A 144,179-nucleotide genomic window follows, 5' to 3' on the forward strand; every position below is an offset into this window, starting at 1 on the left:
TGGATGATCTCGGCCATCTGTAATAGGACTCACCCGAACCCATTTTTCGACCTTCTTGAGGAGTCTTCAACTCCGGCTTCTTGTCCCTCAGAAACACCACGCGCTTCCTTCTCGCCCGCTAGCATACTCTTCTACAGCACCTCGTTCCTCGGACGCACCGAGCCCGTCGATTCTCTCCCATGTCGTCCTTCTCGCTAACTACGTCTTTTGCTCAACTTCCTGTGCTCCTAAGTTCCTGCACACTTAGACACCATGTATTGAAAGACAGCATGACCTAACTTGATTTGGTTAATCACAACAAAACTACCACAGGATACTTACAATCTCCCCTTTTTTATAAAAGCAACCGAGGTTAAGTTAGGGTAAATCAAAATAAATAACATTAAAATAACAGGTACATAATTTACAATTTAAAATGTACCCTCCCCCTATACTTAATCTTTGATTCTCATCCTTTGATCACATTAAAAAAATAGGTAAATATTAGAAAACAACTCTAAAATAATCTCTAAAACCCTTAGTAATATTCAAAAATTTTTAAATAGTTTAACTTTTGTGATTTATAAAATATTTTAGGAGAAATAATTTTAAAACTAATTTTAAGTATTGAAAAATTCTAAAAATTTGTATAATAGTTAAACAGATATCTAAAGTAGTAATAAAATTTTCTTGAAATTTGAAAATGATTTGAGCAGTAAAAAATTATTTTCTATAGAAAGATATATTTTTGTAAAAAAAATTGCTTAAAAATAATTTTAAGCTCGAAAAATCTTGAAAAATTTTCTAAGAATGTATTAGAGCAAGTATTTTTACAGAAAAAATAAATTTTTAAAAATTAACTTTTTGAGAATTTTTAATATTAAAAGTTAGTATTTGGATAAATAATTTATATAAAATTTAATAATGGTCAAAAATTTTAAAAAATATTTTCATGAATAGAGAACATAATAAATTTTCAAAAAAAATAAAGTTTGTAAAAATAACTATGTAAAATATTTTTAAATCAAAAAATATAATTTTTGTTAAGAAATTAAAAAAAATATTTCAACGGTCAAAATATTTTTAAATTTCTACATAGAACTAATGAACTCTTCATTCTTCAAAAAAATTAAAATCAAATTAATTTCAACTAGAAATTATACAACACAATTTATTTAGAAAATTCTAAATAAAAATAATATTAAATCAAATTAAAAGTAAGACATGTATAAAAAATTAAATTTAAGCATAATTTTGAAACTCAATATTAGTTCCTACCTACTGGATTAATTAGAAATTTTTTCGTAACATATTTTTGTGATAATTTTTTAATTTGACCCTTATTATATCTAAAATACCAATTAAGTTCTTGATAATTTCTAAAAGTAGTAAAATTCGAACATGGAGAATTTTTGATATTTTCTATACGTCCTTTCAATTTTTCATTTTCTGTTTTCAATTTGTCAAATTCTTCTAATCGACAATATGTTGCTAAAATTATTTTTAATTCTTTATTTTCCTTTTTAAATTGTTCATTTTCAATCTCTAAATGACAAGAGTTTTTTGAAAGTATTTTTATAAACTTATATATTTATTAGGTGGAAGAGATCATACTTAACTTACCTTATCGATCTCTTTGTCTGATGCTCCTCCTGTATCGCTACTTCCTTTTGAAGTGGCTCCCCCTTCGTCGATGCTCTCGATGCACATTTCAGATGAGTTTGCTCCATCATCTTCTTAGTGACTTGCCATCAGTGCAAGTCTGAAATAGGCTACAACTTCCGAAGCTGATGATGACGTTTTGTCCCACGTCACCTTTAGGTTTTTGTGCTTCTTCTAAGTTGGTCTTTTATCCTTCTCTTTTCAATTTTGGGCAGTTGTCTTTGACGTACAGTTCTTTATTGCAATGATAGTGCCTCACTTTCCTTTTTCTTCTTTTAGCCTACACTTGACTGAATTTATTAGTTCTAACAAAGTTTTTAAACTTTCTTACCATAAACGTTGTTTCATCATCATCGAGAGAAGTTTCAAATTCTAGTTCGTCCATTTTTACCTTCAAAACAATGTTGTGCTTCAACTCCTTTTGTAGATCTGCACATCTAGACTCATGAATTTCAAAAGTAGAAAATAGCTCTTCTAAATTACTTACCTCTAAATCTCTAGAGATGTAATATGCATCTACTAGAGTTGACCATTTAGGAGTTCTAAGGAAAAGCGTTAAGCGCATACCTTAGTGAATCTCGGTTAGTTATCTTTTCTCCAAGATTCATAAGTTCGATGACTAGCTCTTATAGCTTGACGTATAATTAAGGAACTATTTCACCTTCGTTTAGTCACAAATTTGTTAGCTGGTTCCGAAGTAGATCTCTTCTTGAAAGCTTGGCTTCGAGGATCCTTTGTAAAGCTCCAGGAATTCTTCCCAGAGGTCTTTTGCAAACTTATAGACTCTGATTTTGTTTACCTCTTGAGGTGACAACGTACTTAGCAGATGAAATTCTGCTTTTTTGTTGGCCACGAACTCGGCTTGTTCTTTCTTTGCCCAGTGTTCTCCTTTATTCAACTCTCCGTTGTTGTCGGTAGATACTGGAAAACTATTTTTTTAAGATAAGAAGTATATCAAAATCAATTTTGAAATAAACCTCCATTTTCTTCTTTCAATGGACGAAGTCTCCTTTGAACTTCTGCGAGTGAATGCTTATTCCGGCCATTGTCTTTTGTGTTTCGTTCAGTGGTTAGTCCTTCTAAAGAAGTTGGGCTCTGATAACGCTTGTAGGTCTCTTACGGCTGACAAAAGGGGGGTGAATTGTCTTGCATAATAAAAAATAAATACCTTTCTCAACTCGATGAGGCTTTAAAATAATTATACACTTAAAGAAATATTACAGAATAAAAGAAAAGTACGAAACAATCAATTTACTTGGTTGGTAATCAGAGGATTACTACTCCAAGGTAAATGAGTTCACTATGAAGATCTCCTTCTCGAACAAAACGTCTGAGGTGGAGAAACCTCGTACACGGAAATTAAGATTGTAAATGAAAAACTGAAAGAGAATTGAAGTACAGAGTGTATTGTTCGAAAAAGAGAAGACCAAGACTCTATTTATAGCTCACTAGCCGAATATGACCGTTTGCTGACGTGGCACAGTTCGGGTGCTCAGACACCCCAACATGGCAAATCTTATTGTCACGCAAGCGGCTACGCAATGAGAGCGGGATATAATTTTACCCAGTCCGGGTGCCCGGCCCGGGTCCAGGTGCCCAGATGCCCTTCCTCGATGAAACGAGCGTCGAGGCGCCCTTGGGATAACCCAAGGGGTCTTAGTGCTCGGACCCAGTCCAAGTGCCCAAACAGTCAACATCTCATTGACTGTTCGATTCTGCTCTGATCTGGCTCTACTCGCTTGGGTGATCTCGACCATCCTGAATAGGGTTCACCCAAACCTATTTTATGGCCTTCTCGAGCAGTCTTCCACTCCGGCTTCTCGTCCCTCTAAAATGTCGTGTGTGGCCTTCTCGTTCGCTAGTGTACTCTTTCGCAGCACCTCCTCCCTCGGGCGTACCAAGCTTGTCGATTATCTCATGTGTTGTCCTTCTTGCTAGCTGCGCTTTTTACTTGACTTCATATGCTCTTAAGTTCCTACACACTTAGACACAAGGCATCAAACGACAACAGGACCTAACTTGACTTGGTTAATTACATCAAAACTATCACAGGGTACTTACAAACTAGATTTCAACTGATTCCTCCTCCTTTGACTGGCTTCATGCAAGCACCTGTGTAGCTGATCAGCCTTCCGCCTGTACCCCCATCCCTAGTTGCGTATCACTGAGCACTGTTTTGCACGCCCTTCGATGATATGTGCCGAGCAGAAAGGCCCCAAGCTTCATCTTCTAGAGATGCACCCACTCAGGATATTCGGAAGGGGAAAGCTCCTATGGCTAGTAGCTCCCCTAGGCGGGTAAGTATGTCATTCTCCCAGGAAATATTAGAAGACAAGCTGCTAAACCATTTCCGACCCTTAGCGATCGGAGACTATAGAGGAGCGACTGATCCGAAGGATCATCTACTCAAATTTGAAAATGCAGATATCTATTGGGTTTTTCGAGCCGCGAAAACCGCTTTTTCGCATCGCGGAAACCCCGAATCACCCTAGCCAACGGATCTCGTGCGAAGAAAAATTCGAAAACATACGAGTACGAGTTACAAAACTTCTAGATCTACATGATGAAGATCTTTACCCTTGTTGCGTGCCCTTTTGTGTATCTCGCTCGTTCTCGGTACGCCGGATCTCGAAGTTGTCAATGTAGACAACTCTCTACACGTATCCACACGAACACACTAGGTGGAGGTGACCAAAAACCAAGGTGTGCTAGCACCTATGTGGTTCGGCCAAGGAAGGAGGAGAGGGAGAGCTTGAGAGGAAGAAGATGTAATCATACCACTTGAATGAAAAATGAATCCATTTCATTCAAAAATGTGGCCGGCCACTTCTCCATATGTAACCCCAAATTAATTGCATTAATTGCAATTAATGTGAAGCCATTAAAGAGAATGGCTTTGTAACTTCCATGAGGTGGCACCCATGATGATGTGGAGTAACATCATTGGTCCACATCAATGCCAACTCACCAATGAGGTGGCATAAAGTCAAGTCAAACTTGACTTTTAATCTTCCTCTCAAGTCAAGTCAAACTTGACCAAATCTCTTCCATGGTTGATCGAATCCAACCATTTGATTCAAGCCAACTTAATATAATGAATCTAATTCATTTAATTAAATTGATTCAATGAGTCAAAATCTAAATTAGACTCATTGAATACATGAATCAACTTGAGTCGAACTCAAGTTAGCCCAATTAGGATTACTCTTAATCCAATTTGATTCATCAAATGAATCTAATCCTCTTGGTTCATCATATGAACCTAATCTCCATCTAATTATCCTTAGTGTGTGACCCTATAGGTTCTTGTAACGTTGGCAATGCCCTAAACCCATTTAGGAGCATAAGTAATGAGCGATATCTAGTAACACATCATTACTACCCAAGTTATAAGAATGTCGAGATCCGACATCACCTTGTGACTACTAATTGTGACTCCTCACAATATATGACAAGTGTCCTTCTATCCTAAACATCTAGATTGATCAATATGAGGCATAGACCGTGTCATCCTCTAATCAATCTAAATCTTGAACACCAAGTAGACTCATTAAATCAAATGAGCTCAATATCTTATATTGACTCATTTGGGCATGGCCATGCACTTCGTGGTCTCACTCTATCAAGAATACCGATGTCTCTCCCGTCATATAGGAGGGATAGATCCCATCTACATCACTCACATCCCTCTGCATAATTTGTTATATACCCAGTAATCGCCTTTATAGTCCACCCAGTTACGGGTGACGTTTGATGAAACCAAAGTACATAACTCCTTATATAGGGATCTATGGTGACTTCAGGTCTAAGGACTAGTAGTCATACTAATAGCCACATGAGAAAGTATATGACACTCATATAACGATTCATGATACTTTCTCATGGTGGGTCATTCAGTATACATTCTCTAATGTATACCCATGTGTCAACTTGATATCTCTATATCCATGACTTGTGAGATCAAGTCATCGAGTTGACCTACATGCTAGTCTTATTGCATTAACATTGTCCCTGAATGTTAACACTCAACTAGGAATGATTAAGAGTAGTGTTCTCTATATCATCTCACTATCGGTTTAACTAACCGATTGATATAGGTGAGAATCATCTACTCAAGGACATTATTATACTTAGTTTATTTGGCACCAATACAAGTAAGTATAATAACCAAAATCCAAATGCCTTTATTTATATAGAATATGATACAATAAGTCTAAAATACAATCATCAAATGATTGACTCTAGGGCTCTATCTAACAATATCATCCACCAATACACGGATGAAGTCAAATGTTGAGTGTTCCTTACTACCCTATCCAACTCGGCAAAAGGAAAATCATGGCAATGTCGCTCGAAGAGACATTGACATGATAGTGAATGGGACAACCGATGGAGACTCCAACCTGAGAGTACACTTGTAGTGTGTTTTATATATTTTATTGAATGTTCACGGTTAATGAAAATGCAGACAAACTTAGCTCGTGTTTTTATGTTCTTCAGCTTCTTAGCAAGGGCTCGAGCTTCCGTGTTCTTCAGGTCCAGGTCAGCTATGACTCAGAGTTTCCGAGTGTTCTCTGATTGGAGGAATGACTCAGAAGTTTGTAGTTGTTTTTGTAACCTCTCAATCTAGACAACCTAGTCATGTCCTTTATCTTTTTCTTCTATAAGAGTCTACTCGGCTCTTAGCAATAACTCGGATTGGCTCTCAAGCTCACACTTCAATTGAGCCACTTCAACTTGGAAAGGCTTGATAGAGCTCTGAGAAGTTCTTCCTCCTCCCGTCGAGCCTTGCAAAGTATGGTAGTCGTGACTTAGCTCTGCCATCTTTTGGCAAACTAATAAATCAACCAACCAAAACTACTGAAACAATGAATGATTAGTGTGACACACAATAAAGAAATGAATATGCGACAGTAGAAAGAGTTTACTGTGACATATTGGGAAAACGGTCGACCAACTCCTTGGCGGAGTACTCGGCCATATGCCCCCAAGAGTCCGCCCAAGTCTGAGCCAGAGGGTCTTGGGGCGAGTGACTTGACGGGGTTGGTGCTTCGTGAGAAGGCAACCTGAGTGTGATGCTAACCTTCTTAGGTGTGTGTTGTCCGCTCAACTCCTATGAGCTGGACTTTGATTTGAGGGTGGAGTATAATTTGGAGCTAGGCTACAATGGTTCAGTCGGAGGAGTGGTAAAAAGGAGATAGGAAGCTCGATAGTCTCCCCGGTCGATGGAGCAAAAATTGATGGTGTTCGCTATTGACTCCAAGTGCAGAAGGAATGGATGAGGAACTCTCTCCCCACTTGGACGAGGGACACAGAGTTGGGGCTTCAGTGGAAGTTGGTTGTGCGGATGTAGCATATCGGCATCTCTTACGCCATTGGCGTTGAAGCAAAGGTTCTTCAGAGTTTGTAGACTCAGAGGGGACCTCCACGGGCAGCAGAGAGGACTGGGAGGGTGGCATTTCCTTGGTGTTTGCGACTGCATCACTTCCTACTACTTAGTTGGCACCCTCTTCGCCAGTAGGCTCCTTAGTCGAGCCGATCGGCATAAGCCCATGGCTTGCCAGCTTGGCTTGACCCAAGCCATCTAGTTCCTCTTCATCCAATTTTGTGGAATCGAAGGCACACTTTTCACATGTTTTGGCTGCAAAACAGAAAAAGAAATCAATTCGATATAACAATAAAGGGAGATCAAATTTCTCACCGAAGCTATCGGGTAGTCAGACTCAAATGGGGATATACATAACACCCACTACAAACATCTTGTGAATGTTGAACTTCAGACCGGATAGCTAATTGGAGGCGATGAGGACCGACTCATATCGGAATACACCTATCTCAAGAACTGAGGGCAATTCCATTTGCGAGCTAGTCGGGAAGGCTACTGGAGGAGCCGGTTGGAAATAAAAATAATGAGACTTCCAACCTTTGTTAGAAGTATACATCTTATCAAAGAAAATGAAATCCACTTAGGCTTGGAAGATAAAGACACCCGCTCGAATTTATTTGGATAATAGAAATAATGGAAGTGTTGGTGCAATATCCCTCAGGTCAAGGTTGACCTGGGTAACCAAGCTGAGTCTTGGTTTGGGTTTAGATGTTTGACAATAAGATATTGATTGAAGAAGAGTCAAGTAGGTCAAGGTTGACTGGATACTTGACTGGGAAGTCCTAACTGGGATGTTAGGCAAAATGAAAGTCCTGGTGAGTGAAGCCAGGCAGAAGAAAGTCCTAGTGAGTGAAGCTAGGCAGATGGAAAACCCTAGTGAGTGAAGCTAGGTGAAAGCCCTGGTGAGTGAAGCCAGGTGAAAGTCCTAGTGAGTGAAGCTAGGCAGATGGAAACCCTGGTGAGTGAAGCCAGGTGAAAGTCCTAGTGAGTGAAGCTAGGCAGATGGAAAACCCTAGTGAGTGAAGCTAGGTGAAAGCCCTGGTGAGTGAAGCCAGGCAAGGGAAAATCCAGATGGATCAAGGATGATCGGACATCTGGTGCTGGGAAGTCCAAGTAGGTCAAAGGATTGACTGGATACTTGGCAAGGAAGGAAGTCCAGATGGGTCAAGGTTGACCAGACATCTGGTGGAAGTCCAAGTAGGTCAATGGAGTGACCGGATACTTGGCACGACGAGTAAAAGTCCAAGTGGGTCAAAGGGATTGACCGGACACTTGGTGGGGAGTCCTGGCAGGTCAAGGGAGTGACCAGATGCGAGGCATGATGTACCAACAGGTCAAGGTTGACCGGATGTTGGTTAGGGAGGTTTGGGACTTGGTTTTGGGCAAAAACCAAGTGCTGGATCGATCCGTGGATCGATCCAGGCTGTGGATCGATCAGTGGATCGATCTAGATTCTTCCCAGCGAACAGAAAGCTTCTGGATCGATCCGTGGATCGATCCAGAGGTCCCGATCGATCAGCCGATCGATCGGGACGATGCTGCTTCGCGCGATAAGCGCTGGATCGATCCGTGGATCGATCCAGGCGCGTTTCCTGAGCACAGAGGCGCTCTGGATCGATCCGTGGATCGATCCAAAGCCTCCCCGATCGATTCGGAACATTCGAATCGATCGGGATCCGACCGTTGCGTCGGGTTTAAAGCCGCAGGCGAGCGTGGTCTTCGGTATCTCTTTACGAGCTCTTCTCAGATTCATTCCAGCTCCTCCACAGCTCTCTACAAGCACGTGATCGCCAGTTCTTGAAGGTTCTTGGAGGCTTTCCAAGTCAAGAGGCGGATCTATTACAAGAGGAAGAAGTTAGGGTTAGGGTTTTTACGACACATCTTGTAAGCTTTTGCTTAACTTGTATTTCCCTTTCTTCTTCTTGTATTGAGAGTGTTGTAGGGCTTCTCCGCCTTTGGTAGTTACCATAAAGGAGTGTTATTCATAGTGGAGGGTGTGTGCGTTGGTGTGAATCCTTGGATTAGTCACCTCTTGTGAGGTGGATACCAAGTAAACCAACCGTGTTAGCGTTGTTGCATTTGTTTCTGTATTTTCCGCTGCATATTCTTGAAGAAACAAGCAACGCCAAGCAACGCCAAGCAACGCCGAGCACCGAACGAACGCGACGAGCTATTCACCCCCCCCCCCCTCTAGCTATTTTTGGTCCTAACAAGTGGTATCAGAGCAAGGCCGCTCTTCACCGGAATCATCGCCGGAAGGGTCAAGCATAACAAGAAAAGCTAGAGGGTGAAGAAGTTGGAGCAAATTCTTCAAGTTCAAGATTTTATCAAGCTCAATTTCAAGATGCAATTCCAAGATGGACTTGGATTTGACACAAGGGTGGCTCCACCATACACATCGGCAAGCTTCGATTCTTGGAGATCAAGAATTGAAAATTTCTTGATGATGGAGATAGAGCAATGGTTTGCTCTAATGGAAGGTTTCAAGGCTCCAAGAAATTCAAAGGGCAAAGTTCTAAAGAAAAGCAAATGGAGCCCGGAGCAAGTCCAAAGGAGCGAGGCAAATGACAATGTGACCAAGCTTTTGGTCAATTTATTGCCAAGCACCATTCTTTGCAAAATTGGAGAATTTGAAGATGCAAAGGAACTTTGGAGCAAATTGGCTAAGCTTCATGAAGAGATCCCCTCCACTGTACAAGATAATGAAGAATCCAGAGAGGGTGACTCTTTGGAGCAAGACCAAGAGGAGGACTCCGAGGTTGAGAGATACTCAACCTCCGAAGAAGAGGAAATCCAAGAAGATTCATCCTCAAGGGAATGCACCGAAGGGAACAAGGAGGGAGCATACTCCTTGTTTCACATTCAAGATGATGAAGCCTCCACCTCTAGGATTGAGGGGGAGCAATCCTTGGTGACACCGGAGCAAGAAGAAGAAGAAGCTTCTACATCCGGGTCAAGAGAAGAAGAGGAGGAAGAAGCTTCTACCTCCAAAAGTCAAGAAAAATCAAATGGAGGAGAATCAAGGTCCGATCAAGAGGAAGCTTCTACCTACGGATCCAAAGAAAAAGATGCCACCCCTGCAAGCAGAGGTATAAACATTTCAATTAATAATAAAAATCATATAATATGTTTTGAGTGTAGGGAACATGGGCACTATAAGAGCAAGTGTCCTAAATTGGCCAAGAAGAAGGGCCAAGTGGCACAAAAGGGCAAGGCGAAGCCCAAGGAGATCATTCCCAACACAAAGAAGAGCAAGGAGCATATTATATGCTTCTCTTGCAATCAAAAGGGGCATTACCGAAGTCAATGCCCCAAGGGGAAGAAGGTGGTCAAGGCTCAAGGAGGCACTAGGCAAGGGGGAGCCTCCAAGGTAAAGAAGAAGGTAACATTTATTGAGCCTACCCCTTTACATTATGGTAAAAAGCATGATGGTTCTAACTTTTATCATTTTAATGCGATTTACCATAAGAATAGGAAGCATGAGGGCTTTAAGGAAAAGCATGTGGCCCTACATGCCAAAACTACTATCCCTAAGGCTAGGAATGTAGGTAAAAACCTAGGCGATAACTCTAAGGATGTAAGATACAAGCCTAGAAACAAAAATGCTCATGAACTTAATGGAAAACCAAAAACTAAGGACTTAGTGATGGAAAATCAAGTCTTGAGGTCAAGACTTGATAAAATGGAAAAGACCCTAAAAAGGATGGAAAATATCCTATTAGGGCAAAATGAGCATAACCTAGGTTTAGGGGTACAAAAGTCATCCAATGGCCATAGAGGTTTGGGATACAAACCAAAGGCTAAGAAGGATGTGCCCTCTTACCATAGAGTTCCATATAGTTATGGAACAAACCCTAGGTCTAGTGGTCAAGCCAAGAATACTAGGGAAGTCATCCCTAAGAGTATTTTTGCAATAAATGTGACTAAGACTTTTAAGAAGTCTAAGAAAGTCACAAACAAGGTCACAAGGGAGGTTATCCCTAGAGTTGACCTAGAAAATGTGACCAAGGCTTCTAAGAGGCCCAACAAGGTCACTAGGAAGGTATCTAGGGAAGTTATCCCTAGTGAGTACCTAGAGCATCCAAGGAGCACCAATAGGTGTTGGGTTCCTAGGAGCATCTTCTCTACCCCATAGATGGGTTAGAGAGTGTCAACTCCGATTAGAAGGGTAGTTAACCCAACTTTGAGGAAATTGACACTCAAGGAACATTTTCAAGGTTTTAGTTAACCTTTGAAAATGAAATGGAATTAATGATTACTCCTTGAAAGAGTAAATGTGCCAAATTGGAGAAGTATTGATTTTATCTTAAATGGCACATATTGGAAAATTAATAAGAACTATCAAGTTGGGTTTGTGGTATGTTCGTAGGCAATTTAAGGCAATCCGGGCCGTAAATTTAAAAGTGCTACTCTTGAGGAAAAATGGAATATGCCAACATTTGAGGACATGTTTATTTTAATTGGCATAAATTAATCAAGGGAATAAGAAATGCAAACTTAGGCTTTGGCATTTTCTTGAAGCACTTTAGGGCAATCTAGGGTTTAAGTTTTAGGATTAGCTAAGATTAATGATACTTAGATAGGTAATCTAGGTATATTTTATTTATGCTAAACCATGCCATGATTGTTTGCTCATAATATGCCATGACATCATATTTTATCTTATTTGGATTTTGCATTCATGACTTATCATGAAAAATACAAAAATACCATGTCATGCCATACATACATCATGTAGTTATAGAAATCTTTCTTTTGAAAGCTATTTTATTTTGATGTATGCCATAACATAATCATGCATTAAGTTTAATTTCTTGTAATTAAGGACGAATGACATTTAACAACACTTATTAACAAGTGACATCCTAGGTGGATGTCTAATATCTCTAAAATGCCTAGATAGATATGCATGATCCCTAGATTAGGGCAAAACCAAAATCTACATCTCACAAAGACTATAAGGTGACTTATATGTGTTTTAGTGCACATTAGATACAAGTGAGATGTTAGGATGATGAACAAAACTTAAGATGTTGATTTAGTGCATTCTTTTGAGTTTTAGGTTCATCAAAACACATAGTTATGTGTTTTCCCATCATTGGGAAAGCTAATGTACAAGTCATGTGCATTATGCCCAAGGAACATGATGGGATATTGGTTTTGAAAATGTTTTTAAAATGTTTTTGGAAAACCTTGGTGAAGGCTATCTTCTGATAGTAATCACCATTGAATAGTTAGACACAAACTTGAAGAAAAACACTAAAGTTTTTGCAAGTTTTCAAGTTTGTGTCAATCTTTGAAAATATGATGTATTTTCATAGAAAGCTATTTTTCCATGATTAAGTATGCCCTAAATAATGTCTACACGAAATTTCATAATTTTTGAATTTTTGTAGAATTTTCTAGGGGTTTCTGAAGTTGACTGAAATAGAATTTCAGCAACTATCAGAGCTCCGATCGATCCATGGATCGATTGGAGTTCCTGAATCGATCCATGGATCGATTCAAACGGCAATTCCCGCGAGCAGAAGCTCGCTGGATCGATCAGCCGATCGATCCAGGGAGTCTGAATCGATCCGTGGATCGATTTAAAAAGGTTCAATCGATTGGAACCCAACTCCAATCGATCCAAGTTGCTGATTTTGGCTGGGAAGGCCTGATTTCAGCATCTTTGAACCTCTTTGAGTCTAGGTAACCATTCCAAACCCTTTAAATACATTTGTATACATACAAAGGATGTTTTCATGTTGAAAACAAGGATGGATTGGTTAACGAAGACTAAGTAGAAGTTTAGGTTGAGGTTGTTTCAAATTTTGAATATTTGAACCTCAAAACTTCCACATTTGGGTTTCCTAATGGTTTAGGGATTCCAAGTCATTGTTGGTGCAATGACAGAAGTTACCACCATGTCTTTAGAGGGAGGGACTCTTTAAAGACATGAAAATTATTTTTCATGAACCTTGGAAGGTGGTTAACCTTCTGTTGTGAACTTGCTCAAGGTTGAGCATTTAAACTTGAAATGGGGAAATAGGGAGTGGATATCCTCATTATTTCAAGTGGACACTCATGTGGTAGATAATGCTCAAGGTTGGGTAGTTGTCTACATTGAGGGAGAAGTTAAGGATAAATGAAGGGTATGGGACCTTCATTATCGTGTTGATCACAACGAGTGATGTTGTGAACAACGATGAGCAACTCTTCAGGGGGAGAGTCTTCAACAAATGGATTTGTTGAAGTGTGCCCAGAATTGGAGCATCGGTTGATGTGTGTCCAACGATGGGTTGATGTGTGCCAATAGGGGGAGAATGTATGGTCAAACTTAGTCCTTCATTACCTATGGGAAGGTCATAGGGGAAGAATGAAAGGACTCATGAAAGGGAGTAAGTTAGGCTTTCATTACCTAGAGGGAGTTTGCCCTCTTAGGGGGAGAATGAAGAGCTTAATTTATGCTTTCATTACCTAGTGGCATGAAGAAGGAGGCTATGGGATTAGCCTAACTTACATATGGGATTGTAAGTGTTATTGTGGTATTGTCAAACATCAAAAAGGGGGAGATTGTTGGTGCAATATCCCTCAGGTCAAGGTTGACCTGGGTAACCAAGCTGAGTCTTGGTTTGGGTTTAGATGTTTGACAATAAGATATTGATTGAAGAAGAGTCAAGTAGGTCAAGGTTGACTGGATACTTGACTGGGAAGTCCTAACTGGGATGTTAGGCAGAAGAAAAGTCCTGGTGAGTGAAGCCAGGCAGAAGAAAGTCCTAGTGAGTGAAGCTAGGCAGATGGAAAACCCTAGTGAGTGAAGCTAGGTGAAAGCCCTGGTGAGTGAAGCCAGGTGAAAGTCCTAGTGAGTGAAGCTAGGCAGATGGAAACCCTGGTGAGTGAAGCCAGGTGAAAGTCCTAGTGAGTGAAGCTAGGCAGATGGAAAACCCTAGTGAGTGAAGCTAGGTGAAAGCCCTGGTGAGTGAAGCCAGGCAAGGGAAAATCCAGATGGATCAAGGATGATCGGACATCTGGTGCTGGGAAGTCCAAGTAGGTCAAAGGATTGACTGGATACTTGGCAAGGAAGGAAGTCCAGATGGGTCAAGGTTGACCAGACATCTGGTGGAAGTCCAAGTAGGTCAATGGAGTGACCGGATACTTGGCACGACGAGTAAAAGTCCAAGTGGGTCAAAGGGATTGACCGGACACTTGGTGGGGAGTCCTGGCAGGTCAAGGGAGTGACCAGATGCGAGGCATGATGTACCAACAGGTCAAGGTTGACCGGATGTTGGTTAGGGAGGTTTGGAACTTGGTTTTGGGCAAAAACCAAGTGCTGGATCGATCCGTGGATCGATCCAGGCTGTGGATCGATCAGTGGATCGATCTAGATTCTTCCCAGCGAACAGAAAGCTTCTGGATCGATCCGTGGATCGATCCAGAGGTCCCGATCGATCAGCCGATCGATCGGGACGATGCTGCTTCGCGCGATAAGCGCTGGATCGATCCGTGGATCGATCCAGGCGCGTTTCCTGAGCACAGAGGCGCTCTGGATCGATCCGTGGATCGATCCAAAGCCTCCCCGATCGATTCGGAACATTCGAATCGATCGGGATCTGACCGTTGCGTCGGGTTTAAAGCCGCAGGCGAGCGTGGTCTTCGGTATCTCTTTACGAGCTCTTCTCAGATTCATTCCAGCTCCTCCACAGCTCTCTACAAGCACGTGATCGCCAGTTCTTGAAGGTTCTTGGAGGCTTTCCAAGTCAAGAGGCGGATCTATTACAAGAGGAAGAAGTTAGGGTTAGGGTTTTTACGGCACATCTTGTAAGCTTTTGCTTAACTTGTATTTCCCTTTCTTCTTCTTGTATTGAGAGTGTTGTAGGGCTTCTCCGCCTTTGGTAGTTACCATAAAGGAGTGTTATTCATAGTGGAGGGTGTGTGCGTTGGTGTGAATCCTTGGATTAGTCACCTCTTGTGAGGTGGATACCAAGTAAACCAACCGTGTTAGCGTTGTTGCATTTGTTTCTGTATTTTCCGCTGCATATTCTTGAAGAAACAAGCAACGCCAAGCAACGCCAAGCAACGCCGAGCACCGAACGAACGCGACGAGCTATTCACCCCCCCCTCTAGCTATTTTTGGTCCTAACAGGAAGATGCGGGGGTATAAGTGTTGGTGCAGGGGGCACCAGAATCAAACTTGAGTTTTGATATTATCAAAAGTTCAAGTTAAGTCTTGTTGTGATCTAACAAGTTAACTGAATGTGCAAGTTGTTTACTCAACCGGGAAAGTCCTAGTCACGACTAGGCATGAAAGACTTAGCAAATCATGGAGGCCAGGTGAAAAGATCAAGTGGGTCAAGAGGATTCAACACTTGGCGAGGAAGCTCGATAGGTTTGGAGGATCGAAGATCGAGAGAAAGTCTTGGGTGGCCAATCCAATGCTAAGCGACAAAGTCCAAACAGATCTGGAGAACCAAGGTTTGGTAGGTAGGTTGAGGTAAGCAACTGGAGGAACGACAGTAAGGTCATATTTCGGGAAGGAACAAATCCTAGGTTGCTGATCCAGCTGAAGAAATCGGGAAGGTTTCCAAGTTGAGATCAAGATAGTGTTACTGTATATTACTATCATGCATCTTACTATTATATTATTGTACAAACTCTATTTTGCTGGAGCTTTCGTTCTAACTCTGTGTTCCAGGAACCGAAGTTTATCGGTTGACCGAACCCATGGATCAGTCAACTGAACCTTGATGATGTGGCACAGTACAGATCGACCAGAAGCAAAGATGGAAGCTAGCCTGATCGGTTGACCGAACGATCATCGCATTAAAAGAACATTAATGAAGAATCTCGACGAATGGGGAAAGTGCACCGTTCGGTCGACCGAACAAGGTGATTGATTGACTAAACCATTAAATGTCATCAATGCCCAAAGATCATATCGCAACAAAGAAGGAAGAGAGCGAGTTCGGTCGACCGAACCCAAGGATCGATCGACCGATTGTTGACATTCTTAAAAAAAGGAGCTCGAGGTCCGAGGTTGAAGCAACGAATCAAGACGATCTATTCTTCTGTTCATCTTGTGAAAGCTTATGTTCGTCTACGCTTCAATTTGACAAGCAAGATGCTCTATCCAGAAGAACCGACCAAGCTTCATCTTCTACATATTGTCGGTATACCTTTTTAAAGCTTGTATTGTTTTAATTTCTAAAAGATAGTAGTTTGTTACTATCTTACATCCTTCATATTGTACGCACTACTTCTTTCCGGAGGTTTTTTGGAAAGAAGAGTTTTAGTGAATTGTCCAACGGTACGATCAAGGATCGCGGGTCTTGGAGTAGGAGTCAACCTAGGTTCCGAACCAAGTAACTAACTTGTGTCATCTGTGGTGCTTTTGTTTTGCTTTCTGCTACTTATTTTGATTTATTTTACAAGCAAAAGAAAAGTTTTTAACGTGCGATACCCCCCCTAATCGCATTCTTCGATCCTTCAATTGATATCAGAGCCAAGTTGCTCTGAAAATACTTAATCATTTTTCAAAGTAATTTTAAAAACTTTTTCTTTTCTTCTTAAAAAGATTTCTTTTTTGTTCTTAATTTTTTTATCTCACACTACTAATCCCAAGATGAAAGTCTTGGAAATTTCTTTTCTTAATTTTCTTGTGCAAGAATGTCATCAACATATCAAGAAGGGTGAAGCATCTATGAACCTTCACCGTATGATTAAGTCTATTTCAATTCCTAGAGGCGAATGATTAAATGTTTCATGGGCAGCAACAATTTCGATAGCTAGATTGCAATGAAACAACCATCTCGAACCTTAAAAGCGAACACAAAGGTAATGGATGTATTAATAAATATTTTACCTAATGAAATTTTATGTCAATTAAAAAATAACAAGAATGCATTTGAGTTGTGGACCAAAGTGATTGAGCTTCACGAGACTCCGTTGAAACTAGAAGATCATGGCAAAAGTGAGTTCGAACCAGAGTTCAAATTTGGAGAGCTATCCTCAAAGTCAAATACATAAGAGAAAGACCAAATCAACTTCATTGCGCTAATGGCTGAGGAGGAAGCTGATGGATCCAAACTCTTGTCAGAACAAGTGTTTAAGCCTGAATCTAAGATGGCAACAATCAAGGGGGAGAATCCTATCGAGGATTCAAAAGGTAACATTGTTAATTCAAAATTTAAAGATCACATAACTTGTTTTAAGTGCAGTAAAGAAGGACACTACAAAAGTATATGTCATATGAACCGATCCACACAACCAGAGGCAAAGGAGGAACCAAAAACTGGAGTAGGGAAAAGGAAGGACCAGATCGAATGCTTCAAATGCAAAAGAATGACTCATTACAAATTTTAATGCCCGGAAAGAAGATCCAAGGATCCCAGGGGAGCAATAAAGGTAAATAAGTTTATTTTACATGAAAATTTGCGTGCACTAGACTTAGTGGATCTGACTGAAACTACCCCAGTCAAACATGGGCTAGTTAGACCAAACCTAGTATTAAGTTTTTTGGGCAGGACTATTTTGGAAAGTATTCAGCAAGTGGTCCATCATTAATACACAAGAAGGTCATATGCCTCGCCACTAAACTGAAAACTTATCCTTAGGAAACTTGCTTGATTAACTTAAAGCTAAGTTTGAATCTAACATGTGTTGAACAACCTTTTTTAAAAATTATTAATAATTTAAACCTAAATAAAAACTTAATTTAAACCTAGTTGATTTAATTAAACAATTTTAAAATCAAAATCAAGAATTAAACTCAACTAAAATCTAAACATAATTCAAAATTAAAATCACTTTTAAATACAAATTAAATCTAAAATTAATTATAAACTCAAGACCAAACCTAAATCAAAATGATTGACCAATCAAACCTGAAATTACTAATTAACAAAATCACTAAACAAAATTAAATTAATACTAATGTAACAAAAAGTAAAAATTAAAAATAACTTAAAAATTGAAATCAAAACTTAAAATTAATTATAACTTAAACTTAAAATTGTAAAATCAAAACAGTTATAATTAAACTTAAAATCACTAATTAATTAATATATATAATTAATCTCTAATTAATTACTTTAACCTTAAACAAAATAAAATTAACATTAATAATCATTAATCAACTTAATCATTATTTAGCTAATCATCTCTAACAAATAATCATGAAATTTCTAAGACATAATTTAATAAACAATATCAATTCAACAATAATAATGTTACCAACAACTTAATTAGTTTAAGCAATTCAATTTAATCCAAAAATAATCCAAATTCAAACACAATTACAATAAACTCAAAATCAATAGAGTCATCTCACACATCTATATGATTACCATATTTGAAAATTTAGAATTGGTGAGATGCTAAGAAAAGTAAATTGAAAATATTTTTTAAAAAGACTTTAGAAAACTTATAAATCTATTTTCAAAATTTTGATTGATAATTGATTGAGTGTATTATATAAATTATCCCCTAAGTTTTTAAGTCAATCTTGGCCCTTAGATCATTATCTAAGTCTTTAGAATGAGTGTCTGGTTAAGGGAGAGAGAATTTGTTGAAAGACATACTTTCAATATTATTTATTTTTATTTTCAAAATCATACTTTTGAAAATATTTTAAAAAATCATAGTTTGAAAAATACTTTGAAAATTACAAATCTTTTTGAAAGAAACTCTTATTTCTTGACAAATATTTTTAAAAATTGTTTTAAAAAATTTGCAAGCATTAATTCTTCTATATTTTTTTTGTAAAAATAGTTTAAGTCTTGAAATGTTTTTTTTTGAAAAATATTCTTAAAAAATTCTACTAAATGAATTCTTTGAAAATTCCTTGAAAAATATTTTTGAAATTAACTTGGAAATATTTTTGAAAATTATTTGCTAAAGTATCTTGAAAACTTTTGAAAATGATTCTTTTAAAAAAAATTCTTGAAGTTATGAACACATGTTTTTCAAAATATATTTGAATCATGATCATTTTGAAAACCCTAAATACATCTTATTATACTCTTTCACAAGTTTAAGGGAATACCCTAGGAATACAATGAGAATATTTTTTAAGAAAGATATTTCATCATTGTTGGTGCAATACTTAGAGAATACAAGGGGAGTTTTTCAAGCTATTTTGTTACTTGTTGTTCATGTTACCCATATTTTTGATGTGTGTCAAAGGGGGAGAGATGATGAATTCAATGGGAGTTGTTAAACTCTGGGAGAGTAAAGTGAAAAATAAATGCTTGTTTACTCATATGTTTGCATATATTGACTTAACTATGAACCTTGGTTGTTAAACGTCAAAAAGGAGGATATTCTTGGTGTAGGGTGCACCAAAATCAAACTTGAGTTTTGATGTTGTCAAAGGTTCAAGTTAAGTTTTGTTGTAATCTAATAAGTTAACTGAGTGTGCAGGCTGTTTACTCAACCGGGAAAGTCTTAGTCACGACTAAGCATGAAAGACTTAGAAGATCATGTGGAAAGATCAAGTGGGTCGATAGGATTTGACACTTAGTGGGGAAGCTCGATAGATTTGAAGGATCGAAGATCAAGGGAAAGTCCTGGGTGGCCGATCCAATGCTAAGCGGTAAAGTCCAAACAGGTCTAGAGGGCCAAGGTTTGGCAAGTAGGTTGAGATAAGCAACTGGAAGAGCGACAGTGAAGTCGTGTTCCGAGAAGGAACAAAGCCTAGGTCGCTGATCCAACTGAAGAAACCGGGAAGATTTTCAAGTTGATATCAAGACAGTGTTACTGTCTATTACTACTCATGCATCTTACTATTATATTACTGTGCTAACTCTATTTTGCCAGAGCTTTCATTCTAACTCTGTGTTGCAGGAACCGAAGTTTATCGGTAGACCAAACCCAAAGATCGGTCGACCAAACCTTGATGATGTTGCATAGTACAGATCGACCATAAGCAAAGATGAAAGCTAGCCTGATCAGTCAACCGAACAAAAGGATTAGTCGACCGAATGATCATCACATTAAAGGACCATTAATGAAAAATCTCGACGAATGGGGAAAGTGCACCGTTCGATTGATCGAACCATTAAATGTCATCAATGCCCGAAGATCGGATCTCAACGAAGAAGGAACAGAGCAGGTTCGGTTGACCGAACCCAAGGATCGATTGACCAATCGTTGACATTCTTATAAAAAGGAGCTCAAGGCCCGAGTCTGAAGCAACGAATCAAGACAATCTATTTTTCTGTTCATCCTGTGAAAAGCTTCAATTTGTCTACGCTTCAATTTGACAAGCAAGTTGATCCATCCAGAAGAACCGATCGAGCTTCATCTTCTACATATTGTCGGTATACCTTTTTAAATCTTGTATTATTTTAATTTCTAAAAGATAGTAATTTATTACTATCTTACATTCTCCATATTGTACGCAGTACTTCTTTCTGGAGGTTTTCCAAAGAGAAGAATTTTAGTGAATTGCCCAACAACACGATCAAAAATCACAGATCTTGGAGTAGGAGTTGACCTAGGCTCTAAACCAAGTAACCAACATGTGTCATCTGTGTTGCTTTCGTTTTGATTTCCACTGCTTATTCTAATTTATTTTACAAGCGAAAGAAAAGTTTTTAACATGCGATATTCACCCCCCCTTTCTATCGCATTCTTCAATCCTTCAGTAAGGGAACTCAATATAAACCAAACAAGATGATGACTCTACACAATAGTTTAATGGAATTAGGAGCTAACTGTTAGAGGAGAGTGTGGAAGTAGTTGTAAATTTCAACGAAGAAAGGATGTAAGAGAAAATGAAGGCTGACCAAAAATTGATCATTGAAGAAAGTTAAGTAGCCTATAGGAAGAAGGTTGGGACGATCGTAGCCAAGTGGGATAATGATCTGATGGTCATGGGGGAAATTATAAGTAAGGCGCATCTAGTCCACTTCCCCACCATTGAAGTCAGAGGTGGTGAAAGTGTGTTAAAGACCATGGATGATGGTGGGAGAAGCATTGGCCAAGGGAAAGAGTGTTGGTGCAGGTTGCACTAATAATCTAGTTTTGATATATGCCAAATAGATTAAAGTTTGATGTATTGTTTGTTTAACCTTTTCTACCAAATGTGCAGGACTTGACTTGACTGGTCTGAGGGACCTGACAACAGGCTGAAATCCGGCTAGGTCTGCGGGCATGATAGCTGGTGGGAAGTCTAGATAGGTCCGCGGGGCCTGATATCTGACGTAAGTTCGGTTGGGTCCGAGGGACCTGACAACCGGCTAAAGTCTGATTGGGTCAGCGGAGCTAACAACTAGTAGAAAGACTTGGTGGGTCAGAGGCAAGTCTAGTGACTACAAGTGGTAAGTGAAAGTAAGCAACTGGAGGGGAGTTCTAGTGAGGATGTGTTTCCCATTGAGGGAACTGAAGGCGTCGATCCAACCTAAGTCCATTTGAGAAACCTAAGTTAAGATCTTGACTAGGTCCTGGTCTCGTGAAGACAGGATCTAATTAATACTCATATTTTATCATGTTGTGCTAACTTTGTTTTGTAGGATAAAATCTATTTTTTGATTGCCTAGACTAACCTTTTCTTGCAGGTGGAAGTTGCTGAAGAAAAGGGTCCGGGCGCTCGGACTTTGGGCGCTCAGAGCAGGCACGCCTAGTGGGTGCCAAAGGTGCCCAGGCGATCCAAGCACCTGGACTCGGTCCAGGCGCCCGGAACTGAAAAATCATCCACAAGCTGATGTGGAGCGTGTCGATTGGTCGGTCCACGTGGTCCAGGGGCCCGGAGGGGTTCTAGGCGCTCGGAATGGATCTATTTAAAGGCCTTCGACCCGGAGCTTCAGAACAACAACTGCAACAACTTTCTCTTTTGTTCGGTGCTTCGAAAAAGCTCCCGCGACACTGTGAAGCTCCTTCGACAACCTACGATCAAGATTCTTTTCTTTTTGTTGTCGGTAACACTGTTTTATAGTTCTTGTACTTGCAATTTGTAACCATCTCGAACTATTAGTGGATTGCCCAATGAAAGCATTCAACGAGTGCGGACCTTGGAGTAGGAGTCGTCGAAGGCTCCGAACCAAGTAAAAACTTGGTTGTGTTAGCATTACTTCTTATTCTTCCGCTGTGTATCTATTTTTAATCGAATTTTTGAAGATCGCTATTCACCCCCCCCCCCTCTCGCATTCTTTCTGATCCTTCAAGTGGTATCGGATCAAGTACCGCTCTGAATTGGTGCAACCACCAATCAGGCAAGGGGTGATTTTTTTTCTTTCAGATTTTGAGCTTTTTTGGTATAGTACAAACTAGTACAATTACCTTTTTAGATAATTGTTTTTCCATTGCAAACGACTCTGAATTGGTGCAATACCAATCGAGTCTTAATATTTTCTTTCTTCTCCCACACTACTAATCTAAGGTTCATGGCCTAAAACGAGGGATACTCCACCGTACGTCCTCCCCTCTTCAATAGTGATGACTTTCCATATTGGAAGAAATGGATGGAGGTGTACCTTAAGACCGACTTTGACTAATGGTTCAGTGTCACCAAAGGATACAAGACACCCGTCGACAATGCTAGAAATCCAATGGACCCAAAAAATTTAAATCTAGAAATGAAGAAGAAGGCTCAGATCGACTTCAAAACTCTCAACACAATCCAGTGCAGGCTAACGAAGGAAGAACTGAACCGTGTCGGCCCACATGAAAACACGAAGGAGCTCTGGGACAAACTGATTGAACTACATGAAGGCACCAGCTAGGCAAAGATAACTAAAAAGGAATCAATTTTGAATAAATTTCATAACATAAAAATGCAGGAAGAAGAGAAGGTGACATGGGATGAAGAGTCCTCCGAAGAATTGGACGTCAAAGATCGAGAACATCACAACTATCTCGCATTGATAACATCCGGACTGGAATCAGAAAGCGAGACGGAACAAGATGATGAGTCCAAAGACGAATCAAGCCAAAAGTATGCACTCGTTTCTGAAGGTTCGAACGAGGTATCTTCTATCTTAACCTCAAAATTCTTTAGAATAATTGTGTTTTTGAATAACAAATTAATTAAGGGGGTGTATTCAATGTTGGACTTTTAATTACTTTGAATGACTTTTGTGAATTTTAAAAGTCTAGGTGTATTCAATTTAGACTTTTATAAATTTTATAGAAATTTAGTGGTATCCAAATTAGATTTTTATAGAGTTTTAAAAAATCATGTGGTATTCAAACTTGACTTTTTAAAAATTTATGAAAATCTTTTGGTATCCAAAGTTTTAATAGATTTTCATGGGTTATTTTAGAAATTCCTGGATATAAATTTTAACCAATAAGAGCTCTCCAAAACACTTGGTACAATTTTTTTAATAAAATAAAAAGTCTTCTCCTCATCCTTTAGATTTCTATAGACTTCAAATCGCTTAAATTTTTTACAAAAAAGTTCTTTCTCTTCCCTCTCCTCGATTTTAATTATTTCTTTGATCTTAAAGGCCCTGTCCTTGTTCAACCTCTCGACAACCTGCATCAACCTCTCAGCATGCATTTCATGCGAAGTTGAGAGTCCCTGAAATGTTGTTCTCCAAATATATAACGGCAAAAGAATGGATAGGAACGGCTAGAACGAAACATCAGCTGCTTGCAGGCTTTTCTCGGGCGGCGACTCATGGTGGCGGGCTGCAGGCGGAGATTTTTCTCCAGTTGCTCATGATGGGAAACAATGAGTGTCATCCAGTGAAGCCTGCGGTGAGCCGAAAATGAGGAAAACAAATAGAAAAATTGTTTGAGGTTGCCAGTGATGTTTCCGTCGACTACTTGCGAGCAGGTCGAAGTCAAAGTCGATTTGGACGGTAATGCTATGTGTAGAGGGAAGAGAAACTTGAGACACTAGGTTTTAATATAAAATATATATTAACAAATCAAATTAATTCTCAACTTAATTAATAGATAATTTAATAAAGTCTAATGAAATTCGACCTAAAAATATTCTATAAAATTTATTAAATTTTAAAAATTCCTAAATAAATTTTATATATTTATATTTATTTATTTTAATAATATTATTACTAATCAAATTAATAATATTATTATTAATTTTATTACTAATCAAATTTATCAATTTAACATTTTATTAAAAGTTTGACCAAATTAAAGAGTTGACCAACATTTCAAGTTAATTTGGATCAAAATTATAAATAAAAATATTTAAAATTATTATAATATTATTGGATTTAAAATTATATTATTAAAGTTTTTTTTTAAGTGAGACGTTATCTTCTCACTTAAAAACAAGATAAAAGTACTTAAAACTGAACAAGTATGCGAGATAACTAAAACTAAAATTCATTATCTAAAACCAAATCCAACTAAACCTTTAATTTAAAACTTAACCAAAATAAACCTTCAAAGCTAAAATCCAAACTGAAGAATGGATTAAAATCAAACAAATGAAACCTAAACTCAACATGTAAAATAAAGCCAAACAATTCAAATCCAAATACAAAAAATAAATCAAATAACTACAAAACTAATTTAAATTATCATCAAGTTTATTATAACTATAAAAATTGACATAAAACTAAAACCTAAACCTAAAAGGTCAATAATTCAGGGGAGGCTCCAAACTAGTTGGCACCTCCAAAACAATAGTTTACAAGGTAGGGAAATTAGGATTAGATTAAAAAAGGATAAAAATTTAACTTGAAAAATAGCACTAGAGAAGTTTTGAATGATGCTAGGTTAGGGAAGTTCTTTCTATGCATGTCTAGGAAGATATGGCTTCGACCTGATGCATTTGGCTTAGTGGAACTAACTGAAACTACCCCTTACCAATCTTAGCTAGTTAGACCAAAGTTTTGTTATTAAATTCAGTAGTTAGGACTATTTAGAAAATCTCAAAGGCATGGTTACTCTAATGATGTCTAGGTGACTCACCATAACCTAGAAGTTTATCCGAAAAATGTCTATTTGTTGGACCCAAAGCTAAACTTGAATCTAACACAAGTTTAAATCATACACTGAAATTTAACTTAAATTCATCTCACAAAATCATAATATTCCTTTGTTTGAAAACTTAGACTAGGTGAGATGAATAAGGATAAAATTTAAACTAAATTAAATTAAGTTAAAATTAAAATAAAATCAGTCAAGTTAAAATAAGTTCACACTTAAGTTGAACTTTTTGTTTCTCTTAATTTTTTTAGGAATCTAAATGGATATTGGACAGTGGTTGCTCCTGACACATGACCGGGGATCAAACAATGTTCATAAAGCTAACCTTCAAAAGACTAGAAATAGTAGCTTTTGGAAACAACGGCAAACTGAAGATAATTGGAATAGGTAATATTGAGTTAGAATCCAATTTCGTTATTAAGAAAGTACTCCTTATTGAGAATTTTAAATTTAACTTACTCAGTGTCAGTCAATTGTGTGACTCAGAATATAAGGTTAGGTTTATATTTACTGAATGCTTAATTAAACATATGAAAAACCCTACAATAAAATTAAAAGGACTTAGGAATAATAATATTTATACAATTGACCTAGCTAGCCCCTCACATAAGTGTCACCTGACATAAAAAGAGGAAATGTGGCTATGACATAAGAGAATGCCCCGCACTAACTTTAAAAGCCTCACTAAACTAAATGGGTTAGTCAGAGGACTACCAAAATTATCTAACTTAGAATCAACAATTTGTAATACTTGTCAACAAGGAAAACATACCAAATCAACTCATAAACCAATTAATCAAATTCAAACCAACTCACCACTTGAGCTACTACATCTAGATTTGTTTGGCTCACATGGGGTTAAATCTATTAATGGGAACCTATATTGTCTAGTAATAATTAATGATTACTTAAGATTTACTTAGGTAAAATTTTTAAAAAATAAAGATGGAACATTTGAAATATTTAGTAATTTTTGTAAACAAGTTGAAATGAAAGAGACTCAAAAATAAAAGAATTAGGAGTGACAATGATGGGGAATTTAAGAATCATGGGTTTACAAAATTCTGCCTAGAAAATGGGTACCATCAAGAATTCTCATGTCCCTAGAACAATGCTTAATGGTAGAAACGAAAAATGAACTTTTCAAGAAGTCACTAGAACAATGCTTAATGAATATCAATTACCAAAATACTTTTGGGCAGAAGCTGTTAGTACAACCTATTATATCCAAAATAGACTAACAATAAATAAAAACTATAATAAAACTCCATTCAAAATCTACTATAATAAATTGTGTAGCATTAAATACTTTAAGGTATTTAGATGCCCTGTATACATACTAAACACAAGAGAACATTTATAAAAATTCATATCAAAAGTAGAAAATAAAATCTTAGTAGGGTACTCCCTAAATAGTAGGGGATACAGAGTTTATAATAAAACTACCCTAAGAATTGAGAAAACAACTAATGTAAAATTCGACGAAATTACTAAAGAAACTAACTCAACTCAATTGCAATACCAACCAATTGATTTTACTAGAGCTGGCACTAATTTAAGGGGGAGCAAGTGAAAATCCAATTGATGAATATGAAATTGGATAAAATATACCACAAGAAAATGAACAAACATAAATTGAGGCTAGAACAATAAGAACTAGCTCAGATCACTTAGTTGAACAAATTATAGGTGACTCAAACCTAAGAGTTCAGATTAAATCATCTTTTAGAAATATAAGTCAAATATCATTAATTTCTAAAATCGAACCTAAAATAATAGAAAAATCCGTACTCGACAGAGACTGGATCATAGCCATGTAAGAAGAATTGACCCAATTTGAGAGAAATGAAGTCTGGAACTTAGTACCAGTACCCGATAATAAAAAAGTAATGGAAATAAAATGAGTATTCAGAAATAAACTAAGTGAAAATGGAGAAATTGTTAGAAACAAGGTTAGACTAGTAGCCAAAGGGTTTAGTCAAGTAGAGAGACTTGACTATGATGAAACATATGCTCCAGTGGCTAAACTTGAGTCTATTAGAATGCTACTGAACTATGCAGCCCATAAAGGTTTTAAGCTTTATCAAATGGATGTTACTCTGCCTTCCTAAATGGGCTAATAAAAGAAGAAGTTTATGTAAGCTAATCACCTGAGTTTGAAAATATAGACCATCTTGGTCATGTCTTTAAACTCAAGAAAGCATTATATGGTCTTAAACAAGCACCTAAGGCCTAGTATGAAAGGTTGACCTCCTACCTAATCTCTAAAGGGTTCAACCAAGATCAAATTGATCCAACTTTATTTGTAAAATTAGTTAAACAAGATATCTTTATAGCCCAAGTATATGTAGACGACATAATTTTTGGCTTAACCAACTCAGAATTTTTACAGGAATTTATAACTTTAATGGAACAAGAATTTGAAATGGACCTTATAGGTAAACTAACTTATGTTTTAGGATTATAGATTAAATAAACTAATGAAGGAAATTATATTTACCAACAAAAATACATTAAAGAATTACTTAAAAAGTTTGAATAAAAAATACCAAAGATTTAAAAACACCAATGACAACTAACACAACCTTAGATAGTGACCCAAATAGAAAACACGTAGACCTAAAATACTATAGGAGTGTCATAGGTAGCCTTTTATACCTAACTGCAAGCCGACCTGATATTTTATTTGCAGTTAGTATGTGTGCTAGATATCAAACCTGTGCTAAAGAATCACACTTAACTAATGTAAAAAGAATATTTAGATATTTAAAAGGTACAATAAATGTAGGAATATGGTACCCCAGAACACCCAATTTTGAACTAATCGGTTACTCTGACTCCAATTATGCCGACTGTAAACTAGATCGTAAAAGTACAAGTGGTAGATGTCAATTACTTGGATCATCACTTGTCAGCTAGTTTAGTAGAAAACAACAATGTGTTACTTTATCTACTACTAAAGCCAAATACATAGCAATGGGTGAGTGTGGAGCACAATTATTATGGATGATGCACACATTAAAAAACTTTAACTTGGAATATAAAAATTTAAAAATCCATATTGATAACATCAGCTCAATTAACTTAACCAAAAATCCAGTGTGTCATTCAAGAACCAAACATATTGAAATAAAACATCACTTTATTAGAGATCACATCGTCAAAGGAGATATTGAACTAAACTATGTTGACTCCAAGTCAAATTTGGCTGATAATTTCACCAAACCACTACCTAAATCTGAATTTAGTAGTTTACAAAGATAACTGGGAATGTGCACGATTGACTAGGATTTTCTTTGAAAATTTTCTAATATTTTGTAAATTCTAGGAAAATTATTTACTTATGTTTTCAGAAATGTTCCACTTCTCTAGTGTTGAAAATTTATTTTGGCCTTAGTCTAGATCAAATTCATAGAAAGCATGAACCTATAGATCTAAGAAACAAGCATCTTACAAACACACTAGGTCTACTTTGATTGTGTATTCATAAATATAGAATGACGTGAGACATATAAACCACTTGCCTAGACTTCAAATGCATATATTAGTATATCAGCACAAGTCTGGGCATAAAATAGTAAAATACAGTGATAAAGCTAAGCAATCCTTCTTAGTAAACAATGAGTTGGATCAAATTTTTCTTAACTTGATTAACCAGGTGAACACTGCTATCCTTTGTATAGTTAGTCGGTAACTAACAGTTAGACATATTGAAAATTGAATGATACTTTCTTAAATGTTATCAAATTTAGGGGGAGAAATTGTTTAGACAATTTAAACATAATTAAAAAATAATAATTTGAAGAGTTTCTTTATTTTATTTTACCTTAAAAATTTTTATTAGAAAGTTTTCTTTGCAATTACTTTTAGAAAAAATTTTAAAATCACTTTTAAATTGTTACTTAGAAAATTTTGCTTAACATTATTTTGTCAAAGTTATTTTAATTTTTTTAAAACTTAAAGAAATTTTTACAAAACTTTACTTCAAAAAATACTTTTAAAAATAACTCCTTAGAAGTTAGCTTTAAACTTCCCTTAAAAATAATCGTGAAAAATTTTTCTTTAAACCTTGTTTTGAAAATCTTACTTAGAGAACTCTTCCTTAAATTGCTTCTTAAGTAATTTTTCTTTAAAAAGTCCTACTTAGAAAATTTTAAATCTTTAGAAATTAATTTGAAAAAAAAACTTTAAAATATTTTTTAAAAAATTATTACTTTTGAAAACTTACTTGCAAAACATATTTTTTTTAAAAAAAAATCTTTGCTCCTCCCTCAAATAGAGCTAAGCTTTTATTTAAAACCATCACCTTCTTTTAAGTAGTTGGTTTTTCAAAACCTTATTTTTTGTCAAAATTTCTTGACATATGTGTTTGAGGCTTGCTTGAAAAACTAATATTGCAAAATTCATTTGCTCAAATTGTTACTTAGTTATTTATGCTTTGTGCATGTATTTTTTGATATATGACAAAGGGGGCGGATAGTGGGTAAGGTTAGAAAAATCTATAGTGGGTTAGATTAAAAAAATCTACTCACTTTAAACATCATTTTATGTTAAAATCTACTCACTTTAAACATCATTTTATGCTTTATTACTTTATTGCAATTTTTTTTTACTTTATTGCAATATTTTTCTAACTTTAACCTGGGTTATCATTATATCAAAAAAGGGAAGATTGTTAGTGCAGGTTGCATTAATAATCTAGTTTTGATGTATGACAAATAGATTAAAGTTAGATGTATTATTTATCTAACCTTTTCTACCAAGTGTGCAAGAGTTGACTTGACTGATCTGAGGGACCTGACACCAGGCTGAAATTCAGCTAGGTCTGTGACCTGATAGTTGGTGGGAAGTCGAGATAGGTCCGCGGGGCTTGATATCTGGCAGGAAGTTCTGTTGGGTCCGCAGGACTTGACAACCGACCGAAGTCCAGTTGGGTCAGTGGACCTGACAACTGGTGGAAAGACCTGGTGGATCATAGGCAAGTCTAGTGACTACAAGTGGTAAGTGAAGGTAAGCAACTAAAGGAGAGTTCTAGTCAGGACGTGTTCCCCATTGAGGGAACTGTAGGCATCGATCCAACTTAAGTCCATTTGGGAAACCTAAGTTGAGATCTTGATTAGGTCCTGGTCTCGTGAAGACAAGATCTAATTAATACTCATATTTTATCATGTTGTGCTAACTTTATTTTGCAGGGTAAAATCTATTTTTTTGATTGCCTAGACTAACCTTTTCTTGCAGGTGGAAGTTGCTGAAGAAAAGGGTCCGAGCACTCGGACGGCTCCCGGAGCTGGTCCAAGCACCCAAAGCAGCCACGCCTAGTGGGTGCCAAGGGCGCCCAGGCGATCTGGGCGCCCGGACTAAGTCCAGGCGCCCGGAACCGAAAAATCATCTATAAGTTGAAGTGAAGCGCGTCGATTGGCCGGGGCCACATGGTCCAAGCACCTGGAGGGGCTCCCAGAATGGACCTATTTAAAGGTCTTCGACCCGAAGCTTCAGAACAACAACTGAACGACTTTTTCTTCTACTCGGTACTTCAAAAAATCTCCCGCGATGCTGTGAAGCTCCTCCGACAATCGACAATCAAGATTCCTTTTTTTTTGTTGTCGATAACACTGTTTTATAGTTCTTGTACTTGCAATTTGTAATCATTTTGAACTATTAGTGGATTGTCCAATGAAGCACTCGACGAGTGCGGGCCTTGGAGTAGGAGTCGTCGAAGGCTCCGAACCAAGTAAAAACTTGGTCGTGTTAGCATTGCTTCTATTCTTCCGCTGCGTATCTATTTTTAATCGAATTTTTGACGATCTCTATTCACCACCCCCCCCCTCCCTCCTCCTCCTTTAGCATTCTTTCCGATTCTTCAAAGAGGAAGAGTGAGCGAAGAAGGTAAGGAAAATAAACTTACAATAGGAAGATGGAACATGAACAATCACCGACAACAGCAAAGGAAGGTGAGGAAGAAGGCGAAGAAGAAGCAAGGCTAGAATGCAAAAATGATAAGGGCTATCAAAGGTTGTAAACCTTAAAAACCCTAGTGGTGGCTTCCCACAGTCATCCGATCATGATATCAAAGGAGAGAGGATTAATCTGGATTGTTAAATTTGAACCAACGAAGGTCGTATCAAATCTCCACAGTAGCATGTCATTTCAGATATTCTTTTTACAAACGTACGTCTTGTGACAGCGAGATACGGGCCACATTTATTAGGGATGGGAGGAGGTTAGTATGCTTATGATAAAAAAGGTGTGCTCATCATACAAACCATTAATGATAAGTAACGTGCCCAGTTTTCAAGGCACCATGGTGGCGTCAGCTCAAGTCGAGCAACAAGACAAGGACCAAGTGTCCAATCGGAGAATGAGAGATACAGGGAACACAAATGTTTAGTTAGTCAGGTGTACAATATCCTTCGACTAGACTTGTAGAAGAGGCTTGTGATACATCGAATAAGATAGGGCCTCTGAAGTCATCGGGGTCAAAGTCAAGAAAGTCAACTGATGTGACTGTCAAAGTCAAGGAGAGATCAACACTCGGGACTAACACGGTCACATGTCTCGGCCAAGTGGTCTAGCCGATTGGATTGCTAGTCTAACCAGATCCCAAGCCCCTCAGGATCGAGGAAACCTCGGGTCATATTAATTTCATTCAGAGTTGAATCATGTGTCTCGACTGTGTTACTTAGCCGACATGAGCATCGGTCTGATCAAGCGTAGGCATACGACCCGATCGCACCAGACTCTTTGGTTGAGAGGGGAGGCCAAGTGCAAGCCGAGTCCTCGAGAGGATCATCATTCTTTAGCTGACCTAACCCCCGTCCTCAAGCGAAGTCCAATCAGACAACAAAGGGGACTTGGTCTGCCTACCAGCAAAACAAATTAAGGGTCCCTCAACCCAACAATCTAACATTCTTTTTTGGTATTTTATATAACGACTGTCAAAGGATCAAAGAATTATTCCCTAGGCAGTTTTATGGTAGAAACTTCTACCTTGCAAAGTATAGAGGCGGTGAGTTTATTTTTGAAAAGGTATCAGAATGATTAGTTCTTTTTTGAAAATATATTGATATTCGTGCATAAAGAAAATTTGAAATTATATAAAGAGTCTCCTCCTAAAGGCGTAGGTATGCAAACATTATACACTCAAAATCCACTATTTCTTTCTACTGCTTATTTCATTCTTGTTCCTCTCGGCCACTTGTTTGATTTGAACATCGAAGTGCCTGTAGCAAAGACTCCTCCCTGATCCGATCACTAATGTTTTCTTCTCCTAGTTCTTGTCTTTGCCATGCAGGTCATCCCTGTCACCAAGTTTCGCCTGTCAGAAATCTTTTCACAGTCAACATCGAAGCTACCTGTCCAACGCACCATCTTCTCCGATTTCAGACGGGATCAACGTATATAGAAAATTGATAATTTTTTTTTTAAAAAAAAAACTTAAATAGCTTATCATGACTTGATAAATAACTTGGTACTGATGACCAAAAAAATTGCGAGACTCGGCTTTGAGTAATCCAATCAACTCTACCAACTAGACTAGTCTACTTACTTGCCCAACTAATATGGCCTGCATGGCCAATTTGGCCCATCCAATCCATCTAGCTCCCCTGACTTTAATAGAACACCTATCTGCCTAGCTCATTCACCTCTTCAGACACAACCAAACTATTTTAGTCTTAAAATCAATTTAAAGCAAATTTTTCTCATCTTAAAGTAAAGAATAAATTGGATGGAATGAGTGACTTGTTAGAATACACCATGCCTTCTAATGGAATACAACCTTAGAAAGTACAGAATTATAATAAAGAGAATATCGTAGAATGGTAAAATGGTGAATGCTAACCAATGTTTTAAAAATCGGATCGATCATTGAACCGGTGAGATGATCAGATCGAGGTTTTTAAAGTTTGACCGGTCAAACTGATGGTTTAACCGTTATATATATATATATATATATATATATATATATATATATATATATATATCATGTTTCAATCCTGATTGAACTTACGATTTTGACCGATTTTGATCGATTTTAAACGATTTTGACCGGTTTTTTTATATATTTCGGCTTTAATGATTATTCAAATTGGATCAAGAGCCGGTTCACGATTCAACCGGTCGGACCGACCGATCCAGTCTGATTTTCACGTACACGGCAACAAATCCAATACCACAACTATCGCCAAACAATACGCATACGAATAGAAGTGTTCATCAGTGTAAGGTACAGTCCTTGGAATCTTGAATCTCCAAGAAGACAAAAGAAAAAGGTTGGCAGGAAAAAAAAAAGAAAAAAAGGTGACGGGCGTTAACAAAAGGAGCAGATTTTGCAAGACCTGTCCAGGCTTTTAACTTATACGAATGCAAGTGCAGTGCAGGACATTTTACAGCCATTCTAATAAGAAATAATGATGGGCACATAATATCTTTAATCTAATAGTGAGAAGTCAATTCTCACATGAGATCTAAAATAGCGGATCTACAGTTTTTTGTTTTTTTGTTTTTAATAAGAAATATCAGCAATTAGGACCAGCTTTTTCTTGCCATTTCACTAGACACACCTAACGACTGCCCTCGCGAGCAGTGGTAAAGATTTTTATGATAATTAGAGATGTAAATAAATCGAACCAAATCGAGTTAAACAATATTAAGCTTGAACTAGGCTCGTTTAAATTATATTCGGGCTCGAGTTCGAATCGAACTTTTGTAAAGAATCGAACTTTTATTACCAGACTCGAACTCGGTTCGTTTTGGAATTATCAAGCTCATGAACAGTTCGAGCTTGGCTCGTTATTAACTCGATTATCATAGTTAACGAGCCTAATTCGTTAAGCGAGCTCGGACTCGTTTTCGAATTCATTTTAGAGCTCGTTTTTTTGGCTCATTTTAAAATTCGTTTTAAGGTTCGTTTTAGAACTCGTTTTTTTGTTCGTTTTAGAATTCATTTTTTGATTCGATTTAAAACTCATTTTAAGACTCGTTTTTTTAGCTTGTGAACCTACAAATGAACATGTTCGCGAACTCACGAGCCGAATATCATTAAATTCGAGCTCGGTTCGATAAAATCATCGAGCTCGAGCTCGGCTTGATAAGATAAACGAATAAATTCGAACGAATTTTTTTATCAAATCAAGCTCTGAATAACTCACGAATCATTTAATTCATTTACATCCCTAAAGATAACAGATACAGATATACAATCAAAATGAGCCAGCCCTCTCCAAATTATTAAAGAATTAAACACTGGTACCTCATTAAAAAAACAGCTGGATTGCTGGTAATTCCAAGGCCATGAACAAAGCAAGTACAGTCCCAAAGAAACTAAGCAGGTGAGATGTTAATTCTTACAGGACTGCATCAAATTTTGTATGAAGTAGCCAAAAGTCTATTCCAATGCTTGAACACGCATACAAACTAAAGCTTCATTCTCGACCATAGTAGTATTACAAGCAATCAAGAACTGCAAGATAAGTGGCCTTATAGCAGCAAATACATGTAATCAAAATCAAATATATATGATTGGAATGACTGATTCATCAGAAGCAACATGTGTTGAAGCTACCTATTAATTTGAGACTGGATTTGGGCCACTGGGGACTTCATGTTTGCTCGAAACAAAGTTGGATTCAGAGGAGTTGTGATTATTTGCATGTAGCCTCATGGATTGATTGGACGAGGAGGCTGATAGAAATCGCCTACTAGATAAAGAAGCAATCTTACTGTTGATCTTCACCTTGAGCAGGAGCTGAGGCTGAAGCAACACAGATAGGAAGAGGAAGAGGAAGAGGAAGAGGAGAAGCAAAAAAACTAATCCATAAAATCTCACAAGCCCTTGGCTTCTAGCCATGCAGCTTTCAGTCACAGCTCTTATAATACACCCACCAAGTTTGTGCTTCAAGGATACCAATATCCATGAACCACTAAAGAACCAAAGTTTGAGGTGGAAAGCTGGAAAGGAAGGATGAATAAAAATGAAGAGTTCAGTGTGAAAGAAAGAAAGAAAGTACTTGATAAATGGGTGTTTTTAACTTGAAGTTGAATACCCCTTTCCAATATCAACTATTGTGTATGTGCTTCAATGAGTAAGAGACAGACTACCCACAGTCTAAAGGGCCCAAGCTCTCAGGGTACATCTCTATCATGTCTCCAAAATGATTAAGGCTACAATTACAGTGAACACATACAAGAAAACAACTTGTGTAGCTTGGAGAATGATGAGGAATGCAGACTGCCTACATGGTTTGTCTAGTCTCAAGTGTTTAGTTAGCTAAATAAAGGGCAGAGGTGATTGTACTATGAAAAAACAACTATGCTATGTTAGCTATTAGATTATATATCACAAAACTAATAGTCTATGACAATTAGATGTATTTTCAATAGATCATAAAATGAAAACAGATTGAGAGTGAGTCCAAGGAAATATTTGTCAATGTAATTAAAAATGATTAAATTAACTTAAAGGCTATTATTGATATTCTTTATATAGACTTCAATAAAGCAATAAGATTGAGATAGTTGGGACAAATTTGGTTTAAAAAATAGAAACAATAATTAGCATATGAGAACCTTTCATTGAGTGGCATCCAATTAAGCCAATATCTCATTGAGTGACACGAGTTCCTCTACTTGATATTTTAAGTTTTGACTCTAAGACTATCGTTGAGTGATGGCCTTTCTTGGTGGTAAAAAATGGATTCAGAGGAATTGTGTTCGAGAAACCAGTGAGAAAAGGTTGAATCGCTTTTTGAAAGAAGGGAAAAAAGCTAGCATCGAATTCTAAAGATTGGATCTGTCCTGCATGGAGTATCCAATGAGTCCAGAGACTGTCGTTACCTTAGGGCGCATGTGGACCCGAATTTCCACATGCTAGGCTTCCATGAAAAGAGAGAAAGCTAAATATGACAGTAAACAGTTGAGTTAGCTGCCATTCCGCAATTAAAATCATTCAAGAGAGTGAAACAAGTGAAACACGAAGACAAATTATCGTAGCTCTCTGTGCAGTTCATGTTTGGTTTGATGGAAATGTTAGCTGTGAACTATTCTTTCACGAGTCACGAGGTCAATAGAACAATATTATTGTACTCAATGACAAGTGGAGTTTCAGGAGCTAGAAAACTAAATAAGCAAAACAACAACTAAACTGATTAATAAATATACTTTTCACCTTCTTTCATCATGACAAAAAGTGAATACGTTTGTCTCCAGCATCCTCGTCAATCCGTCTCAGAATCAATACGGAGGAGATAAATTACGGACGACTAATAGTCTTTGGAATAGTGACTAACACATAAGGGAGGTATCTATCTCGATTTTGCCAAGATTCAAATCCCAAACTTCATGATGACAACACCTCATGTGCTAGCCACTAGACTCATCCGAGAAGACTTACTTTTCACCTTCCTCCAAGTCAAACAAGCCAATGTTAAGGGTTAATCATCATCATCATTAAGCTATATTGGTACTAAAAATTTGATTCAAATACAAAAATCTTATCCCTTCATTGAACACTATAAAAGGCAACAGTACAATAATATTTAAATTATTTAAATTATTTTTTATTACATTGGCTAATCTATTTTTTAGTCCATAATTGTCAAAAGCGACAGGCATAAAAAAGCACTCAAGGGCACAAAACGTAGCACACGTTTACGAAAAAAATATAATAAACCAAAGAATTATTATATCTATTAACAGTCTTTAAAATATCTTTGAATATATTTTGAATTAAGATTTAATATATATATATATATATTATATTTTATTAGAATAATTTAATTAGGATTTATAAAAACATATTCGAAATATCTAATTTAAGTTGAAAGTTAATTGAATTAATCAAATTCGCATACCTAAATTTTCGATCATCCACAGTCCTACAGTAACCAAGGTCATTGTGATGCCTCGTGCTGAAAAAATGCAAATGAGTGAAAAAAAAATTAACAGAAAAGAAGATTCTTACCAATGATTGAGAGGTAGACACTTCGGGCGGTGCGAGGCAGACTTAATGATAGGATTTAGGACTTTAAACTAAAAAAGAGAGAGGATTATGCTTCGCGTAAAAGCAAACACTAGTGCTTTGCATGAAGCACATGAAGCATGCACTTCAAAGAACTCGTTCGCTTCCGAGATCTCTAAAGCACAAAGCTTGCGCTTCGCACTTAAGTGAGCGAAGCACTCAATTTTAACAACTATGCTTTGGTCTATCTACCATGTACACCTTCTACTCTAACGAATACAATTTTTCTAACGACAAAATAATTATTTTCTCTAATTTTATCATCTACTAGAGATACATACCTAATTCCTATTAAATACTAGTTTTTCTTTTTATTTTATCCTTTCTAATAACACCACAATTTATCTTAGCTTTTCATCTTAATATTTTTATCTTTCCCCGACAAACTTTTTTTTTTTGTGTTGCTCCTGACAGTCCAACACTCTAGTTTAATACTCCCAATCTATAAAGTATTGTGTTGGATTTCAATCTTACAAAAAAAATCATTTAGTCTACATGAGGCATGATGATCTCACAATCCTCCAAAAGCTCTTTAGTTCAAACACTCATTCTTTATTCTATTATTGCTATCTTCATCAATAGCCCCTTTTATCAATTTTATAAATCCTAATAGTTTATAATATCCAAAATGCATGCTATGATTAATAAGTTAAATATTTAGTTGTCCCACCAGTTAGGAGACAACTTAGGAACTTAATTATTTTTACGTGCTTATGGACATGGTATAATTTATGTATAACTAAGCATTGACTGAAGCTAATAGCTATCTGCACAATTTCAAATCTGATCTAAGAATTCAGAAATACTTGAGTCCATTTACAAATCTATGATAATAAATACCATATTCAAATCAAATATACATAATTTCCGTTTCGATAAACACATTTTCCGTTCTATAAATATGCATACTTTCTCAAAAAAAAAAAAAACAAAAAGAAGAATCATGACTTTAAAAAAATTTATTTAAATATGTCAAACGAAGAGGAGAGGTACCGTTCTGTTATCATTCATATATATCAATGTTGAATCAGAGCCAAAATTTAGTAATAGTTAATATAAAATAATAAAAGGTAGAAATATCATCATACTAACTTGGTGATACTCATAGCAGATCATTCCTATCCAAAGACTTGCTATGTCAAATTTACCCTACCATCACCACTGCTATGATGCTGCAATTTTTGCAGTATATCTATTGAACAAGGAAAGCAAATAAGAAAATAAGATAAATGTGTGTGTCCATTTTGCTGTTCTCTAGAAAAGTATTGGAGTTTATCCATGTTTGCAAAATCGCTGCACAATCCTATGATCCGAAACAGTGAATCGATCATGTATCATACATGATCATTTCTGCAGTGGAATTTTGGAGTAGGATCGGTAGTTCGTAGCAGAATTGGTAGGATTGGAACAGGATCGGAGTGATCACCGAATCGATCATGTATCGTACAGGATTATTTTTGCAGTGGAATTTTGGAGTAGGGTCGGTGGTATCGTAGAAGAATTGGTAGGATTGGAACAGGATCGGAGTAAGATCGGTAGAAGTTTTGAGATTTCCTAATTTTTGACTCGGACGATTGAACTACGAGACTTATAATATATCAAATCGAAACATATTCAGAAATCTATAGTTAATTTTTAGGTGAAACACCTAACTGTCCTCGTTTCAGACTTAAAAAAAATATCGTTTAAAGATTTTTCGAAGGTCTGAAAGATTTTTAGTCATTTTTTTATTATCTTTTGGAATATTTTATAATTTAAGTTATTTTCTTCTTCTATAGAGTTAGGGTTAAGATTCTGAGACTAGTTAAACATCTATTAGTTGTTTTAAGTTAGTTTTTAATTAATAATATTCTATCATTTTTTTTCCTTAAAATGATGAATTTTTAGATATTTATTATCTGATTTTCTATGGAATCAACCGTCTTTAGAAATTATTTCTAACGTTGATGTTCGAATCAAAGATTTCAATAGCTTATGCTACATCAACTACTTTGTTAGCCCTTAGACTGAGTGTGAACCATCTAAATTAATAGTTAATTTAAATTAGTACATATTATAATATGATTTATGATGTCAAGTGTTGGCGAGCATGCATATACAAACTTACTAATCTATTTATATGTAAATGACCTTTTAAAAATTTTTTCTAATTATTAATTATGTATTATAAAATTTTAAGGATTTTTTTGTAAGATCAATCTGACTAATTCTGATCTCAAATCGATTGAGCATATAATCATGATTATATAATCTATGGAGCTGATAGTTCCTAATTCAAATGGGACACCACTAGCCATATCTTGGAACTCTCTCGGGGCGGTGTGATGATTAAAGCATGGAGTAATGTTGTCACATGAGATCTTAGGGTCAAAATTTGATGCATCCGAGCATGTCTTTCCCTATGTCTTGACCACCTACACTAATAGCTAATAGCTATCTAGGATTTATTTTCTTCGTATTAATCTAGAGAAGGATTGACAGGAATACTGCGAGCGAACGAGTCATCTGTTTTTGCCACTTGGATCCTTTAATTAGTTGTAGTGCCCATGCAAAGTAATCAAACCTATTACCCAAAAACTTTTCAAGAATCGAAGCTGTGGATTGGCCAATAATTTTTTATTGAACTGATAAAGTGGTTCATTGATTAGCACGTCAGATTGATTGGACTTACCAACATAATTGCAAGTACTTGCAACTTACCCCCTCCCTGCATCAAATTAACCTGAAGTAAATAAATGCTGGACGGGCATGGATATTATCAGATGTGTTTGGATTTGCAGATTCTTTTCTGTTTAAGCATTGTAATCATCACACCAACTGGGCATCTGAATGCCTTCACCAGGGTTATAAAGTGAGTTTAAAAGATCTAGACCATGCTCAAAATGTCAGCATCCACATGGAACTAACAAGCCAACTTAGTAAGATCCTTCAGTCTACCGTCAGCAACGACCTTCTCCAATTCAGGAGGAGGCATACAGGGCTTAGGCTTAAGGTGGGGGTGGTCCAGGTGGAGTGATCAACCAGGACAATAGTGTCCCAAAACGTCTAGAACCATTGCCATGGCAGAAGATGAAATCAAGAGCAGAAGCAAACTTGAAAGAAAAAGGTTCCTGCTCCAGATGATGACTGCTATTAGAAATATATGGATCTTCTGAAAAATAGGCAGACTTAATGCAAACTAGTCAATATTTTGATTATTTTAAAACATAGGATATTGCCAGAAAATTATACTAATTTTAATAACATTATCATCATTGAACATTTCTGAAAAAACTTATTTGTTCTACTCACTATCAGATATCTTTTTCATATTGGTTGCAAGAGCTTAAAATGTGTTATCAGGAAACAATGCCACTAATATAATCCTGTACTATGTTAAAGGGTGATGCAGCACTAGAATGCCCAATACAAATGATGTAATGCAAGAACACTATAATACCAAATTCTATTACAGATTCAAATCTTATTTCCCGATCTGCATCAGCATGAAATGTGAATATCAATAAATCATTGAATGTTGGACTGTGTAGGATTTGTAAATGACTACTTATGGGGGCAATTTTACTATTTTTATTGAGTTTGATATTTAGGGTATTTGATAATTTCTGTTTGTTATATTTATAAATTTTTAGTCCATTTAGGATATTTTAGATTTTTAGTATGTTTAGAATTTTTCATTTCTGTTATAATTTCTTTTCTTCATTTATGTCTTAGGGTCTAGTTTATATAAATAATTATTTGAGTTGATGTAAGAAAAAAAAAATTTATCAATAAGAATTTACTACCGTGCAATTTTTTCCCAAACCTCGAGTTTTGTTGCTTATCTTTGACATTCTACCAAATCATAGGGTTTAGAAGATCACTTCTGGTATTCGTGCATGAATTAACTGAATCGATAGTTATCTACATCAGTTGGTATGAGAGTGAGATTGATTTTGTGGAGTTAGTCGTCGCCTCCTTCTTCAAGAACAAGTTTTACTTTTCTATTTCCTGGTATTTGTGTTCTAATCAATAGGATTTAGAAGATTATTTTTGGTATTCATGCACGAATCAACGGATTCAATAGTTTTCCACTACATCACACCAAGAAGACCGCAACACATTGACAACGCTTCTGATGATGATATAACTAACAATTAGAGAGCGAATTTTCTCCACCATGGGAAGAATGATGCGGGAACAAAAGAACAATTTTAATATTTTTATTATTTTTGTCGAGTTTGGAATTTAGGGTATTTGATAATTTATGTATTTTATATTTTTAGATTTGTGGTCCATTTAGGATATTTTGAATTTCTAGTATGTTTAAAAAAAATTTCTTTCTGTCGTGATTTCTTTCCTTCCTTTGTATTTTAGGGTTTAGAGTTTATATAAACAATGGTTTGATTTGACATAAGAAAAAAACTTTTGATCAATAATAATTATGGCCATGTAATTTTTTCCCAAACATAGTTTGATTGCTTATCTCTCACATTCTGAGAATCACAAGATTTAGAAAAACACTTCTAATATTCATGTACAAATCAACAGAATCAATAATTATTTACTACGTCAACTACTATATATTTAGCATACTATATTTATGTTTGTGACAAATAATAACATGAGACAGTAAGAAATAAAGTGATATAATTTGCAATAATAATAAATTAAAAATAGATAGATGGCAGCACACGATTTGTGAAATGATCTGGATCTGAAAGTGTACTCAATGACCTCAATTTATTAGTTCTAAGTAAACAGAATAAATCGTGATAATTGAACAAATATTTACATTGCACTCAATTTTTTTAGTTTTTCACTAACACACTAAGGACACCGAAGCAGATTATTACTTCATTAGCAATATTGTTACAGTTTAGCAAAATTAACATGTATGTGCATCTCTTTAGAAGAGAGCATGCTCATATTTTTCAACCAGGATCCTCTAGTCCGTAAATTACGGATTTCATTACTTATAATTAATGGATTATGATAGACCCTATGTATTTAAGTAATAAGATCCATTAAAATGGACCAATCTATAAAATGGATCATCTATCCTCTAGTCCACAATTTGTGGACAGAGGATCCGTGCTCCATATTTTCACCATACCACTAAGTGGGAGTCAATTTAGTGTTTTGTTTGACAAGCAAAGTATGATAAATATCTAATTCTTCAGCTTGGGAAAAATTGTTAGAATGAATAAATTAAGCATTAGTATTGCAAATTAACTTGAGAATTAAAGCATTTGGGGCCTTGGGGTCTTGTATAATTGTTTAATTGGTGTTATTATAGGGTAAATTATCAGTATTCATACTCTTCTATCTATTCATGTACCATAATAGTATTTATGTTTGACTTGATTTTAGTGAAATCATACTTCAACCTCTTGTGATCAATCCATATTTGAAGTGTTACAAATGATATGTCAATAGAAATGCGATCTTCAAATCTTAGCAGAAAATTTTAGTTCATATTTTTGGAGAGTTTTAGTTCAGAATCTTGTGAAACCAAACAACCTATATGATGTGGTGGAATGGTAAGGCCTCCACGTGTTTCCTCAAAGGTTAAAATATATCCCTATCTGGAAGACAAGGGTCAAGTCAAAGATAGACTGGCAGGGGCATGACCGGCTCAAATTCTGCCGATCGGACAGGGTTCGATCATAACTCATTCAGGTGACCACTCTCAACCAGTAAGGCTTAGTCTTCTCTCGAGTGGTTATTCCCTGAGTCATTCAGGTGGCCACTCTCGACTGGCAAAGCCCGGTCAGTCAAAACTCACGGGTGACCAACCACTCACGACCGGCAATGCTCGGTCTTCCTGAGAGGTTTTTCCCTGAGTCACTCATTCAGGTGGTCATTGACGACCGACAAGGCTTGGTCAGTCAGAATTCACGAGTGACCACTCCCGATCGATAATGCCTAGGTTCTACCCTCGCTCTACCTTCATTCCTCCCGAATTAAGAGCAATCCCATTGAGTAAATAGTTCATTAGGGATGTAAATGAACCAAACGGTTCGCAAGTTATTCGGAGCTCGATTCGATAAAAAGTTCGTTCGAGTTCATTCGTTTATCTTATCGAGCCGAGCTCGAGCTTAAAGATATTCGGCTCGTGAGCTCACGAACATGTTCGTTTATAGACTCGCGAGCCAAAAAAACGAGCCTTAAACCGAGTCAAAAAACGAGCTCTAAAACGAGCCTTGAAATGAGCTTTAAAATGAGCCAAAAAACGAGCTCTAAAACGAGCCAAAAACGAGCCCGAAAACGAGCCCAAGCTCGCTTAACGAGTTAGGCTCGTTAACTTTGATAATCGAGCTAATAACGAGCCGAGCTCGAACTGTTCGTGAGTTTGATACTTCTAAAACGAGCCGAGCTCGAGCCTTGTGATAAAAGCTCGATTCGAGCTCGTGCCGAGCTCGAGCCCGAATATAACTTAACGAGCCGAGCTCGAGTCTAATACTGTTCAACTCGGTTCGACTCGTTTACATCCTTATAGCCCATCGATATACAGAAGAGAAAGTGTACTAGCGCTAGCTGGCAATATGTTGAAGACAAAGAGTCGAGGGCATTAATGATGATTCTTAATACCAATTAATGATGATGCTTAACACCAATTAATGATAAATATTAATATACCAAGAAGAAACACCCATTAATGATAAATATTAATATACCAAGAAGATGTAAAACCAAGAAGAGAAATAAATGGCCATTAATACAGAGAAAACAAGAAACCATTAAAGGTAGCATAAAAAGGGAGCAAGCAGAGGTAAAAGAGGATCTCTTATAATTCGAAAAAACAACTCTCCACTATTCATTAGTTCACTTTGCTCTCCATCTTGGACCGGTTTTGTGATAATGTTGGGACATCCCGGCGCAATTCTAACTCCTCTCTTCATTTTCTGTTATTCTCCAGGTGCTCCGAAGAACGGTGGTTCCTCCCTTCAGCCTCCTTCCCCTGGTGGTTCTGAGTAGTAGCAACAGCCAATACCTTTGCAACATCACCGATGAGTCTTGGCGCAGGATCACTATATATATATGTTCTCCATTGATGTTCTCAGAAATCACACAAAACAACTTAACATTCCAATAAGTCAGGTCAATTTCCAAATTCCCTCTTATCTAGTGAGAATGGTTATCACAAATTCTTTACGAATTGTGCCTAATGCAATTCTTATTAAGCCTTGAGTTGGGATTCTATCAGCTCGGCAACTATAAATGAGATGCAAATGCCAGTGATTGCCTTCACTCAGGAATGCAAATTCATGACCTGCGCCTGATGCAAGCTGTGTTGAAACTATATACGGTGATTCCTGTGATACAAATAGATGGCCAACAGATAGATTTAACACATTCCTCTCGGAATCCTCATGGTCGAATGGTGAGCAATAAACTAATTTTCAAAATAGTTTTCCAAATTTCCTTTTATGATAAACACGAAATCAAAGAGTTCAGGATCATAGATCAAAGAGCGGTCAATCCGGAAGCTAGGTGTCCCAACGGGATTTGTATCCATCTAACACAATGTAGGGTTCTGAAGCAAAATTACGATCTCCGGAGGACTCATCAACTCCAAAAAAAAAAAAAAAAAAAAAAAAAAAAAAAACTGATGTTTTTTTAACTTTCATATACATGCAATCTTTATTTACAAACCATTAAAACCCATTTAACAATAGGTAGAACAAATATTTCGATCGAGAAGAAGAAAAAAAGGTAGAACGAATCCCAATCTAAACCAATCCAATTTATTTGCTAACACAATAGCTCCAGAGTCAATTTAAAACTCTCTACATCCCCTTCTCTTCATTCTTCCCCAACTAGCCCAATTTGTTTCAGCAACCAATTTAAAAGTTAGCCGATTACCTGGGTTTAGGCCTTGCAGGGAATGACAGTGTGTGCCGCATCTTTGAATTTGATTGCCGTGTTGCGGGACTAAATGTTTGTGACCTCTGCAGCATGTCGACCATGGAAGGGGTTTGATAGGTTTGGGTAAAGCTTCCACTATTGGTTGAGTCCCCCCGTGTAGTTGCCCGCTGGCACAAGTGGGAGCTCAACCCGGACAAAACATATGCCCGACCCATTGCTTCATAGTGTTGGCGATCGACCATTCTTGCTTGCATCTCCTTGAGCTCTGCATCCAGGCTTGCACACAATTGGTCACCTGATTTTGCAGCCTCAGACTCGAAAATTCTTTTACGGCAGTCCTCCAATAAACGAACAGCTTCAGAAAGCTCACCGTGTTCGGCAGATGCCCGTGCTTCGGCCATAGCCTCAGCAGCTTGGAGTCGGTTCCTTTGCCGATCAACCTCAATTGACATTGTTTGAGACCCTACTAACTCTGGCCTAGAAATCTTCAATTCTACAGCTGCTGGATTAATTACCTCCTTGGTGACAGGATCACTATACACACAGCTAACTCTCAGAAGATGAGTCTCATGGTGATCAGGAGGAACATTAACAGAGACAAGATAATCCCTCTCTTCATCGGCATACAAGTCCCCAGCATCTATTGTCCCACTACGTCGACCATCTGTAACCCAACTAGCATATCGGCCAGATTTTATGCACCCTAGTTGTACATTGTGATGGAGGCATTCCAGCCGCACTTGCATTTCTTGCACCACCACACTAAGAAGCCCTCCAATGCACTGAGCAAATGCATCCTGGATTGCACCCTCACCTTCAATGAACGAAAATGTCCCCCCAGAGGTCTCAGAGATGGAATGCATTGATATGGAATCATGATCAGACCCAAATCCAAAAACATGGACAGGTACATTATGGACAGTTCTATCTCGGATGGATGATGGCACAAGCGATCTATAGTCTGGTTGAGTGTGTTGGCCATTGTGCAGCGTGGGAGAAAGGAGATAGGTATCCTGCCCGTCGGACAGTAGAATGATGCTACAGACAGGATTCTTCTCCTTGCGTTCTTCGATCACTTTCGCACCTTTCCTGAGTCCCTCTGTGATGTTTGTTCCACCACTTGTTGTCAGTGAATTGACAGCCTGAAATGCCTCCTGGCGACCAAATTCAGACATCCGACTGAGAGGAAAGAGCCTTCTGGCAGTGGATGAGAAGGCAATAACAGACAATCTATCCAGGGGACCAAGGTTTTGGATCACAAATCCCATTGCTTGCTTCAGAAGTGCAAGTTTCATGCCTGACATGCTACCACTTACATCAAGCACCGTCACAATGTCGACTGGGGCTCGATGTGTTCTGGAATCTTCAGCATCTACATAGACATTTTTTGAGGAAATTTCATTTCTGGGACCAAGAGGAGCCTTGAGATGAATCAAAATTGTAAAGTTATCCGTCGAAATTGACTCTGGAATGGCTGAATATTCTGGATACGTTTTTATCTCTACTGTGTTGATGGATCCATTATAGCAAACTCCAGAAGTTTTGAAGGTGGTGTCTAATGTTTCATCATCATTGAAAATGCAAGGCTCTAAGTTATGCAAGAGGGGATGCTGAAAACTCATATGAGCATGACGCCTATTCATATTCACTGGATTAACTCTTGACCTTGCGCGAGGAGAATCAGAGGATACATGGAATGGTATTTCCTTCCATTTGGCTCTACAAACTGGGCAAACATGATTGCCAAACTTAACACATGAGGTGATACAATGGAAGTGGAAGCTATGAGAGCATTCTGCAGTAAAAATTGCATGACCTTGCCCTGGGGTCATAGTTGTCAGACATATGGCACACGTCCTCTAGATATGGATAAAAAGGGAGGTTAGATTTCATGAAGCATGTCCTGACATTATGTTGCCATATAAAACGAAAAGGATACTGGTTAATAGAAATAAATTGAAAAAACAATGCACACAGACCAGGAACTTATATGTGATGAACCAAACAATGAGAGCAGATTAATTGAGAAGAGAATTTTAAATCCTTAAAGAAAATTTACTGAAAGGAATAAAAAACCTGTCTGTTAAGCCAAGGTCAGAATGTAATGAAAATTGACCTATGTAAACCCTAATGGGCTTTTACCCAAAGAAAATATTCGAAATTCAAGGGGGAAAAAAACAAGTGTTGTCAAATAAGGTAACCAAGTAAAATTTTGTTGAATCCATCACAATATAAAAATAAAAGTATGCAAACTAGAATTACAACAATAGAACACAAACTATTCTACCTTAAATTTAACATGTATTACCTCAATAAACAGTGTTGACGGTGGCTCATATTTGGATGAGCTCAATGCGATGGAAGTTATGAAAGAAAAATCTGTTAAGATTTTTCGTAATAAAATTTTATTACGATTTTATATAACAGAATTTTGTTACTGTTTTTCATAACAGAATTCTGTTGCGATTTTTCATAACAAAATTCTGTTATGATTTTACCGAATATGGGGTTTGTGCATTATTTATAGAGGTCATTGTAAACTTATTGTACAACAACAAACACAAGAATCATTAGATGTGATTCTCTTGTGTAGAGAGAATTCTAATAAAGCATTGGTCATTTTGTGGAGTAGGCAGGTCGTCGAACCACGGTAACTCATTTTCTTTCTCTTCTTCTCCTTCCTCGTGTTTGCTCTCCTTTTGTGCATCTTTGTCCTGTTGCTCCACGCGATCTCTTTTCTCTCTACCTCTTCTTCCGCACGTTAGAGGTTGAGAGGTGTTGCCCCTTTCTTTGCGTAACAATTGGTATAAGAGCTATAGACTTTTGGCGGATTTCTTCAACATGTCGGGGACAACTTCTGCGAAGTTTGATATTGTGAAGTTTATCGGAATCGAAAACTTTGGATTATGGAAAAGAATGGTCAAGGGCTTGTTGGTGCAACAAGGCATGGTGAAGGCGCTAGGAGAAAGAAAATCGGAAAACATGAAGAGATCAGATTGGGAAGAACTTCAGGCGAAAGCAGTATCAACAATCAAAATTTGTCTTACGAATGACGTGATGTACCATGTCATGGACGAGGAGTCATCAGTGGTAGTTTGGCAAAAGCTAGAAAGTCGATACATGTCAAAGTCATTGACAAACAAGCTGTATCTTAAGCAGAAATTATTCGGGCTGAAGATGATAGAAGGAACCGATCTGAGCCAGCACATCTATTCAACCAGATTGTAAATGATCTGAAGCGGGTTAGTGTGAAGATCGAAGACGAAGACAAGGCGTTGATATTGTTGAATTCTCTACCTTCGTCTCCTACGTACAAGAATTTGGTTACTCCTTTGATATGGGGTAAGGAAACTCTCAAATTGGAGGAGATCACAGGTGCGTTGCTAGGTTTTAACCAAAGGAAGAAAACAAGCGATGAAATTTCTCAAGGAGAAGGACTTGTGGTAAATAGCAACCAAGAGCGTGGTAGAAGCAAATCTCGACATGGATATGGCAACAACAACAAGACTCGTTCTAAGTCGAGAAGGAAGAAGATGATCACGTGCTACAAATGTGGAGACAAAGGTCATATAAAGAGAGATTGTCCAAAGATAAAGAAACATGTTGCAGAGAACAAAGATAGTTTGACAAAGTCTCCAAACATAGTTGAAGAGGAAAATTCACAGAGCGGTGATGGAGATATGCTATCAGTTATATCAAGTTCAGAGCAGCTGGCGGATGCATGAATTTTAGACTCTGCATGTTCATATCACATGACTCCAAACAAGGATTGGTTTGACACCTATAGGGCAATGGATTCTGGTTCAGTGTTGATGGGAAACGATGTGTCATGTAAAGTTATCGGCATAGGGAACGTCAAAATCAAGATGTTTGATGATGTTATTAGAACCCTATGTGATGTTAGATATATACCAGAGCTAAGGAAGAACTTGATCTCACTAAATACACTGGATGGTATTGGTTGCAATTATAAATCAGTGAATGGGTTGATGAAGGTCAACAAGAGAGCTCTGACGGTAATGAAAGGACAAAATGTAGCAGGAAGCATCTACAAGTTGATAGGGACTACAGTTGTAGGTGGAGCTGCCTTGGTGGAGTTTGAATCAGAAAGTACTGTCTTGTGGCATATGCGGCTAGGATATATGGGTGAACGTAGGATGCTAGAACTTCACAAGAGAGATTAGTTGAAGGGTCTTAAGACATGCAAACTCAAATTCTGCAAATTATGTGTTCTTGGGAAATAGAACAAAGTGCAATTCAAGATGACAGCAAACAAGACGGAGGGGATTCTGGAATACGTACATACGAATCTCTAGGATCAGCCAGTGTAGCATCACGTGGAGGGCACTTGTATTTTGTGAGTTTTACTGATGATTTCTCACGAAAGGTTTGGGTATACTTTATGCGTCACAAGTTGGAAACTTTTGCAAAGTTTAAATTGTGGAAAACTGAAGTAGAGAACTAGACCGGAAGAAAGATCAAATGCCTTAGGTCAGACAATGGAACTGAATACACAGATTCAAAGTTTCAGAAATTTTGTGAGCGGCATGGGATAATGAGGCATTTCTCGGTTCGCAAGACACCTCAGCAGAACGGGATAGCAGAAAGGTTGAACAGGACAATCATTGAGAAGGCAAGATATCTCAAGCTGAATGCAGGGCTTGCAAAAAATTTCTGGACGGAAGCAGTTAACATAGCATGTTATCTCATTAATAGATCACCAAGAGCAACACTAGAAGGCAAAATATCAGACGAAGTATGGACAGGGAATCAAGTAGATTACTCTCATCTTCAAGTTTTTGGATGTTCAACCTATATGCACATATCTAGTGAGGAAAGATCAAAGCTAGATACAAAGTCAAAGCAGTGCATATTTCTGGGGTATCAGAAAAGAGTTAAAGGCTTCAAGCTTTGGGATCCTAAGGCAAACAAGGTGGTGATCAGCAGAGATGTGGTGTTTGACAAGAAAGATATGTTACAACGCACTCTGGAAGAAGGAAAGGAAACATCATAAAGCAACATGGAGAAAGATGTTATGCGGGTGGAGCTAGAGACTCATAACTCCGATGATTCTAACTCAAAGCACACAAATCATCGCACTATAGCTGGTGGCAAAACAAGACGAGTTGTAAAACCACCCACCAGATACGGATTCAAAGACTTGGTATCTTATGCGCTTATCACTAGCAGTGAGACCCTACATCTTTTCAGGAGGCGATGCACAACTCTGAGAAGGGCAGGTGAACAGGTGCTATGGCAGAGGAGATGGAGTCGTTACATAAGAACTAAACGTGGGATCTAGTAGAACTTCCTGAAGGAAAGAAAGTTATAGTGTGCAAGTGGATATTCAAGAAGATTCTTGGGATGGAGATTCACAGGGATAGAGCTGCAGGGAGATTATGGTTGTCTCAACGTAGCTATGTGGAGAAGGTGTTGGATAGGTTCAACATGAAGAATGCAAAGTCGATGAGCACACTCCTGGCGCATCACTTCAAGTTATCCGGTACACAGTGTCCAAAAACGGATGATGAGATCCAAGAGATGTCAAAGGTTCCTTATGCCAGTGCAGTTGGTTGTCTGATGTATGTCATGATTTGCACGAGACCAGATTTGGCACAAGCAGTTAGTATGGTAAGCAAGTTTCTCTGTAATCCTGGTCGACTACATTGGCATGCAGTTAAATGAATTTTCAGATACTTGAGAAATACAACTGATTATGGCATCATGTTCAGTAGACAATCGGAAAATTCTTCAGTTGCTGGGTACGTAAATGCAGACTATGCAGGAGATTTAGATAACAGAAGGTCTGCTATAAGATACGTGTTCACTGTGGCAAGAGGATCTATTTGTTGAAAATCTATGATACAATCTATTGTTACATTGTCTACTACGGAGTCCGAGTACATGGCAGCAGCTGAAGCAGTGAAGAAAGCTTTATGGCTTACAGAGTTGGTCAGAGAAACTGGGTGTTCAGCAAGGTGGAGTCAAATTGTTATGCGATAGTCAGAGTACTATCTATTTGGTGAAGAATCAAGTGTATTGATCCAGTGATAAGGGTCCACCCCTCAGAGGGTCGTTGCCACGGTGGAAGTCAAAGTATAGGCGGTCAACGCCCCTATATCGCTGGTCGGTCGGACAACCCACTTGCCCGACCGGGGTGAAGGATAGCCAAGCCGATATCAACCCGATGTTACCAAAGCTTGGTCGTATACGGAGCTTCCGACGCTCAGAAAACCGTGTGTGGCGAGACATACGCCGATCGGCCAGCTCGCTTGGACTTACATCGAACCTTGGAACCAGCGAAACAGGATCACAGCCGAGCAGTCACACTCAGATATAGCTCGGCACAACAATGGAGCTCGGATAGTAGAATGTTGGCCGAGCGACAACTCCACTCGGCCCAAGGGCCAGGCCACCCGGACGACTGAGGGCTAGCCGAGCGATCATCCCGCTCGGCCCACTAACAGACGAAATGAGGATCAGCTGATATCCTTGTGGGAACTCATGCCACCGATAGACGACATGGTTGGAGGCATGACTAGGCAAAGTATCGTACGACGGAAGCTTCCACTGTCATGTCAGAGATATGCTCGGATCGTTGAGGTATGGTGTTAGAGACGCTTTCCTGACATGTCTTTTCAGGTAAACCTTTGAGAAGCGTGCACGCCTCGAGGAGCGTGTGTGTGCGCCCTCAGAGCCCTATATAAAGGATCCCAAGCTTCGACGGAGGTATGTTAATCTTTACTGTAGTCATACTGTTACTCTGCTTCTCCGCTTCATTGCTTCCACACCGGTGACTAACTTGGGCGTCGGAGGGTCATCGCCGGGGAACCTCTCCCTGGCTCAGCACTGACGCTGCTGTGATTGCAAGATCCTCTAACTCAGAGTCCACCAACGGTCAATAGGAACGTCACGTCCCCCAGCATCCATCGCCTCGACTCTCGGACAGGATCATACGAGAACTAAGCACATTGATGTGAGGTTTCACAAGATCAGAAAGTTGATTGCTCAACTTGAGAAGGTTCACACTGCAAACAATGTTGCAGATATGCTGACAAAGTTAGTGACCACAAAGAAGTTTAAGCAGCCCCTTGGTCGGTTGCCTCCTTTCTTTCTCCCCACCGACGCCTCTAGGGAGTACCGCCGCCGTCCTAGGAAGTCTTCAACGGCATCCGCAACGGTCTTCGCTTGAGCTCGCTAGCACGCCGCAGCCCCTTGGCCAGCTGCCTCCCCGCGTTGCAGCCACCTCCCCGCACTGCAGCCGTTTCCACACGCCGTAGCAAGCAGGCTCCGCCGCCAACGTGCGCAGCCGCCCCCGATGGGCGTCGCCTCAGCCTCTTGCAGCCATCGTCGCTACCTCCTGCGGCCACCATCACCGCCTCCAGCAACAGGCGCCGCCTCCAGCGGCCAGCGCCGCTCGTACTATGTGTCTATGACGGCCTTCAAGTCGAGATGGGGTTTCAGCCATCGAGCCGTGTTGTGTTTCGCTATTCGTACTGTTATCATGCTTGTGTGTTACTTGTATCATCCGGCCTGCGAGCCGCTATCATATCCGGCATGCGTGCCGTGTGTCGGCCTGTGAGCTGTTATCATATCCGGCCTACGTGCCGTCTTTTTGGATCCCTGCTACACTGGATTCCATGTCGTCGCCCTCAGATCCGGCACCTTGGCTGCCTCACACCCATCTACTCGTCAGGGTCGTGACGACTCGATCAACACCGCTATTAGCTCATCAACCCATCTGAGGGCGCCCCCCGGGGCTAGGGTACGTCACCGTACTCATCTTGTATTTATTTCCTTGTGTTGTTATTATTCGGCTGCTTATATATTCTCGGAACCCGCCTCGAGCTCGAGGTACCAGAGACCGGGGCAACCCGGTCGCTGCCTGCCGGTAACGTTGATCGGAGGTCTTCCGATGACTTGATCAACACAGAAGACAACTCACCATTCGGGTCATAGAGATGCGGTCAACATTCCAGACACGTCACACCGGCAGCTCCGTCTTCTCAGATTCTCAACAGGAACATAATTGGCGTCATCTGTGGGACTCGCGCCTCCTTCGACTAGACTTGAGGGGAAGGCTTGTGATACAGATATGGCTTAATAAGAATTAGAGAGAAAGAGTGGGGTATTTGTGTCTTTTTACTGTTAGGGCATTAAGAGGTGGAGGAGGGGTTTATGTTGAGGGGATTTTTTGGTTCATTTTTCTCGGTCGCCGCCACGAACCAAGGGCATGGGTGCTTCTGTTTTCCACCGCCGCCAAGCACAAGGGAAGAAAAGAGGAGGGCTTGAGTTTTGCTTCGGCCGCCAAGAGGAGAGCTGGTTTCCTCTCACGTTCCTTGTCGGCGCCGAGGCCAACCGCCATTCCTCTCCCCCTCCTCTTCTTTTCTTTCCCTCTCTATTTGCCGGCCAGCCACCCCTCCTCCCTCTTCCTCTTCACGCTCTCTCGTCGCTGGCATCGACTCCTTTCTTTCTCCCCACTGACGCCTCTGGGGAGTGCCGTCGCAGTCCTAGGAAGTCTTCAATGACACCCGCAGGCGGTCTTCGTTTGAGCTCGCTAGCATGCCGCAGCCTCTTGGTCGGCTGCCTCCCCGCGTTGCAGCCACCTCCCCGCGCTGCAGCCGCTTCCACGCGCCGTAGCCAGCGGTCTCCGCCGCCCCCAATGGGCGCCGCCTCAGCCTCTTGCAGCCACCGCCGTCGCCTCCTGCGGCCACCATCACCGCCTCCAGTAGCGGGCACTGCCTCCAGCGGCCGGCGCCACTCGTATTATGTGTCTATGCCAGCCTTCGAGTCGAGATGGGGTTCCGGCCATCAAGTCGTGCTATGTTTCGTTATCATGCTTGTGCGTTACTTGTATCATCCGGCCTACGAGTCGCTATCAAATCTGGACTGCGTGTCGTGTGCCGGCCTGCGAGTCATTATCATATCCGGCCTACGTGTCGTCTTTTTGGATCCCTGCTGTACTGAATTCCATGTCGTCGCCCTCAGATCCAGCTCCTCAGTTGGCTCACACCCATCTACTCGTCAGGGCCGCGACGGCTCGATCAACACCGCGATCAGCTCATCAACCCATCCAAGGGCGCCCTCCGGGGCCAGGGTACGTCACCGTACTCATCTTGTATTTATTTCCCGGTGCTGTTATTATTCAGCTGCTTATATATTCTCGGAACCTGCCTCGAGCATCGAGGTACCAGATACCGGGGCAACCCGGTCGCTGGCTGTAGGTAGCGTTGACCGGAGGTCTTCCGTTGACTTGATCAACACAGAAGACAACTCACAATTCGGGTCATGGAGATGTGATCAACATTCCAGACACGTCCCACCGGCAGCTCCGTCTTCTCAGATTCCCGGCAGGAACAACATTTATATATATATATATAGTGTAATGTTATGCTACGGACCGTTCCGCAACAAATTTTTCAGGACGCCTGGATTTAATCCAAGCGCCTCGAATCGATTTTTTATTTTTAATTGTTGGTTGAGGCACCTGGATTAAATCCAGGCTCCTAAATTCTTTTATTTTTTAAAATTTTTAAAAATAAAAAATTTCTCTAAAACCTCCTTAAATATCTATATTATATCCCGTGAGGACCTAAAATTATTTATCTTGAACACTATAACTCAAAAAGGAAACTGAATCCTAGAGGAAAATCTTATTAGCTTAAATCCATTATAACTCAACCCCTAAATTATAAATCTTAAACCCTAAGGGCATGTTTGGTTGGGGGTTATCAATGATAACCTTGGTAGGTTATCATTGACAACCTTGTTTGGTTTAAGTAATCAGTGATTCCTGGTAATATAACATTCCCGCCACGTCAGCAATCAGGGAATATAACCCGGAATCAGAAAACCTTGGAAAGCTTAGGTTTTTCACGATTCCGGGGTTATCAATCTTTTTCTTCCAAAATTGCCCTCAGATCAAAACCTATCCGATCTTCGACCCTTCCACCTCCGCCCTCGTCCTCCGTCACTTCGTCGATTACCAAAGACTCATCCCACGATCCTCGCCCGTGGGATGAGTCTCTTCTCACGCCAAATCTGAGATCTAGTGCAATCTCTCGCTAATCGCCGACCGGAGAAGAGAACCCTAGAGGAGCAAATCATGGAGCTCTCAGGATCTTCGCCGACCGGAGCAAATCATGGAGCTCTCAGGAACTTCGCCGACCGGAGCAAATCATGGAGCTCTCAGGATCTCCGCAACCGCCCGACAAGTTCTTCGACCTCATCAACCCCCAGGAGGAGCATCCTATCAGCACCACCGCCGGGGGAGACGTCAAAAAAGAGCAACAGCATCAGGAGCCTGAGATCCTTCCGAGCTATGATTTTCATCCCATCGGATCCTTCTCGCCCCCAACTAGTAGCGGCGGTGGAATCGGTGGTGCTTGGCCCACCTGGGGTTCCGTCGGCTTTAAGCTGGCTTATTTAAATCTCAAAGTATGCAAGTTTCTTTGGATTTTTGTGATGTTTTGTTGATCGGGCTATAATATATTATCATGATTTTTAATTGAATTTTGGTAGATCAGATGTGTTCCCCACTGTGAAACGATCATAGTTCCTAGTTCCTGTTCTCTCGTTGGACCTTGATGTGGATCAAAAAGTTAAAGGGTAAATTAGTAAATATAAAACTAAGTAATTGCATAATCTTAGTTGAACCAAACACCTAATAAGTTATGTTGTATTCCCCATAACCTTGGTTAAGTGATTATCTGGTAATCACATAACCAAGGTTATAGAGGATGATTTGAACCAAACGCACCCTAAATACATATAATATACCCCGTGAGCATCTAAATTTTTAATCTGGAACATTATAACCCAAGAGGGAAGCCTAAACCCTAAAGGGAAAATCTTATTAAGTCAAACTCGTTATAACCCAACTCCTAAATCTTAAATTTTGAACCCTAAATACATATAATATATCTCAAAATAAAAATACAAATGACTTAAAGAGTCTAGGCGCTTGGACTATTTTACCCACAGGCGCCTGGATTAATTCCAGGCACCTCGAGTCCAATTGCTACAACTTTCTGGTCTAACCACGTTGTAGCAGCTACGAAATCGTAATTGCTACAACGATTTGGTCTAACCATGTGGTAGCAACTATGAAATTATAGTTGCTACAACATTCTGGTCTAGACACGTCGTAGTAGCTACAATTTCATAACTGCTATAATGTTCTGGTTTGTAGTCTAACCACGTTGTAGCAACTACGAAATTGTAGTTGCTATAACATTCTGCTTTGTGGTTTAACCTTGTTGTAGTAGCTACAAAATCGTAATTGCTACAACGTGACACTCCTATAATAGAAAAATAGTTTAGGATTTTTTTTAATTCTGACAGGGCACTGTGAAATCGTGCATGGTCATGCAGCAAGAGTCAGGAACATATTAGCGCTCTCTCTCTCTCTCTCCATACACGTATATAGTTGACCCCACCTAGTAGAATAAGGCTTGGTTGTTGTTGTATATACACACACTTTGTATATGAGCACCATGTGGGATATAAATATGTGATTGAGACAACTCTTGTTTTACTAGAGAGAATATTGGGTCCACAGCTATGAAATAGTCAACATCAGCTAGTTGGCATGACAATGGCAACTGTCATGAAATTCCAACGCCAGCTACAGTGACAATCCATGGAACAAAAGAACATAGTAGTAAGCTAATAAAAATAATTTATCAACATATTTGGAGTTGGAATAACCTGTAAATAAGGCTGATGATTATCTACAACAAAATTCACAATTACTGAACTTTTGAGTATATTTTAAGGTCTATCCAGTTGTAAATTCTGATGCACAGACACATAGGAATTGCGTGAGTTAAAAATTCTTTAACTTCAGCTCAACTCTTTTATGAACTTTTTCTGAGCAAATAATACACGTATTAGTGTAATCCAACTCCCTCAAACTCAGCAGGAGTGCAAAGGGAAAATTGTACCTAGTGTGGTGCAGGGGGCAATAGCTTGAAAGCCTAGACTAAAATACATTAGTTCATATGGCTTTTATGTTAAATTCTTGTGTCAGCCGAGAGAGCCCTTGGGAGCTGAGAACTTTAAGTAATCTTCACAGTTTCAATGCTGAAACTTCCCCTCTTACATTAGTCATGGATGTCCAACAATAGACTGGATTATCTACTGTAGGTTCTCAAAGGGACATGGTCTTCCGAATTGTCAATTAATTCTTTATTTACCTTATGTGATTTTACTTGGATGGGTAACTAGTAAGGTAAATGAGGGGACAAGAAGAAAACAAGTACAAAACTGGTTCATCATTCATCTCTAATTTTGTGACGTTTTCCCTCTTCCACACCCTCCTCCCATCTTTCCACCCAAGAAAATCAAGCCTTAAGACAGTGATCTTCCCTTGTAGAAAGAGACTGGCATATCTAAGAGAAAGCATGAGAACTTTAAAGAATAAGCAACCTTATGCTCCATATACCATGCATTTTTTTTCGTGGATTTTAGTGTTGCATTCGTCAATGTCAGGATCATGACAGTGAAAACTCCAGATCTGCTGCTGCTAGCTTGCAACACACCAGCTAACTAAATAAGTTGCGCTTTTCAAATTAGGGCAGGAGTATGCATCCAAATGGATTACTGACAAACCATTTTGTTTTTATCGGAGCAACATGCAACGGAGGATGACCGGTCATCAGTGACAATGAAAGTAAAGGAACTAGCATGTAGAGAATTAGGGGAAAAAAACAAATTTCTTCCACGTTCAACGGTTAATTGGAATACTAGCAGAGCGCTAAACAGATCCAGAAGAAGGCAGACCAAGCGCGGACAGTGGCGCAACTCAAGAACAAAAGGATCCAGAAACCTTTGCTTACCCACTCGATAAATCAAAAACCGAAACCCCATGGGAACAATAGCGCAGAGAGGATTCCGATGACTACCACGAAGAATAGAAAACGAAAACATCATTCTACCTTGGAAAGGCCGCTGCCGGATGCGGAAACCCGAGGGCGGAGGCCAGAGGACGATTGAGTGGGAGTAGGCAGCTGTAAAGCAGGCGGATCTGGCGGCGACAAAGCAGCGGGGGGATCGTAGGACGCACCAGGGGGACCGACGTCGCCGCCGCCTTCGGCGGCAAGGGGAGAGTAGACGCAAAGGTTGAAACCCCTTATTGCTTTCCTCCACCCGCTCCCGCCCATCCGATCTGCGGATCTCGAGTCCTTCTCCAACTCGAAGGGAGGCGAAGAAGAAGAAGAAGAAGTAGAGAGAGGGAGAGAGAGAGAGGAGGGCAAGTGGTCACCTTACGAGGCAGCTGGTGGCGGTGGTTGCGGGAAATTATATGCAGCCGGCGGTGGACGGGAAATTGAGGTGTAATTTAAAGACAATAGAACTTTCAGTTCACTCCTCAACAGTTAATTAATTTTCAAATGCCTCCAATCTAGTACCTTTTTAGAATATCCTAAAATTTTATTCATACCAAAATATCTCAGTATATTTTTAATGTTATCCCCAAAATATTCTCAATTTGAATAATAATTTACGAGGTATAATAGGATATTTTAATATTGGAGAAATTTAAATGGTAATTTTAATAATATACGCTAGATATTTTTATATCAAATGGGTGGCATTTTAAATGTAAAATAAAATTACTATTACTCTTTTAGTATTAAAAATAATTTTCTAAAAAAATATTAAACTTATAAATTTTATTTTAAAATTATATTAGAGTTTACCTATTCCATCAAAATACCCTTAAAAAACTTTTAATGGTTAAAATCATTTAAACACTTTAAATTAATCTTAACAATTTTAGTGCATTAATTATAAAGTTTAATCAATCTTAAATAATAAAAAAATAAAGTAATATACAATCTATTGTGTATGGGGATGATGCGGAACATAAATCCATCCCGTACTAAATAGTGATAATATTAAAGTTTTCTCATAATGTAATCTTCTCCTCGTGTTATGGTCAACTCTGTAGTCTCTATGAAGAATAACATGCGTCAAAGGACTCGTCAGAAGTTACAGGTTGCTCCGATGACTAAGTTATAAGAGAGCTCAAAAAATAAGAAAGAAGAAAATATCAAAGAAATAAGTTAAAAAATAACTATCAGATTATATTAATGAGAATTAAGATCCTTCTTTAGAGATTAACCTCACCTTCCTTATATTAGGGAGAGAAACCTAGGAAAGGCACCTTTTAAAAAACACATATCTCTTTATAGCCAATATCATGATATTCTTCATGTATTTTCGTGTTATAGTAACTGTTATGTCTCTTCGTATACTAAGAGCATCTGCAATGGGAGATTTATGGCATACAATATATGTTATAAATCTCTTAATATAAACCCCTCCCTCATTATATAGGTGGAGTTTATAGTTTTTTTTATAAACCTGTATCAAAATCTTGGGACCGGATTTATAAAAAAAATAGTGGAGAAAAGATAGAGAGAGAATTTTAAAAGAAGTGAAGTTTTTAAGAGAGAGGTTTTATGATAATAGAGAGTGGTTTTTAAAAGAAGTAAGGTTTTTCATTTTTGATGTGATAATAATGTGGCAGAACATAAACCTATTTAAGAGGTTTACGACTACGGATGCTCTAAAAGATTGGACAAATGATAATTCAACAAGGCAAGAAGTCGGCTTAACTCAAACTGACACAATTTAGGATGGGACCACGTAGATACATTTTGTTGACTTGGAGCCGATACCAGCGATATCGATGGTATAATCTTACATAACTTAAGATTAATTAAATTTTCTAAGAAATAATAATTAAAAAAAGTTAATAGATTATATCTCATCACCTGTTGAATTGTATGATATTTCTTAAGTTTTGCATTTGTCAATTAGGTTTTAGATTGTATTATATTATTTTGATGATGAAATAGTAGTACAGAAATGAATGTGCTTACCAAAACTATTTAAAGTAATGGAGGCGGTAGAGTCGTTCATTCTGGATGAACAAAGCATGAGGTTGTTGACAACGACTCATCGCAAAGTAAGTGAGGGAGAATAAGTCAATATTGAGTGGGCAACTTTGGGTAGGGAGGGTGATGCATGTTGGTGGCCCCCACAATTTGGATCGGATGCGATCGCGAAGATAATATTAAAAGTAAAATAAATTTATAGGAACATTTTTTGTAGTGATGTTTTTTATATAAAAAGAAAAATGTGTATATAATAAATTTAATTTTAGTGAAATATATTTTTATTGATATGGAAAAATTAAATGCCAGTGGATCGTAAGATGCCCAAAAACTACATTATAAAAAAACGTAATACGATCACGGTGGGACTCGAACCCACAATCTCCCGCTCCGGAGGCGAGCGCCTTATCCATTAGGCCACGCGACCATGTTACAATGAATAGAAAAAGTATTAAATATCAACATTATCGAGAGTTTGAGATTGACAATGACAGTTCATTTTGATTTAGTGCCTTTTTACAGTGGTCTAAATTGACATCACATTATTGAGACTCGGTGCTTTACGAACCAAACCGGTAATGAAAATGGTGGCCCCACAGAACCTTATTTATCTGTTATTGGACCACACCAACATCTCTCAGACACTTTCTGTTCATGGATCAGGTTTGACTTTCAACACGGAGACCAGATTGTTGATACCGACCGATCTCAGTTTCGATATGGAGATCATATCGTTATAACCGGCCGGTGGGAATCTAGCAGACCGAAGAGAGATCAAATATTTCAGAATTTGGCAACCCATAGATCAATTACCAGTGAGACTCGAGTAAGTTTTGCCTTCCACAAAGAAAAATATGGCAACAAGGAGCTACAAAAGAGGAATATGAATTTAACTGCTTTAGTCTACAAACACAATACCAACAGAAACAAGCCATTAAGAGACTCGAATCTCAGAAGAAGAAGAGAAAAAAGGACTTATGCTGAATACTTATTTTTCACTTAGTTAGCTTCATGGACACCAGAATCCAAGGGCATTATGCTGAATCCTTGGTGCCTTCGTCTACCAGCCACAGTTTTTTCTGTATCACTAACACCACTTCCTCGTCTTCGGAATTGGCTTGGGGATCTGTGGAAGCTACTGATTCCCAGAGCAGGGCTGTCAGGTACTTCTTAACAAAATCTATGACCGGCTTCTTGTCACGGACGATCACAAAACCAGTTGGTCTGAGAATGCGGTCCATCTCGAGAAGCAGGTCTTCGACGCTGCACCCTTTCTTTTCAATGTCAGAGAAGACGGTCCAAGCATGGAGGAGGTCATAAGTACGAGGGTACGTTGAGAAGGCCTCGCACCTGCAGGAAATTGAGATTGGATGATATGATTATTACACTTTGAATGACAATGAAAACACCAGGGCATTCTACAATTATACAAGAATTGGCTCATCGCTTACTGCTCAATGGTATTCTCTCATTTAAAAAATTCAATAAAAAGAGCTAGCATTCTTTTATATCTTATGAAATATATTGTCAATTGGATACAATACCAAAAATGCTTTGATGAATGATGTGAAATAGAACCAGCAAGACTCTAACTTAGCTCATGTAATTATCAGCAAGGATGGAAAATTTTATTTATTTGAAATAGACAGGTAAGTAATCTAACAGATATGAGAATTTACTATGCAACAAATTGCACGTGGGAGGAATATAAACTACTATGCAGAAGATTCCCTCGTATGGAAATATAGTCTTACACTCTTACCAGTCATGTGTAGTGCCGATTAGGCCTCTGTCATAAACTATCTTGAGGGTGTTAGGTCCATCTTCTGGGACCACATTCATAACCCAAACAGGCACATCTTTTAGAGAAGCAGCAAACGAACCCAAGTTTGCCTTCATATCCATCACATTTCTCAGTGTATTTGGTCTGATCTTTGAACCCAATAGACTCCAGTAACTATCAACCCTCTGTTGCCAGAGTTCCTGTGAAATATGTGCATTGTCAGAAAAAGGAATCTGTTCCAACAAGAATTACATCTTTACATGCATGTCCGTACTCTAACTATTGTTGTTAACGAAGCATGATATACAATGTTATTTACCATGTCCTTTTCAAACATGTCTGTTGAAATACCAAAATCAGCAAGGCGTGGAGGAGGGGTAGTCAATCGAGCTGGCCAAGGAGCCAATCCACTTCCACTGTCTCTTTGAATCTCTGCAAAAAAGAAAACTCGCAAAAATTAGCATAAAAGGATTACAGTGAGCTATTGGTACACAACCTACCTTAACTACACCATCCAATCATGGTTATGGCAGAGCAATGTAACAAGGATGGTATCAGTGATAATAGACAAACATTTGATGAAGATGAAAATGGAAACTTTCATAGTATAATTAGGATGAGGTACTCAAAGATTTAAAACTGTCCCTAAGTTTAAAAGTTTATGCTCCTTTCCTATCTAAATATTTCAAACATCAATGTGTAATTCTATGTGCATTACTCAATGTACCTCTATCATTTACAGTTCATCTTCTTCAGTTATACATAAAGCAATGCCCATATTCTTAAAATATAAAAGTTTACTACCCAACATAAACCGCCAGAAAACTTGTTCCAAGAGTATACAACATTTTTATGTGTGGAGACAATAATGAGCCATAGATTTGATTGAGACAGCAGAAAACCTCCTGTGGATTCAAAATTAGTGATCTGACAACCAAAAAGATTGGCTAATAACTGTCAAACCTTCAAAAAAAAAAAGGTAGATCCGCTACCTTAGCGGCCCCCTAGTGCCGGCTCCATGGATATGGAGGGAGGTTCATGCAGGTACACAGGCCATAGGCGCATGGCGGGGTAAACCCCAGGTCGTCAGTTCCTGAGAATCGACCCCTGGCCATTACGCCAGATATCATGCGCCCACCGTCTACGCTACGCCCTTGGGGCAACTGTCAAACCTTCAAAAAAAAGGTAGATCCGCTACCTTAGCGGCCCCCCTAGTGCAACTGTCAAGCCTTCAAGAACCTATGAACGGTAGTTTTTCCATGATAAAAGCTTGCATGTATCAATACCAAGAGTCGGTTTGGAAAAGGTAACCCAATTAAATACAATCACTTGTCAATTACATCACAATATCCATAATACATCAGTAATATGCTAAATGTGAAACTCATGAGTCCTAAGTGGGATTGTACGAAATTAACACTGGAAAAAAAAAACACTACAATTATGTTTTCCTGGCTACACATTACTTTGTGGCACCACTATGTAGGCATGGTTTAACAAGCAAGAAAACAAATTCAGGCAAACAACCTCATACTTGAACATTGAGCATAAAATAAATCACAGCATTTCTTTATTGGTAGATAAATATAGTGGTTGCTTCAATCAGTAAAAAATTTACAAGAAAAAAAAATCATTAATTAATGTTAAAAAATACCTACCTTAAGTGGAATGGAGTAGGTACCAAAGCTTATGCTAGAGAAGATAATTAAAGGCTTCTGATTGAGAAATACAATAAAAACTCCTAGTTCGGCACAGCATAGTTTAATTCCTTGTCATCATTTAAATCCTCTAATTCAGGGGGTCAATGTCACATTTTTCACTTCATCTAAAATCAGTATTTTTCAATTTTGTGGGATAAATAATGACCTATCAGCACCTTTGAATAATAAAACTAATCAAAGAAAAATATACAAAGCATCTACACAATGAAAATGCAGGATACCTCAATATATAGAGATCTATAGATAGAGATGCTATATATAGAATCAATACTTCCCTATAAAAAATTTAAAAACTCACGCTCAGAGTAAGGAGTAATGCAAGCCTCCATTGGGACACCCCAAACTGCATCTGGATCATTATTAGGTTTACACAGAGGCGGCTGAGTTCCTGGTGCTCTCTTCATGTAACAATCATTTGTCAATGGTTTTACCCATATTACAGTTTGGTTCTTTTTGGCAGCAATCTTCCAACACATTCGTTCAACCAGTGCACTCATCTGTTTCCAAATCCTCAGGTCTTCTTCATCTTGTGCATATGCTTCAGGAGATGAGTAAGCAAAATAGCCTCCAGGCCTAAGCAGCCTATCTAATTCAAGCAGAAGGATTCCATCTCTTTGCAGCCAATCAATTCGACATCGAGAACAATGTGCAAATTCAAAAGATCTGCTTGGATAAGGAAGCCTCTTTGTCCCCAGTACACCAAGGTAGGCAGGAATTCCCCTCTCGAGAGCAAATTGAATCTGATTTTGATGAACATCATTAGGTGCCAAAGACATAGCTATAATATCTGATGACAAGAGATATCCTCCAAAGCTAGCAACTCCACAACCAACATCAAGAACTGATCGGACCCTTCCTTCATTATTTAGGATATTGTTTGAGAAGTTAAGCATCTGACAATCCAAATAAAGAATTATTATTTTTTGTTTCAAGACAAATTAACGAGCAAACAAGATAAGAGACCGCAAGGGAAAATAAGGCCCACAGGGAAGCACAAAAATGACTAGTAAATTGAAAAAAGGAAGACTTGATTTCATAAACATTCCAAATTCGTGAATGATAGGAGCAATTATATTGAAAAGAAAAAGAAAAAGAAACTTCTCACAGCATTAATTCATACAAAAAGTGGACTTACATTTGCAAGGTGTGAAATATATTTACCAGCTCCATAGTGAAAATGAGTGCCGCCTCCTGGAAAAACAATCTTATCTCCCTTTACAACCATCCAGTTCTGATCAGATTTCTCATGTGCTAGATGTGTGTGAGGAATGTTCACTTGCCAAACTTCATCTCGGCTTTTTGGCCACTTTATTGGTACCTACAGCATCATATACCAAAAACAGGTAACAGGTAAGTACTTACAAGACTCAGAGACCATGAAACAGAACAGTGACACAGAGAATGAAGTAAAATGTCCAGAACATCTCTGATCTTGCATGTCTAACCTTGTACCCAGCTGGTGGGGGAATCAAACAGTTATAGTGCCTTTCAGGCTGTGGGCAATGTCTTTCATAATGTTCCATCACAGACAAATCCAGCTTAAGTCTTGTCTGGTATATAAGATTTCTGTCCAGGCAAGGAATGAGCTCTGAATGTCGGTCATCGCAGACCTGAAGGAAGTAAAGAAAATTAATTAGAGTTTCCAAATCCATAGATGATCCAAGAGACAAATGGCTAGTTCCATGTGCACTTACAGGAAAGCTTTTTGGTACAGGACCATCATCTCCCTGCTGACTAAAAATAGACTCATCTGATTTGCCTAACTCTGAATTATCCACATTAGACCAACCAATCGTTCTCGAAAATTTAGTACCATGCTCTATTGCAGAGTTAGCATAGTTCCCTTGAGTACCAAAGAAGGAGCCATAGTATAGAACCAAAAAGACTAGAAAAAGGAACCCAACACACAATGATGGGATCAAGTGTTTCTTTTGGCTGCCATCTCTCCCCCTTATCATTTTGAAAATAGAGCTCTAGTGGAGAGCCCGGTTTCAGGGAACTCAATATATCATCTAATACCACTTCCTAATCCACGTAGTCAAACATACGGTAACCTGCAGTCGCAAGGATTAAAAACAAGGCAGACTGTTAAGAATTCAGTGATCTAGCGTACAACAAACCTCCAATACAAAATTACGAAGAAGAATCACAGAGTACTTTGAAATTTCAAGAATAAAAACCCACGATAATCAGATGTTTCAAATAATGTATTGGTGTTGAAAAAATTGTAGCCCGTTAAAGAAAAGGCTGAACTGAAATCAATAAGCATATGAATCACATGATCTCAATTTCTAGATTGTCAATAAAACAAATAAGAAAAAGGATAATTGAAATAACGAAGAAACCAAAAGAATCAAATATAAAACAAAGTGAAAAAGCATAGAATTTTGCAACTATACTTGTGCTTGCAGCACAGATGGTGGAGAAATCCCTGAATAGCATGCAAGCAATAAGTTCACCACTAAAAGAAAGGAGCGACCCAGGAATCCCGGCCACACAGGTCGTATATTACCAATAGACCCGATAGTTTCAATTCTGGAAATAAATCTAGAAAATTTGCGAGTCGAACCCAGAATAAGAACTCTATCGCCCAAAAAGAAACAGATCTAATTAATATCTACAGAAAAGATCAAAACAACCACGAATCGCCAAAGACTGACAAATAAAAATCGCAGCCCAGATCGCAACAGGAATCGGAATGGAGTCGAGAGTGGTTACCGAGAGTCAAAAAAGGGAATAACTGATGGCGGCGATTCCTGCGAAACCCTAAGCGAGATCTCGACGGAGCCCAGCTGAATGGGTTGTTCCTGGCAGAGGCGGAGCGGAGGAAGTGGAGGAAGAGAGAGTGTGGGAGAGATGGAGTGAGCGAGAAGGAGGAGAGATCCGATCTGGGAGAGAGCGAGAGATTTAAAAAAGTGACTCGGAATTGAAGAATGTTTGCGTCGGCAACGAGTCGATGTGATTGATCGATAAGGATAAGCGTTTAAGCTTGACTCGAATTTATCAAGGAGACATTAAAATTATGTTTAAAAAATCGTCAAAGCGCGTTGACACCAATATTTTTTTGATCAGCTTTAAAAGCATATTTTAATTTAATAATAATACTCATGCTATTTTCACTTTTACTCAAAAATATCTAATGAGATTTAATTCATATGATAAAACTATTACATAAAATAAATCAAAAAATGATTTGGTATATTACAAATGAAATAGGATGAAATGAGTATTATTAAATACATAATTGTTTTGAATATATCAATCATTTTCTTATTTTCATTATAAAAAAAATGAATAATAAGAAGTAGAGTCAGGTAAATCTTTCTCTAAATTCATAAAACTCTACTTTACAAGTTGTAGTTTTCAAAAAATACATTGAAAATATATTTTTACTAGAAAATAAATTTAGGAAGTTATTACAAAATAATTTTATTAAAAAAATAGACATTAAAGTGATAGAGTTTAAGAGAAAACTAAAAAGGTGAAATATATATAAAAATATGATAATTTTGGTGTTGATTTATTATGTACTAGTCTTCATCAAAACTAATACATTGTCATTTTCTAATTTATATAACGTCAGAAAGCTGAGAACTAAACCCGGCTGTGAGTATATTTTCTAATGAACCAAATGGCACATGGTCAGGATTGGTTAATTGAGGGGCCGCAAACATGCAAGATGGCCATTCATTTGGTTGTTGCATGTTGGCAGTTTATTGACTTGGGTAGTCGCTTCCTTCTCCTTGAATACTGGAGCTCCAGAAGCATCCTGTTTACATTAAAAGATGGTAATGAGCATGTTTAAAATTCCTGGTTGTAGCTTGAAGTTGTTAGTGGGTGTATTTATATGTCAAGACATTTTTTATATATGTTGTGGATAATTATTTAATAAAGGTAAAAAATTTATTATTATTTATTTATTTTTCTGTACGTATATGACTAATGATAAAGTCCTATATATTAATGGATATATTAATTTGAAAACAGTTCTTGATCGGATAGATATCTAGAGGGGACATGAATATCTAGATCAACGCTGAGTATGACCAGGTCGAGATAGACTGGAGGGATGGATATCCAAGTTGTACTTGGGGTGCCTTGAGTTTAGAGGTACACTGGACACGATCCGCTCAAGAGGAGACCACATATTAAGCATCATTGATTATTCTTCTTATGAACGAGTGTAACTATCTTTTGACTTGAGACCTTCATTTATTCTATGCGTAGAGTTATGTGCTTTGACGCCGTTAAAAGTAGTTTTTAATCAGATTGTGATTAATACGGTAGTTGGGTGTATGACAAAACGTAGAGAGAATAGTGTTGAGTCAATAGAGGATTCATCGCTCTCTTGGATTAGAAGTTAACATCCTGGCCGCTTGATAAAGATATTAGTAACTCAAAATTCATGGTCATGGGAGGAATGATTTATCATTCAAGAGGAGTCTATTATATCTTGGAAATCAAGTAAAACAATTAATTTGGTAATGATGCATAATGTATCGAATTAATTGGGATGTAGACTTTAGATGAAGAGATTGAATTACACAGTAATCGGTTCAATAGTGGTTTACAGTTTATGACTGATATTAATTTTATCGCGTTGGGTGGCTAAAAACTGTTGCTAGACGATTACTTTAGTCTGTGTATGGATTTACACTGTCTTCGTGTATAAAACCTAGAGGGTCGCACGCATAGCACGTAGACATGAACAATGGTATCGGAAGCTAGTCGAGATTAAGATCAAATATGGATTTATTTGATACAAAGAAGAGAGAATTCGAATAGCCATAATCATGATAATTAATGGAGAATTCGAAGAGTCATCATAATAATAATTAATGAAGAATTTGAAGAGTTATTATAATGAAGGTTATAAATGTAGAATTTATGGAGTCTATAAGTCTTCATCTTCCTAATTAATGAAGATCATAAATGATGAATTTATTGAGAACTTAACTCTTCGTATTCATTGGAGGCTATAAGTAGTCATCCTCGGAAAGATGCAAAGGAGAATTATTCTCTCCGAGTTTCCCTCGTCAACTTCTTCTTCGTTCGGAAGAGATCGTAGTGCTTCCAAGGCTTTGTCGATCCAAGAGGCTAGCACCTAACGGATCGTGTCAAGTTCGTGATCTAGTGCACGTGGATACCGCTAGAGGAGTCACACGTGAGGCTCTTATCTGTCTTATTTGTCTGTAATATTATACCTATCGAGGATTCGAAATATGTTTTTATATAATTTTGTATAAAACTATATGTATCACGAAAGATCTATGATTCATTATATGTCTTCCGTTGTGCTATGAACCCAACAGAAGTAACCAAATTAACACTGAACATTGTTGCACATACCCAAGCAAAAGAAATGTGAATTCCTTGCTGTCCCCCTCTAGATCGATCTCAATTAGTTTTCGCAAGTCAGCAAGGCTTGAGTTCTTCAACACCTTAAGCTTCCTGATCAGACCCCCAGAAAGTTCCTTTGAGGCCTCCAATCTCACATCTATGTCTACAAATGCATCAGAGTCAATGTGATTAGGGCTGTTGTTCTCCTTCATATTCTAACAGGAGATGCACATCTTTTGAGTTCCTTATCGGTTGACTTTTGCGTTTTTTCACGTTCAAGTGAGGCAAGTGGTAAAATAAATGTGGAAACTGGACTTTCCTTTAATTTTGTGTCAGCAACCAGCTTGTATTTAGGTGTGATCAGTGGCTGCTCTTCTTGCAGGCCCAAATTCGATCCAAGCTCCTTGCCAAGTGCTAATGGAGAAGGTTGCTTATTCTGATCCTGAGATCCGCACTTCGGTGGACTGGAAGTTTTCACTTGTTTGGCTAGCTCTCTGTGTTTGCCACACAGTCTGAAAATATTTTGGATACGCGTTTTCCTGGCAGATGCAGGATTTTTAGAGTTTCCAGTGAATCTGTTTTGCAATCCTAACCAGCAAGACAAGGAACCGATGAAGACAAGGAACTGATTCCCCTGACCAAAGAAGTCGAGCCATGAGTTTTCTCTGACAACTTCCTTGTCGATCTCATCTTCAATGCTCTCTCTTCCTTCTTCATCTTCCTCAAATACCGTGCTAAGGCAAACCTTATCAGGGAATCTGAGAATATTGGCATCAGACTCCTCTTCAATCGGCACGAGACACGGATCCAATTGGAATGGTTCTTGTAACTTTCAGGTTGGCAGGAGTCCTCTCTTATCTCTTTTACTATATTAGTATCATGTATCTCTCGCATGTCTAACTCCATCGTTTTCATCATTCCTTGGTTGCTCCATAAGTTTCTAGCCACACCAGTCTTCCACCATCTGTATCCTGCAATACCTTCTCACCGAGTCTCTGCCTTAGCATATCAAGCTCCTCTTTCTGCAGTAGCGTTCTTTCTTCCATCTTTGTCAATTCAAATTTTAAAGTCTTAGGATATTCCTCTTTCTGCAGTAGCATTCTTTCTTCCGTCTTTGTCAATTCAAATTTTAAAGTCTTAGGATATTCCTCTTTCTGCAGTAGCATTCTTTCTTCCATCTTTGTCGATTCAAATTTTAAAGTCTCAGTTTTCTGGTCAACCTTCAAGTTGATCTGTGATTTCCTTCCTTCAATGTGTTGGAATTTTGTTCTGAGCTCTGCTAGTTCTGCATCTTTCTGCAACAGTTCCTTGCGGGCTTCATCACGTTCTTTCTCTTTAAGTTTGTTCTCCATTTGTAACGTAAAAATAAACTCATTCATGGCAACAATTCTTGATCTCAATGTTGGATATAATTATCCTTATTTGGTGGGTTTATCTGTAAGTTACACACATGAATACGATCCGAACCCTTTAAAGTGATCTAACTTATGTCTAGTGGATTTCGGATAATTGGATGTGGATCTGTAGAACCTATAGTCCCGCATCTATTATCATCTATTTGCTGATAATAGATGTTTAGTATATATGGATTTATAGTCTCACATCTATTATCATCGATGGGCTGATAATAGATGTGCACCATATAATGGGTTGGTCCCCAGAGGATTAGGATAATCTTGAGACGTCTCTTCGTTCCCCATTGATGAAGAGAATCCGGCACCGTCAATCCTAACTCCTCCGGAAGGCCAACCTTCTTCTCCTCCTTCTTCTTCCGCAGGATTGTTGGATCGACGAGCTCTGCACGAAGAACCATGACGATTCCGCAACATTCAGGTTCTTTGTAATTACAGTATTTATTTCCTTATGCCGTGTTCTCGATGAAACGAAAATTCATGCTCATATATTCTTGTTTTTCCTATTCGAATTCTTACTTTGATTGTCTAGAATTCATGCGGCTTATGTTTTACGAGAACCATCAATTGATATCAAAGCGAAGGTTCTGTTTTGTTGTTTTCATTGGCAATAAAATTTAGGTTTTTGTCGATTTATTATTTATATGCTAGATTAAGTCTTTCCTAGTTAATATAAATTTTTAATCGTCGAAAATCATATAAGAGAAAATTAGAATAGATTTATTTTTCCAGTTTTTCGTATTTCTACGAAGAATACGAAGAACGATGAAACTCGTCACTATTTAATCTAATTTTAGATAAAATTGTGATGATTCAATTGATTGCTTTGGTCGAGCAATCAATTGTCAAGTCCAAAAATTTTGAACATAAATAATTGAAAATTTTAATCAATAAACAGTCTTAAACTGATGACTACATTAATCGATTAGAATTATTTTAATCGATTGAGATTATTATTATTATATTCTTCTGTCCATTAAGTTTTTTTTTTTCATTAAGGCTACTGTTTCAACGAAACAGTCTCGAGAATAAATAAATAAATAAATAATAAATAAAAAAATCTACTGTTTCATTGAAACAGTAAAAGGAAGAATAAAAAAAATAATAATAATTACTGTTTCAACGAAACCGTAAAGGAAAGGAATTTTTCCAATTTTTTTCATGTTTTGTTAAAAACAGTATAAAGAAAAAAAGTTACATTTTTTTGTTATAAAAAAATGCAGTAACTTTTTTTTAATGCATGAAAAAGAAATTAAATAGTATTAAATAATTTAATACTATTTAATTATAATTATAGAACTCGAATCTTTAGCTTCTTAAGAAGGGTTCTATGTATAATCATGTAGTCACATATAGTAGGTTTTCAGATCGACTGAGATAATTGATTGGATCTATCAATCGACTACCATAAGGTATCAATCGATTAATAAATCTAATTTCATATTGTTAAGGCTGATTAAATAATTTCTGTTCGAATTAGGTTCCTAGTATTTTCTTGAGTCTATCTACACAATGTGCTACTAAGTTGAACTAATGTGTCGGCCCAAAGGAAGACACCTTAGGTAGCTTTAGTGCATTTTGTGTTGGTAGACGTATATCTATGCTAAAAGTAATCGGCCCAAAGGAAGGTTACTTTTATGCCAGATATATGCATAAGATAGCTTACAACTATAGAACAAAATATTATATTGTTCAGATCATGCACACAATATGTCGGCCCAAAGGAAGGCATATTATGTGGCCGATTAAGGTCGTTGTAAGCTATAGACCAAAATATAACTCATATAAAATATCATATTATGCGCATAATGGGTCGGCCCAAAAGAAGACACATTGTGTGGCCAATTAAAGTTTGAGTTATATTAAAGAGTATCGCTAACAAATAATGTGTCGGTCCAAAGGAAGGCACATTATGTTGTACTTGGTATCTCATAAAGAACCCATTTATATGCATTTAAAATTTTGTTTTATTTGCATAATTTTATATTACTTAATATGTTCTTGGCTTGAGCAAAATCGTGAGCTTAAATAAATTTCTCTCTTTAATTTCAGTGCAATCTGTAACTGCCAGCATTAATAACATCCCAACACTAACTGGTTCGAATTTTACTGAATGGAAAGAATACGTAACCGTAGTCTTAGGCTGCATGGACTTAGATTATGCATTAAGGAATGATCGCCCCACACCTTTGACCAATGCTAGCACTATAGAGCAAAGGGCTGAATTTCAGCTGTGGGAGAAATCAAATCGTATGTGTCTAAGTATCATGAAGCTTTCCATACCGGCACAAATAAAAGGCTCAATAACAGAAGGAGAAGATACTAAGAGTTTCCTGGATCAATTAGCAGCCGATTCACCTCAAATGAAAAGGTCGAGACTACCACAATTCTTACGAAGTTGGTAACCATGCGGTATAATGGTAAAAGAAACATAAGGGAGTACATTATGCAGATGCACAATATAACGACAAGTCTGAAAGCACTAAAACTCGATATGTCTGAGGGTATGTTAGTTGCATTTCGTCTTGATATCTCTGCCTGCACGGTTCACTCCTTTTAAGATATCATATAATACTCAAAAGGAAAAGTGGGCATTGAATGAGCTTATTGTCCAATGCGTGCAAGAGGAGGAGAGACTAAAGATTGAGACATCTGAGAGTACTCACTTAGCATTTGGTTCTCAAAGTACGAGCAAGAAACGAAAGAGGATCAATAAGAAAGGAAAAGGAAAACAAACTATAGATTCGGGAGGCAATGACCATAAGGAGCACAAGAAGCAGGATAAGGAATCAACTTGTTTCTTTTGCAAGAAGAAAGGTCATATGAAGAAAGACTGCCTCAAGTACGCTAACTGGCGTGTAAAGAAAGGTAAACTTCTCAACTTTGTTAGTTCGGAAGTCAATCTAGCTATTGTACCCACTGACACTTGGTGGATAGATACCGGTGCTACTACTCACATAAGTATCACTATGCAGGATTGTCTCAGGAACCGACTTCCGCTTGATGGTGAAAAATATATCTATACAGGAAATGGAAAGAAGGCTAAAGTCGAGTCGATTGGTGTTTTTAGGCTTTGTTTAGGAACCAATGTCTTTCTAGATTTAGAAAATACATTTATTGTACCGTCTTTTCGACGAAATTTAATTTCAATTTCTTGTTTGGACAAATCAGGTGATTCTTGTTCATTCAGAAATGGAATTTTCAGTATTTTCTTTAATTCAGTGTTGGTTGGCAATGGTTTCTTGGTTGATAAGCTTTATAAATTGAATACCTTTACTCCTACGGTTGACAACGTGATAATGCATAGTATAGGTACAAAACGTAAATTGACTAATGAGAATTCTTCCATGTTGTGGCATAGGCGTTTAGGATATATATCCAAACAACGCCTAGAATGTTAATGTCACATGGAATTCTCGATTCTCTTGATATGTCAGACTTTGATGTCTGCATAGAGTGTATCAAGGGGAAGACCACTAACAAAAGGAATAAAGGGGCTAGCCGTTGTAGTGATGTTTTGGAGCTAATACATACGGATATTTGTGAGTCATTCCCTAAGGCATCTTGGAATGGGCACACATATTTTATTAGTTTCATAGATGACTATTCCAGATTTGGCTATCTGTACCTTATTCATGAAAAATCACAATCTTTGGACATGTTCAAAATTTTCAAAGCCGAAGTTGAACTTCAACTAGGTAAGAAAATTAAAGTTGTCCGATCTGACCGTGGAGGTGAATATTACGGTCGATATGATAGATTAGGTGAACAACATCCAGGATCTTTTGCGAATTACCCTGCTGAATGTGGAATTGTGCCTCATTATACCATACTTGGTACACCCAGTCAGAATGGTGTAGCTGAGCGTCACAATCGAACCCTAAAAGACATGGTAAGAAGTATGATGACTTTCACTTCTCTACCAGAGTCCTTGTGGGGTGAAGCACTCAAGACTGCAGTTTACCTACTCAATAGAGTACCTAGTAAAGCAGTAACTAAAACCCCATTCGAGATGTGGACGGGTAAGAAGCCTAGCATTCAACACTTACACGTTTGGGGTTGTCCAACTGAAGCTAGGCCTTACAAGCCTAATGAAAGGAAACTGGACTCAAGAACGGTTAGCTGTAATTTTGTAGGATACTCTGAAAAGTCAAGAGGATATAAATTTTATGATCCCTCTAATAGATCCTTCTTCGAAACGAGAAATGCCAAGTTCATTGAGGACAGTGGGAGTGATAAAATCAAGGAAATATCTTTTGAGGAATGCAATGGCAATCCTCCTGTGGTTACTACTAGTGCGATCAGTAGCGGTATGGTTACCATACCACACATTATGGGTATTACACATCTAGTAAGCGTAGTGAACCAAGATATTCCCATGACATCTCCAATGCAATTGGAGGAACCTGCCACTGAAATTGAAGTATTGCCTCATATTGAAGAGCAAGTACCTCAACCACCTCAAATACAAGTGTCTTTAAGGCGATCCACAAGGGAACGGAGAAGCACGAATTCTCGTGATTATGTTTATCTCCAAGAGCATGACTTTGACATAGGGTTAGAAGGTGATCCTACATCTTTCCAAGAAGTCAAACAATGCTCTGATCCTGAAAGGTGGATTAACGTCATGCAAGAAGAGTTGAAGTCTATGGCGAACAATGACGTTTGGGAACTTGTCGAATTGCCTGAAGGAAAGAAGTCTGTTGGTTATAAATGGATATTTAAAACCAAGCGAGATTCAAGGGGTAATGTCGAAAAGTATAAGGCTCGTCTTGTTGCCAAGGGATTCACTCAGAAAGAAGACATTGATTACAAGGAGACTTTCTCACCTGTGTCGACGAAAGACTCCCTTAGGGTAATCATGGCACTTGTAGCTCATTATGATTTGGAGCTACATCAAATGGATGTAAATACTGCATTCCTCAATGGAGACATAGAGGAGTCTATATATATGGTGCAACCAGAGAACTTTGAGTCTAACGACTCAAAGCACCTAGTATGTAGATTAAAGAAATCCATTTATGGTTTAAAATAGGTATCCCGTTAGTGGTACCGGAAATTTGATCTAAGTGGTTACCTCATTTGGATTTAAAGAGAACCCTGTTGATCAGTACATATATGTCAAGTTCAGTGGGAGCAAGTTTGTTATACTTGTTTTGTATGTGGACGATATATTGCTTGCGAGCAATAATAAGGGTATGCTGCATCAAATCAAGTCATTTCTATTTGGTAATTTTGAAATGAAAGATCTTGGTGAAGTATCCTTTGTTTTAGGCATACAGATATATCGTGATCATTCAAGAGGTATTCTTGGACTTTCACAATAGGACTATATTGAAAAGGTACTTATAAGGTATGGTATGCAGAATTGTACACCCGGTGACACACCTGTGTCAAGAGGTGACAAGTTCAGCTTGCAGCAGTGTCCACGGCTTGAACTTGAAATAAAAAAGATGGAGCAATTCCCATATGCGTCAGCAGTGGGAAGTCTCATGTATACACAAGTTTATACTCGACCAGATATAGCATTTATAGTGGGAATGGTAAGCAGATTTGTTAGTAACCCAGGATCGTCACACTAGAAAGCGGTAAAGAGAGTGATGCGGTATTTGCAAAGAACCAAAGGACATATGCTCACGTATCGGAGATCAGATCATCTGGAGGTGATTGGATATTCAGACTTCGATTTTGCTGGATGCTTGGATAGCAAAAAATCTACTTCGCGCTATATCTTCATGCTTGCTGGAGGGGCTATATCTTGGAGGAGCGTCAAACAGACGTTAGTAGTCACTTCTACTATGGAGATAGAGTTAGTGGCATGCTACGAAGCATCCAATCACGGGATTTGGCTGCGGAGTTTCATCACAGCATTACAGATTGTTGATGGTATTGACAGGCCACAGAGGATCTACTGTGATAACAAGGCCACAGAACTTTATGCCAAGAACAACCGCAGTTCGTCGAAGTCTAAACATATCGACATCAAGTTTCTAGCGGTTAAAGAAAGAGTTCAAAGTTGTCAGATTATGGTAGAGCACATCAGCACAGATTCCATGTTGGCCAATCCACTCACCAAAGGCTTGGTGCCTAAGGTGTTTCATGCACATGTTGTGGATATGAGAGTCCTTCTTATGGAAGAAGAACTCATATAGTGGGAGTCTGTATTTATCTTATTGCTCTATATTTGATAATAAAGACAAACATTTTGTTTTGATTATTGTACGTACTTAAAGTTCAAAACACTAATGGGAATTTATATGTTTGTTTGACACTCTGACTGTGATATCATCATTTACTACTGCTGTTTAGCATTTGGTGTTTGTAAATATGATAAAGATTCCTTTTGGAATCATAAAATTGATCATGATTTGCTATTGCAGTTTAGCATAAAGTATTTTATAAATATGATCTGACCTCTTTTGAGGTCATCTTAGAACCAGTTGGAAATTGACATGTATTGATCACATTTCATGTAATTTCCACTCTACACATCCACATCTTGATCTATGTCATTAATGATATTGGTATTGTGATTACTGTTGGGACTTGTTACGATCATATACAGTAGCTATGACCTCTTTAGTCCTATACCAATAAAATTAATTGACCAGATTGTTTACAGGGGTATTTTATACCAATAAAGTTTGATATCAACTAAAGTTTTACTTGTATTTCACATACAACTCACATATAGCCCAAGTGGGAGATTGTTGGATATAATTATCCCTATTTGGTGGGCTTATTTGTAAGTTGCACACATGAATACGATCCGAACCCTTTAAAGTGATCTAACCTATGTCTAGTGAGTTTCGGGTAATTGGATGTGGATCTCATATGTGTAGAACCTATAGTCCCGCATCTATTATCATCTATTTGATGATAATAGATGTTTAGTATATATGGATTTATAGTCTCACATCTATTATCATCGATGGGCTGATAATAGATGTGCACTATATAATGGGTTGGTCCTCAGAGGATTAGGGTAATCTTGAGACGTCTCTTCGTTCCCCATTGACGAAGAGAATCCGGCGCCGTCAACCCTAACTCCTCCGGAAGGCCAACTTTCTTCTCCTCCTTCTTCCGCAGGATTGTTGGATCGACGAGCTCTGCACGAAGAATCATGACGATTCCGCTGCATTCAGGTTCTTTGTAATTACAGTATTTATTTCCTTATGCCGTGTTCTCGATGAAACGAAGATCCATGCTCATATATTCTTATTTTTCCTATTCGAATTCTTACTTTGATTGTCTAGAATTCATGCGGCTTAGGTTTTATGAGAACCATCACTCAAGAGTATTGATGATTCATCAGAATCCACTTTATCCTTGAAAGTTAACAAATGACTCTGACTGACACGAACAATGCATTTTGCTTTAGCTCCATATTCAAGTGTCGAAATAGTCTTGTGGGTTTCCTTTGGATTAGGGCTTGCACAAAGAATCATCAAAATCTTTGATTTATCATCCTCGAATGAGTCCTAAAATAATGGAACAAGGGAAGCATCCCTCCGTCATTGTTTATTATTAAATCTGAAGTATTTAGAAGACCAGTTCCATGTGTATTGGTCCTGCAAAAGCATTGTAAGCTTGATGTCTCTGAATGGAACATGTTGCAATGGATTCAACCACTCTTTTTAGAGCAACGTTGCATTGGTTTATTCTAGCTGTTTGCAAATAGTTGATAATTAGTACAACAACAATTAGGCTTTATCTCACTAGGTATATGAATCCTTTTATGTCATTAAGCTCTAGTCCCTATTATATCATCATTTATATTTAAATAAATTTTATCTTGTTTAATTATTGCTAACCAAATCTTTTTTTGTCTTCTTCTTTCTCATTTGATGTGCGTATTTGTCATAGTTTCATATCGCCTAACTGGGACATTTATTGGAGTTAATAATTAGTGCAAGAGCAACAAATCCAGTTGAAGTATTCACCTTTCATTGAATGTGTGGGAATAAATACATAATTGCAATGTTATTGCTAAGTTATGTTTTGACAAAGTGCATGACTAGATGTGAAAAGAAAAAGAAGATAACAAAAAAATTTGAGTGAAATGTTCATTTGATCATTAACAAAACAGATGCACATAAAAAGGATTGAACTAAAATTTATTTCTGGTTCATGTTGAAGTTGAAGTTAGGTATTGTCATGTTGAACTTGGGTGTTGATGTTATGTCAATATTTTAACTTATTTATATTTGCTGATGGTTTTTGCAAAACCAGTCATTGTTTTGGTGTTTTAGAGGATTTGAGATGAATCTAGGCACTTTGGAAGGGTATTTTCCCCATATTTGCTTCAAACTAGTGAGCCTCACCTATTAGGATTAGGATTTGTTTCTCACAACTGAGTCTCACCTATTAGGAAGTAACAAGAACTATATGTCTCATTGGTCAAGCTTTATCTCATCTTTTTCAAGTCTTACAACGAGCTCTCAGTAGCTCTTGCTACCCAACTTAGCCAACACATGTTTTACAAGCTTAGAACAACAAGACAGTTTTATCCTCTTCCTTAGATAGTTACCTTTCTATATACTGTATATTTAGATAAGGTCTGAGGATTCTTGAAGACAAGGAAGAGGAAAATTGAGCCTTTCCTTAGGCCTAGAAATTTTATTAAGCCATAAGAATTTTACAAGAAATGACAAACATACAAGCTAGGAATTTACAAGCATCTAAGCTAGGAAATTACAAGCATGAACGCTAAGAAATTATAAGCATACAAATTGACTTACAAGTACAAGTTTGAGAAGAAAAGACTACGGTGGATGTTTCAAGTGTGGGCAATCATCGATGCTTGAAGAAAAGGAAGTACGGAGGCTTCAAGAGGAAAAAAACAATCCAATTAAGCTGTCATCAGATAAGAAGGTATCTTTTCAGTGGAGAAATGAGTCAGGGCATCTTCTTTAGTGTCAGAAGATAAGAAGCATTTTTTGTGCTAGCAAGAGAATAAAGTATAGTGAGAGTTAGTGATCTCAAAAGTTAGTTTTAAATTTCTATCATATTAATTAGGTTGGCTTCTTCTGTTGACCCATAGAGAGGGTAAAGTTGATGGTCCTATAGAAGGTGCCAGGCTAGCTTTTTTTTGCGCATCCATCCTTTGTTTTTCTTGTGATAATAGTATTGACGGAGGGTAGAGTGCTAAGTAGAATATTTGAATGGGAAGAAAATAGCTCCTATGTCTTTTGGCCAATATATTTTTCAATGTAGGTTTCTCCGGCTAATGTGAATTCGAATGGATCTTGATATTTCTCCCATAACCATAAACTGCCTTGAACTGAGGCTCTCCAATGTTTAAGATAATCTTCAATAGGCTTTATTGTTGTCCAGTCTTGGTCCATATGAGAAGAATATTCTTCGAATTTGAGAGTAGGAAAATTAATACCTGGTATGCCCATTTTAATTACATGTCTAGCTGATTCAATTTTTAAATTGAGTCATTCAGGAGGAGAACTGTCAAATGAATATCTTCTATAAGACCATCAACTTTACCCCTCCATGAGGTCAAAAGAAGAAGTCAACCTAATTAATATGATGAAAATTTAAAATTTACTTTTGGGAGCACTAACTCTCATTACTACTTTATTCTCTAACACAACTAGCACAAAAGATGCTCCTTATCTTCTAACACTAAAGAAGATGCCCTGACTCATTTCTCCACTGAAAAGATTAATTATTATCTGATGACTTAGCTTAGTTGGATTGTTTTTTCCTCTCGAAGCCTCCCTGAAGTCAGCGTGCTTCAAGCATCGATGATTGCCCACACTTGAAGCATCCACCATAGCCTTTTCTTGTCAAACTTGTAAGTCAGTTTGTATGCTTATAATTTCCTAACTTGCATGCTTGTAATTTATTAGCTTAAAAAAAAAAGGACAGCCCGGTGCACGAAGCTCCCGCCATGCGAGGTCTCAGGGAAGGATCTATTGTACATAGTCTTTCCCTGCTTTTTGCAAGAGGTTGTTTCCAGGATTCGAACCCATGACCTTTTGGTCAAATGACAACAACTTTACCGTTACGCCAAGGCTCCCCTTCTTAGCTTAGATGCTTGTAAATTCTAAGCTTGTATGTTTGTTATTTCCTGTAAAATTCCTATGGCAGCTTAATAAAACTTCTAGGCCTAAGGAAAGACTCTATTTTCCTCTCCCTTATCTTCAAGAATCCTCGGACCTTGTCCAAGTATACAATTTGTATAGAAAGGTAACTATTTAAGGAAGAGGATGAAATTGTTTCATTGTTCTAAGCTTGTAAAACCTGTGTAAGCTAAGTTGGGCAACAAGAGATACTGAGAGCTCATTGTAAGACTTGAAAAAATCGGGATAAAGCTTGACCAATAAGACATATGGCTATTGTTGCTTCCTAATAGGTGAGGCTTACTGATGAGAAGCAAATCTGAGAAAAATACCCTTCCAAAGTGCCTAAATTCATCCCAAATCCTCTAAAACACCAAAACAATTGGTTTTGCAAAAACCATTAGCAAATAGAAATAAATTAAAATATTGGCATAACATCAACACCCAACTTTAACATGAAAAAGAAATAAATTTGGTATCAGAGCCTTAAAGATTCTTCGGACCATGAATGACTTCTAGTTCAAAAGACTTTCAAGATTTTCAGAGAATACACTTTTTAGACCTAGCCTCACAATTTCCAACTAGGAAAAACTATAACAAAGCAATTGCCCAATACTTATAAGTTTCTACTTATAAACCAAACCAAGCAAATGAATCTCACCATAACTTAGACTGAATTATGTCAGGTCCCTCACAAACAGTGAGAGGATGACAAACAGAATCAAACTACCTCTTGATTAAACAATATAATAGCAAGAAGAAATAATTTTTCTATTCATCATAGATTAGAAGAACTAATAGGTATTGAGCAAAACTTAAATATCTTCTCAAACGAACAACTAAATACACTTAATCCTAGACAACTTTATAATCAAGGAATACTCAACTTTACTACTTTAGTAATTAGACATCATAGAACAGAACCACTTCATCTCCCTAATCGAGGAGAAGAAAGACTTAACTTAATGACCCAAACATCAGCTAGAGCTTTATTAAATAGTAGACACAATTATATACATTTAGGATTAATTGTGTTCGAACTCATAAGACTACCCAAAACCAGAATAGGAGGAAAGGTCTTATTAATTCTATATGACTCTCGTCTCCCTGATAGAGAGAAAGCAATTATAGGGATGATAGAAGTCGATATGAATAATAACTTAGGAATTACTTATGCCCTAATTTCTACATGACCCTAAAAGATTTTGTAAAACACATTAAAATACATGATATTCAAGGAAATGGTCAGTTTCAAGGAAATAAGATTCAATTAGATATCATATTCCTATAAAAACAATGAATCATATCCACAATCACTTTAAAATCACAATAACCAACATGATTGAAGCACTAACATCAAAAGGAATATATTTCCTTAAACCACGAGAGTTTAACTTAGAAACTTTAGCACGATTAGAGTGGACTATTAGTCTACATAATCTTGAAACAACACTAAGATCAACAACTTCTATAATGTATAAAGATAGAAGCGATAAACTATCAAGCTATCAACCTTCTACTTCTCAAAATGAAGAAATAGAAGATAATAATTTAAACCTTATGTTTAAACAAGAAAATGATCTTATCAGTATACTTAGAAAACGGGGAACAAAACATCTACGACTAATACAAGAACAGAAATAAAAAATGCTAGCACTAAAGCAAATCATTTCAACTTAATGTACAAATTAGAGGAAGTCAAAACTTTCTTTGGGGACTTAAATGAATACGTATATCTACCTTCAGAATTTGCTAAGCATCGGACTCATAATGATTTAGGAACTGAAGAATTTGATAAGAAACATAACAAATTAGAGAACAATTGAATATTATATTTTGATGAAGACAACAATATAATAGCCAAAAAATAGGAAGATGACACAATAAGTCTCCTAGCATTATTAGAAAAGAATCTGATGAATACGGGAGAATCTTCAGTTACTTCAAATCCAAGTCCACCCTATCAAGTAAAATTGTCAGAAGGTACTATGGGAACCATGGATTATGGTCAAGGGCATTCTCCTAGGTGAGGAGTCAATCCATATACTAATAATAATCCTTTAGTCAGGACTATAGGAAAAAGAAGGCAACCAGAGGTAACTTTCTTTGGAAAAGACTCAGTACTTCTTAATATAACAGAATGCGACCCTCAGTTATATGACACATACTTAGAACAATGGATAGTTTATGTCCAAAGAGACTATCAGGCAAAACATGAAATGGATATTGAAACTGGAGATGCTATGATCCGGGTAGGAGAAAACTACTTGGGAGATGTAGCTAGAAGCCTTTAAACTAAAATTCCCGGAGGAAGTTAATAAAATTGCCTCCCAAGACAATAGCATCTCAAACTTTTGTTATGCTATCCATAGAATATTAACAGCTAGGGATGTAAATACATGTCTAGCATAAGGCAAAAAGAAGAAAATATCAGGAAAATGTTGGTGCAGTGAACACTAATAATTAAACTCAAGTTTTAATGTATGACAAAAGGTTAAAGTTATATATTGTGTGTTCTAATCTATTTACCAGGTGTGCAAGACTGAAAGACTTGATAGGACCTGACACCACTAAAGTCCAGTCAAGTCTGGAGGACTCGATAATTGACAGAAAGCCCAGGTTTTAATGTATAATAAAAGGTTAAAGTTAGATATTGTGTGCTCTAATCTATTTACCAAGTATATAAGACTGAAAGACTAGATAGGACCCGACACCAGGCTGAAATCTAGACAGTTCTAGAGGACCCGATAATTGATAGAAAACCTAGATAGATTGATATCGGGTAGGAAGTCCAGTTGGGTCTCTGGAACCTGACAACTAGCTGAAGCCTAGATGAGATATCTAGCAGGAAGACCTGGTGAGTCAAGGGATCAGAATCAAGTAAGACTGCAAATGATAAGTGAAACTAAGCACTGGAGAAGAGAAATCCAGTGAGGAAGCGTTCCCCGAGAGAATAGTAGGCGTCGGTCCGACCTAGGATTTTAGTGAAATCCAAAGTCATGACCGGACAATCCCGAAATTGTCAGATTTATCTTTACTCTCTTTTGTCTTTTATGCTAACTCTGTGATGCAGGAAATCAAAATTAGAGTTAGGGCATTCTGAGCACTCGAAAAGGATCCAAGTGTCTGGAGGTCCAAGCGCCCCGAGTGGGTCCAAACACCCGGAATGGCCCGAATTCAGCTTTACGAGCAGATGAATCGGCAAAAGTTGGTTGGCTGACCTATGTCATCATTCAGGCGCCTGGGAGTGGTCTAGGCCTTCGGGAAGGGATAAAGGCGACTTGGATAGAGCTTCGTTGAGGTGCAACCATGTCAGCACTCCAGGCGTCCGGTGTTGGATAACTCAGTGTCGAAGCAGGATCGGATAAGCTTCAGAGGAGATGCCCAGGGTGGTCCAGGTGTCTGGACTGACCTATAAAAGCAGCTTCGATTAGTAGTTTCAACATATCAATTGCTATGACTTTCATACTCATGCACTATTATGAGAAGCTCTCTACGACACTGAAATGGTGCTCCGAGAAACAATGCTCAAGCTACTACTCTACTTGTTGTCGGTATAATTTGTTTATTGTTTTGTACTTAAATATTTGTAACTATTCGAGCTTATAGTGAATTGTCCAATGAAGGCACTCAGCGAATGTGAACCTTGGAGTAGAAGTCGTCAAAGGCTTCAAACTAAGTAAAACCGACCTATGTCAGCCTCCCTTGTTTTATCTCTTTCTTATTTCTGCCGCTTTAACTCATGATTTGCAAAAGAATGAAAAACGACATGCATAATTCACCTCCTCCACTAGCGCTTTTCGATCCTACCCTTCCAAAATGCCTAGATTCATCCAAAATTTTCTAAAACACCAAAACAACAACTGGTTTTGTAAAACCCATCAGCAAATAGAAATAAGTTAAAATATTGGCATACCATCAACACCCAACTTGAACAAGACAACATCCAACTTCAACTTCAACATGAAGCGGAAATAGATTTGGTTAAAAAGGGTACTATCAGAGAATGGGTTGCAATCTATGAAAGAGGGACAGTAGTGACAGCACCTTGAGTCAACTAACAAGATGTAAGTGGGATATAATACCTGCATCGTTGCTTCAAGACCAGTTTGACCAGCTGCTTCTATGTTTTCAGAACCAGCCATATCAACAAGCATCAACCTTCCACCCACAGATGGAACATCTAAGATTATCTGAAAATTGATTGAATATTTCAGTAGTGATTGTACTGCTTTTGATTGCATAAAATGGCAGAAGAAAAGGTAAACATACGATGGAGTGACTCCTTGAACTTCTTTCATTACAAAGGGTGCTTTTAACAATCCGGCGCTTTTCAACTTTAGTAACTTCCCGAGTTATTTTTGCTGCTTGTTTCCTGATATATGGCTAGCATTTTTTGCCTTCTTGCCCATAAATTCCAACCGAACCTGTTCAACAGAGGAAAAGGATTAATTGGAAAATTCCTAGCCATTTTCTCTAGCTTTTTTATAGCAAAAGTTGTCCTACAAACAAACCAACTTTCTTCTATCTGAAGTGAAATGGGTGATACTATACCATTTCCTTAGATATATGTATTTTATTTGGAAGACATTGTAAACATATGAACATGCTCCTGCAAATGCGAAGGATGATAAAATCTCAAAGAGAACCAATGTACAGCTGAAGAGGATGGCTTGTGCAGAAACAACAACTAAGAATAGTTCGTTTAAATGGAAGACACATAAAACTTTTAGCTAGTTTTAACACAACTTAAGTATATGTGCATCCTTACAATTATTTGGTTCATGTTGGACCCAAAGTCTATTTTCAGTGTCTGTTATCTTCAGGGTTTCCAACATTGTGCTGACATGATCAAACTGCATCAACTCATCTAAATAGGCCATCGAAATGAAATATTATTACATTGATCACATTAAAGAAGAGAATGCTGTAAGTTTCTCAGAAAGAGAAGATTGTTGCAATCAATACAACGATATTTTTATTTACAATTAATATTGCTACGATGGAAAAAAGGAGAAATTAGATTGGACACTAGAAGATATTCTTCTTGGACAAGAACCATTGCATTTGTTAAATTCATATTTCTTCTGTTTAACTATGAATCACCTCTTATGTATTGTTATTATCTTGATAAGTCGAGCAGTTCAATAATGAATAATAGAATCGCATAGCTGATGCATCTGTAGCTCTGAAAAAAAATAGGTCAATTGAATTCGCTTCAAGATATCAATCCAATGAGGAGAGATGAAAGAGAGGAAGAAATAAAGATCAGAAACGGAAGGGGGGAAAACGACCTTGGGCGTATTGTTGCCTTTAGGAAGACGGAGACCAAAGCTGGCTCCTCCTTGGAAGCTCCTGAAATAAGATCGTGTTGTAAAATAAAGTAATATAAGCAGTATTATATTCGCACAAAAAATAACATGTAATAGACAGATAAATAAAGGAGTAGGGTTTAGAATATAGTTATCCGGTTGAAGCGTCGGCACACCGACTGTCCTTAGAGAATTTATTGCCGCCTCACGGTGCAAAGACTCTCCGGCAAAATTCCCCCAAGATCCGACAACCGCTCGTCTCGTCCGTAGGTGCACTCCAAAACGGACGCTACACTCGGACCCAACCTCAGATCGCCGGAAGACCAAGCCTCAGGACAAGAAAGCAGCGAAAAACTCGACGAGAAGAAAGCAGAAAACCGTACAGAATGAATCGCACAGAGAAGGGAGAAGGAGGAGAAAGCTCGAGGCTTGAGTGAATAATAGAGGTGCTGCAAGTCCCCTTTTATTCACTCTGAGAAGATACGAATCACTGCTTCGCTAGCGAGGAAACGCGTCTCAGTGTCGCGTCCGCGTCCCTTCCTCACGCGCGGAACAAACCGAAAAACCAAACTCTGGTTTGGTTTTGGTTCAGACCGAACCGGAAACCAAACTGGTTTGGTTCAGACTGAACCAAACCAGCAAAAACAGACCGGGCCGCCCGTGAGCGCAAGGCCCACGGGCTGGGGATTTGCACCCCCCCTGCGCGCGTTAATCGCGTACGTGACACCCGGTTTATGGATTTCCGGCTCAAACCCTCCAAATCCACTTGATTTGGGCTTGGCCCGCGCATGCGTGTAGGTCCCCTTATCATTGCTAAGCCCTTCCAAGCTTCTCCACTTAGCAATGTGGAGCAATGTGGGACTAAAAATACTACCAAAAAAAATACTTTGAATTTAAAACAAAATTCAACAATCCCCCACAAATTCAAATCATTTCGGTTAAAAACAAAACAACAAATATATATATATATGTCCTGAGGCTAGGTTGCAATGAGCTTTTAGTGGAAATACCTTCCGGTTTGAATTTTCACCTAAGTACACCAATCTTATTCACATAGGTTTGAAGTGAACTAGGTCTTGAACTTAAACCTTTTTATATGTGAAGCAAATGGTAACAACTCATCACAGGCGATGGTTGAATCCTTCTGGGTTGGTGCATTACAGCCATGCCAGCGAATATTGTTTCATAAGTGCTAAGGGGAGTTCCCTAGACCCCCCACACTGCGGCCACACAGTTACACTTACATAGGTGAGTTCTCCAAGGATGTACTACGAGCATCCTATCAATAAGACCTTGAACTCATTAAGAGCCTTTAAGCTCATCCTTACTAGCAGTCAAGCATCTATCCAGGGAAGAGACTATGAGATTACATCTCAATCAATTTGATGCTTACGGTTCACCCTTATAACTTGTTTATACCACATTGAACCTACTTCTTGGGATCTCCAATTAGATAGGTTAGGTTGTCGTTATAGATGAAATCAGGATAGGCCTCAGTCCCATTCCCTTACTTGATCTCTTGATTTTCTCAGAATCAAGTCCTTTTGTGAGTGGATCAGCAATATTGTCTTTTGAACTTACGAAGTCCAATGACACCACTCCAAGAGACACTAGCTCACGAATAGACTTCAATCTTATTCGTACATATCTCTTCTATTTCTGGTTATACTTGGAGCTTCTAATCTGAGCTATTGTTGTTTGATTATCACAGTGTACTGAAATAGAAGGTATTGGCTTTACCATCAAGGGAATTTCTGAAAGAAGACCCTTAAGCCAATCATCTTCAGTTACTGTGGTATCTAAAGCACACAATTCTGCCTCAGATGTAGAACGGGATATAATCGTCTGTTTAACAGACCTCCAAGCAACTGCACCGCCTCCAAGTGTAAAGACATAACCAGTAACGCCTTTACACTCAGTAGTGTCTGCTATCCAACTAGCATCACTATATCCCTCCAGGACTGTAGGGAATCTCCCATACCACAAGCCCAAGGATATAGTACCTTTTAGGTATCTGAGTACTCTGTCTAATGCATCCCAATGCGTTCTGTCCGGATAACTGGTAAACCTGCTCAATTTTGTTATAGCAAAAGAAATATCAGGTCTAGAACAATTAGCTAAATACATTAGACTACCTATTATTTGTGAGTATCTTAATTGAGACACTGCCACACCACTATTATTCTTGTGGAGAGTTTTTGAAGGGTCATATGGTGTGACAACATATTTAACTTGTCTATAACCATATTTCTCTAATACTCTCTCAACATAGAGTGACTGAGAAATTGTTATTCCATCAGTTGAACGAGTCAACTTCAGCCCTAAAATCATATCAGCACAACTCATATCCTTCATATCAAACTTACCACTTAAGAGGGCCTTAGTCTCATTAATAATAGAAAGGTTAGTTCCAAATAGTAGAATATCATCTACATATAAACATAGGATAATACAATTATCATCTTTCATTTTAGCATACACACATTTATCAGAGTCATTTACTTCAAAGTCAAACGATAGCATAGCTCTATCAAATTTTTCGTACCACTGCTTTGGGGCTTGCTTCAAACCATAAAGAGATTTAACTAACCTATAGACTTTATTCTCATTTCCAGAGACTACATATCCCTCAGGCTGATCCATATATATCTCTTCTTCTAGATCTCCATTCAAGAATGTTGTTTTAACATCCATTTGATGGACCTCAAGATGATATATGGATGCTAATGCGATTAACACTCGGATTGTAGTAATTCTAGTAACAGGAGAATAAGTGTCAAAATAGTCAATTCCTTCTTTTTGTTTGAATCCCTTAGTAACTAGGCGGGCTTTGAATTTATCTACTGACCCATCAGGTTTTAGTTTTCTCTTAAACACTCATTTACATCCTATAGTGGTACACCCAGGAGGTAAATCTACCAACTCCCAAGTGGCATTAGAGACAATAGAGTCCATTTCACTTTTAATAGCCTCTTTCCAGTGTTTAGCTTCTGGAGAAGCCATAACATCTCTATATGTCACAGGATCACCTTCTATATTATAGGTGATAAAGTCCTGGCCTAAATCCGTAGACACACGTTGCTTCTTGCTCCTTCTTGGTTCTGTATACTCACTAGATTCATCTAGTCTAGAGTGACTTAAGGAAGGTGTACCCACTACGGATAGTGGGACCTCTACGGAAGAAGGCTCATTTCTAGTAGGAATACTAGATTGAGGTGTTCTAGTCTTCATAGGAAATATATCCTCAAAAAATGTAGCATCGCGAAGTTCTACAATAGTATTTGCATCTATTCCAAGAATTTCTGATTTAATAATCAGGAACCTATATGCAATACTATTTTGAGCATAACCGAAGAAGATACCATCTACGGTCTTTGGACCAAGTTTTTTCCTTCTGTGTTCAAGTACTAGTACCTTTGCAAGGCACCCCCACACTTTAAGATATTTCAAACTTGTCCTTCGGCCTTTCCAAAGCTCATATGGTGTTTTATCCCTTGACTTCATTGAGACTCTGTTTAGCACATGACATGCAGTGTATAGAGCCTCCCCCCACATAAAGTTGGGTAACCCAGAACTGCCTAACATGGAATTAATCATATCTTCAAGGGTTCAATTTTTTCGTTCTGCTATACCGTTAGATTGAGGACTATATGGAGCAGTTACCTCATGGATTATACCTGTATCTTGACAAAATTTTTGAAACAGGTTCGAGGTAAATTCTCCACCCCTATCAGACCTTAACCTCTTAATAGTTTTATCGGTTTGATTCTCAGCTTCAGATTTAAAAACCATAAATTTATCTAAAGTTTCATCCTTCATTTTTAGCAAATAAACATAACAATAATGAGAGTGATCATCAATGAAGGTGATGAAATACCTTTTATGATCTCTCGTTATTACACCGTTAAACTCACAACAATCAGTATGGATTAATTCTAAAATATCAGAATTTCTATCAACTGATTTGAAGGGTTTTCGGGTTTGTTTATATTGCACACAAACTTCACATTTTTTCCTATCATTTATAGCATATTTAGGAATCATGTCAAGGTTCATCATCCTTTTCACGGTATTAAAATTGACATGTCCTAATATGTCATGTCATATATCATAAGACTCAATGTTATATGAACAACCAATATTAGTAGATTTATTTAAGGTATCATTTTCTACATTGAGTTTGAATAAACCTTCATTAAGGTAACCTTTTCCAATAAAGGTTCCTAAATGTAATATTACAACTTTATTACATTTAAAGTTCAACTCATAACCAGCACGGACTAACTTTGATCCGCTAATCAAATTCCGACGGACCGCTGGAACATGGTGCACCTCATGCAGTGACAGGACTTTTCCAGAGGTGAACCTCAGGTCAACTTGTCCTATCCCAAACACCTTGGCTGCAGAATGGTTCCCCATGATCACGGAAGTGCCTTCAATTACCTGATAAGTAAGGAAGGCAGAGTGATCATCACAACAGTGTACATTAGCACCTGTATCAACTAACCATTCATTGGGTTGATAGATCAAGTTTAGTTCGGGTTTGAAGGTAACAAACCTATCGCTGGTGTCGTTACTAGCAGTCACGACATTTACTTGTGCCTTGGTGTTGGACGTATTGCTTTGGTTTTTCTCCTTGTCCTTTCGCTTAGGGCAGAATTTGACATAATGTCCAACCTGTTCACATGCCCAGCAAGGCTTAGGTTTGGTTCCAGTTTTCTTTTGAACCTTTGGGTTGGGTTTCATCTTGTTCTTCATTTTCTGATTTTTGAATTTCTTCTTGTCAGATGAGACTACTACATTCGCTTTTGGAATAAAATCCATAGGCATTCTTGTATCATCATTTTTATTTTGCTTTCGATGTTCTTCTTCGATATTTAAGGCAATCATCAAATCTTCTAGAGAGATTTTACCTCTCCGATGTTTAAGAGTCATGTCAAAATCTTCCCAACTCGGAGGTAATTTTTCGATGATAGACAAGACCTGAAATTTTTCAGGTAATGGCATATCTCCTTCAGCAAGATCATGAATTTGAACTTGGAATTCATGTGTCTGCTCAACCACAGATTTGCCTTCAACCATTTTGAAGTTCAGGAATTTTGCCACAGTATACTTTTCTAAACCAGAATCTTCGGAGTTATATTTTTTATCCAAAGATTTTCATAGCTCTTTAGCTGAAGAGGTTGAGCAGTACACATCAAATAGTGCGTCTGAGAGGGCAGACAGGATTCTCCCATGGCAGAGATAATCCCTTTGCTTAAACCTCTCTAAGGCAACACTACGGGCAGGTTCCTCTTCATTAGGTGAAGGAGGGTCTGTTTCTATAACGGAGAATAGCCCTAGCGTAGTAAGCCAAAATTTCATCCGTTGTTGCCAACGTCTGAAGTTTTGCCCGTAAAATTTCTCGGGTCTAGCACTAGCCTCATCAGATCCTATTACCCTATCATTCATCATGTCTATTGATGTAGGTAATAAATTCTCTAAGAATGTTGTAAAATAAAGCAATATAAGCAGTATTATATTCGCACAAAAAATAGCATGCAATAGACAGATAAATAAAGGAGTAGGGTTTAAAATATAGTTATCCGGTTGAAGCGTCGGCACGCCGACTATCCTTAGAGAATTTATTGCCGCCTCACGGTGCAAAGGCTCTCCGGCAAAATTCCCCCAAGATCCGACAACCGCTCGTCTCGTCCGTAGGTGCACTCCAAAACGGACGCTACACTCGGACCCAACCTCAGATCGCCGGAAGACCAAGCCTCAGGACAAGAAAGCAGCGAAAAACTTGACGAGAAGAAAGCAGAAAACCGTGCAGAATGAATCGCACAGAGAAGGGAGAAGGAGGAGAAAGCTCGAGGCTTGAGTGAAGATACGAAGCACTGCTTCGCTAGCGAGGAAACGCGTCTCAGTGTCGCGCCCGCGTCCCTTCCTCACGCGCGGAACAAAACCGAAAAAACCAAACTCTGGTTTGGTTTTGGTTCAGACTGAACCAAACCAGCAAAAACAAACCGGGCCGCCCGCTCAAGGCCCACGGGCTTGGGATTTGCACCCCCCCTGTGCACGTGACGCCCGGTTTATGGATTTTCGGCTCAAACCCCCCAATCCACTCGATTTGGGCTTGGCCCGCGCATGCGTGTAGATCCCCTTATCATTGCTAAGCAAGGATGGAAGGGCTTCCTATATAAGCCCTTCCAAGCTTCTCCACTTAGCAATGTGGGACTAAAAACACTAGCAAAAAAAATACTTTGAATTTAAAACAAAATTCTAACAGATCGTATATCTCCTCATTGTAAATCTCTAGGACCGTAACCTGGACGAAGAGAGCAATCCCGAATGCGTCACCGCCGACGTCGTTTTCATCTTAAAGCCAACATCGTGTGGCTCTTCACGGATCCAGTAGGCCCATACATCATGATAGTGCACTTGGCGCCCAGACTCACGCCCTCCATCCTCGACGCCACGAACCGTCGGTAGAAGCCCTCCAGGTCCTCGTTCTCCGACATGGATACGCCGTCGAGGGCGAAGTCGCGGTAGCCGATGTCAGTGAGCACGCGGAGTGAACGGGCATCGGCAGCGATCTCGACGACGGCTGAGGACTTGTCCTTCCGGAGGTCGGCAGGGGGATCTCGGATCCGGCCGATGACCTTAATGGGGTGGTCCGCGAGGGAAGGAGGAGGATCGAGGCGGCATGGGATTTAGGGTTAAAGCTGGGGAAGGAATTAATCCGACCCAATTAGTTAACTATCCATGTTAACATGCTTCAATTATCCAACCAAGCCATGCATTAACAACCAACTAATGAATTCAACCAAACAATGAATCCACCATTCTAGTATCTCTTATCAATTTATTTGGTTAAGTATCAATTATTAATCCACCTAAAATGATCAAAATCTCACTGACACAAATTCACTTAATCCATCATATTAATCACTCTATTAAAGGCGTTTACCCCAAATTCTTCGGTAGCTTCAACTCCATTGGATACTTGCCCACGGTGACCGGTGGCAGGTGATGTCCCCAACTTAGAGATAGTTGCTGGTAGTCAGTGATGGTTGACGGGGCGATTGTGATACAACATCTTAAACACATGGGAGCATATGCATAGATAGTGGCCTGCTTATGACCAGAAGTCATAACTGGTGGCAGGGAGCTAGGGCACAAGTTTGGTGTGATGATTAGTGTTGAGACCTTGATCATCGACTAGAGGGGGTTGAATAGACGGTCATCCACTTCATTCACTTTCCTGCACTTGTTAGCACAGTGGAATATAAAACAACTACAAGTAATACAAAAGTTAATCCTAAAGACAAGAAGGAAAGAACAACAAACCATAATACATGTTTCATTTAGCATGATTTAGAAATGATGCTCCTACTTCATGGCATGTCTGTATGGTGGACGATCCCTCAATCGATCGGTGGATCATCCCGACACTCAGGCTAGCTCAAGCCTCTTTATCTGTGGAGAAACCTCACTACAACATTGATCAAGAGCACTTAGATCATGAGAACTTGGAGACTTTAATTAGGGGGTAATCACCTCTAATTTCTTCACCCAAGCCAGCCATCTCAATCTTTATTATATAGAGCTTGGGGGGGAAAAAATCCAAGCTATTTTCCCACTACTAGTCGATTGGTAAAGTTATCAGTCGACTGGCCTTTATAGAATATTAATCATTGTGTTGGTTAGTCCTAGGAAGATCGTACCGACTCCACTGTACACAAATTTTATACAAGTGTCAAACCTTTCCTAAACAACCTATTGCGTTCTTTATAAATTAAATTAGGAATTGCAAACGGAACTTAACATTATTGATTCCAAATTTAACTTATCTATTCTTAATGATTTAGATTTGGATCGTAAACGATGCTTAACATTATTGATCCAAATCTACCTATGTTATAAATTCAATTAAATATTAATTTCCAAAATTAGCTTCCAAGACTGCATGACGAGGCACTAGTCCTTCTTGGGTATGAGATCATCCACCACCGCCTAGACAAAGCCTTTTAATTAAAACTAATATTTAATTTCCTTAGATAACTCTAGGTTTAACCAAAAAGAATAATCGAATCATAAATTCAAAAAATAAAAAAACACAAACTCGAATCATAAATTCGAAACTCTAGAATTATATGTATCTTGTGTTTGGAATTCATACAAAAAAAAACTAGCATGATGCAAAAAACAATTGCTAGTTATACCTTTTCTTTGTATGCTAATAACCTCGAGATCTTCTGCCGTATTCCTCGCCTCCTCTTGGACGTCGTGTGGACGACGATCCTCCAAGATGAACACCACCCAAAAGCTCCTCCTTCTTCTTTAATATTCGGCCACCACCACCACCAAGGAAAAAGAGAGCAAGGAGAAAGGAAAGGGGAGAGGGCCGACCACAAGAGAGAGCACAAGCAAGAGAATAAGAATTGATCCCTCATGAGGCCTCTCCACCCCTTCTTTTATAATACTTGCCCAAGGCAAATAAGGAAAGACTTTTACAAAAAATTAAAATCTTCCTCTTGTTTTTCCTTTTCTCCTTTTTAAATTCCTTTTCTTCCTCTTGATTGAATGGCTGGCCCCTTGCTTGGGCACCAAGCAAGGATGGTCGGCCCTTAAAAGAAGGAATAATAATCTTGTAAAAATTTTATAAGCAAAGAAGGAAAGTTCTTATAAAATTTTACAAGCTCTCTTTTAATTTCCTAATATGATATTTAAAAAAGGAAAGTTCTAAAAATTAAGACAAAGTTTTAAAATTTAAAACATCTCTTTTAAAATTTCCTTTTTTATCATGGTTACAAAAAAGGAAAGTTTCAAATTTAAAACTCTCTTTTAAAAAATCATGTGGATGGTTAAAAAAGAAAACTTTTAAAACTTTCTTTTAAACCATGTGACCTAATTCAAATAAGAAAAGTTTTATAATTTTAAAATCTATCTTTTAAAACTTGTAGATATCTACAAAGAGAAGATTTTAAAAATTCAAAACACCCCTCTTAATTTGAATTATGTGGCCAGCCCCTTCATAAAGTATATGGTCGGCCACCTTAAGGAGAATATGGTCAGCCCCTTTGGCTTGGTCACCAAGCCATGGGTCGGCCCCTTCTTGGACACCAAGATGGGCTTCTCATGAGTGAATATGAGGCATTAATGAGGCTACGACAGGGACCTAGAGGAGAAATTAGTTTTGGCCTCCCGACGAGCTTGAGGATCCCGTGTTTGCCCTGAACACACAACTCAAGTTCATCAATAATAATTTATTCCACTAGAGAGTTATTATTGCACTACCGCATCAATCCCAAATTACATTATGGGTTCCTTCTTATCATGAATGTGTTAATATCCTTGTGTTTAAGATATCGGATGCCCACTAATTAATTGAGTTACTGACAACTCATTTTAATTAATGTCTTAGTCCAAGAGTAGTACCACTCAATCTTATCATCATGTTGGACTAAGTCCACCTGTAGGATTTTAAATGATAATCCTTATGAGCTCCTCTTGGGGACATTATCAACCTAGATTACTAGATCACGGTTTCCTTCTATAATCAACAACACACACTATAAGTAATACATTTCCTAACTTATCGGGTCTTTTGATTTATCGAACTAAATCTCACCCTTTAATAAGTCAAAGAAATAAATATTAAATATATGTGCTTGTCATTATATTAGAATTAAGAGCACACACTTCCATGATCAGTATAAAAAGAAATTACCTCAATGGTCCTACTCAATACACTCTAAGTGTACTAGTGTAATTATATAGTCAAGATAAATTAATACCTAATTACACTACGACTGTTTTGATGGTTTGTTCCTTTTCATCTCAGTCGTGAGCTACTGTTTATAATTTATAAGGAACTGATAACATGATCTTCTGTGTGTGACATCACACATCATGTTATCTACAATATAAATTAATTGAACAACTACACTTAGCATATAAATGTAGACATTTTTGACCAATGTGATTCTTTATTTTAAGATAAATGTTTACAAAAGTTAGACTTTTAGTATACACTCTACCACATTGACCCCAAAGACTTGATACTAGTCGACTATCATACTTACCAATTGAATGGTCTTCATAGGCTAAGTGAACAGAAGCATTCTATTCGCTACCAATCGACTACTAACTTTAGTAGTCAACTGGTAACTTTGCAACTATAAACCATAAATTCTACATCTTTCTGAGTTGTTGGTTCTCAACCACCAGTTGTCTAAGACATATACTAGTCAACTGGTAAACCCTAAACCTAAGATTTTACCCCAGTACAATCACTCATGCACTTATCCTCACCCACACAACTTGACCTTGTCTTCTAGCCTCCTCCATCAACTTTGCATCTCTCAGATGCTTCCTTATCCTTCATGCTTTACCTTTAAGAGCTTTCTTCAGCTTTGTTCTTGTCGTTGGGTCCTCTATTACCAAGAGGCTTCTCACCTCTAGGACTTCAACTTTGCCAAAAGCTCCTTACTCCAGGACTTTACCTTCACCAAGTCACACTTAGACTTAAGTTGTCAAGATCATAATTAGACTTACACTACCAAGACTCCACACTTGGACTTTCATCTTTGTCAAGATCACACTTGGACTTTCTTTGCACCTGTCACTTGCACACTCAATAGCGTATATCAAATACAGATGCAAATCTTAACTTAAACCCTTTGCCCAAATATTAAAACCTAGACATACAATGATTGCTCCAACAATAAGGACATAGCTTGGGTGCTCATCTTTTGATATACTCCGATTTTTTACGGTCGGGGGAGAAAAGACGGCATCGAATTAGAGCTTGGGTGATCGACGTCGATGAGAAGAAGAGGTAATGATGGGGCAATGGTTGATCAGTCATCTTGGTTCAACACAGGGGGGTGATGACGGCTCCCACATGGTCAGTGGCTATGATGTTGCCTGGGTTGCAATGGTCGGTCAGCATGGGGAGGCATAAGAAGAAGAGGGCTCGGGTGTGAGGGAAATGAGGCGGTGATGAGAAGAGGAGAGGGGCTTGGGTGAAAATGAGAAGAAAATAAGGGATTTAGGTTTTTATACTTAGCGTTAATGAATTAAACCTTATGTTAATTAAATCAATCAACTCTCACTTAAGAGATATTTCAAGCAGACTTTCTCTTAGCCTAATAAATTTATCCCCTAAAATGTTTCATCTGAACTCGGATTAAATCCTAATTTTTTTTAAAAAAATCTCAAAAATTCCTACAAGATTATTTCTCAATTAACTATATTATTTAATTATGAATTGGTTGTCGTATAAACATTCTCCCCCACTAATAAAAATTTGATCCCCAAATTTCCTACTTAGGTGTGATAAGTAACACAATAGCATGTTTAAATCGGTTCCAACACTAAATAAGCTATACTCATCTCAAGTAAATTGTTGGATTGAGACGCACATGGGAGGGGGGTGAATCACGTGGTTTTGAAAAACTTTTTACTTTTTGAATTAGTATGTAGCGGAAAGACAACACAAAAGCAAAAGCAAGTAAAAGTAAGAGATACAGTTCAGTTTTACTTGGTTCGGAGTCTTCGACGACTTCTACTCCAAGACCCAGATCCTGCAGACCTATCAATGGGTAATCCACTAAAATACCTCTTCCGAAAACTACTAAAAGAGGACATCGAATACAAGAGAAAGAATAGGATAAGTGTAACACGCTACACTTTCCTTTGACAATAATTAAGTACAGAATTGTAAATTCATTACCCAACACCTTCTAAAATTAACGGATCAAGCTCAGTGTTAGACGACTCCTCGGTGGTAGTCAGGTGCAGCAACATCATAGCAAAACAGTAGCAAGAAGGCAGTCAGAAAGTCGATCGAACGCATAGAAGCTTTTGTGGAAGTTGTGTGTTGAAGTTTGGTCGAGACACTCATTTAAAGGGTGTGGAAGGCGCCTTCCATAGACTTGAAGTCACTTGCAACATGTAAAATCTGATCCCAAACTCATTACTCCTATCTACAACGAATCTGAATTCTATCCCTTGGAAGGCGTTTTCCATAGAACCAAAGGCGCCTTCTATAAATAGTACGAAGACATCTTCCAATGCTTGAAGGCGCCTCAGGTATTATTCACCTGAGGCCTTTTTGCTCCTTTTACCCTCCAAGTTAGGTTAGTCCAACACGATAATATCTAACCTATAAAATGAAATAACATAATAATAATATAATTAATTTATGACTTAGACTTTGTCCTCCAAACCAAGATCTATTCATTGTCACAATTTAGATTTCTAAAATAGACATAAATTGGATTGACGCCTACTATCCTCTTAACTGGGGCGCACCCTCATTTAGTCATTCTCCTCCAGTGACTTACCTTCACTGATCGTGTGTCAAGTTACCTCCTTGATGTCAATTTAATCCACTAGGTCTTCCTGTCGGAATCGCACATTCGGACTTCGCCACTCGGGAATCACATATCTCGATCTCCTGTCGAAATCATACATCCGAACTTCATCACTCGAGAATTGAACATCCTGACTAGACTTCTTGTCTGGTATTAGGTCATCTTGACCTGTCAAGTTAATCAACCCTGTACACTCGATAACAAGGTTAGATTACGATAACACCTAACTTAACTCACTTGTCATTCATCAAAATATGAGCTAGATCGTTAATGCAAATTACACCAATAATCTTTTCCTTTTTGATATAATAACAATTTAGGTTAGAGTTAGGAAAAGCTATGCAAGAATAAAATAGACATGATTCAAGAGAACTTAAAATCAAGTAATTTAACTTTCTATTTTATTCTCTTGATCATTTTATGGTTAAGATTTTTCTTTTTCATACTTAACCTTTACCCTTCTCATTTAATATTCATAAAAAATAATGTAGATAGGTATAGCAAATTGCAAATACATAAGCAAGTAATAAGTTGTGTAAAGTAATAAAAAACTTACAAATCTATTAGAGGCAGGAGTTAGTAAAATTTAAAAATATTTTAACAAAAAAAATTTATTGTTTAAAATATTTCAATATTTTGAAAATTAATTTTGCAACATAAACTATTTGTAAAACTAAATTTTGAAACTCATAGATTTCAGCAATAATTGAAATTATTTTACAAATTATCTTTTCAAAATATTTTTGAAAGTAGTTTCAAAGAATTTCTCCAATATTTGAAATATTTATAAACTAGTTTTCAAAAAAAAATATTTAAAGGTTTTTCAAAGATATTTTTCAAAGTGAAAAAATAACCTTTGAATACAACTTTTCAAAAGATTTTCTGGAGTGTTTTTTAAAAATCTTTTTCAAAATATGTAAAAAGAATTCAACACACTTGCATTTTATTAAAAAAAATATAAGAATTTTTGCAAAGCAAGTATCTTAAGAACTAGTATTTTTGTCGAAAAAAATGAAACCAATTTTGAAAGTGATTTTTGCAACAAGTATTTAGGAAAGGAAATAAATTATTTTGAAAATCATTTTCAATTACCCTCCCCCTAAACCTTATATATTTAATAAAACATTCATCTACAAATTTAGCCTTAAATGTCTAGCCATTAGTTACTAACCACATATTAGAAGATAACAGTGTTCACTTGGTTAATCAAGTTAAGTAAATGTATCCAGTTAGTGTTTGACTCAAATTAATTCCTTAACTTGATCTCTGTTTTTTTGGTATCTTTCACCCAGACTTGTGTTGATGCACTGATATAAGCATCCGAAGTATAGGCAATAGGCCTATGCATCTCATGCTATTCTAAGTTTTTGAATACACAATCAAGATAAACCTATTGTATTTATGAGATGCTCGATACCTAGATCTATAGGAAGATACTTTCAATGGATTTGATCTAGTCTAAGACCAAATTAATTTTGAAATACTAAGAAACTAGGAATTTTTAGAAAGAATTTTTCTTAAAATTTGTAAATCATTTGAAAAATTATTTGAAAATAGTAGACTAGTTTGAAAAATTATTTATAAATCATTTGAAAATTTTATAATTTTTACCACTCTATATCCAAATAGAGAGGTAAAAAGTAGCTAATTGTATTGATCAAGTAAATAGAATATACAGTGTATAATAGTGCACTAAATATAATCAGGTTTGGTCATCATCAGCAAGTGAAGGTGGGGGCTACTCAGGGACTCGCAAAGCTTGAAGAATCTGCCAAAATCTGGTGGTTATCTCCTCCCGGAGAGAGCTGAATCCATCCAAGACTAACTACTGGATTTGTACCGAAGACTCCTCAAGTCAGGCAAGTCGGTCCTCGACGGATAGTGAAGTTGAGGGTTGGGTTGAGGTCGAGGGCTGGGTCAGAAGAGGTCCAAAGAGCTCCTCAGCCGTAAATATCAGCAACTCCTCCCCCTCAGCCAGAATGATAGATGGAAAATTATCCTCGGCCTCGTCTGGAATGTCTGGCTGTGGTCCCACTCTCTAAGCTAGTCCCTCTTGAGTAGTGACATCTATATGCACTAATACAAGCTGTCGCTGACCAATCTCATCATATGCACTAAGGGAGGTGGGCGTACCCTGGGTCAAATCTACCCCTATGGTCGAGAATATATAAGTCAAAATATGATAATAGGGTATATGAACCTAATGCCTAGTGGTGAGACTAGATGCATGGATGATATTCTAGAATATGTGTAATGCAATATCGATGTCTAGGCGCTGACATAGTGCATACAAGAAGAAAGAGTAAGAAGGTCACATCATCACAACATCGCGAGATATGATAAATAAAATGTAGGCGGTCAGGACTTTGATACAGGACATAGTCCTGTACCCTAAGAGAGAGTAACCTAAAGTTAGTCACAGTAGGTAGTTTCTCCTCTCCAAAAAAAAAATACATGTGGATGATATCCAATGTAATGTAGGAGTAGGGTTCTTCAAATGGAAAATCCCTACTAGGAAAACATAAAAATAGACAAGCAGACCTCCTAAGTCCTAAGCTATCATACAATAGAGTGGGGGAGAAGATAAAGTCCTTCCCAACAACTCTAGCGGAGTACGTCAAATCATCAATCTTAACTAGATTGTTATAAAACTGGGCACACAAGTTTAAGTCAATCGAATGACTATAATAAATTAGTCTATCTAATAGTACCGGGTGAAGAATGACCTACTTAGAAACCTAGTTTTAAGTGCAACATATGAATACTGTAGAAAATCTAGCCTAAGTTGTTCGGTGGAAAATCTAGCATCGATAGATGGGGTACTACTGGAATTTGCCCGGGATGGAATAACATTTTATTTTTTTCTAACATAGTTTATACATGCAAATAATTTTAAAAAAAACATATAAATGAAGAAAAGGACTAGATAGGTTGAGTTAGATGGTACCTAGGAGGCATAGTTGGGGTTAGGAAGGAGAAAGATGGAGAAGAGGAAGAGAAGCACTGCTGGAAGGCGCCTTCCCTTGAGGTAAATGTGAATAGAGCAAAGGCTCTATTCACTGTACAAATGAGGGTTGAAGGCGCCTTCAGCTCGATGGAAGGTGCCTTCTACCGAAGGTACCTTTAGTCAGTTAGGGCGGGAATTTTCTCACCCTTCCGAGGGTGCCTCCGATTGTATCAGAGGCACCTTTAGTGACATTTTTTTGAGTTAATTTAATTTTAATTTTAACTTGATTTAAATTTAATTTAAATTGTAATTTGATTTGAATTTGAATCCTTAGTCATCTCACCCGATCTATATTTTCAATCAGAAAATTCTATAATTTTATGAGATGAGTTAAGTTAAATTTCAGGGGTTGGTTTAACTTGTATTAGATTTAAGTTTAGTTTTGGATTCAACAAATAACATTCTTTGGATAAACTTCTAAGATACGATGAGTCACTTGGACATCATTAGAGTAACCACGCCTTCAATTTTTTTTTCAAATGCTCCTATCCACTGAACTTAATATAAAACTTTGGTCTTATCAGTTAAGATTAGTAAAGGGTAACTTTAGTTAGTTCCACTAAGCTAAATGTATTAGGTCGAAGCTATATCTTCCTAGACATGCATAGGCAGAGTTTCCTTAACCTACTATCATCCAAAATTTCTCCAGTATCATTTATCAAGTTAAACTTTTATTCCTATTTATGCTAGTCCTAGTTTGATAACTTATTATTTTTGGAGGTGCCAACTAATTTAGAGTCTTTTCCTAAATTATTAAACTTTAGACTTAAGCTCTCATCTCTCACTCTCTTCTTTTGATCACATCAAAATAAAATTAGGATAAAAATATTAGAAACTGAAAAATATAAATTTGAAAGTTTCCAAGGAGTTAAGGAAAGGTACTAATGTGAAGATTTTTTTTTTTCAAAAAATATTCTTTCGAAAATTAGAATTTCTAAGATTAACAATCATAATTATCCAAATTAATTTAAAAAATTGTTTAATACTCCAAAAAAATTCTAAAAAGTTTCCTCAATATTCAACAAAAGAATATGGAATAGAAAAAAAAATCATAAAAAATATCCAAGTATTTTAATAGAAATAATTTATTTTGTACAAAATCATAGTGTTTGCAAAATAAATATAAAAAATAGATTATGTCCCAAAAAAAGTATTCTGTATTTTTTTAAGTATAAAAAAAATTAATGATAGAACAAAAATTAAAAGTTTGGAAAATCAACTTTCATGAATTTTTATACTTAAAAATTAGTTTTTTGCTAAATAATTTATAGAAATTTTAATAAAGACTAAAAAATTTTGAAAACACTTTTATAGACAAAGAACCAACTTGTCTATTATCAAAAAAAAGAATTTGAATAAGGAAATCTAAATGAAAACTCGCACGAAAAATATTTTAAGCAGATAACATTCATTTTTTAAAATGAATATTTAAAAATAATTTTTTTATTTTAAAATTTTGGTTACTTTTTTTAAATATTTAAAATGTAATGGTAGTCATATAAAATATCAGATTTTAAAAAATAAATCTCCAAAAAGTTTAAAATTTTAAATTATAATTTTTTAATCAAGAATTAAAAGAAAATTATTTTTTCAATGAAAAATCCCAAAAACTTTTATATGAATAGATTATTTATTGTTTCAATACAGAGAAAAATTTCAGCTAAAAAAATGAAAAGTAAGTATATGAAATTAATTTTGCAAACAAAATTAAAATACATACATAATCATGTATTTAACCTAAGTATGATTTAGGGATTCAAAATAAATATTTACCTACTGGATTAATAAGAAATTTCTTTAAAATATATTTTCGTGATACTTTTTTAATTTAGCCATTATAAAATTTAAAGTACAAATTTAGGCTTCTTGAATTTCTTGAAACATTTGGATTAAAACATATAGAATTATTTTTCACTTTCTCAATTTGATCTTTCAAAGTTTCATTTTTAATTTTTAATTTTTAATTTTTCATATATTTCTAATAGACACGAACATGCTAAATTTATTTTTAATTCTAAAATTTCCTTTTTCAAATTCTTATTTTTTGTCTTAACTTTATATAAAGATCTAAACATTAATTTTATGCTTGAATATAACTCATTTGGAGGTAGTATATATGTCTCACTTACTAGACCCGATTTGAAGTTGGTTACGTCCTCCTCACTACTGCTTTCTTCTATTGTGGCTCCCCTTTCATATATACTCTCCTCTTGGTGACTTGTCATCAATGCTAGTCCAGTATATTCCTCTAATTTGGATTCTGATGATGTCTCATTCCAAGTTGCTTTCAATGTCTTGTGCTTCATTGTGCTTGGCCCTTTCTTATTGTCCTTCTTTTTCAAATTTGGGTAGTCATCCTTGATGTGTCCTTATTCATTATAGTTATAACATCTTACATTCATTGCTCTTCTTTTCTTGGCCTGCATTTGATTAAATTTATTAGATCTATTTTTTTTTAAATTTCCTTACTTTAAATATTATTTCATCATCGTCGAGGAAAGTATCGGTGTTTGATTCATCCTTCTTGGCTTTTAGGGCAATGGTGTTCAATTTTTCTATTTCTTCAGTATTTGTGCATCGAGACTCATGAAGTTCGAAAGTAGAAAATTGATTTTCAAGTATACTTACCTCGAGATCCTTATAGATGTAGTATGCATCTACTAAGGCTAACTACTCTAGAGTTCTCGGAAAAGCGTTGAATGTGTACCAGATAGATGTTGGAGTTGCAAGGTTGCAAACATAGTCCCATATTGAAAACACATGAGAAAGATCATGAGTTTATAAGAGAAAAAGATATCTCCATTGGCATAAGACCTTTTGGGGAGAGCCCAAGAGCAAAGCCATGAGAGTCTAGGCCCAAAGTGGATAATATCATGCTATTGTGGAGATATCTAAATTCTTTTCGATCCTACAATTGGTATCAGAGCCCAGACTGTCAGAAGGTTTAATCGCCGACTGTGCACAAGAGCTATGGTCTGATTGAGCCATGTGGGTACAATATTGACCTCGAACAAAGAAAGTGGGGGCTCCTATGTTCGGATCAAGAGGACCAGACACCAGGCAGGAAATCCTAGTTGCGGCTAGGCAATGAAGTCCTAGTAGGTCGGGTGGACCGAGGGGCAGGAAGACCTGGTGGGTCGAGGATCGGACGTGGGAAGCCTATGGTCCTTTGTTTGAGGGGGGGATTGTTGGGGTTGTAAGGTTGCAAACATAGTCCCATATTGAAAACACATGGGAAAGATCATGGGTTTATAAGAGAAAAAGATATCTCCATTGGCATGAGGCCTTTTGGGGAGAGCCCAAGAGCAAAGCTATGAGGGTCTAGGCCCAAAGTGGACAATATCATACTATTATGGAGCTATCTAAATTCTTTTCGATCCTACAATAGAATCTATGTTCATTACTAATTCTCCGAGATTATTGAGTTAAGTGATCAATTCTTTGATCCTCGCATAGAGTTAGGCTACCTTTTCTTCCTTGTTCATCTGAAGATTCATTAGTTGATTTTGGAGAATGTCCCGTCTTGTTAATTTAGCTTCCAAAGTACTCTCATGAAGTTCCAGGAATTTTTCCTAGAGATCTTTGGTGAAGTTATAACTTCTAATCCAGCTGACCTCCTAGGGTAGAAGAATGTTTAGATAGAATTCTACTTTACCATGTGCCATGAAGTCGGCTTGTTCCTTTTTCGTCCATATGTACTCTTCTTTATCGGCTCTGTGCTGATCCTTAGGTGCTACAAAACCATACTTTATAATTAACAGTATCTTAAAGTCAGTTTTGAAGAATACCTCCATACGTGTTTTCCATGTCACGAAATCTCTCTCGATTTTGGGTAGGTTGATGCTAGATCCAGCCATTTCTTATGCTTCGGATGATGATTAATTTCTTATGAAGCATCCTAGCTCTAATACCACTTGTAGGACTCATACGACCAGCAAGAGAGGCGTGAATTACCCTGATAACAAAAAGTAAAAAACCCTTCTCAACTTTTTGAACTAAATTAAGAAACACCATTTTAAAAAGAAACTAATTAAAAGAAGGATTGAAGAGGCATAGGAATTACTTGGTTTGCAATCAGAAGATTGCTAGTCCAATGCATTGAAAAGCTCACTAGAAGATCTCCTTCTAACTGAGTAGCCTCTTACAACAGTTTAAGTACAAAAACACAGAATATAATAGAAAATGAATTGAATTACAAGTGTTTTTCTGAACTACTGAGACAAGATCTTTATTTGTAGCCTGCTGGTCGAATCTAACCATTTGCTGATGTGGCAGCTCTAGGCTCCTAGAACGAGTCCGGTGGCTGGATGTAGATAAAACTTTATCTATGTCAATAACGGTTCACAATGGATAAACTTATCCTAGTCAGGGCGCTTAAACGCGACTGGCGTGTCCCCGCTCAATGGCTCGTCAAGGAGGCGCCCCTGGGTGCCCAAGGGGGTCTAGGTGCCCGGACTATCAACACTGAGTTGACTGTCCAATTTCTCCTTTGTTCCAGCTCCATTTGCTTGGGTGATTTCGACCATCCAGAATTGGGCTCACCCAAAACCATCTTTCGGCTTTCTCCTCGAGCAAACTTTCACTCCAGCTTCTCACCCCTCCGAAATGCCACACATTTCCTTCTTGTCTGCTAACGTACTCTTCCCCGGCACCTCATCTCTTGGACACATCGAGCCTGTTGACTCTCTCCTGTGTCATCTTTTTCACTAGCTGCATCTTTTGCTCGACTTATTGTGTTTCTAATTTTCTACACACTTAGATACAAGGAAACAAATATACACAGGACTTAACTTAACTTGATTAATCATATCAAAACTACCTTGGGATGCTTACAGATGATTGGTCTAAGTGTTACATAGTTATTATCCTTACTCAGCCTTTGAGTATAACACAATAAGTGGCCAACCAATACACGTCAAAAAAGTATGTTAAATCTCATCATTTTAGGTACTCAAATATCCATAATAAGGGAATGACAATCTAAAGTCCAAAGGGTCACTTAACTTCTTTTCTAAGAGTCTGCCCATTAAGAGAGTATCACCACAACTCTCATAATCATACCCATAAATGTCCTCCGACAAGTGTTGACAAAAGCTCGAACACTCTGATATGAAATATAGACTTAAAGACCTTGGGTAAATAATCATATAGTCAAGGTGTTGAGCTACTTGATGAAGACAATGTTAGTTGAGTCGACTAACCATTGTCTTGTAACCCTTCACACTGTACTTGCTCCACTTAAGATTTGGGAACCTCTAGTGACGAGCTATGCACATAATGGTAGAGGAGCACTATCACTAAATAGCTTGTCGAAATAACTGTCAATTGATGTTATCACTCGAAGATCATCATCTAAAATTTCCACTCAGTAATGGTTGGATTTCATAGGTACGAGTTTGATTTCTTACAAAATCCTGATGAACCTTGGGTGAACAAGAAGGTTAGTAGGAGTGCGGTCGTATTCCTAGTGTTATATGTTGATGACATATTATTTATAGGAAACAATGTGTCCTTTCTACAGTCAGTTAAAGTTTGGTTGTCCAAGATATTATCTATGAAAGACATGGAAAAATTAACCTATATCCATAGGATTAAGATCTATAGATCGAAAATGTTACTTAGTCTTTCACAGTCTACATACATTGATAAAGTGCTAAAACAGTTTAGCATGAAAGAATCCAAGAAAGATTATCTTCCCATGTGACATGTGTAAGTACCCTAAGTTAGTTTTGATGTGATCAACCTAGTCAAATTAGGTCTTGTTTGTATTTGATCCTTGTGTCTAAGTGTGCAGGAGCTTAGGAACATAAGAAGTTGAGCAAAAGATGTAGCTAGCAAGAAAGATGGCATGGGAAAGGAGCCGACAGACTCGATGGACCCGAGAGACGAGGTGCTGTGGAACAATACATCGATGGACGAGAAGAACATGCGCGACATTCGAGGGATGAGAGCCGGGAAAGAAGTCTGCTCGAGGAGAAGGTCAGAGTTAGATTCAGGTGAACTCAACTCCAGTTAGCCGGAGCATCACCCACTCGAAAAGATCAACTAAGGAGTTGATCTACCTCATGGAAGGTGCCTTCCATGGCTTGGAAGGCACATTCAATAAATAGTGTTAAAGGCGCCTTCCAGCCTATAGAAGACGTCTTCCAGTTATCGTTAGTTAAAGATAAAGTTTTATCTTCGATGATAAGATTTCTCTGATTGAAGGCGTCATAAACCCTATTGAAGGTATCTTCCAACTTCAGATAGAGTTTCCCATGAGCTATAAAAAGATCCCTGGAGTTAGAAAATATTAAACAACTTCTGTATTAATCTCCTAGCAACTTTCTGAGCTTTTCAAAGAGTGTAAGCGGCTTCTTCGCCTTCAACAAAGGAGATATTTTTAGTGGAGTTTTGCAACCGCCTTAGATTAACAATCACCTAAGTTGTAACCAAGTAACAATCCTAGTCTCTTACTTAGTTCTTTTTAAGTTGTTATTTATTATGTCATATTTCGCTAACTAATATTATATCCCTATTAAACTAGCTCAAGATTCTTCTAACTTATTTTTAGGGTAATTCACCCCTCCTCTTACCGGTCTACCTGCCCCAACAACATGGTGTTGGTGCAGCGGGGGCAGACAAGAGTAGGTGAATTGCCTAAAAAAATAACTCTTTTTCATTCTTTTAATTTGATTAGACTAGCACAACTAAAATAAACAGAATAATAAAACTGAACAATTAATAAAAAGAAGGTAAAGCAATTTACTTAGTTACAGCCTACGTAGTTATAATCTAAGGCGATGAAGAAAGCTCTACTAGTCAATCTCCTTTATTGAAAATAGAGAAGCATCTTACACTCTTTTTAAGCTCAGAAAATACTATGAAGTTGAATACAGGATTTGTAGTTCAGTTGTTGAATATTTTCTAGCTCCAGGGACTTTTTTATAGCTCCTGAAAAATCTTATTCGAGGGTGGAAGATGCCTTCAATAGGGTCCAAGGCACCTTCAAGTGGAAAACTCTATCAATCTTTAGCTAATGGCTAGGGAAGGTGCCTTCAACCGACTAGAAGGCGCCTTCTAAGAGGCAGATTATTGAAGGCGCGCCTTCAGCCATAGAAGGCGCCTTCCAAGAGGTAGATCAGCTTCTTAGTTGATCTCTTCGCTTGGGTGATGCTTTGGCTAACCGGAGTTAAACTCACCCAAACACAACTATGACATTCTCTTCCAGCAGGCTTTCTTCCCAGCTTCTCATCCCTCGAACGTCATGTACGCCCTTCTTATCCACCAGTGTACTCTTCCGCAACTCCTTGTCCCTCGGATGCACCGAGCCCGTCGGCTCCTCCCGTGTCATCATTCTCGCTAGCTATATTTTCCGCTTGACTTCTTATGTTCCTAAGTTTTTAAACACTTAAACAGAAGGATCAAATACATAGGACCTAATTTAACCAGATTGATCACATCAAAACTATCCCGGAGTACTTACACATGGGATTTACCTTTCTAAGTCTATGTGCCCGAGCACATACGACGAAAGGATTCACATGATTTAGATCTCATATGCGTAAGATATAGGATCAATCATGTATGTTATATACATGACCCAGTATATCGTACGCTCTGAATGTCATGAGTAGATGTTAATCAGATTCAGGCATTAATCGTTGGGTGGCTGTCAAGGCAATTCTTAAGCACTAAGGATTTATTCTTGGTATATGAGAGGGGTGATATGATTATACATAGGTATATTGATACCAGACTCGAAATGGACAAGGATGATTTTAAGTTCCAGTCTAGATACGTATTCACCTAAAATGGAAGTATAGTTAGTTGGAAAGGTTTCAAGCAAAAAATCATCGCAGATGTTACCACTGAGGTGGAATACATTACAGCTTCTAAAGTGGCAATTGAAGTAGTTTAGATCATAAAGTTCGTCACTAATTTGGATGAGGTTCCAAGCATTATTAAAATAGTACTAGTTTACTAAGACAATAATGAGACAATTGATCAGTCTAAGGAACTCAGGTCTCATCAATGATCTAAACATGTGATTCGTCATTATCACTTGATTAGAAAGATTAAAGTATGAATGAAATACAAATCATGAAGATTCCCATCGAAAGGAATCTAGTGGATCCTTTGACAAAACTTTCTCAAAATAGGTTTGAGAGACATGTAGACACCTGTGATATTGGATACCATATCGATTGGTATTAGGCCAAGTGAAAGTATGTTATATTTAAGAGGTGTCCTAAGATAATTGCTTTATGATATGTACTATTTATTAGATAAATAAAAATTCACTATTTGAGTGCACATTCACTATGTATTTGATTGAATCTTAAACTCTCTTACTGAATATCCATAATACAATTCATAATATAAGAGAACTTGTGATTGAATCACAACTAGTGAGCATCTCTACATGTGTAATTATAAATGTATTAAAATATTCCCTAGTCGATGAATTGATAAGTTCATATATCATCGATTCTGTGAGACTAGTATATGTTATACTCCTTAGTTTATCAAAGCAGCTGCTTCTCACTAGCCTGAGATATTGGGATGTCGAGAGTTAAATATGGATGCTAGTTATAATAACTAGTTCATTGGAGTAACCTACAATGAGACTTTATATGATTCTCTACATATATAGATATGTCAATGAAGATCTCATTGCAACTCGAGTGTAAGTTTCCTTCGACTTGAGGTATTCAAGTCATCTTGGTCATAAAGGCTTACACTTTGACATCTTAAGCAAACATCTCTGAGGAGGTGTGAACGCGAGATGATTAAGTATAAGTTGAAGTGTCTAAAAGTGTTTGAATAGCTAACAAAGGATTTACCACTCTTTGCGAGGAGACGTATACCCTATAACCACTTGTTAGGATTATTACTCAAAGTGTTTGGCGAAAGCATCAAATATCAAGAGTATGAGACTCTTGTACACATGTTGAAGTAATTTGAATTCACAGGACAAGGAAGTATTACTTGGGCTAGGTGTGATGTAGTTAGTCTAATGGAGACTAACATATAGATTATGTCCTAAACCAAGTGAGTATAAGATGAGTAAAAGGAACTAGACATGACTCACTGTAGTTGTTGAAAGGTTCAGAAGTGGTCTTGTAATCAACTGTTTGATTTTCTAATTAATTCAGAATTATGATGTACTACTAGATGTTACTCATTATTGTTCCATAATTAATGGTTAATTATTGACGGCCAATATAATCGAAAACATATAAGGTCACATATTACGAGTTTATCCAAGAGACTTAAAACAAATTTAGGAATTAGATTCTCAGATTGAGAGATATTGAGTCTGGTTGGACTAGACAAAGGATAAATATGGAAAGAATTTAGTGTAACAGAAGTATGGTTGGGTCACGTCTTTTGAAGACGAGGTGGATACTCTCTAGTTTAATTAGTGAACTAAATTGATTTGGTTTTTAATTAAAAGATGTTTGGTTTTTGAACCAAGCAGTTTAGTTTTGAACCAATATAATTTGATTTTGAACCAAATTTAAGACTATTAGTTTGAACTTTGGATTTATGGTAATGGACTTGGATTTGATCCAACCCCGATAGAAAATCTATAAATATGTTTGGGTAGAAGACATTTTAAGAAGTTTTTCTTTAATGAAAACCTAATCGTTAGGATTGGAATTCTCTTCTCCCTCTCCTCTTCTAGCCACCATCGCCCAAGGACTCAATTTACGTTGGATTGTTGACTGTGAACAACGTTGCTGATTGGAACGTGAAGCCAACTCAAGAAGTTGATTCAGCGTTGCTGATCACGTTGTTGACCAAGCTTCAACACGTTGAAGAACAATGGTTGCTCCTCCAACATGCATGGTTTCTGATGTTGAGAAAAATAATATCTTGTGGTAGATTTTTTTTTTGAAAGGACTTAGCTGAATTTAAAATTATACAGAATTTAAATTCAACTTATAATAGAGATGACCTGAGCGGATAATCTCAAGCTGCCAGCAGAGGTTGATTTCTACTACATGCCGAAGAGCGGTAGATCGGACTCAGTCGTCGAGCGGGCATATCTACTGAGCAGCATGTCTGTGTTGTCGAGTCGAGCAGTCGAGAGCACAAAGTTCGATCGGACAGAGCAACCCTCCAACCAGAGAGACCGACCAAACAGTACGATCGGGCGGGCAGTAAGACCGATCGGGCAATACAGTCGAGCGGGCAAAAAGGATGATCGAGTAGTACGGTCGGGCAGTAAGGCCGACCGGGCAGTAAGGTCAGGTGGGTAGATAGGCCAAGCGAGTAGATAGGTCAGGCGAGGAGACAGGCCGACCGGGCGAGGAGACAAGCCAGCCGAGCGGGCCAACAGACAGACCGAGCGAAGCAAATAGGCCGGTCGAGCGAAGCAAACAGGCCGGTCAGAGCAGACAGGCTGAGCGAAGCAAACAAGCCAGTCGGGCAAAGCAGAGAGGCCGGTCAGACGTAGAGACCAAGCGAGTGGCCAGTCAGGCTTTGACACAGAGCGGGAAAAAGGACCGAGGCCTGCGAGAGTCGTAGTGTCCTTGAAACATATTTGTCCCACCTCCGGTTGTGCTTCAAGACTAACTAGGGTCGTTTGTTTCTCATAATACAACGGCTAACCGTGAATCCCACCAAGCATTGATGGTCACGGCGAACTGAGAGGCATTCGATTGCTATCACAGACACTCTACCGGGCAAGAGTTGCACGGCAGAGGAGGAGGGAACACAGGTGGAGAGCTTTTGTTACTTTCTGTGTCTTCTACATGTGATCGCAACCTCCTTATATAGGAGCTCAGATCAACGACACCGTTAATGGTCGATTAAATACCATTACTCGTCGAGCAGTGAAACGTCGACCGTTTCACTCATTATCACTCGACCGTTTCAATTCTGCATTAATCTCAAATTTAATGCATCTGTTACACAACAACAAAAGGTTTACGTGGCAAAATGTTGGTTGTTCCACTTAGGCAAATGTTGCCTCGACTAGTCCAGCATTCAACACGCGTAAGTCATGCCCGCACACGAGTCAACATGATTCAGTGCAATCGCAACCTCCTTATATAGGAGCTCAGATCAACGGCAGCGTTAATGGTCGATTAAATACCATTACTCGTCGAGCAGTGAAACGCTGACCGTTTCAATTCTGCATTAATCTCGAATTTAATGCATCCGTTGCACAACAGCAAAAGGTTTACGTGGCAAAATGTTGGTTGTTCCACTTGGGCAAATGTTGCCTCAACTAGTCCAACATTTAACATGCGCAAGTCGTGTCCGCACATGAGTCAACATGATTCAGTGTAATTTGGGCCTTGGATTTACACCCCCTTTGCACACCCAGACGTGAGAAAGAACCTCTCCCCATGCATTTGTTCATATCCTCAATGCATGTGAATCAATATAAACTAACCAATATGCTTTGAAGCTCCCAATGTCGGACTAAAATCTCATTCACAATAGAGCTTCTATCATCTTCCACTCTTCTCCATTCACACATATTCAACAGGGTTATGGGAAGTCGTCTTGACAAAAGCTTAGTGTGAATATGAATAGAGGCGAGATTTCTGAATATCACTTGATTGATCCCATTCCCACTCCATATCGATTATTTTCGAATGGCCCCGATCTAACTTCGCCCTTGGAGTCAAGAACAATTGTATCTTTAATAAGGAATAGTTCGACTACGAGAGGATTTGTAAAAGAGTATAAATGCATATTTATCTAAAGTTGAGAGTATTTCTAATATGACATTACATCATTCATATATATAATTTACCAATGTTGTCTTTGAAAGTGGATCTTTTGGACTACGATATTTTGATTGGTTGATTTGAATAAATCCTATTTATTTTTGGATGAATCCCATCTGTTTATCAAATGAGTTCTATACAACTCAATCAATCAACCTCTATAGTTCATTCATCATCTGATCTTTAAAGTGCGGACTAAATGGATCTCGCCTAGTCTCCTCCTTTTGGTTTACTAATTTTAACCAAAATTATTAAATAAATAATTATATAGTATTTTTTTACTAATAGAATATTAAAGGTTACTTTTAAAAATTATTAAATTTTAAGCGCATCATAAAAATTATCATAAAAAATCCTCTCAAAAATAATTTCATACCCTCGTATATCTATCTTCATCGAAGGATCCTAATTTAAATAACATTCCTTCCATTTTTATTTTAAAATTATTGTAATTCTAAAATTATTATCGAAGCAAGCTCGGTTGAAAATAGTTACCCATATAAATAACAATAATTTGTTTAAATATAATAGAGAGTAATTTTATTACTAATAATTTTGATTAAAAATATTATAATAATATTAGATAAATTTAATTAGTTGAAGTAATTTTGGCTTTCAAAAAAGGTTATTTTGATATGATTACCTTCCATATGTAATAATTTAATGAAGCAAGAGCTTAGTTATAGCAAAGATGTGCTATAATAGTGAAATGGTATGGAGCGTGATAAGAATTTCATTATTTTACTTTTTTTGAAAAAAAAAAACTTATACGACGTCACTCTAATAAGTTCCTCTCTGTGTTTACATTAAATTCGTACGAAAAAAATTTATTATTTAGCCACAACAGAGCGTGAGAGAGAGAGAGAGAGAGAGAGACGGAGAGTGAATGGAACCGTTGAGCAGTTCGAAGTTTGAACACTTCGGAAGGATTTTTAGATTTGTTTTCGTTTTTTATTAGCTCTTTCTTTGTTGTTTTGTTCGATCGGAGGGGGTTCTGAATCAGTAATTCACGCTCGATCCGTCGCTATCGAGTAGGTGAACAGATTTTTATGGCTATTTCCGGCGAAGAGCACTGATCGGGAGGCCCGTTCCAGTTCCCTCTCCACTCTGCCCTCGCCTCATCGATTGCGGCCTCCGGCGATTCCAGAAAGCTTCCCGCTTACTCTTCGATTAGGGCAGCAATAGGCCACTCCGCCTAACGCATTCCTTCTCCTTCAACCTGTTCGTCGATATGACTCCCCGCAAGCTCCCGATTCGGCAGAGAAATTATCAGTTGCGGTTCCCCGCCTCTCGTGATTCAGATCGAATCTAGTGTCCTCTTTTCCTTTTGAGCGTATTGTTAGGATTCATCTTTTCAAGGTTGTTCTGCTACAATTCGAGTCTATTTTCTGTCATAAATTCTGATTTGTTCGGTATTTTTGGGGGTATTTTGGAATAGTTCATCTTTACTTGTGACCGTTTTTCTATGATCATGGTGCGAGATGAAAGAAACAAAGATCTTAGTCAATGATTAGTGTTACAGGTTGTTGTTTCACTGTTTGTGCTAAATAATTGCCTACATTTATACAGACACTTGATGGAAGTGTAGGGTTTGATGTCTCACCAAACGTAGTGTTGGGACTAACTTGATGGAATTTCACTGGAGAGTAGCCTTGGCTTGTATTAGTGTGGTTCTGTTGATCCAGCTCACGATTTGTGGTTAGTCTAAGTTTGTCCTCAATTGCAAGAGTTATGGGGTGATTCAATTCATCCTTTGTTTTTGGTCTTGGGTCGATGTGCCACTAAATTTGGTTGCCTATTGTTTGTGTACAGAGAGTTCGTTGGCTCAACCGAACAGTCTAAAGTGGACGTGCATTTGCAATGCTGATCCTCTTGAAAATGCTCCTGCATTTAATTCCTCCTCTTGTGGTTGCATTTATGGTATGTGCAACCTATGCAAGACTTTCTAATTAAACTATGTGTCTGCATTTATGGTTTGTGAAATCTATTAAATACTTTCTAATAAAACTAGAAGTTGGTTGATTCTATTCACATTATTGACTGGATTATAAATAGGCTTTGAATCATTACTGCTGATAATATCCAAAGAATAGAAAGGCATCCAGCTTGCGTGGATATAAGTTTAACTTGTGGTTTCCATGTCATATGCAATTTTCTATTCCATTCACTTCTCGTGCTAATAGGTTTCTTGAGGCAGATTTGTCTTGTATTTATGGCAAGAAGGGATTCATGGTTTATACATAAAATCTAAACATCTATAGAATCAATTGTGTTATATATTAGATTGATGGGGATTTGTTCCAAACTCTAGAACAAATTCCTATTGCAATGTCGGGATCAATCAGTCTGTTTGCTTGATGAATAAAGTAATAGTAGGAGCATGTGTATCTCTACACTTTTCAAGATAAACAAGACAAGCAACAAAATTGTTTATTTCAAGAGCTTAAAAGTTCTATGCATGCTTTTTCCTGAAAAAGAATGTCATTTTAATTATTAAATTTTTCTCTGACAGGAACTACAGATAGAATGACATGGAATTGCTCTTGTTCAACACTCAACCGTCAAGTCCCTCGGAACATTCTTCATAACACTAGTTTCTCTTCCTGCAATTGCACCTTAGGTTACTTTTTCTCATCTGTCCAATTAAAGTTATCTCTGCTGTAGCTTAAAAATAACTCAAACTGAAATTCACTCAATGGATAATATTTGGGGAGAAATAACCAACACCAAACAGTTGACACTGACACAGCTCGATGAAGCTGATAATTTGCGATAACAGATATTTAATTGTATGTTATCTTAATACGTTTAGTTTGCTTTATTTTATTTTATGAATTAAAATCCTTATTATCTTTGGCTTATGTAGTATGCCGCTTCTTCTATGTCTTATATAGATCTTGCAGGAACACCTGCAGTCTCAGAGAAACATCTCTCTAAGAAAGCTCTTTTGATCATTGTACTTCTGTGTGCTGCATTTGCAACTGTTGCATTGCTAGCATTGTCTACATACTGTTTCTATTGCAACAATAGACTTCCCACGCAACTATCACAAACTCCATCAGTAAAGGATACGAGTTATAACAGTTCAGCAAACTTGATAAGTCATCGATCTGCTCAATTTCAGCCATGTCAAAGCAAAACCTGTTTCATCCTCAAGCCTATATCAGGTAAAGTGTAAACTTTCACTTAATTCCCCATTTGGAACACTAGTACAAAATTATTCATCCAGTTGATTGGTTATGGTTCTTAGCTTCTTGCGATTAGAGACCTGCCAGGAATCAAGTTCTATTAATCTCTTGTCAACAACCTAATTATTCTCGCTTGCATATAGAGCAAAGTTAATTTAATCAATTCGACAAAATGCCCCACTAAATTCACAATAGTGGCTAATCGATAAGACATTTATTTCCACATTTCTTACTGCACATTTAGTTATTTACAACTATAGTGAAATATTAAAAAAAGAAGCAAGAAATTCTAATTAAGATAATTAAAATGATCTAAGCGATCTAAATATTACTATGTAATGATAAATAGAGTCTAATGGGGATAAGATCCATGTAATAGTTGGGGCTGAAATGGCTTGTTGTCATGACTTGCCCACATATTAGGAGTGATTCATTAAATTTGTTTGGTCCAATCGTTAGCTTTAATTGCTTAACCAGCCCCAGTTAAAATTAATATATCATCCTCCTTCATTAGTCCACAACTCTCCATGTAGTGTATGATCCTCCTTCATTAGTCCACAACTCTCCATGTAGTGTAAGTTAGGGCGTCACAATCACTCCACAACAAGAGATATTGGACTGAAATGTTGCCAAATTTGCTCTGATGCCAACTATTACATTCTCCCTATATAATCCCATTAATTTTGTTAGATTCAACCACTAGTCCAAAATGCTTAAATCCAAGCTAAAATGCTTAATCCTGAGCTAATAGTAGTTCATTCTTGTAAATATATAAACTCTCATGATTAATCCACAACTCTTCACGTGGGACTTTTTAAAGAAGAAAGGGGAGGTCAAAAGGGCTATCCAATTGTAAATAAGCTAAATACATGCTAGGATAGTAGGGGCACAACAACATATCACTTAAAATCACCATTGGGGTAATGGTGGGGAGGACCAAACTAGTGCAGTAGTACCAATTAGCCATTACCCATCGAGGTGGGAGACCGGAAGAAGATGCCTCGACGAGCAAAAATGAACAGATCAAGGAACCAAGGGGATCATCGACCAACCATCATCCAATTTCTCGGAGTCCCTAGGCAGCCCAATGCAACAATAGTGAACGACCATGTAGCTTGATCGCCAATTGACTTGGTGGTTGAAATTCAGTTGGCGAGATGAGTGCTAGAATGCAGGGCTGTAAGGCAAGATTTGTACATAGGAGTAAAGGACTATTTGGTGAAGCAACCATCAAGTCATGGAGCTCTAAACACTGTCTGGAAGGAGGGCAAACTTCCATGTCAGCTTAAACTAGGGTGTTGATGTGCTGTTGATTAAGATAATCTGAAGCCACCTCTTTTGCTAGCAAAGTTCACTTCGAAATGCCACTTATCATTTCAGTTTCAATGTGTTTTTGCTCTTGCACCTGTCACTGAAAATTTTCTATGTTGCAGAAATCATACAAAAGCTTCCTTTCATGTTTGGAAGTGGAAAGGGAACTTTATCCGGTGTAGTTATCCAATTTTCCTATGTTGAATTGGAGCAAGCTAGTAAAGGATTCTCAACTGATAACCTCATAGGGATTGGAGGGAGCAGCAATGTCTATCGTGGAGAGTTAAAGGATGGAAGAATGGTTGCTATAAAGAAATTAAGACCATTAGGAGGGTCAGAAATTGATCCTGAGTTTTTGCATGAGGTATTGTTTGAATACATGTTTTATATTTCCTATTACTTGTTCATATTTTTGTCAGTGATCTAATCATATTAGTGATGGTCTAATAAATTTGCAGAATTTTTTATTATTAGATTCATTCTGGATTTTGGCATCTAATTGTGTTGGTGATCAAGTTGATGCAGCATGTGTATCCCCCAAAAGTCAAACTCTCGACTAATAAGGATCTCAACCTGTTTTCAAATCATCAATAAAACCAGTTCTATATAAAATAAATGTCCTAGCTTATCTCTAAAATATCTTACAATCTCTTTTTTTTTTTTTAAAATATTTTTTTCTCATGTTGTAGCAAATTGGGGATTAAAGTCATTGATAATTGGTGCCCTAAATGTATTATCAATTTCTCATTTTTAATTTTTGAAACCTTCTTTGTACAGATTGAACTCATATTGAGGTTCAACCATTGTCATGTGGTGCTTTTGCTTGGGTACTGTATAGAAAACCAAGGAAGGCAATTAGAGAGGCTCTTGGTATTTGAGTATATGTCCAATGGGAACTTGAGAGACAGTTTAGATAGAAAACAAGGAAAAGAAGCAATGGACTGGGAAACACGTGTGCAAATTGCATTAGGTGCTGCAAAGGGTCTGGAATATCTTCATGAAGCAGCTGCTCCCAGGATTCTGCATAGAGACATCAAAACCACCAACATTCTTTTGGATGACAATTATAGGGCTAAGGTGAGCAAGTTTCCTTGCACTATCAAACATGGTTAGCTTTTTTTTTATTTTCTCCTCTGCTTGATTTCCTCTTTAATGGAGATATTCAGCATTGTGAGACAGAGCTCAATGACATAAAAAAACCATTTAGTCTAATCCAAACTGAACTACACAAGTTGATCGAGCATGTTTTTTTTGTTTCTTCATGCAATTACCATTATGTATGCAAAATAAATATCCAATTGATTCATCATTGCTGAAGTGTTGTTGGACTTAAAAACAATCATGAAACTAATTTATCACTATCATAGTAAGTCTTGCTCATTATGAACAAGGAACAGAGACATCAACAAATTGTTCCCTTAGTAGAATGAAAAAGAACAAAACAAAATAACTGCCTTGCTTAATTTCTTTTCCTCTTATACTTTTTTCATAGTCGTTCTTACTTGAACTTCAAAATATTAATATTCTTCAAAAAAAAAAGAATAGAATTTATTGTTTGTTTACTTATACCAAAAGGTCAAGCTGTTAGGAAATGAACCAATTTATACTTTTATACCTCACTCTTCATATGTGGGTGGATATACTTCTATTGATTGGCATCAATTCATATAGTTATAACTTCAATATAGTTGAAGCAACTTGGAGGCTTCAACTAGAAACTTGTATTGCCATAGCATTTTTTAATTTGCATCTGAAGTCTTCATGCAGTTGTTTGATGCACACGTTTCTTAGATTTCATGCAGTTGTTTAATTTAAAATACAAAATTTGACATGCTACTTGCTCAGTCGAACTTCCTAGGGCTGTTAGAAATTTCATTTTGTTTCACTGCTGCACTCAATGGACAAAATTTTTCATGCTTGCTTTATTTTCATTGATTATGCAACTTTAAGTTCTGTTTGATGTTTGAATAGATAATTTTCTCTCATCTTGCAGATAGCTGATCTTGGTATGGCTAAACAACTAATGACAGATGATCTTACTAGTTCTTCCAGTTCTCCAGCAAGAATGCTAGGGACATTTGGGTATTTCGCACCGGAGTATGCTATAGTTGGAAAAGCATCGCAGAAGTCGGATGTTTTTAGCTTTGGAGTGGTTATTCTTGAGTTGATCACTGGTCGCAGACCTATTTTTAAAGCTACAAATAAAGGAGAAGATAGCCTTGTGATATGGGCAAGTTTCTCAAGCATCATACACCATTCTATTTTTAGAATTTGAGCATATTTAGCATTAAACAAGCTTTACTTGTCAAGTTTCTCCATTGGTGAATTCTGAGATCTCTTTTTCCTGAGCTTGTGAGATCGTAGACCCATTCCATAAATTAAAGCACATATATTCCTCTCTGTTATAGATTGAAATAACATTTCTGGTAATCGTCCTTGTTGCACACTAAAAGCATTTTGGAGAAACAACATTCTAAGATCAAAAGGGGATTAGGTTTTCATCAACAATGTGAAATAAAAGCAAGTAGGTCAAATTACCAGTTATTGCTATCATCGCATGGTAAATGCATTGTCTTACTGTAGTCAAGCATTTTGCGAACCAACTTCATGAGATTTAAAGGACTCAATTATCATCAATGAAAATGCAAGTCATTTTTTATCTTAAATTATGCTTGCAGGCAACAAGTCGTCTTCAGCATAGCCAGCTAGTTGTATCTGAGTTACCCGATCCAGTTCTAAGAGGAAAGTTCCCTGAAGAAGAAATGCAAATAATGGCTCATTTAGCAAGAGAATGCTTGCAATGGGATCCAGATTCAAGACCAACGATGAGCGAAGTTGTTCAGATTCTTTTAACAATTGCTCCTGGAAAATCTAGAAAGAGAAATATGCCGACAAGTCTTGAGTGGGTAAATAATTCACTTTCTGCGCTATTGAACATGTGTTTGGAAACTCTTGCTGCATATGAATACACCATCTTTCACAATTCACAATTCACAATTCATGCATTCTTCTTTCCTTATGCGATGCAACTATTTTCCTCGTACAAACAAAATTCAGCTACTTCACTATATTTTATACGTTATTGCCTTTCTTCACTTTAATAGCATCGATGTTTTTTTGTCAATATATATTCTCGTTGTTTTAGAGATTTAGGAATCCACTTAGGCATATTGATGCAACACAAAAACCATCAAAATTATCTGATACTATTTGATGCAACGCTAGAGAAACAACATCACAGAGAAAGTAAACAATCTCATAAAGAACAACTAAAACACACTAAGAGGAAGTAATATGCAAAAGATGATTAATATGAGAGATTGTGAACCCTTTAAAGACTCCAACCATTCAATGAAAGAAATAATTTCATACCTAGAAGGACTCAATCGGAGTAGGAAATAAACCAAAGTATAAACTAGGAAATGAATCAAGTTAAATTAAACTTCTATACAATTTTAAATGGCATTATTATTAACCTTTAAAAGACTTGTTCTCCTGAAAAAATCTACCAAAACAAACTAAATTATTAATTTTTAAAAATAATAATAATAAGAGACAACTCATAAGTTAACATTTATATTTTTGTGTAGAGATCCAGTTTGTTTCTGATTCATGTCATTTCTGCATGTCTGAATCATAATATTATGAAATAGTGAACCTATTGTGCAGGGTAGATTGGTTGAATTAGATCAACCATTTTTCATATAGAGATGTTTTATTATTATGAAAAAGTATTTCCTATTTATTCCTTGTAATATCCCTAAGAACGAAACTCAAGATACTCTGTTCCCTGAACCAAATTAAGAAATTGATTTATTCCATTTCCTTTCTTAGGAATAATTATTTCCTTCCATTTCATTCCACTAAACTCAAAAGAAAGGGGAAAAAATTGTCTTGCTTGACATAATTTTGTTTTGCATCTCTACAGAGTTCATACGCCCCCAGTACCAGGGAATCCAGCCTAATTCAAAGTACAGCAGTTACAATTGAACGACATGAACCAAGTGGAGTGAGATCTGCTCGATCGCATCCTCCCTGTTCCATGTCAATACCAATTGAACAACAGCACTTGTGCAAAGAGCACCAAATAGAGTTGGAGATAGAGCATACTGATAGACTGATACCGTCGAGATCAAACTCATGGAGTGGGAGGTCCTCGGAAGACGAAATTGTGGACATGTTCGAGCCTTGTTTTGAATCCTTTAGACAGGCAAATATGGCACCCTCCTCCCTGTTCCATGTTGATACAGTTGGATGAAACTTGTGCAACATATACCAAATGAAGTTGGAGGCACAATGCGATTATGGATCACGGTTGAAAGAACCAATCTGTCTGCCCGGATTATAGGAGTTGAAACTAGCAATAGCGATGATTTTTTTTTTTTTTTTCTATTCTTAGATGTCCTACAATTTTTTATTTGTTTGGGGAGTTTAGAATGAGGCATTCCTGTTTGAAGTCGTTGAAGGGAATATTGTTATTTTTTATTAATATCTACAGGGTGCTGCATACACATTGTATTTCTGTTTATCCTGATTTCTTAACAAGTTGGCTTGAATCATCGATAACAACTCATGTGGGCAATGAATCATATGATCGATAGAGATGACTCTTTAAGCACCTGATGCGGTAATAAATGGGGGTCAAACGATGGAGGTAGCGGTCAACGTGAAAGTCAAAGTCAAGGAGGTTAACGTCAGAGGATCCGAGCGGATCTCTCCTGTAGTGGCCGATCGGGCGTGTATTGCCCATCGGCAAAGGGTCAGTCCAAGCAAAGTGCCCATTCAACCAAGATCATCAGACGGTCGTCACGAAGCGGAGGAGCGTGCAGACGACTGAAGCATTAGCCCAACCGGGCGGAAACAAACCATCAAGACATGTTGCCACGCGGAGGAGCAGCCAAGTTTGTCTGAGCAAAGGAATACTCAGCTAAGCAGCTATCCTGCTCAGCCGAGCGGATGGATCACTAATGTATCTTTCCGAGAGATAGCACCGCTGACACAAGACATAGTCAACAGGTGGATCATACGATGGAAGCCTTTACTGTCTTATCAGGGATATGCATGCCTTGTTAGGGTATGGTGTCAGAAGCACTTTCCTGATAGGTCCTTTCAAAGGATAAATGGGAGAACGTGCCCATGACCAATTGGAGAACGTATCCATATCTCGAGAAGTGTGCACGTCACCCAATAGGGCACTATATAAAGGGGGTACATATACCGGCAGAGGTACACATTATTCACTATTCACGTCTGTGTCTACCGTTGCTTCATTTTTTTGCTCTTTTCGGTGATTGACTTGAGTGTCGGAGGGCCAACGCCGGGGACTCCTTCCTTGGCTCGGCACTGACGTTTCTTGTGCTTGCAGAGCGGAGCAAGGTCCACACCCAGTCAACACAACAGCTGCATCCCCAGTCAGCCATCTCCATGATTTTCAAACAGAATCATATTGGCGTCGTCTATGAGAACGTAGCCTGCATCCGAAACGCGAAGATGGAGGATGTTAGACGACTCACCAAGGTGACTTTGACAAAGGAGGAGCTGGATATGCTGAAACAAGCTCGAGCGACAAAAATGGTGGAGCAACAGCAACATGCGCTGGTCGAGCACCGGGAACAAGAGCCCGCGACCTCAGCAGTGGGTCATCAAGCCGGATCTGGAGACCGAGCAGATCATGTACCCGTTCGGGGGTAGAGTAAGAAGCCGATCGACACGTACGGAGACGCGCCCAATGCGTTGATCCCCTTCCATCGGGCACTATTTCATACTCCATCAAGGAGCTAGGCCAAGCAGATGGGGAACGAGTATCCTCTTCGAACGACGCATCTGTTTGCGACACACGGAAAGGGAAAGCACCAAGGAATGATGATTCGCCTGAGCAGATCAATCAACAGTTCTCACGAGGGATCTTGGATGACCCTCTGCCAAAACAGTACACCCCACTGACAATCGAGGAGTAGAATGAAACAACCGATCCGGATAACCATTTGACCAAGTTTGATAACACAGTCATACTTCATCTGTATACCGACGGGGTGAAGTATTGGGTCTTCCTCACAACCCTCTCCGGATCGGCGCAACACAGGTTCAAGAGATTGTCGAGCAGATCAATTCATAGCTTCAAAGACTTCTGAGTGGCGTTCTTGCATCACTTCGCCAGCAGCCACCGCTAGCAAAAGATGAGCGTTAACCTGTTCACATTGAACCAGAGACCCAAGGATGCATTAAGGGCCTACATCACTCTCTTCAACCAGGTGGTCATGGATATTCCATCAGTCTCCTCTGAAATATTAGTGAACGCCTTCGCCCAGGGGCTCACTGAAGGAGAGTTCTTCCGCTCACTCATCCAGAGGTCATCGAAGGACTTCACCCATCTGCTCAGGAGGGCCACGGAGTACATAAACGTGGAAGAGGCCTAAGTAGCAAGAAGAAAGGAGATGCATGAGTAGCGCTTGAACGGTGACCACCTAGTAGCCATCAATCACCCAAGGGGCCCCGAGCGAGAGGAGCACAGCAACACCAGGAGCCAAAAACGCACGTCGTGCAGCATGTGGAAGTCGGTCGCCCAAAAGCTGCAAAAGGTAAATCATGGATGTCACTGTTCTGCTCCTTCCACCGGTCAACGACACACAACATGCGCGACTGCTACGACCTGACACCAATCGCAAGCATGTATGATCGAAAAAAATGTAGATATCTCCACAATGGTATGATATTGTCCACTTTGAGCCTAAACTCTCATGGTTTTGCTCTTAGACTCTATTTAAAAGGCCTCATGCCAATGGAGATATCTTTTCTCTTATAAAACCATGATCTTTCTCATGTGTTTTCAATGTGAGATTATGTTTGTAACCTTGCAACCCCAACAATTCCCCCCTCAAACAAAGGACCACAGACTTCCCACGTCCGATCCTCGACCCACCAGGTCTTTCTGCCCCTCGATCCACCCGACCTACTAGGACTTCCTTACCTAGCCACAACTAGGACTTCCTACCTGGTGTCTGGTCCTCTTGATCCGAACATAGGAGCCCCCACTTTCTTTGTTCGAGGTTAATATTGTACTCACATGGCTCAATCATACCATAGCTCTTGTGCACAGTCGGCGGTTAAACCTTCTGGCAGTCCAGGCTCTGATACCAATTGTAAGATCGAAAAGAATTTAGATATCTCTAAAATGGTATGATATTGTCCACTTTGGGCCTAAGCCCTCATGGTTTTGCTCTTAGGCTCTACCGAAAAGGTCTCATGCCAATGGAGATATCTTTTCTCTTATAAACTCATGATCTTTCCCATGTGTTTTCAATGTGGGACTATGTTTGCAATCTTGCAACCCCAACAGAGCAGACCGGCTCCACAGGGATATCGCCATCGATCACCATCTCCCGATCGACGCAATAGGAGCCGATCAGCAGGGCGAAGGGATGAAGAAAGAACGACGGCTGAACCACCCCATCGTCGGACCCAAAGAAGAAATAGGACAAGTTCCACCCGAGCTTCTACTAAACGGAGTCGACCCTCGGCTCGAGAAGAAGAGAACTGATACAATGCCGCTCAGGGAGAGATTGGAATGATTGTCGGTGGGCCGACCGGTGGTGACTCAAACCGAGCAAGGAAGTCACATGCTCGACGACTAGAAATACATGTTGTTGGATGTATCAAGGAGAAGGTCGATGGGCCTGAGATCAACTTCGACCCCCGAGACTTAGAGGAAGTGGAAATCCCTCATGATGACGCCTTGATCATCTAGGCAGTAATCGCTAACTATACTATTAACCGAACTTTTGTTGATACAAGTAGCTCGGTGAATATAATATTCAATGAGGCGTTCGATCAGCTGCAAATTGACTGAAGCTAGTTGTTGCCAATGACGACCCCACTTTACGGGTTCACAGACAACGAAGTATTACCGATCGGCCAGGCTCGGTTGGCCATATCGCTCGGAGAGGAGTCGCTCGAGAGAACAAGGACCACAAACTTCATTGTGGTGGACACACTGCCTGCCTACAATGTTATATTGGGCCGACCGACCCTTAACGAGTTCTGAGTGGTGGTGTCCACTTTCTACTAGAAAATAAAGTTTTTGGTGGACAACGAGGTGGGCGAAGTTAAAGGTGACCAGTTGGCCGCTTGGCAATGCTACGTCGAAATGGTTAAGTCTGAAGCAAGAGCTGTGCGGAAGGCCCCATGCTTGGAAGTGAACGCCATCAAGGAACAACCTCCCGCGCTGGTCTATGAGGGAAAGGAGGAAGTCCAGAATCATCCCAGCCGATTGGAGGCCACCACCTTCATCGTCGCTGACCTGACAGAGGAAAAGAAGACAGTGTTGGTCACCTGCCTTAGGCGAAATCACTATGTGTTCTCTTGGTCGAACCACGATCTCCCGGGCATCTCGCCAAGTGTAGCTCAGCACGAGCTTCACGTCCGACTAGACCCTCGCCCGGTGAAACAGTGGAAGAGGGACTTTAGTGCGGAGCAGAACCAGATCATCCTAGCGGAGATAGAAAAAATGTTGGAAGCCTGTCACATCCGCGAGGTTCAGTTTTCGAGCTGGCTCGCCAACGTCATGCTAATTTCCAAGTCAGGTAACAAGTGGTGAGTATGCATTGGCTTTCGTAATCTGAATAAGGCTTGCCCGAAGGACTTTTATCCCTTGCCTAAGATAGACCAGATGGTGGGATCCACGGTGGGTTGCGAGCTAATCTGCATGCTTGATGCATATCAAGGTTACCACTAAGTGTCGCTCGCCCAGGAGGATCAAGAGAAGGTCTGCTTCATTACTGCCAACGGAACTTACTGATATAAGTCATGTCGTTCAGATTGAAGAATGTTGGCACCACTTACCAGAGGCTGATAAACAAGGTTTTTCGATAGCAGATCAACCACAATATGGAGGTATATGTCGATGATATATTAATAAAATTCCTCCGAGCTGCTGACCTTTGTGTAGACATTGAAGAAACTTGCCGAACGCTGAGGGCGTATGGAATAACGCTGAACCTGAATAAGTGCTTGTTCGGAGCAAAGAGTTGTCATTTCCTAGGTTATATCATAACCGAACGGGGAATCGAGGCAAATTTGAGCAAGGTGAAGGCATTATGGAGCCCATCGCACCACACCAAAAGAGTCGACTGGCGTCACGCTGTTCCAGCTGGTGTACGGAGGTGAAGCAATGGTTCCAATGGAAGTCGGAGTAGAGTCCGATCGGGTGCAGCTCTATGACGATGGAAACACTGAGCAGAGGCTCATGGAGCTCAACCTAGTGGACAAAGCACAGGATAAGGTCGTCGTCTGGCTGATGGTGTATAGGCAACTCATGAAGCAGAACTACAATCGGAGGGTGATCCCAAGGTCATTCCTGGTCGGTGACTTGGTGTCGAAAAGAGTGAAGCCGGTCGCTGACGTTACCAAGTTAGAGGCTCCATGGGGAGGACCTTTTAAAGTCATTCAGAAGCTCCGCTCGGGTGTCTACTACCTGCAAGACGAGGACGGGAGAAAGCTCGAGCGGCCCTGGAGCGTGAACCATCTTCAACCCTAAAGGGTCGGGTGAGAGGTGTGTGGTTAAATCCGGATGTACTTGTATAAGTGTATGTCTTATAGATGCAGGAAGACAATGAATAAAAATCCCAAGTGTTCGAGACTCTTGTGTCGTTCGGCTAAGTTAAAAGTCGAGCGGCGACTATAAACCCTTGTATTTTTCAAAAGTCGAGCGACGACTATAAATCCTTGTCTTTGTCAACAGTCGAGTGACGACTATAAACCCTAGTTTTCATCAACAGTCAAGTGATGACTATAAACTCTTGTCTTTGTCAACAGTCGAGCGGCGACTATAAACCCTAGTCTTCATCAACAACCAAGCGATGACTATAAACCCTAGTTTTCATCAATAGTCGAGCGGCAACTATAAACGTTAGTCTTCATCAACAGTCAAGTGACGACTATAAATCTTAGTCTTCGTCAACAGTCGAGCGGCGACTATAAACCCTAGTCTTCGTCAACAGTCGAGCGACGACTATAAACCCTATGTTGGAGCAATCTGGGTACCCTAGGTTTTGATGTTTGGGCAAATGTTTAAGTTAGGTTTATTGTTGTATTTGATATGCATTGTGAGTGTGCAGGATACAGGTACAACAAGGAAAGTCCAAGTGTGATCTTGGCAAAGGAGGAAAGTCCAAGGATGAGTCTTGGTCGTGTAAGTCCAAGCATGTAGTCTTGGCAGCGTAAGTTCAAGTGTGACTTGGCAATGGACGAAGTCCCGAAGGTGCAAACTCTTGGAAAAGGAAGACCTGACAACAATGACAATGCCGATGGAAGTTCCAGAAGGCAAGATGTGAAAGATGGGGAGGCATTTGAGGGACGCAAGGCTGATGGAGGAGGTTATAAGGCTAGATCTAGGTTGGTCGGGTGAGGACGAATATTGAGTGAATGTACTCGAGGGTAAAATCCTAGAATTAGGATTTTACTGTAGCAGTACTGTAGCGTTATTGTAGCAGTCGACTGGTGTAGTCGATTGGGCAATCGACTAATGTAGTCGACTGGTGTAGTCGACTGGGCAGTCGACTAAGAGCGAACAGAATGCTTCTGTTCGCTTGGTCAGTGTGGAGCAGTCGATTAGTACTTTTACCAATCGACTGATATCGAGCCGTTGGGATGTAACGGTCGAATTTCCACAAGGGGTAGTCGACTGATGGTTTCGGTAGTCGACTGGTAGGTGTGATTTTTTAACCCGTGACCTATATTACCAAGCCTTGGGAGCTTGGTTGAGGTTGAGGAAATAGAGGTGGTTAACCCCTATTAGTAGTCTACCTGTGCCCTAGCGTTTCAAGTGTTCTTGTGAGAGTTGTGGTGAGGTTTCTCTATCCACAAGGAGCTACGTGAGCTAGCCGGAGTTTGCCGGGGAGTCATCCACCGACGGATTGGGATCGTCCACCTTACGAACAACCGTGGAGTAGGAGCCCTGATCTCCTAACCACGTTAAATGATCATGTAGCTTGGTTTGCATTTCTTGTCTTGTATTTAGATTAGCTTTCTACTTGTTTGTTTGTATTTCCGTTGCATACTAACAAGTGTAGGAAGTTACGATTTGGGTGAGATGTTATTCACCCCCCTCTAGCGAACGTCAAGGTCCTAACACTCTAGTCTTCGTCAATAGTTGAGCGGTGATTATAAACCCTAGTCTTCATTAGCAGTCTAGAAATGGCTATAAACCTAAGTCTATGTCTTCAATAGCCGAGCGGCGACTATAAATCCAAGTCTACGCATCAACAACCGAGCGGCGACTATAAACCCAAGTCTACGCTACACTGACGAGCGGGAAAGCGAGGAGTTATACTTAGAAAATTTTCATGAAATGCTAAGTGGTACAAAGACTCACCGGAGCTGAATGACGATGCATTCATAAACACTTGCATATTCCGTCAGAAAGAGGATACGATGAACAGTGATGCATCGCTTGACAATAGTAAAATCTGACAATGTGAAGAAATACCGAACGACGATGCATGAAGGATGTAAAAAAGATGCGTCGAACGGGCGATCATGTATTAACACTTAGAAGATTTTTACAAAACTTCGGGAGACATTATAAAAGGAGGCCTACGGAGTAAAGATGGGGGATCACTCGAGATAATCCAGTACGTCATCTGGCAGTGACTCAGTCAGCTTCTCCTAATTGATGATCTTGTTGGTCACGGTGGAAGGGAGATAGCCATCGTCGTTCAGCTGGTTGAGGGTCCCATCAATGTCGAAGTTGAAGAGGCAAAGCGTACGTGTTGGTGCAATATCCCTCAGGTCAAGGTTGACCTGGGTAACCAAGCTGAGTCTTGGTTTGGGTTTAGATGTTTGACAATAAGATATTGATTGAAGAAGAGTCAAGTAGGTCAAGGTTGACCGGATACTTGACTGGGAAGTCCTAACTGGGATGTTAGGCAAAATGAAAGACCTAGTGAGTGAAGCTAGGCAGTATGAAAGTCCTGGTGAGTGAAGCCAGGCAGAAGAAAAGTCCTGGTGAGTGAAGCCATGCAGAAGGAAGTCCTAGTGAGTGAAGCTAGGCAGATGGAAATCCTGGTGAGTGAAGCCAGGTGAAAGTCCTAGTGAGTGAAGCTAGGCAGATGGAAATCCTGGTGAGTGAAGCCAGGTGAAAGTCCTACTGAGTGAAGCTAGGCAGATGGAAAACCCTAGTGAGTGAAGCTAGGTGGAAGTCCTGGTGAGTGAAGCCAGGCAAGGGAAAATCCAGATGGATCAAGGATGATTGGACATCTCGTGTTGGGAAGTCCAAGTAGGTCAAAGGATTGACTGGATACTTGGCATGAAAGAAAAGTCCAAGTAGGTCAAAGGGATTGACCGGATACTTGGCACAGAGAAAAGTCCAAGTAGGTCAAAGGGATTGACCGGATACTTGGCACAGAGAAAAGTCCAAGTAGGTCAAAGGGATTGACCGGATACTTGGCACAGAGAAAAGTCCAAGTGGGTCAAAGGGATTGACCGGACACTTGGTAAGGGAGTCCTAGCAAGTCAAGGGAGTGACTAGATGCTAGGCATGACATACCAACAGGTCAAGGTTGACCGGATGTTGGTTTGGGAGGTTTGGGACTTGGTTTTGGACAAAAATCAAGTGCTGGATCGATCAGTGGATCGATCCAGACCTGTCCCAGCGAACAGAGAGCCTCTGGATCGATCCGTGGATCGATCCAGAGGTCCCAATCGATCAGTGGATCGATTGGGACGCGGCTGCTGGATCGATCCAGGCATCTTTCCAGAGCACAGAGGCGCTCTGGATCGATCCGTGGATCGATCCAAAGCCTCCCCGATCGATTGGGAATATTCGAATCGATCGGGATCCGACCGTTGGCGTCGTTTATAGCTGCAGGCGTGTGATGGCTGCGATATCTCTTCTACGGTTTCATCTCAGATCTTCGCCAGCTCCTCCACAGCACTCACAAAGCTCAGATCGCCAGTTCTTGAAGGATCTTGGAAGTTTTCCAAGTCAAGAGGCGGATCAAAGCCAAGAAGAGAAGCTAGGGTTAGGGTTTATACTCATTGTAAGCTTGTAAGCTTGTATCTCTTGTATCCTTTCCCTCTCTTCTTGTATTGAGTCTTGTAGGGCTTCTCCGCCCTTGGTAGTTACCATAAAGGAGAGTTTTATTTAGTGGAGGGTGTGTGTGTTGGTGTGGATCCTTGGATTAGTCACCTCTAGTGAGGTGGATACCAAGTAAAACCAACCGTGTTAGCGTTGTGTGTTTGTTTCTGTATTTTCCGCTGCACATCTTTGAAGGAACAAGCAACGCCGAGCAACGAGCGAACGCGACGAGCTATTCACCCCCTCTAGCTACTTTTGGTCCTAACAAGTGGTATCAGAGCAAGGCCGCTCTTCACCGGAATCATCGCCGGAAGGGTCAAGCATAACAAGAAAAGCTAGAGGGTGAAGAAGTTGGAGCAAATTCTTCAAGTTCAAGATTTTATCAAGCTCAACTTCAAGATGCAATTCCAAGATGGACTTGGATTTGACACAAGGGTGGCTCCACCATATTCATCTACAAGTTTCGATTCTTGGAAATCAAGAATCGAAAATTTTCTTATGATGGAGATAGAGCAATGGTTTGCTCTCATGGAAGGTTTTGAAGCTCCCACAAATTCCAAGGGCAAAGTACTCAAAAGGAGCAAGTGGAGCAAAGACCAAATCCAAAGATGTGAGGCCAATGACAAAGTGACCAAGCTTTTGGTCAATTTATTGCCAAGCAGCATCTTGGAACAAATTGGAGAGTTTGAAGATGCCAAGGAGCTTTGGAGCAAATTGGCAAGAATTCATGAGATCCCCTCCACTGTACAAGATGATGAAGAATCCGGAGAGGGTGACTCTTTGGAGCAAGATCAAGAGGAGGACTCCAAGGTTGAGAGATGCTCAACCTCCGAAGAAGAAGAAATCCAAGAAGCTTCATCCTCAAGGGAATGCAACGAAGGGAACAAGGAGGGAGCATACTCCTTGTTTCATATTCAAGATGATGAAGCCTCCACCTCTAGGATTGAGGGGGAGCAATCCTTGGTGACGCTGGATCAAGAAGAAGAAGAAGCTTCTACATTCGGGTCGAGAGAAGAAGAGGAGGAAGAAGCCTCTACCTCCACAAGTCAAGAAAAATCAAATGGAGGAGAATCAAGGTCTGATCTAGAGGAAGCTTCTACCTCCGGATCCAAAGGGAAAGATGCCACCCCTACAAGCAAAGGTATAAATATTTCAATTAAAAATAAAAATCATATTATATGCTTTGAGTGTAGGGAACATGGGCACTACAAGAGCAAGTGCCCTAAATTGGCCAAGAAGAAGGGCCAAGTGGCACAAAAAGGCAAGGCGAAGCCCAAGGAGATCATTCCCAACACAAAGAAGAGAAAGGAGCATATTATATGCTTCTCTTGCAATCAAAAGGGGCATTACCGAAGTCAATGCCCCAAGGGGAAGAAGGTGGTCAAGGCTCAAGGAGGCACTAGTCAAGGGGGAGCCTCCAAGGTAAAGAAGAAGGTAACATTTATTGAGCCTACCCCTTTACATTATGGTAAAAAGCATGATAGTTCTAACTTATATCATTTTAATGCTATTTACCATGAAAATAGAAAGCATGATAGCGTTAAAGAAAAACATATAGCTTTTCATGCTAAAACCACTACACCTAAGGCTAGGAATGTAGGTAAAAGTCTGGGCAATAACTCTAAAGATTTTAGATACAAGCCCAAGAACAAATATGCTCATGAATCAAATGAAAAATCTAAAACTAAGGACTTAGTGATAGAAAATCAAGTCTTGAGGTCAAGACTTGATAAAATGGAAAAGACCCTAAAAAGGATGGAAAATATCCTATTAGGGCAAAATGAGCATAACCTAGGTTTAGGGGTACAAAAGCCATCCAATGGCCATAGAGGTTTGGGATACAAACCAAAGGCTAAGAAGGATGTGCCCTCTTACCATAGAGTTCCATATAGTTATGGAACAAACCCTAGGTCTAGTGGTCAAGCCAAAAATACTAGGGAAGTCATCCCTAAGAGTATTTTTGCAATAAATGTGACTAAGACTTCTAAGAAGTCTAAGAAAGTCACAAACAAGATCACAAGGGAGGCTATCCCTAGAGTTGACCTAGAAAATGTGACCAAGGCTTCTAAGAAGTCCAACAAGGTCACTAGGAAGGTATCTAGGGAAGTTATCCCTAGTGAGTACCTAGAGCATCCAAGGAGCACCAATAGGTGTTGGGTTCCTAGGAGCATCTTCTCTACCCCATAGATGGGTTAGAGAGTGTCAACTCCGATTAGAAGGGTAGTTAACCCAACTTTGAGAAAATTGACACTCAAGGAGCATTTTCAAGGTTTTAGTTAACCTTTGAAAATGAAATGGACCTATTGATTACTCCTTGAAAGAGTAAAATGTGTCTAATGGTGGAAGAATTGATTTTAATCTTAAATGGCACATATTGGGAAATTCATAAGAACTATCAAGTTGGGATTTTGGTATGTTCTTAGGCAATTTAAGGCAATCCGGGCCTTAAATTTAAAAGTGCTACTCTTGAGGAAAAATGGAATATGCCAACATTTGAGGACATGTTTATTTTCAATTGGCATACATTTAAATCAAGGAAATTAGAAATGCCAAATTTAGGCTTTGGCATTCTCTTGTAGCACTTTAGGGCAATCTAGGTTTAAGTTGTAAGTTTAGCTAAGACTTTAAGGATACTTAGATAGTTAATCTAGGTATATTTTATTTATGCTAAATCTTGCCATGATTGTTTGCCCATAATATGCCATGACATCATGTCTAGTTTTGCATTCATGTTTTATTATGAAAAATCCAAAAATACCATGTCATGACATTCATACATCATGTAGAAATAGGATATTTTCTTTTGAAAATTATTTTCTTTTGATGTATGCCATAACATAATCATGCATTAAGTTTAATTCCTTGTAATTAAGGACAAATGGCATTTAACGACACTTATTGACAAGTGACATCCTAGGTGGATGTCTAACATTTCTAAAATGCCTAGATAAATATGCATGATCCCTAAATTAGGGCAAAAACCAAAATCTACATCTCACAAAGACTATAAGGTGACTTGTATGTGATTAGTGCACATTAGATACAAGTGAGATGTTAGGAAGATGAACAAAACTCAAGATGTTGATTTAGTGCATTCTTTTGAGTTTTAGGTTCATCAAAACACATAGTTATGTGTTTTCCCATCATTGGGAAAGCTAATGTACAAGTCATGTGCATTATGCCCAAGGAACATGATGGGATATTGGTTTTGAAAATGTTTTTAAAATATTTTTGGAAAACCTTGGTGAAGTCTATCTTTTGATAGTAATCACCATTGAATAGTTAGACACAAACTTGAAGAAAAACACTAAAGTTTTGCAAGTTTTCAAGGTTGTGTCAATCTTTGAAAATATGATGTATTTTCATAGAAAGCTATTTTTCCATGATTAAGTATGCCCTAAATAATGTCTACACGAAATTTCATGATTTTTGGATTTTTGTAGAATTTTCTAGGGGTTTCTGAAGTTGACTGAAATGGAATTTCAGCAACTATCAGAGCTCCGATCGATCCATGGATCGATTGGAGTGCCTGAATCGATCCATGGATCGATTCAAAAGGCAAATCTCGCGAGCAGTAGCTCGCTGGATCGATCAGCCGATCGATCCAGGTAGTCTGAATCGATCAGTGGATCGATTCAGAAAGGTTCAATCGATTGGAACCCAACTCCAATCGATCCAAGTTGCTGATTTTGGCTGGGAAGGCTTGATTTCAGCATCTTTGAACCTCTTTGAGTCTAGGTAACCATTCCAAACCCCTAAAATACATTTGTATACATACAAAGGGTGTTTTCATGTTGAAAACAAGGATGGATTGGTTAACGAAGACTAAGTAGAAGTTTAGGTTGAGGGTGTTTCAAATATTGAACATTTAAACCTCAAAACTTCTAAAATTTGGGTTTCCTAAAAGTTTAGGAATTCCAAGTCATTGTTGGTGCAATGACAGAAGTTACCACCATGTCTTTAGGGGGAGGGACTCTTTAAAGACATGAAAAATTACTTTTCATGAACCTTGGAAGGTGGTTAACCTTCTTTAAAGAAAATGCTCATGTATGAGCTTTTGAACTTGAAATGGGGAGTGGATATCCTCATTATTTCAAGTGGGAACTCAAGTGGTTAGATAATGCTCAAGGTTGGGTATTTGTCTACATTGAGGGAGAAGTTAAGGATAAATGAAGAGTATGGGACCTTCTTTATCGTGTTGATCACAACGAGTGATGTTGTGAACAACGATGAGCAACTCTTCAGGGGGAGAGTCTTCAACAAATGGATTTGTTGAAGTGTGCCCAGAATTGGAGCATAGGTTGATGTGTGTCCAACGATGGGTTGATGTGTGCCAATAGGGGGAGAATGTATGGTTAAGCTTAGACCTTCATTACCTATGCGAAGGTCATAGGGGGAGAATGAAAGGACTCATGAAAGGGAGTAAGTTAGGCTTTCATTACCTAGAGGGAGTTTGCCCTCTTAGGGGGAGAATGAAGAGCTTAATTTATGCTTTCATTACCTAGTGGCATGAAGAAGGAGGCTATAGGATTAGCCTAACTTACATATGGGATTGTAAGTGTTATTGTGGTATTGTCAAACATCAAAAAGGGGGAGATTGTTGGTGCAATATCCCTCAGGTCAAGGTTGACCTGGGTAACCAAGCTGAGTCTTGGTTTGGGTTTAGATGTTTGACAATAAGATATTGATTGAAGAAGAGTCAAGCAGGTCAAGGTTGACTGAGAAGTCCTAAGCGGGATGTTAGGCAAAATGAAAGACCTAGTGAGTGAAGTTAGGCGATGAAAGTCCTGGTGAGTGAAGCCAGGCAGAAGAAAAGTCCGGTGAGTGAAGCCAGGAAGTCCTAGTGGTGAAGCTAGGCAGATGGAAATCCTGGTGAGTGAAGCCAGGTGAAAGTCCTAGTGAGTGAAGCTAGGCAGATGGAAATCCTGGTGAGTGAAGCCAGGTGAAAGTCCTAGTGAGTGAAGCTAGGCAGATGGAAAACCCTAGTGAGTGAAGCTAGGTGGAAGTCCTGGTGAGTGAAGCCAGGCAAGGGAAAATCCAGATGGATCAAGGATGATTGGACATCTGGTGTTGGGAAGTCCAAGTAGGTCAAAGGGATTGACCGGATACTTGGCACAGAGAAAAGTCCAAGTAGGTCAAAGGGATTGACCGGATACTTGGCACAGAGAAAAGTCCAAGTAGGTCAAAGGGATTGACCGGATACTTGGCACAGAGAAAAGTCCAAGTGGGTCAAAGGGATTGACCGGACACTTGGTAAGGGAGTCCTAGCAGGTCAAGGGAGTGACTAGATGCTAGGCATGACATACCAACAGGTCAAGGTTGACCGGATGTTGGTTTGGGAGATTTGGGACTTGGTTTTGGACAAAAATCAAGTGCTGGATCGATCAGTGGATCGATCCAGGCTCTGGATCGATCCAGACCTGTCCCAACGAACAGAGAGCCTCTGGATCGATCCGTGGATCAATCCAGAGGTCTCAATCGATCAGTGGATCGATTGGGACGCGGCTGCTTCGCGCGATAAGCGCTGGATCGATCCGTGGATCGATCCAGGCGCTTTTCCAGAGCACAGAGGCGCTCTGGATCGATCCGTGGATCGATCCAAAGCCTCCCCGATCGATTGGGAATATTCGAATCGATCGGGATCCGACCGTTGGCGTCGTTTATAGCTGCAGGCGTGTGATGGCTGCGATATATCTCTTTACGGTTTCATCTCAGATCTTCGCCAGCTCCTCCACAGCACTCACAAAGCTCAGATCGCCAGTTCTTGAAGGATCTTGGAAGTTTTCCAAGTCAAGAGGCGGATCAAAGCCAAGAAGAGAAGCTAGGGTTAGGGTTTATACTCATTGTAATCTTGTAAGCTTGTATCTCTTGTATCCTTTCCCTCTCTTCTTGTATTGAGACTTGTAGGGCTTCTCCGCCCTTGGTAGTTACCATAAAGGAGAGTTTTATTTAGTGGAGGGTGTGTGTGTTGGTGTGGATCCTTGGATTAGTCACCTCTAGTGAGGTGGATACCAAGTAAAACCAACCGTGTTAGCGTTGTGTGTTTGTTTCTGTATTTTCCGCTGCACATCTTTGAAGGAACAAGCAACGCCGAGCAACGAGCGAACGCGATGAGCTATTCACCCCCCCCTCTAGCTACTTTTGGTCCTAACAGTGCGGTCCATGAGTCGGCCATTGAAGGCGTCCAAGCAGAAATAATCTTGCTTGAGAATTTCAAACTAACCGGGCTTTGCATCTTGATAAATTTGGAGGGCCGATCGAAATGCCTCTAACTCGGCCTTCAACAATTCCAAGTCAGCATCCTTGGTGGCGAGCTGGACATTTGTCATAGTTTGCTCTGCTGATCGACTCTCCTGCTCGACACTCAGCATGGCCTCAACCTCCTTAAGATTCTGAGCCAAGACTCGGACCTCCTTATTCTTGATATCCAGGTCCTCGATGGCTCGGAGCTTCCGGGCATTGGTGGAATTGATCTTTGATTCAAAAGAGCTTACTTGCTTGTTGAGCCTCGCTAGTTGCGAAGTCTGCTTGGCACTCTTGGCCTTCTTTGCTTGCAGCAGCTCGGAGCTCTTTTGCAGATCGACCTTCAGTTGGGTCACCTCAGTAGTCAACTGCTCCGAACGTGCCCGAGCATCCCTTGATTGGTCGCTCGGAGCATGTAGCTGTTGGACTTTATGCTTCAGAAAGGCTAACTTTTGGCACATGGTCAGGCTCTTGACCCAATACTACAACAATAATAAGATTGTAAGTGTCGAACGGATGAAAATGGGTAAATATAACAACAACATACATACCCCAATGTCCATCTGGGTATGGTTGTTCATGAGCTCCCCCGATGAGATGATTGTCGCGCGAGCACTGGCATCGGCCCATACTTGTGCTAGCGGCCCTTGAATCCGAATATGTTGCTCAGGGGTATGGAGCACAACGTCACCCGGGTTGCGCCATTCATTAGTGGGCAAATGGATGTTGACCGTTATTTACCTCTAGTTGCTCGGACCGAAAAGCTCAAAAGTCGCTTTCCCCATAGACTTGGACATCGGGGATAACCGAATGATGGATACTTGTGTGACCGACGAGGATTGTGGTGGCATGAAGGCTATCGGCGACGCACAGATAGTCCCCGACGATAGCCCAGATAGTGAAGGCGTCCGGTCGGAGGAGAGTGAAGTATGGAGCGTTGTGGCTCCATGCTCAGGAAGAGCAGGCATCGATGCCTCACCCTACTCGGATGATGGACGAGAACCGGTGCGGGCGGGGGCTTGCAGGGCTGAAGTGGTGAAGCTGGAAGAAGCTTCCCCGCAGTATCTCTTGCGTCGTATCAGAGGCTCACTGGAGGTAGCAAACTCTGAGGCCACTGTGATCGGCAGCATGGAAGGTCGTTCGGGAGGTAGGTCAACTGTGGCACCCGCGGTTCCGCTAGCCGTTGTCTGACTCCCACCACCCTTGCTGGCTGACGCATGTGTCTCTCTTGCCTCGTCGAGCGGATCACCCAAGTGGGTGACCAGCATTAGGCCACGACTCTCCAACTAGGCCACGACTATTGCATTGACCTCTCGTCCGCGAGCCTACTCTTGCCGGCCAGACATGCCCTTAACATGATTCGAGCTGCAAGAAAGGAAGAAAAATCAGTTAGATTCAAAGATGAGGAGAAGAAAGAGCATATCTAGGCTAGACGACAGCAGTGTTCAGATCAGGCTCAGACAGAACATATACAGGACGCCCTTCAACAGCAGTCGGTAGATGTGATACTTCTGACCAATCAAACTGGACACTACTTGGAGATAGTCCAATCGGCTTCAGTATCTTATGAACGACGGAGGCGTCATCATTTCCATCTGCCAGCCGGTCGAGAAGTCGGGCCGCTCGGGAAAATGAACAAAGAAATAGTATTCCCTCCAATGCTTATTGGAGAATAATATTTTGTCAAAAAAGATTGAGCCCACTCGGACTTGAAACAAGAAGGTCCTCAACTCGAATAGTTTAGGGTAATAGAAGTAATGAAAAACCTAAGGTGTCAAGAGAATGGCGTGCAGGTGGAACAAAATTACTACCCCGCACAACAACCTAAAGGAGTTTGCCACTAATTGATGTAGGAAGATGTGGAAATATTTACAGACGGCGAAAAAGAAGGGATAAACGAGAAACCAGAGGCATGCATTCCTCTGTTTTCCCACTCCTTATTGTGAGTGGAATGCAGGTCTAGTTCTTTTATAAACCAGAGACCTTAGTTCTCATAGATAAAAGAATCCGGGTAGACTCTTGCTTTGACATTATTGAGTAGGACATTGGCTCTAGCGGAGGCCAATAAGGAGGTAACAAATATATTATTAAATTTATTACCTTCTAATGTCATTGTGAGTGTAGGTGAATATACAAGTGCAAGTGATCTTTGAAAAAAGATCATTGCCCATCATGAGAACCCTACACAACTCCAAGGAGTGGAGGAGCCCAAGGAGAAGGGCTCTTTGGTCCAAAAGGAGAAGGATCAATCTAATGTTGACACAAGGTCAACATTTGAGGAAAAGGAAGAAAATGAAGAGAAGGAAGAGGTGGAAGAGGAGAGATCTTTCACATCCTCAAGAGATGACAAAGTGGAAGAGTCCATATCCTCAAGGGTTGAAGAGGTGGAAGCACCCACACTCTCAAGTGGAGAAGAAGAAATAGAAGATGATGCCACCTCCATAATTCAAGTTACATCAAATGGAGAATTGAGCATCATCCCTACAAGAAAAGGTATAGAAATTTCAATTATAAATAATAAAAACTATATCATTTGCTTTGAATGTAGGGAGCATGAACACTATAAGAGCAAGTGTCCAAAATTGACAAAGAAGAAGGGTCAAGTGACAACTAAGGCTAAAGAGAAGCCTAAGGTGGTTGGTCCCACGGAATGCAAGAGTAAGGAGCACATTGTGTGCTTCTCATGCAATCAAAGAGGATATTACCGAAGTCAATGTCCTAAAGGGAAGAAGCCAACCAAGGTCAAAGGAGGAAGCACAAATCAAGGGGGAGCTTTGAAAAGCAAACCCAAGGTAACATTTAATAGTGTAATTCCTCCTAGTCATGATAAAATGCATGTTAGAAATAACTTTCATCTTTTTAATACAAATTATCATGAAAATAGAAAGTGTGATGGTGTTAAGGAAAAATACATTCCTCCTCATACTAAAACTACCACAACTAAGTTTAAAGGTAGATAGTAACAATTTAGGCAATAACTCTAAGGATGTTAGATACATGCCTAAAATTAGCAACGCTCATAGGAATCAACAAAAATCCAAATCTATGGACTTAGTAAGGGAAAACCAAGTCTTAAGGTCAAAACTTGATAACTTAGAGAGAACCTTAGCAAGAATGGAAAACTTGCTTAAGGGGCAAAGTGAGCATCACCTAGGGAGAGCTAGACAAGGATGTGACTTCCTATCATAGGGTTTCATATAGCTATGAAACCAAACCTAGGTCTAGTGGTCAAGCCAAAAATACTAGGAAAGTCATCCCTAAGAGTACATTTGTCAAGAACAAAGTGACTAAGGCTCTAAAAAGGCCTAATAAAGTCACAAAGAATGTTACAAGGGAAGTTATCCCTAGGAGTAACGTAGTAGAAGTGACCAAGGCTTCTAAGAAGCCTAGAAAAATCCTTAGGAAGGTGACTAGGGAAGTCATCCCTAGTGAGTACCTAGAGCATCCAAGGAGCACCAATAGGTTTTGGGTTCCTAGGAGCATATTCTCTACATCCTAGATGGGTTTAGAGAGTGTCAACTCCAATTGGAAGGGTAGTTAACCCAACCTTGTTAAAGTTGACACTTAAGAGTATTCTCAAGGTTATTGTTAACCTTTGAAAATGAAAAGGATTATAGGGTTACTCTTGGAAAGAGTAGTATATGTGTCAAAACTTGAAAAGATAAACTTAATCTAAATTGACACACTTAAGAAAGACATAAGAAAAATCAAGTTAGAATTGTGATACTTTCTTAAGAAATGAGGAGAAGACCCAAGCCTTAATCAAGTGCAATTAAGCCTTAAAGAGCAAAAAGGTGCCAAGTATTGAGAATTGAAATTAGAAATTAATTGGCACACTTGGAGAAGCAAAAGAAAGGTCAAATTGGGAATCTGATATTTTCTCATGGAATTAAGGGAAATATAAGCCTTAATTCAAAATTGTCACTCTTAGAGAGAGTAAAATGTGCCAAAGTTTGAGGTATTGATGTTAGTCTAAATTGGCACATATGGAAAAAGGAGAAGGAATACCAAGTTAGGATTTTGGTATCTTCTTAAGGGAATTAAGGTATGTTTAAGCCTTAATTCTAAATAATTACTCCTTGGAAGAGTAGGTTGTGTCAAACTTTGAGGAATCACATTTAATGTAAGTTGGCACACTTGGAAGAAGGATAAGGAATGACTAGTTGAGATCTCAGTATGTTCTTAAGGACGCAAGAACAAAATTGAGTCTCAAAGATTAATCCTTAAAAGGAGTAAAATATGCCAAGTAAAATTCGAGGATTCAATTTTAATTTTAAACTTGGCACATATAGAGAAAGGAAAGAAATGTCAAGTTGGGTTTTGGCATTCTCTTAAGGGAGGCATTGGGCAATCAAGGATTTAATTTTAAGGCTTAGCTAAGGATTAAGGATACTTAGTTAGATTATCTAGGTATATTTTGTTTATGCTAAAATGTCATGATTGATTGCCTATCATATGTCATGATATCATGTGTTGCATTCATTTTTATTATAAAAAATACAAAAATACCATGTCATGTCATACATACATCATGTAGCTATAACATGCTTTTCTTTTGAAAATTACTTATTTTGATGTATGCCATGTAGCATCATGTATAATGTTAACTTCCTTATCATTAAGAACAAAAGGCATTTAATATAAATGATAAATATCTCTACAAGTGGGATTATACAAAATGACATCCTAGGTGGATGATCATAAGGTTTATAATGCCTAGATAGATATGCATGATCCCTTAGTTTAGGGCAAAACCAAAATTTACATCTCACAAAGAACTATAAGGTGACTTGTATGTGTTTTAGTACACATTAGATACAAGTGAGATGTTAGGATGGTGAACAAAACTTAAGATGTTGATTCAGTGCATCTTGTTGAGTTTTAGGTTCATCAAAACTCATAGTTATGTGTTTTCCAATCATTGGAAAAGCTAATGTACAAGTCATGTACATTGAGCCCAAAGAACATAGTTGGATATTGGTTTTGAAAATGATTTTAAATGTACTTTGGAAAACCTTGGTGAAGACTATCTTTTGATAGTAATCATCATTGAATAATTAGACACAAACTTGAAGAAAACACTAAAGTTTTTGCAAGTTTTCAAATTTATGTCAATCTTTGAAAATAGGAAGTATTTTCATAAAAAACTATTTTTCCTTGATAGTATATACCCTAAGTAGTGTCTACATGAATTTTCACGATTTTTAGATTTTTGTAGAATTTTTTGGGAGTTTCTGAAGTTCGCTGAAATTGAATTTCAAGAAATCAGAAACTCAATCGATCAGCCGATCGATTGGATTGGATTCAATCGATCAGCTGATTGATTGGGAAGCCAATTCCCGCGAACAGAAGAGTGTTGAATCGATCAGACGATTGATTGACCCATGATTGGATCGATCAGTCGATCGATTCAAAGGGAATTTCTGCGCACAGAAGTGCGTAGAATCGATCAATGGATTGATTGGAGTGAGTTCAATCGATTGAGTCCAAACTTCAATCAATTGGGGAGTCTGATTTTGGCTTGAAAAGCCTGATTTCAGCACTTCAAGTCACTTCGAGTCCCAATAACCACTCCAAACCCCTTGGAATACATTTGTATACATTGAGGGGGAGTTTTCATGTGGAAACAAGTATGAATTGGTTAAGAAATACCAAAGTGAAGTTTAGGATAAGGTTTAGTTTCAATTCTCAATTTTGGAACCTTAAAACTTCAAGTTTTGGTTTTCAAGGGTCATTAACCATTCCTAACCCTTTGGAATACATTTGTATACACTTAGGGGGAGTTTTTATGATGAAAATAAGCATGGTTTGGTTAATGTCGACTTAGGTGAAGTTTAGGTTGAGGTTTAGTTTCATTATTGAATTTTAAACCTTAAAACTTCGAGTTTTGGTTTTCCTAATTGTTTATGAACGCCAAGTCATTGTTGGTGCAATGACAGAAGTTTGACCATGTTTTTAGGGGGAGTTACTCTTTGAAAACATAATAATATTTTCAAAGACCTTGGAAGATGAGTTAAATCTTCGTGTTAGATAATACTCAGGGTCGAGTATTGGGGAGCAATGGAAGATTGATTATCTTCATTGCTAGGATGATAAATGCTCTCGGATAAGTACTTTGGAGTAGATGTTTGCTCAAGGGGGAGCATTGGGTTCAGTGAGAGGGATCGGACCTTCATTGGTAAAGTGAAAAATGCTCTTGGATGAACATTGAGAAGTAGATTACTCCTCAAGGGGGAGCATTGGCTTCAATGAATGAGATTTTCATTGGCGAAATGAAGGATTGCTCTAGGATGAGCATTGTGAAGTGAAGTAGAGCTCAAGGGGGAGCTTTGGACACAATGAAGGGTATGTGATCTTCATTGTGGGGTTCACTCTTATGGAGAAGAGTTTGTTTTCAGTTTTTGATGTGTGATAAAGGGGGAGAATTGGAGGTTAAAGTTAGTCCTTCATTCATACTTTGTCATGGAAAAGTTAAGGCTATGAGATTTAGCCTAACTTAGAGATATTAACTAAGAAGGATTGTCAAACATAAAAAAGGGAGAGATTGTGGAGCAATTTTCCTAGGTCAAGTTTGACCAGTTTGACTAAGCTTGAGTTGAGTCAAGCTTGAGTCGAGATTTAAGTTTTGATGTTTGACAATATATGGAGATTGCTAGGGCAATTGTCCGATTGTGGAGATGGTCAAAGGGTTGACCAGGTTGAGAAGAAGACAAGTCAAGTAGGTCAGGGATGACAGGAGACTTGACTGGGTAAGTCCTAACTGGAGGTTAGGCAGTGGAGAAGTCCTAACTGGAGATTAGGCAGTGGTGAAGTCCTAACTGGAGATTAGGCAATGGTGAAGTCCTAACTAAAGGTTAGGCAGTGGTGAAGTCCTAACTGGAGGTTAGACAGTAGAGAAGTCCTAACTAGAGTTTAGGCAATGGGAAAGTCCTAACTGGAGGTTAGGCAAGAGAGAAGTCAAGTAGGTCAAGGTTGACAGGAGACTTGACTGGGAAAGTCCTAATTGGATATTAGACAGAGGTAAGTCCAACAGGAAGGTTGGTGATCCTGTCCGAACGCTGAATCGATGGACGCTGGGCACGTGGCGCTCTTCCAACTGGTGACGTGGATCTTTGACCGGCCGTATGGATCTCCGACGAACCTGCAAAGAAGTCGGGCCGGAAAGGGGTTCCCGGCGACGACCCTCCGACGCTCAAGTCAGGCAAGAGGAAAACTATGAAGTGGCTCCGAATATGAGAGATTGCGTGATTGCGTACCTCCGTCGAAATCTGAGGGCTCTTATATAGAGCTGTAAGGAGGCTTGTGCACACCTATCGAGGAGTACATGTGTCCTTCACCATACCTTAGTATGGGCTTACCAGAGAAACATGTCTGACACCATACTGCTACAGTTCGAGTACCTCTCTGATGGGACAGCAGAACCTTCTGCCGTAAGATTCTACGTATGGCTTGGTCGTCGAACATGCCTATTGTCAGAAGATGTCTCCCAATGTCCCCTTGTCCTTGTATCCTTTTTCCCCGAGCCGAGTGTCCCTCCGCTCGGTAGGCATCAGTCCGACCGGACGTAGGTATCCGTCCGACCGGGTGCTCGGCTAAGACTGTTTCTTCAGTCTTGATGCTTTACGCCTCGGCCGAGCGGATTGTCCGCTCGGCCAGGCGATCCTGTTCACCATGAGCGTCGGAAACCCGACTCCCCGTCGGGTTGTCTTTGATTCCGCTCGGACCCGTTCGGTCGGTCGACCCACCCCCATCTCCGATCGGCCGAACCTCATGCTGACCCTTTTTGACTTTTGACCTCCACGTGGCGTTGACTCCTCTCCAAAGGGGTCCCCCAATCTTACTGCCGGATCACTTGCCTCCCCTTCAAGTATAGTCGAAGGAGGCGCATAGTCCGACTGACTGGACTCCCGTAGTGCCGAGCGGCGCATTTAAGAAAC

The 144,179-nt window shown here is 38.6% G+C and overlaps 3 protein-coding genes, 1 long non-coding RNA gene, 1 other non-coding gene and 1 pseudogene across 8 annotated transcripts; 1 reads left to right on the plus strand and 5 right to left on the minus strand.

The window, feature by feature from the left end:
• Positions 1-34,091: 34,091 nt before the first annotated feature.
• On the minus strand, positions 34,092-35,212 carry LOC121993734. The gene is made up of 2 exons (XR_006115385.1): positions 34,476-35,212; positions 34,092-34,373 (listed from the first exon to the last, which is right to left on the minus strand). It is a non-coding gene; the product is annotated as an uncharacterized LOC121993734 (long non-coding RNA).
• A 9,314-nt stretch (positions 35,213-44,526) lies between these two features.
• Positions 44,527-58,088, minus strand: LOC121995869 (E3 ubiquitin-protein ligase WAV3-like). The gene is made up of 2 exons (XM_042549638.1): positions 57,719-58,088; positions 44,527-46,639 (listed from the first exon to the last, which is right to left on the minus strand). Exons 1-2 carry the CDS (start codon positions 57,941-57,943, stop codon positions 44,774-44,776), a joined length of 2,091 nt encoding a protein of 696 aa, XP_042405572.1. The 5' UTR covers positions 57,944-58,088; the 3' UTR covers positions 44,527-44,773.
• Positions 58,089-60,037: 1,949 nt separating this feature from the next.
• On the minus strand, positions 60,038-60,110 carry TRNAR-CCG. Its single transcript has one exon. It is a non-coding gene; the product is annotated as a tRNA-Arg (tRNA).
• Positions 60,111-60,552: 442 nt separating this feature from the next.
• On the minus strand, positions 60,553-66,162 carry LOC121995870 (probable methyltransferase PMT3). The gene is made up of 8 exons (XM_042549639.1): positions 65,906-66,162; positions 64,882-65,241; positions 64,633-64,797; positions 64,323-64,505; positions 63,486-64,080; positions 61,786-61,898; positions 61,446-61,666; positions 60,553-61,033 (listed from the first exon to the last, which is right to left on the minus strand). The coding sequence occupies exons 2-8, from the start codon at positions 65,143-65,145 to the stop codon at positions 60,718-60,720; spliced, it is 1,857 nt and encodes a 618-aa protein (XP_042405573.1). The 5' UTR covers positions 65,146-65,241; positions 65,906-66,162; the 3' UTR covers positions 60,553-60,717.
• Positions 66,163-68,735: 2,573 nt separating this feature from the next.
• On the minus strand, positions 68,736-103,005 carry LOC121994625 (annotated as a pseudogene).
• A 10,243-nt stretch (positions 103,006-113,248) lies between these two features.
• On the plus strand, positions 113,249-121,455 carry LOC121995872 (receptor-like serine/threonine-protein kinase NCRK). Of its 4 annotated transcripts, none has more exons than XM_042549640.1 (10): positions 113,249-113,787; positions 113,998-114,126; positions 114,241-114,348; positions 114,941-115,048; positions 115,323-115,595; positions 117,050-117,291; positions 117,705-118,004; positions 118,921-119,157; positions 119,606-119,833; positions 120,856-121,455. In XM_042549640.1, exons 2-10 carry the CDS (start codon positions 114,057-114,059, stop codon positions 121,183-121,185), a joined length of 1,896 nt encoding a protein of 631 aa, XP_042405574.1. In that variant the 5' UTR covers positions 113,249-113,787; positions 113,998-114,056; the 3' UTR covers positions 121,186-121,455. The 4 variants fall into 4 exon arrangements, with proteins under 4 accessions (XP_042405574.1, XP_042405576.1, XP_042405577.1 ...); XM_042549642.1 differs by having other exon boundaries at positions 115,332-115,595; XM_042549643.1 differs by having other exon boundaries at positions 115,344-115,595.
• The last annotated feature ends 22,724 nt before the right edge of the window (positions 121,456-144,179 follow it).

Source organism: Zingiber officinale, chromosome 6A (assembly GCF_018446385.1).
Source record: "Zingiber officinale cultivar Zhangliang chromosome 6A, Zo_v1.1, whole genome shotgun sequence".
Taxonomy (NCBI): Eukaryota; Viridiplantae; Streptophyta; class Magnoliopsida; order Zingiberales; family Zingiberaceae; genus Zingiber; species Zingiber officinale.

Coding starts and splice junctions, on each gene's coding strand:
- LOC121995869 (XM_042549638.1), bottom strand. CDS start 57,943: ATGGGCGGGAGCGGGTGGAGGAAAGCAATAAGGGGTTTCAACCTTTGC. Junction 46,640..57,718: donor CCGGCAGCGGCCTTTCCAAG/GTAGAATGATGT, acceptor ATCCATATCTAG/AGGACGTGTGCCATATGTCT.
- LOC121995870 (XM_042549639.1), bottom strand. CDS start 65,145: ATGATAAGGGGGAGAGATGGCAGCCAAAAGAAACACTTGATCCCATCA. Junction 64,506..64,632: donor CCCCACCAGCTGGGTACAAG/GTTAGACATGCA, acceptor ATGATGCTGTAG/GTACCAATAAAGTGGCCAAA. Junction 61,034..61,445: donor ATCGGCACTACACATGACTG/GTAAGAGTGTAA, acceptor AATTTCCTGCAG/GTGCGAGGCCTTCTCAACGT.
- LOC121995872 (XM_042549640.1), top strand. CDS start 114,057: ATGGAATTTCACTGGAGAGTAGCCTTGGCTTGTATTAGTGTGGTTCTG. Junction 115,049..115,322: donor TTCCTGCAATTGCACCTTAG/GTTACTTTTTCT, acceptor TGTCTTATATAG/ATCTTGCAGGAACACCTGCA. Junction 117,292..117,704: donor ATCCTGAGTTTTTGCATGAG/GTATTGTTTGAA, acceptor TTCTTTGTACAG/ATTGAACTCATATTGAGGTT.